Source organism: Artemia franciscana, chromosome 9 (genome assembly GCF_032884065.1).
Source record: "Artemia franciscana chromosome 9, ASM3288406v1, whole genome shotgun sequence".
Taxonomy (NCBI): domain Eukaryota; kingdom Metazoa; phylum Arthropoda; class Branchiopoda; order Anostraca; family Artemiidae; genus Artemia; species Artemia franciscana.
In genome coordinates, this window is record NC_088871.1 from 18,727,963 (window position 1) to 18,872,141 (window position 144,179).

A 144,179-nucleotide genomic window follows, 5' to 3' on the forward strand; every position below is an offset into this window, starting at 1 on the left:
GGTACAGTGCCCCATAAAAGCAACTTTTCAAAAGATGCGTGTATTATAGTAACTTTCAATTACTATATGCCATGGCTTGTTCTTTACTATGTTTTAGCTGTTTTGTTAACCATGATACCAATGAAACTCGTATAATCCCTTTTTATAATGAACTAAACTGAACCTAAATGCAAATCTTCGATGGAAAATATCTTGGTTTAAGCCACTTTTCTTGTTTTTCAAGTCAATGGATTTTCAGTGTTGTTCAAGCAAAGGGACTGTAAGTTTTCTATATAGGGGCTTTGGTAGAGGTGGTTCTACTAGTATATTTCTTGTTTTGGTCTTATCAATGTTTTGCTTATGCCAGCACAATGTTTTACTAAAATGCAGATTTTTGGTTATTTTATCCACGGCCTCCACTTCACACCTCATTAGTTCGCATTTTAATATTTTAACTATATTGAATGGGAGGATGAATTTCTGCCACAGGAGTCAGAGTAAAACCAAGATTTAGGTTGATAACTTATGACCAATAATGTACCTTGAATCTCAAGTGAACGATTAACCTAAGTTTAATATGTTTAACATAATTAATAGTAATTGAGTAATTACTATATGCCGTGGTTTGTTCTTTACTTTGTTTTGGCTATTTTTGCAACCATGATACTAATAAAACTCCTATAATCCCCTTTTATAATGAACTAAACTGAACCTAAATCCAAATATTTGATGCAGAATATCGTGGTTTCAACCACTTTTCTTGTTTTTCAAGGCATTGGATTTTCAGTGTTGGTCAAGCAAAGGGACTGTAAGTTTTCTATATAGGGGCTTCGGTATAGGTGGTTTTACTAGTGAGTTTATTGTTTTGGTCTTATTAATTTTACAATTTATTGAATATTGTATTTCTTAGTATGGGGCGTAATAGTCTCTTACTTAGTTATTAACCAAGTGATGGTCTCTTACTTAGTTGTTAACTACTGTTGCAACCCTGATAGCTGCAGAGATAAACAAACTGAGAATCTCATCTAAGCGTGCTTTTAATCTGAACCTTTCCCTCTTAAATGTACAACCTCTTACTGTATTTTGTATTTCTATCAATGCGTAGACTGACATCTTTGTTTGATTTGTATGATCCGTATACGTAATGATGGCACTTGGACGTCAGATTTGTTTATATGCTATGAAAAAATCGTATTAAAACTTTCCTGCTTATGTCTAAATATGAATTTGATATTATATACATTTAAAAGCTTGAAGTTGACTCTTTTTTTCCTACTGTAAAGTTGAAAAGAGAAGAAAGGCTAAAACAATTTTAGTTTTTCAAACAGTTCGTGGTAAAGAACTGTAGTAAGGAGCGACCCGGCTCAATAGTAACCAAAACTCTAAAAAATTGAATTTTGATATCAATAGCTACATCAAAAGAATCGTATTTTAATGCTGATTTTAAATATATAAGTTTCATCAAGTTTAGTCTTACCCATCAAAAGTTACGAGCCTGAGAAAATTTGCCTTATTTAAGAAAATAGGGGGAAACACCCCTTAAAAGTCGTAGAATCTTAACGAAAATCACACCATCAGATTCAGCGTATCAGAGAACCCTACTGTAGACGTTTCAAGCTCCTATCTACAAAAATGTGGAATTTTGTATTTTTTGCCAGAAGACAAATCACGGGTGCGTGTTTTTTTTTTTTTTTTTTTTTTTTTTTTTTTTTTTTTTTTTTCTTTCCGGGGGTAATCGTATCGACCAAGTGGTCCTAGAATGTTGCAAGAGGGCTCATTCTAACGGAAATGAAAAGTTCTAGTGCCCTTTTTAAGTGACCAAAAAAATTGGAGGGCATCTAGGCCCCCTCCCACGCTCATTTTTTCCCAAAGTCAACGGATCAAAATTTTGAGATAGCTATTTTGTTCAACATAGTCGAAAACCATAATAACTATGTCTTTGGGTATGACTTACTCCCCCAAAATCCCTGGGGGAGGGGCTGCAAGTTACAAACTTTGACCAGTGTCAAGGAGGCACACTCGTGCCTCTATAAATAGGCGACCCACGACAATGTTAAGCGATCTTCGGTTCCAGTGGTCGCAGAGGGATGGGGAGGGATGCATTTCGTAGCCCGAGCTCCAACTAAGAAACCTGCAAAATTTCATCCCCCTCCAACTTTTCCTTCATGGGGAAAATCTGGCCGAAAGTTTCAACCCGTCAACCCCAGCCCCCCTTTAACGTTGTCCGATCGGGCTGAAATTCACAAGTTAAGGTCCCCTAGGGCCCAGGAGCTTATCCGCGAAATTTCAGCTCGATCCGATAACTCCTTCCCTGTTTTCCAGAAACCACGCATAGCCACTTAAAATTAATGTTCTTTGTTTTTCTAGACGCCTACAGGTCACATCCGACATCGGATCTGGGTGTACGAAGACTCATTCGATGCGGAATTCTCCGAGTAATTTTCCTGGAAAGTTTCGTAGGAAAATCTTAACCCCCCGAAAGTTTCGACCCCCCCCCCCCCCAACCCCACCCCTCCTTTTAACGTTGTCCGATCGGGCTGAAATTCACAAGTTAAGGTCCCCTACGGCCCAGGAGCTTATCCGCGAAATTTCAGCTCGATCCGATAACTCCTTCCCTGTTTTCCAGAAACCACGCATTAGCTATTTAATTAACGCATTTCTCTCCATAAGAACCCATGTTAATTTGAAATTTTTAAAAGCTATTGAGAAGTTATATTTACACACATGCAAGTGTTTAGCTCAGTCGGTAGAGCGTGGGATTTTTAATCCTCTGGTCAAGGGTTCAAGTCCCTTACGGGCGGTTTTTTTTTCACAACATCAAAAAAATTTTGATAACACCTGGACAGCTTATCATTTGAGAGATAACAGAATATTAGCGTCTTATGAGCAAAAGAAACATTTCGGTCATTCTATCTATTTTTTTCTATTTTATACAATGATTTAAAAGCGGGGGGGGGGTTCCTCTCCTAATTCCTGTACGAGGAGTACAGGAATTATTAAATTACATCCACCATGGATTGTAGAAAAACGTACAGAATTAATATGAAAAAAAATTAAACCTGTACAAAAGAGTCTTTAAAAGCGGGGGGTTTGCCTCTCCTAATAGTCTTCTTATAGTCCTAAGCACCTGGACAGCTTATCAATTGAGAGATAACAGAATATTAGCTTCTTATGAGCAAAAGAAACATTTCGGTCATTCTATCTATTTTTTTTTCTATTTTATACAATGATTTAAAAGCGGGGGGGGGCGGCAGCCACCCAAGTTCCTCTCCTAATTCCTGTACGAGGAGTACAGGAATTATTAAATTACATCCACCATGGATTGTAGAAAAACGTACAGAAATAATATGAAAAAAACTTCGTTTTCTTAAAGAGTTAAAGAGGCTGCGTCCCAAAGTCGAACCTTAAAACGTGCAGGAATTAGAAGAGGCAGTTGGGGGGGCTGCCGCCCCCCAAACCCCCAGCTTTTAAAGACTCTTTTGTACAGGTTTTTTTTGTGGGGGGACTTCATTGTTACTAATTACTAGTTTCGGCGCAATGGTTCTCCCGTCCTCTTGTGTTTAACATTTTTCGAAGTTATTCCATTATTCATTCATTTCAATTTTTTGTTAATTAAAAGAGGGCCTTTTCGAAGCCAAGAGCGGGGGGTTAGCAAAAAAACAAAAAACCTGTACAAAAGAGTCTTTAAAAGCTGGGGGTTTGGGGGGCGGCAGCCCCCCAACTGCCTCTTCTAATTCCTGTACGTTTTAAGGTTCGACTTTGGGACGCAGCCTCTTTAACTCTTTAAGAAAACGAAGTTTTTTTCATATTATTTACATATAGTAATGGTTATTGGGAAGTGTACAGACGTTTTCAGGGGGATTTTATTTTGTTTGGGGGTGGGGCTGAGGGGAGAGGGCTATGTTGGAGGATCTTTCCTTGGAGGAATATGTCATGGGGGAAGAAAAATTCAATGAAAAGGGCGCAGGATTATCTAGCATTACTATAAGAAAACAATGAAAAATAAACATGAAAACGTTTTTCAAATGAAAGGAAGGAGTAGCATTTAAACTTAAAACGAACAGAGATTATTACGCATATGAGGGGTTCTAAAAATACTTTAGCATAAAGAGCGAGGTATTTAGGAGGAGATATATACCTCGCTCTTTATGCTAAAGTATTTTTAGTAATTTCAACTATTTATTCTACGGCCTTTCTGATTCAGGGGTCATTCTTAAAGAATTGGGACAGAACTTACGATTTAGTGTAAAGAGCGAGGTATTAACGAGGGTACAAACCACCTCGTATACATAATAAAAATATAAGATTATGAAAGTTTGTTACGTAAGTTAATTCTTAAGTTACGTATATTTTTTACTAATAAAAACGTTCGTTAAAAATTAAAAGTTCTAGTTGCCTTTTTAAGTAACCAAAAAATTGGAGGGCAACTAGGCCTCCTTCTCCACCCCTTATTTCTTAAAATCGTCTGATCAAAACTAAGAGAAAGCCATTTAGCCAAAAAAAGAATTAATATACAAATTTCATTTTCATAATTTATGTGCGGAGAGCCAAAACCAAACATGCATTAATTCAAAAACGTTCAGAAATTAAATAAAAAAATAATTTTTTTAGCTGAAAGTAAGGAGCGACATTAAAACTTAAAACGAACAGAAATTACTCCGTATATGAAATGGGTTGTCCCCTCCGCAATCCCTCGCTCTTTACGCTAAAGTTTGACTCTTTGCCACAATTCTACTTTTTAAAACAATTAAAAACTTTAACGTAAAGAGCGAGGGATTGCGGAGGGGACAACCCATTTCATATACGGAGTAATTTCTGTTCGTTTTAAGTTTTAATGTCGCTCCTTACTTTCAACTAAAACATTTTTTTTTATTTAATACTCAGAAAGGGTTAGTGAATGACGTTGTAGTATATGATTTAAAATCTGTGTTGTATTTTAACAGGCGTATTTAGGTCAGTCCACTTTATTTTTCTTGAATTTATGATCAAAAGCGATTTTTTTCCGTTGAGGTGAGGCCTGATATCCTTGCATTATTTAAAAACCAATGAAAAACTTGGAGCAGTCTTCGACAGGTCTATCAAAAGGACGTTTTTGGGAAAATCCGGTGTTACAAACTACAAACTTACAACGAGAATCTGGAAGATGCATTTAGACGGCATTTTAGTAAAACAACTAAATCTAAACAGTGCAAAAAACTTAGGTTAATCGTTCACTCGAGATTCCAGGTACCTTATTGGTCAGAAGTTATCAAACTAAAATCTTGGTCATACTCTGAATCCTGTGGCAGAAATTCATCCCCCCATCCAATATAGTTAAAATAGTTAAAATGTTAAAATACGAACTAATGAGGTTTGAAGTAAAGGTCGTGGATAAAATTAACGAGAATCTGGAAGATGCATTTAGACGGCATTTTAGTAAAACATTGTACTGGCTTGTTAATAAAACGAGAGCAGTTACAGTAGTTAACAACTAAATAAGATACTATCACGCCCCATACTAAGAAACAAATTATTCTATAACTTTTAAAATTGGTCAGACCAAAACAAGAAATACACTAGTAGAACCACCTCTACCGAAGCCCCTATATAGAAAACTTACAGTCCCTTTGCTTGAACAACACTGAAAATCCAATGCCTTGAAAAACAAGAAAAGTGGTTGAAACCAAGATATTTTCCATCGAAGATTTGCATTTAGGTTCTGTTTAGTTCATTATATAAGGGGATTATATGAGTTTCATTGGTATCATGGTTAACAAAACAGCTAAAACACAGTAAAGAACAAACCACGGCATATAGTAATTGAAAGTTACTATAATACACGCATCTTTTGAAAAGTTGCTTTTATGGGGCACTGTACCATATTTGAGTCCTGTGGTGGCGCAGTGGGTTTGACCTTAGCTTGGTAATACGGGGCCCAGAGATGGAACCATGCTGCAGGAATGCACTGCAGGGCCGACGCAGGGACCTTAGTAGTCAATAAGCGTCGTTAATCCGATACAATACAATGTACCATATTTGACTTACTTAGCTGCATGATTCTCTTAGGCTCGCCTCTTACTAATCCAACTAATAGAAAGACATTGGCTTTTTCCTGTTTGTAATTATCTTTTAAAAATTCGTATTGGATGGGGGGATGAATTTCTTCAATTTGTCCGAGCATTGCCTATAGGAAATGCGACTGGATTCTGAGTATGACCAAGATTTTAGGTTGAAAACTTGTGACCAATAAGGTACCTCGACTCGCAAACGAACGGCTTAGTTTAGGTTTAGTTTATAATCTTACAGTTTTATACTGGATTTTCCAAAAACTTTCTTTTGATAGACCTGTCGAAGACTGCTACCGGTCTTCCAAGAAATTTTAAAAGGCATATGCTGGAACTTACAATGTTTAATGTAAAGCAGTGTTTAAGAAACAACATGACATCAAATTTTGTAGAAAATAACATATCTGTTGCAGTGAAGCTCCTTGGGGGATAGAAAATTTCTGCTTAAAAGATTAGCCCAACCATGCCAGAATAAGCACAGCCAGCTTATTATATTCACTGGGTCCAAACAGGTACGCAAGTAACTTGGAAAAATATGTTTGAAGGAAGCCCTTGCAAGGTAACAAAGACTTATTGAATCAAGACTTCAAAGAGTCGTATCCTCTCTAATATTCATAAGAAATCTTTATCATGAGATGGAGCAGACACAAAGCAAAAAGAAGTGCATTACCTCACTCAAAGAGAACTTAGACTACGGCACAAATTGTAACAAGCCAGATACTAGATAAAGCCATCTTGAGGAGATTAAGCGGGCAGAGAGGGATTATGAGGCAGAAAACTTAAACTTGATGAAGCTAGTTAGCATCAAGTGTAAAAAGACACAACACAAAAAACGAAAAATGACAACTTTTTGCACAAAACAGGCTTGAGAACAACCAGCCTACCCTGCTTCTTAGGATAGCCAGCCTATAAAACAGTACCCGAACAACAACCAAAGTTAAAGACAATCACCACAGAAGATGACGAAAAAAATTTGATGTTCCAATTTTAAAGGACACAATATCTTCAGGTGGTGATCTTTGTTGAAAATAAATAAAACAAGCAAGTGTTTTCAGCTGAAAGTAAAGAGCAACATTAAAACTTAAGCCAACATAAACTATTAAGCATTTGAGGTTAGTTACATTAACCTTCTCAACATCTCGCTCCCACAAGTTTTTTAACACTTTGAACAAAGCTTACTTCAAACATATTTTTCAAAATAAGCCGTAGTTAAAGAATTGAGACAAAATTTAGACTTTTGCGTCAATAGCGAGTTTTTGAGCAGGAGAAACTCCTTCATATATGTTGTATTTTATAAGTAATAATTTTCATTTTAAGTTTTAATGTTGCTCCTTGCTTTCAGTTGAAAAAACTTTTATTTTTATTTAATTTCTCATTGGCTTTTTAAATAATGCCAGGATATCTGGCTTCATCTCCTTAGAAACAATCCCTTTTTCATAATAAATTCATGAAAAAGAAAGTGAATTAACTTAAATACGCCTCTTAAAATGGAACACAGATTTTCAATCATATAATACAACGTCATCCACCTACCCTTTCTGAATTGAAAAAAAAAATAGTTTAGCCTTTTTTCTCTTCTCGACTTTACAATAGCAAAAATAACTTAAATTCAAGCTTTAAATGTACATAATATCACATTTTTATTTAGAAATGAGCAAAAAAGTTTGAATATGATTTTTTTCATAACGTGTGAACAGATCTGACTTCAGAGTGCCAACATTATCTTTACAGATCATACAAATCAAACAAACATGTCAGTCCACACAATACAAGAAATGCAAAATACTGCTAAAGGTAATACACATAGGAAGCAGGGTTCAGACAAAAAGCAATCTGAGAGGAGATTCCCAGGGACTGGACAAAGCCTCCTAGAAGATACAGACGAAAAAGCCTCCTTGAAGAAGCGAACGAAGAAATTACATCGCTATAGGCCTGGAGTAGTTGCACTACGAGAGATTAGAAGGTATCAAAAATCATCAGATTTACTCATCCAGAAATTGCCATTTCAGCGTATGGTTCGTGAAATAGCGCAAAAAGTGGGAAAGCAAGATTTACGTTTTCAGTCGGATGCCATTGGAGCCCTTCAAGAAGCGAGTGAAGCTTATTTAGTCAAGTTATTTGATGATTCGAATTTGTGCGCTATACATGCTAAGCGATCTACTATTATGCCTAAAGATATGGAACTTGCCCGCCGTATCCGTGGTGACACAAAGTGAGGCAGCTCATATGAGAAAAATGAGGGTAAAAACGCGCAAAACAAACTACTACCATTATGCTAAGACGATATTGCATATTTCTAAAGATTAAACATCCTCATAATTCCAGCTGTTAACAATATCTAGTTTAGACTTTAAAGCATGGCTTAAAATTATATTTTCAAATCAATAAACAATACAAAATATCCTTTTTTTTCGCGTCATTTAACCCTTTAAGTGGGTTTTTCGTCTTGGATTACAAATATAAAGACCTAATGTTGGGAAATCTGTAACCAAGATTGGTTTTAGATATCTAGATTTTATATAGCCTATAAATCGGGAAATCCTGTCCAAACCAAGAGAAAAATATACTGTTGTTTTGTCACATGGTGTTCCATCCCTTATAGTGGGAATTACATATTGCGCTGTCTATCATAAGACTTTTATTTCATCGCCAGTGAAAGAGATATGTTCCCAGTTTCCGTTTTTACACCATTGTAATTTCATCATTTCGGGCCCCTCAACTTCTTTAACCAGTACATATTTTTCTAAGCCCAGAAATGCAGTCGGACGGGATGGTGGCAATTCGAAAATGTATTCCACGATTTAGGGTCTCTGCATCTCAATTGACCATTTAAAACGGTTATTTTTGACTAGCTGGCTCGTGTCATTGCTTTATGCAATACATCATTAGCATCTAAAATTGATATGCATCTAGATATCTCATCCTAATACATGTTTATTTGCTTTTTCCTTCTCCATTGCAAGAAGTAAACTAAAGAGGTTCTCCATTGCAAGACAAAATTAAAGAAAAAGAAAAAAATGAAAAAAAACTAAAAAAAGAAAAAGACTAGAAGAGAAAAAATAAGAAGTGAAAAAAAAAGAAAAAATTAAAATAAAATAGGTAAAAAACTAAAAAGAACAAAAAAAAGAAAAAGAAAAAAAAACTAAAAAAAGAATAAACTAAAAAAATAAAAAAACTAAAGAAGAAAATACTCAAAAAAGAAAAAACCTAAAAAATAAAAAAAAAATATGACGTAAAAAAAAATCAAATAAAACAATGGAAAAAGCAATGCGTGTATAATTTTGCTACAATGTCACCAAAAAGGGAACACCAGAGCAGCGCAAAACCAGGCTTGTGGCTCAAAGAGAAAGAGCCACATTAGGAATGTCCAATTACGTCATCAATTCGATCCAAAAATTAAATAGCGTTGCTGGGACCCAGAACACAAGGGACAATGAGAATCCATATATAGAAGCCTGCCGCGTGCTGTGCTGGGGCCCAGCGGCAAAGCCGCCGGGACCCAGCACTGTCTGGGGTTAGAACATAAGGGACAATGAGAATCCATATATAGAAGCCTGCCACGTGTCATGCTTGGGCCCGACGCCGAGACACAGCAGTGCCTGCGGTTAGAACACAAGGGACAATGAGAATCCAAATCCATATATAGAAGTCTGCCGCGTGCCGTGCTGGGGCCAAATGTAGTGTCTGTCCTTCTGTCCGTCCGTCTGTCTATCACTAAGTATGACGTCAATATATAAAAAAAACTAACTAAAAAAATGAAAAGAATTAAAAACTGTCTTCTATATAAAAAATGAAAAAAAGACGAAAATGAAAAAAAAGAAAAAAACTAAAAATAAAAATAAAAAAAAAGAAAAACTAAAATATAGAAAACAACTAAAAAAGAAAAAAGTAAAGAGGAAACTAAAAAAAAAGGTAAAAAAAACTAAAAATAAGAAAAACTAAAAAAGAAAAAAAGAAAAAACTAAAAAAAAAACAAAACGACAAACACAAAACTAAAGAAGAAGGAAAAAAACTAATAAAGACTAAAAGAGACAAAATAAAAAATAAAAAAATAAAAAATTAAAAAAATTAAATAGGTAAAAACTAAAAAAGAAAAAAAAAGAAAAAGAAAAAAAAAGAAAAAACTAAAAAGAAAAAAAAAACAGAAAAAAAGGAAACAAAACAAAAAAAGAGAAAACTAAAAAAGAAAAAACTAAAAAATAAAAAAAAATAAAATATGACGTAAAAAACATGACAAATAAAAAAATAAAACTGAAAAAAAGAAAAAACTAAAAAAAGAAAAAAACTATAAATTACGTCCGGTTCACAACGCGAAACCAGGCTTGCAGCAAATAGAGATAGTAAAAAAGAAGGTGTGTCGCTGTATTACAAAAGCAATGCGTGTATAATTATCCTACAACTAGCTGTTGGGGTGACACTTCGCGCCACCCCAACACCTAGTTGGTGGGGGAACTTCGCGCCCCCCAGGCTCCCCCCCGCGTGCGTAAGTCGTTACGCGCGATATTAGTTACGCGCCATTGTAGTTGTGTCCCTGTGTCCCACCTGTGAATATAGATAGATATATATATATCTATCTATATAAAAATAAGTTGTCTGTCTGTCTGTGGATGGATCAGGTGACGTCACCTGAAAAAACTGGATCAGGTGACGTCAAAACTGAAAAAACTAAAAAAAGGCAAAAACTACAAAAAAAACTAAAAACTAATAAAAAAAATAAAAAAGCTAAAAAACTAAAAAAACTAAAAAAAGGCAAAAACTACAAAAAAAACTAAAAACTAATAAAAAAACTTAAAAATTAAAAAAACTAAAAAAAGGCAAAAACTACAAAAAAAACTAAAAACTAATAAAAAAAATAAAAAAGCTAAAAAACTAAAAAAACTAAAAAAACTAAAAAAAGGTAAAAAACTAAAAAAACTAAAAACTAAAAAAAAATAAAAAAAAGGAAAAAACTGAAAAATAAGCTAAAATAAAGGTAAAAACCAATAAAAAACTAAAAAAAAAACTGAAAAAACTAAAAAAAGGCAAAAACTACAAAAAAAAACTAAAAACTAATAAAAAAAGTAAAAAAGCTAAAAAACTAAAAAAACTAAAAAAACTAAAAAAAGGTAAAAAACTAAAAAAAATAAAAAATAAAAAAAAACTAAAAAAAAGGAAAAAACTATATATATATATATATATATATATATATATATATATATATATATATATATATATATATATATATCTATATTCACAGGTGGGACATAGGGACACAACTACAATGGCGCGTAACTATTATGGCGCGTAACGACTTACGCGCGCGGGGGGGCTTGGGGGGGGCGCGAAGCGCCCCCACCAACTAGGTGTTGCGGTGGCGCGAAGCGCCACCCCAACAGCTAGTATATATATATATATATGTTTTTAAATACGTAAAACTTGCGAATATACAACATTCTTCGCTGTCCCAATGTCTGTGCATATAAATAGATTGTCAGGTTTACCGACTCTTGAACATACAATATATAATTGTCCATGGGAAAAACAATCCGTATTCAGATCTACACCTCATTATTCTAATGATTGCCCTTGAGCTTTGTTGATGGTGATTGCAAATCAAACATTCCCTGTGTCCCCGTCATTATTTATATACCCCTTGTGCCCTCCCCAGCGCCCCCGTTGTAGTTGTTTATTCCCTATGTCCCGGTCGTCATTTGTGTCCCGGTGTCCCGGTCAGTAGTGTCATCTTATAATGACGTCATACACAAAGCCTTATATACATGTAATAACGTCATATTTAAACCCACAAATAAACAAACATGCCTACAAACCACTAATTTTTATACTAGCTGTTGGGGTGGCGCTTCGCGCCACCCGAACACCTAGTTGGTGGGGGCGCTTCGCCCCCCCCGCGCTCGTAAGTATGTTGTTTTAGCTTTTTTTAGTTTTTTCTTTTTAGGTTTTTTCTTTTTTTAGTTTTTGTTCGCGCCATATTAGTTAAGCGCCATTGTAGTTGTGTCCCTTTGTCCCACCTGTGAATATAGATAGATATATGTATATATATATATATATATATATATATGTTTTTAACTACGTAAAACTTGCGAATATACAACGTTCTTCGCTGTCCCATTGTCTGTGCATATAAATAGATTGTCAGGTTTACCGACTCTTGAACATGCAACATATAATTGTCCATGGGGAAAACAATCCGTATTCAGATCTATACCTCATTATTCTAATGATTGCCTCTTAGCTCTGTTGATGGTGATTGCTAATCGAACATTCCCTGTGTCCCGGTCGACATTTATATATCCCCCCTGTGCCCCCCGGTGTCCTCGTTGTAGTTGTGTCCCTGTGTGCCGGTCGTTATTTATATTCCCTGTGTCCCGGTCGTTATTTGTGTCCCGGTCTGTAATTTCGTCAGTCGACAAACAACTTCATTACGGAATAATGCTCAATCCTCATAATGACGTCATTCGACAAACATGACATCAGTCGACACACAAACATGACGTCAGTCAACAGACATACAACTTATTTATATATATCTATCTATATAAAAATAAGCCGGGGGGCACAGGGGGATATAAATGACGACCGGGACACCGGGACACAAGGAATATAAATGACGCCCGGGACACTCAAAGAGAAATCAGAGACTGGGACACCGGGACACAAATGACGACCGGGACACAGGGAATATAAATGACGACCGGGACACAGGGACATAACTACAAAGGGGATGCTTGGGTGCATAGGGGGATATATAAATGACGATGGCGACTCAGGGAATGGTCGATTAGCAATCATCTTCATCAGTCATTGTAAACTTAAACATTAATAGATTTCTACGTGAACATATGTCTTATATAACTTGAATGCCGGGGGGCACAGGGGGATATAAATGACGACCGGGACACCGGGACACAAGGAATATAAATGACGCCCGGGACACTCAAAGAGAAATTAGAGACTGGGACACCGGGACACAAATGACGACCGGGACACAGGGAATATAAATGACGACCGGGACACAGGGACATAACTACAAAGGGGACGCCTGGGTGCATAGGGGGATATATAAATGACGATGGCGACTCAGGGAATGGTCGATTAGCAATCATCTTCATCAGTCATTGTAAACTTAAACATTAATAGATTTCTACGTGAACATATGTCTTATACAACTTGAATGACGTCACCGTCAAAGCAAAAATGACGGCAACTAATTTCATGACTTAATTTCAGAACTTAATTTCTGTGTTGACTGACGTCATGAAATTAGTTGTCGTCATTTTTGTTATGACGATGCTTAGTATATTGTAAAACACATTAATTTGGTTAATAATATACCAGGGACATAATATACAGGGACATAACTACAAAGGGGACGCCTGGGTGCATAGGGGGATATATAAATGACGATGGCGACACAGGGAATGGTCGATTAGCAATCACCATCAACAAAGCTCAAGGGCAATCATTAGAATTATGAGGTATAGATCTGAATACGGATTGTTTTCCCATTGACCATTATATGTTGCATGTTCAAGAGTCGGTAAACCTGACAATCTATTTATATGCACAGACAATGGGACAGCAAAGAATGTTGTATATTCACAAGTTTTACGTAGTTAAAAACATATATATATATATATATATATATATATATATATATATATATATATATATATATATATATATATATATATATATATCTATATTCACAGGTGGGACATAGGGACACAACTACAATGGCGCGTAACTAATATGGCGCGTAACGACTTACGCGCGCGGGGGGGCTTGGGGGGGCGCGAAGCGCCCCCACCAACTAGGTGTTGGGGTGGCGCGAAGCGCCACCCCAACAGCTAGTATAGATATAGTTTCTTTTTTAGTTTTTCTTTTTTTAGTTTTGCAGCTTTTTTAGTTTTTTTTGCTTTTTTTTCTTTTTAGTTTTTTACCTTTTTATGGCATTTGGTATTAACCAAGTGACATATAGCAATCGCAAATTCTGTTGGTCAATGTTCATTCTAATATTGACAGTTGGAAAAATCGTCACGTGCCAAGCATGTTAAAGCTCAACAATTTATAATAAACCTCAACAGTTTAAGTATCTGTTTTAAAGTTTTCGAATTACTTTAATGTATTGCATTTTTAGTTTCAGTTTTCTTTTTCTTCTTTATTTTTCAGACGTAAATACATATCGCCGAACCTTTGTTTTTTTAACTAGAATCTGGTAGGCATTGATGACCTTATCCAAGTCAAAATCCCAAACCCAATCATCATCGCTATCATTTTCAGTTTTGATACGTTTTGACTCTCGCTGTCCAGGTTGATCTTCATCTAGCTGCGCGGTTTTGCGTTCTTTAGCCGCAAGCCTTTTGGCATTAACTCTTTGAGCAGCTTCCTCGGCTGTTTCTTCTGCTATTGCAGGATTTGGTAACATTCTATCTTTTTCAATGTTTTTCAATTTGTTAATGTTCATTCTAACATTTACAGTTGGAAAAATCTTCACGTGCCAAGCTTGCTAAAGCTCAACAATTTATAATAAACCTCAAAATTTTAAGTATCTATTTTAAGGTTTTCGAATTTCTTTAATCTATTGTCAAAATATTTATGCAATTCCCAGTTTTTACATTTTAGTTTGTTTTCTTTTTCTTCTTTATTTTCAGACGTGATATGCAAACCCTCAACACAAAAATACATACAACTTATTTTTATATGTATAGAAGATATAATCTGGCGTAACAGACATAGCGTAACAGACATAACACACATACAACTTAATTTTATATAGATAGATGTCACCAAAAAGGGAACACCAGAGCAACGTAAAACCAAGCTTGTGGTTCAAAGAGAAAGAGCCAGATTAGGAATGTCCAATTTACGTCATCAATTCGATCCAAAAATGACAAAGCGTTGCCGGGACCCAGAACACACGGGACAATGAGGATCCATATATAGAAGCCTGCCGGGACCCAGTACTGTCTGCAGTTAGAACACAAGGGACAATGAGAATCCATATTAGAAGCCTGCCACGTGCCAGGCTGGGGCCCGATGTTGAAGCCGCTGGGACCCAGCTAGTCTATATATATAAAAATAAGTTGTATATATGTTTGAGGACTGACGTCATTATAAGGATTAAGCATTATGACTTCAGGTATGTATTTTGTTTGTTTGTATATGACGTCATTATAAGTATATAAGGCTTTGTATATGACGTCATTATAAGTATATAAGGGTTGCGATTAAAAGATAATATTGAAGCGGGTCGATGAATCACAAGAGCAACCTGAAAATAATCGCCTGGCATTCAGGCACAGCCCAGTCGATGATTATAGCTTGAGCAGGTGTGTTCAAATCGGGACTAAGTCTAAAATTTGTCCCTATTGCAAGGCCTTGAAATTTACTGGTGAAACAATGGGAATGTGTTGCGCCTCAGAAAAAGTTAAACTTCCTCAACTGGCTGCACCACCAGAGCCATTGAAGACATTGCTTACTGGAACTACGTCAGAATCTAAGCGTTATTTTGTTTTTTTTATCAAACATCAGAAAATATAAATCATGTTTCCAAATGATGTCGTTTGGTGCCCAAATTGAAAATCAAGATCAATTTATGCCTACTTTCAAAGTAAACAGGCAAATTTATCATAGAGCAGGGTCCCTTCTACCATTCTCAGGTGAGAATCATCAATTTTTACAACTGTGCTTCATCATTGATACCAATTCTGAATTGAATGCACGTAGCGAAATTTCTCCCGACGTTGATAGGACTATCGTTTCCCAATTGTATCATCTTTTCCACGAAAAATAATGATTTAGTGCGCCTGTTCAAAACAGCAATCGATTTGATACCTACTGATAAGCATTAAATTGTTATTTCCGCTGACAAAACGCCTACTGGCGAACATATGCATAGTTACAATGCTCCAACTATCGACGAAGTGGCAACTGCTTTCTTTTCGTTATGTCAAAATGATTCTTTTGCAAAAAACAACTGCTGTTTATTGAAGTACCTTCGTATTACACGTGGAATGCTAAAAAGAAATCATTTGAACGTCGAAAACAGAGTAAGTCAGTCGACGGCCAACCTACCATCTTCAAAGATACCGCGATAGGAAGACTCTACACCATTCACCCCTATCAACATGAATGCTTCTTTTTCTGCCTGCTTTGGGTGGATGTACCCGGTCCGACGTCCTTCGAGTATTTGCGAACTGTAAACGGTACTATACATGACACTTACCGTAGTGCATGCCAAGCTCTGAATTTATTGGAGAATGACCAACACTGGGATAGCTGCTTCAATGACGCGTGCGAAACGTCAACTCCAAGTCAAATTTGTGCATTGTTTGGAATCATACTAACATCGTGCTCTCTTTCAGCTCCAATAGAGTTATGGGAGAAATATAAATCGAAAATGGCCAAGGATATACTGCATCGAAAACGGTTAGAGATGTCATATATGACCTTTGATTTTACGTCAGATATTTATAACTACACTTTTTCTTATTATTCAAGATTTGTGCGTATGCATGGCAAACAAACCTCTTGAGGATTTGGGAATGCCTTCACCTAATCGTAACGCTGCTGTTTCGACACGTGTAGAATTGGATCGTGAACAAAGTTACGACACGAGTAATCTATTGTCGTATGTACAAAATAATGTTTCTAAGTTAACATCTGAGCAAAAAGACATTTATGATAAGATAATGCATTGCGTAGATAACCACGTTGGAGAAATCTTTTTTTTGGATGCGCCAGGAGATACTGGTAAATCTTTTGTCTTTTTGATGCTTGCATCAATTCGTTCAAAAAATGACATAGCGTTGGCAATTGCGTCGTCCGGAATAGCCGCAACGTTGCTGCCTGGTGGAAGAACTGCTCATTCCGCTATGAAATTGCCTCTGAATTTGCATTCTACAGAAACTCTCATGTGCAATATTTCCAAATCATCTGGGATGGGTAAAGTATTGCAGCAATACAAACTTATTATTTGGGACGAGTGCACAATGGCACAAAAAAAATCGCTCGAGGCTCTGGAACAATCATTACGAGATTTGCGAGGAAATTCGAAACCCTTTGGCAGCACATTAATATTGTCCTTTGGGAGATTTCAGGCAAACATTACCCATGATACCTAGATCAACCCCTGCGGACGAAATGAATGCTTGCCTGAAAAATTCTAATTTATGGGCACACGTAAAGACATTAAAATTAACTATAAATATGCGTGTTCGATTACAAAACAATGACTCTGGTGAAATATTGTTAGATCAATTGCTGGCAATTGGAGACAGAAAGCTCCCAGTAGACTCAATTTCAGGACGTATACAACTGCCTGCTGAATTGTGTAATTTAGTGACGTCCAAAAATGAATTGGTTGAAAAGGTATTTCCGAATATTCTAACCAATTCTAAAAATCATAAATGGCTCACTAAACGAGCGATATGGGCAGCCAAGAATAAAGACGTCCACGCGATCAACAATATTATTTTGACGAAGATTCGAGACCAGGAAGTAATTTACAAGTCAGTCGACACAGTTCTGGAACCAAATGAAGCGTGTAATTATCCATCTGAATTTTTAAATTTCCTGGATCTCCCAGGGTTTCGACCACACGTGCTACAACTAAAAATAGGCGTCCCAATAATGCTGTTACGAAATATTAACCCACCAAAGCTTTGCAATGGCACACGACTTGCTGTAAAAAAAAAAAAATGGAAAACGTAATAGAGGCAACAGTCTTGACAGGGCCTTTTAAGGGTGAGGCTGTTCTTATTCCTCGTATTCCCATGATTTTAACGGATCTGCCTTTTCAATTTAAAAGATTGCAATTCCCAATTCGATTAGCATTTGCGTCCTATGGTGGCGCAGTGGGTTTGACCTTAGCTTGGTAATACGGGACCCAAAGATCAAATCATGCTGCAGTAATGCACTGCAGGGCCGACGCAGGGACCTGAGTAGTCAAGAAGCGTCGTTAATCTGATACAATACGATTAGCATTTGCAATCACCATCAACTAAGCTCAAGGGCAATCATTAGAAAAATGCGGTATAGGATCTTAATACAGATTGTTTTCCCATGGACAATTGTATGTTGCATGTTCGAGGGTCGGTAAACCTGACAATCGATTTATATGCACACACAATTGGATAGCGAAGAATGTTGTATATTCACAAGTTTTACGTAGTTAATTTATAGTGTATATGCATATCTATCTATCTATGTATCTAAGTAAAAATAAGTTGTATGTATGCATGTTTGTCTGTTTGTAAAAAGAGGGTTTGCATATGACGTAGTTATAAGTATATAAGGCTTTGTATATGCACAGACAATGGGACAGCAAAGAATTTTGTATATTCGCAAGTTTTAAGTAGTTAAAAACATATATATTTGTCCCTATTGCAAGGCCTTTAACTTTAATAGTGAAACAATGGGAATGTATTGTGCCTCAGGAAAAGTTAAACTTCCTCAACTGGCTGCACCACCAGAGCCATTGAAGACTTTGCTTAATGAAGCTACGTCAGAATCTAAGCGTTTTTTATTAAACATCAGAAAATATAACTCATGTTTCCAAATTACGTCGTTTGGTGCCTAAATCGAAAATCAAGATCAATTTATGCCTACTTTCAAAGTAAAAGGGCAAATTTATCATAGAACAGGGTCGCTTCTACCATTCTCAGGTGAGAATCATCAGTGATAGCAATTCTGAATTGAATACACGTTGCAAAATTTCTCCCGACGTTGAAAGGACTATAGTTTCCCAACTGCAACATCTTTTCCACGAAAATAATGATTTTGTGCGCCTGTTCAAAACAGCAATCGATTTGATGCCTACTGATACGCATATAATTGTTATTTCCGCTGACAAAACGCCTACTGGCGAACATGAGCGTAGATACAATGCTCCAACAATCGCCGAAGCGGCAATCGTTATGGTCGGTGATCAGTTTTTACCTCGAGATATTATTCTTCATAAGCGAAACGCCTGGTTGGTAAGAATTGCTGAAACTCATCAATGCTACGATGCCCTAAAATATGCTATCATTTTTTGAGATGGAACCGAAGGCTATCACTTTAATAATAAATTGATAGATCCATCCACTATCAAACAAACGGATAAGAAATGCAGCGCAATGAATTATTATTCCTATAGACTAATGATTCGTCACAATGAAGATAATTATATTTTAAAATGCCGTCAATTGTTTCACCAGTACATCGTTGATATGTATGCAAAGATTGAATCAGAACGTTTGCTATTTATCCGTCTGAATGAGACCAAGCTCCGCTCAGAACAATACATTCATTTGCGAGATGCAGTTGTAAATGACGGTAATACCACTAACGTTGGAAGATTAACGATTTTACCTTCGTCATATGCTGGCAATCCCTATGATATGCATGAATATGCTCAAGATGCTATTGCGTATGTTCGTCACAATGGCCGTCCAGATTTATTTATTACACTTACATTTAATCAATCTTGGGAAGAGATACAGCACCTTTTACTTCAATGACAATCGGCGATTCATAAACATGACATTACGGCCCGTGTCTTCCGGCAAAAGTTGAAATCACTGATAAACTACATAGTAAAACTTAAAGTGCTTGTTTCAGTGCGATGCTGGATGTACTCAGTGGAATGGCAAAAACGAGGATTGCCACAGGCATATATACTAATCTGGCTACATGATAAAATTACTTTTAATGAAATTGACGATGTGATTTCCTCTGAAATACCTGATGAAAATGTCGAAAAGGGTTTATATGATATTGTGGTAAAAAATATGATACATGGACCTTGCGGTGCACTGAATGAAAAATCACCATGCATGGCCAAAGGAAGTCGCACACAGCAATATCCTCGACCTTTAGTATCCAACACAATTACTGGCAATGATGGTTACCCTTAATATAGAAGAAGATCTTCTGAGGATGGCGGTAAGTGGTAAATGAGTTTCTTAAATATACTGGCTCTTACGCTAGAAATAAGTCATGGAAGATTATGCATATGATTTATCAAAAACGAGATGTACTTAGCGATTTTAGGAAAACTTTAATAAAACCACTGTATTAGAAACATGATAAGAGTGAGTGTGACATTTATCAAGGCATCATTCTGGTCTCTGTAGGTAGATTACTTAGTAATATGAGGCTATTTACAGTGAGAGATGCTGTTTACAAAGTCGTAAGAGAAGAGCGGTGAGGTCTTTAGAAAAGGTAGAGGATGTGTCAGACACTTTTTTACTTTTAGGTTAATGATTGAGAAGTGCCTGGTTTATCAAACACCTTTGGTCCCCAGTCTTATACATTATGAGCAAGAGTTTGATTCTGTTGATAAAAGATCTTTACCACATATCTTATCCTTGTTTAGTATATCAGACAAATAAATTGAAGCGATTAGTGCAATATACGAGAATAACTTGGTTGCGGTTAAGATTTGAAATGAGGTCAGAAGTTGATTTTGAACTAAATCGGGAATTAAGCAGGGCCGTTTTCTATCCTTTATATAAATCATTTTGATGGACATTGTCTTAAGGGGCACAGGAAAGGAAATGGAAAACCAAGAAATCAAATGGGGAAGAAAAACTGTTTTGGAAACAGATAATAGTGATGATTTCAGTATCAGGGATGAACATTTTTAGCAAAATCGATGAAATTTTAGTCTTGTGAGGTTAGGGTGCTAGAATATGTTTTAACAGTACTGTTATGAAGACTAAGTCACTAAGGCTAGCAACAAGTAAAGATGATGAGGTGACGATGGGTAACAAAAATATTTACCACGTAAACAAAATATATAAAGAATTATAAAGGTGGGTCAAACCTAGTAAAGAACAAACCAAAAAATATATTAGCTAAAATTTAACTTAATAATATCATCTTTTAAAACAGTTTTAAAAGATTCTATTGTTCTATGCTCTTGATGCATATTATTCATTGACTGAATCGCTTTTTCCTATTTTTTTTCTTTTTTTTTTTATCTCGGCAGCTATAAGGGTTGCAGCAGTAGTTAAAAACTTAGTAAGAGACAATCACGCCCCATACTAAGAAATGTAATAATCCACAACTTGTAAAATTTATCGGACCAAAAAAAGTACACCAGTTGAGTCGCCTTGTCTGAAAATCCTATATAGAAAACTTACAGTCCCTTTGCTTGAACAACACTGAAAAAACACGAAAAGTGGCTGGAACGATATTCTGCATCGAAGGTTTTCATTTAGGTTCAGTTTAATTCATTATAAAAGGGGATTATATAAGTTTCATTGGTATCACGGTTGCAGAAATAGCCAAAACATACTAAAGAACAAACCACGGAACAAACCAATACTAGAGCTAGTTGATTGTCGATTCTTGCATTTCATTTGTTTGTTTTGAAATTAAGATGCATTTTTGCTATTATTAAATGAGTTTTGTGTTGTTGTAAGTAGGGTTAGTTTCTTTGTTTGCCTCCTAAGCTTGGGTCTTGAAAAGAGTTGAATTATAATAATAATAGATTGAAAAAACTTGAGAAAAACTTGTCGAGTTCGGATGTTTTCGGGAATGGGGTTTTACATCGGTATTATGATGAAGGAACGATGGAGGATTTTCCAGTGTTTAAATATAAATTTCCAATTGACAGTAGAAGTAAATTTACTATTGTTCCGCAAAGTTTGAGTATTTTACATTTAAATTGTCAAGGCTTTTCTAGTTCTTTTAATTATTTAATAGAATTACGTAAGTTTTCTGAGTTGGATGTACTTGCATTGAATGAAACATGGCTTCGGAATGATACAATGAGTCTATTTGAAATTGATAGTTGTGACTGTGTCACGCATAATAGGGAATCACGACTAGACGGTTGATTGGCTTTATATTGCAGGAACAATATTACAAGAAGATTATGGAGACCTTCTAGGGCCTGGTATATATTAGGTTCTCTAATTAAAAATTAAGATAAACCTTGCTTTATTCTTCAAGTTAAGGTGGAACCGTATACAACAGCGCCCTGGCTATCTCTCCCAATTTAAGACTAATCTCCTTGAGAGAAAAAGAAAAAGTGTTTTATTAAAAGAAATTAAACACATTAACAACAAAACGCAGAATTTATAAAACTTGTAAGGACAGACATCACCCTTTAAAAAACTCTACATACACAATTACTACCAGCCATCCTAACCCTCCTTCCCACCCTCCCGAAAATAATGACAAAATGTTAAATAATAATAAATAATAAAACAAATAAACGAAATGAATTCATCTATATATATTTTTATATATAAAAATAAGTTGTATGTGTGTTATGTCTGTTACACTATGTCTGTTACGCCAGATTATATCTATCTATATATATATATATATATATATATATATATATATATATATATATATATATATATATATATATATATAAGTTGTCTGTGTGTGTGTGTGTGTGCGTCGAGTGACGTCATGTTTGTCGACTGACGTCATTATAAGGATTGAGCTGTATGCGTCATGAAGTTGTTTGTCGACTGATGTCATGTTTATCAACTGATGAAATTAAATACCGGGACACAAATGACGACCGGGACAAAGGGAATATAAATGACGGCCGGGAACCTCAAAGAGTAATTACAGACTGGGACACCCGGACACAAATCACGACCGGGACACAGGGAATATAAATGACGACCGGGACACAGGGACACAACTACAACGGGGACACCGGGGGCACAGGCGGGATATATAAATGACGACCGGGACACAGGGATTGTTTGAATAGAAATTACAGACCGGGACACAAATGACGACCGGGACACAGGGAATATAATTGACGACCGGGACACTCAAAGAGAAATTACAAAATGGGACATCGGGACACAAATGACAACCGGGACACAGGGAATATAAATGACGACCGGGAAACAGGGACACATCATTGGAATAATGAGGTATAGATCTGAATACGGATTGTTTTTCCCATGGACAATTATATATTGCACGTTCAAGAGTCAGTAAACCTGACAATCTATTTATATGCACAGACAATGGGACAGCGAAGAACGTTGTATATTCGCATGTTTTACGTAGTTAAAAATATATATATATATATATATATATATATATATATATATATATATATATATATATATATATATATATATATATATATATATATATATATATATATATATATATATATACTAGCTGTTGGGGTGGCGCTTCGCGCCACCCCAACACCTAGTTGGTGGGGGCGCTTCGCCCCCCCCCCAAACCCCCCGCGCGCGTAAGTCGTTACGCGCCATATTAGTTACGCGCCATTGTAGTTGTGTCCCTATGTCCCACCTGTGAATATATATATATATATATATATATATATATATATATATATATATATATATATATATATATATATATATATATATATATATATATATATATATATATATATATATATATATATATATATATATATATATATATATATATATATATATATATATATATATATATATATATATATATATATATATATATATATATATATATATATATATATATATATATATATATGTTTTTAACTACGTAAAACTTGCGAATATACAACATTCTTTGCTGTCCCATCGTCTTTGCATATAAATAGATTGTCAGGTTTACCGACTCTTGAACATGCAACGCATAATGGTCCATGGGAAAACAATCCGTATTCAGATCTATACCTCGTGATTCTATTGATTGCCCTTGAGCTTTGTTGATGGTGATTGCTAATCGACCATTTCCTTTGTTGCCGTCGCCATTTATATATCCCCCTGTGCCCCCCGGCGTCCCCGTTGTAGTTGTGTCCCTGTGTCCGGGTCGTAATTTATATTCCCTGTGTCCCCGTCGTCATTTGTGTCCCGGTGTCCCAGTCTGTGATTTCTATTTGAGTGTCCCGGGCGTCATTTATATTCGTCAGGATATTGTAGGGCACCGTAGCATCGATGAGTTTAAGCAATTTTTGTCAACTGATTGTTTCGCCTATAAAGAATATTATCTCGAGGTAAGAACTGATCACCGACCACAACGATTGCCACTTTGTTGATAGTTGCGTATCAGGAGGCATCAATTCGATTGCTGTTTTTAAGCAGAAGCACTAAATTATTATTTTTGTGGAAAAGATGATATATATAAATATATATATATATTTTCTTTTTAGTTTTTTTGTAGTTTTTACATTGCCTCTGTCCCGGTCGTCATTTGTGTCCCGGTCTGTAATTTCTCTTTGAGTGTTTTTTCTTTTTAGTATTTTTTAGTTTTTTACATTTTTTCTTTTTTCAGTTTTCTTTTTCTTCTTTATTTTTCAGCTTCACTATGAAATACATATCGCCGAACCTTTGTTTTTTTTAACTAAAATCTGGTAGGCATTGATGACCTTATCCAAGTCAAGATCCCAAACCCAATCATCATCGCTATCATTTTCAGTTTTGATATGTTTTGACTCTCGCTGTCCAGGTGGATCTTCATCTAACTGCACGGTTTTGCGTTCTTTAGCCTCAAGCCTGTTTCCTTGCTGTTCTTTTGATTCCTCGGCACGCTTTCTTTTCTGACTTTCTCTATCAGCAGCAAGTTTTTTGGCATAGACTCTTTGAGCATCTTCATCGGCTTTTGCCATTGTAAGTTCATCAGTCATTTTAAACTTAAACATTAATAGATTTCTACGTGAACATATATGTCTTAAATATCTTTAATGACGTCACCGTCATAGCAAAAATGACAACAACTAACTTCATGACGTCAGTTGACACAGAAACATGACGTCACCTGACAGACAGACACACAGACAGACAACTTATTTTTATATATATAGATATATAGATTTTATTTTTTAGTTTTCTTTTTGTCCTTTATTTGTCAGTTTTTTTCCTTTTCTTAGTTTTTTTTTCTTTTTCAGTTTTTAGTTTTTTTTCTTTTTAGTTTTTGATTACTAAGGTCCCTGCGTCGGCCCTGTAGTGCATTCCTGCAGCATGGTTCGATCTCTGAGTCCCGTATTACCACGCTAAGGTCAAACCCACTGCGCCAAATCAGGTAGTTTATATAACTGAGCTACGTCGGCTTGAATGCATTCATTTTTGAATTGGTTTGTGATGAAATAATTCAGAAGTCATATGCGGACAGTGACGTCACTCGACAGACACACAGAAAACTTATTTTTATATATATAGAAGATAGATTAGGAATGTCGAGATGGAACCAGATATTCTTGCGTTATTTAGATGTCAATGAAATAAAAAAAAAAAAAAAATCAACTGAAAGCAAGGAGCACGTTTCATGTGTTAGTGGTAAGGTTGCAGGAAATGTTTGGATGATAAGGAAACTGAAGCAAATTTTTCCGAAAAGATATTATGAGATTGCTTTATTTTTCTTTTGCTGTTTTAATGTTTAAGTTTACTCGCGCGTTATTACATAGGTGTTTTAGGGAGATGTTTACGAGTGTTATTAATTTCCATAATTACTCGACTAGAGTATCGCCTCTTGTTCGACAACCTCAGTTTATTACAAAGCGATCCAGTTTTTCCACAAGACAAATTGGCCCTCGGTTGGCTATATCGGCAATTGGTGAGCTAAATGAAAATTGTACTATTTAAAAGGACAGTTTTCTTCTACATAAGAACTTTAATCCGTACTGAAATTCCAAATTTCTTCTCGAGTGATTGTGATTTTTTTTTGTAGGTTTACGAGGAGATAGAATAGAAAGGGTCTTCGTTATCCAGTTAGATCATGAAATTTATTAAAAACTAGCTGTTGGGGTAGCGCTTCGCGCCACCCCAACACCTAGTTGGTGGGGGCGCTTCGTGCCCCCCACCAACTACGTAAAACTTGCGAATATACAACATTCTTCGCTGTCCCATTGTCTGTGCATATAAATAGATTGTCAGGTTTACCTACTCTTGAACATGCAATATATAATTGTCCATGGGAAAAACAATCCGTATTCAGATCTATACCTCATTATTCTAATGATTGCCCTTGAGCTTTGTTGATGGTGATTGCAAATCGAACTTTCCCTGTGTCCCCCCGTCGTCATTTATGTATCCCCTTGTGCCCCCTGGCGTCCCCGTTGTAGTTGTATATTCCCTGTGTCCCTGTCTGTAGTGTCATCTTATAATGACGTCATATACAAATCCATATATACTTATAATGACGTCATATGCAAATCCACAAACAAACAAACATGCCTACAAACAACTTATATATATATATATATATATATATATATATATATATATATATATATATATATATATATATATATATATATATATATATATATATATATATATATATATATATATAGATATAGTTTCTTTTTTAGTTTTTCTTTTTTTTTAGTTTTGCAGCTTTTTTTTATTTTTTTTAGTCTTTTTTCTTTTTAGGTTTTTTCTTTTTTTAGCTTTTTTCGCGCCATATTAGTTAAGCGCCATTGTAGTTGTGTCCCTGTGTCCCACCTGTGAATATAGATAGATATATATATATATATGTTTTTAACTATGTAAAACTTGCGAATATACGTAAAACTTGAACATGCAACATATAATTGTCCATGGGGAAAACAATCCGTATTCAGATCTATACCTCATTATTCAAATGATTGCCCTTGAGATTTGTTGATGGTGATTGCTAGTCGAACATTCCCTGTGTCCCAGTCGTCATTTATATATTCCCCCTGTGCCCCCCGGTGTCCCCGTTGTAGTTGTGTCCCTGTGTCCCGGTCGTCATTTATATTCCCTGTGTCCCGGTCGTTATTTGTGTCCTGGTGTCCCAGTCTGTAATTTCTCTTTGAGTGTCCTGTTCGTCATTTATATTCCCTGTTTCCCGGTCGTCATTTGTGTCCCGGTGTCCCGGTCTGTAATTTCGTCAGTCGAAAAACATGACGTCAGTCGACAAACAACTTCATGACGGAATAATGCTCAATCCTCATAATGACGTCAGTCGACAAACATGACATCAGTCGACACACAAACATGACGTCAGTCAACAGTCATACAACTTATTTTTATATATATACTAGCACCTTTCCAGCAGCTTCGCGCCCCTCCAGGCCCCCCCGCGCGCGTAAGTCGTTACGCGCCATATTAGTTACGCGCCATTGTAGTTGTGTCCCTGTGTCCCACCTGTGAATAGAGATAGATATAAATATATAATTTTAACTACGTAAAACATGCGAACATACAACATTCTTCGCTGTCCCATTGTCTGTGCATATAAATAGATTGTCAGGTTTACTGACTCTTGAACATGCAACATATAATTGTCCATGGGAAAAATAATCCGTATTCAGATCTATACCTCATTATTCTAATGATGTGTCCTTGTGTCCCAGTCGTCATTTATATTCCCTGTGTCCCGGTCGTCATTTGTGTCCCGGTGTCCCAGTTTGTAATTTCTCTTTGAGTGTCCCGGTCTGTAATTTCTATTCGAACAATTCCTGTGTCCCGGTCTTCATTTATATATCCCGCATGTGCCCCCGGCGTCCCCGTTGTAGTTGTGTCCCTGTGTCCCGGTCGTCATTTATATTCCCTGTGTCCCGGTCGTGATTTGTGTCCGGGTGTCCCAGTCTGTAATTTCTCTTTGAGGTTCCTGGTCGTCACTTATATTCCCTCTGTCTCGGTCGTCATTTGTGTCCCGGTCTGTAATTTCTCTTTGAGTGTTTTTTCTTTTTAGTTTTTTTTTTAGTTTTTCACCTTTTTTCTTTTTTCAGTTTTCTTTTTCTTCTTTATTTTTCAGCGTCACTATGAAGTACATATCGCCGAATCTTTGTTTTTTAACTTAAATCTGGTAGGCATTGATGACCTTATCCAAGTCAAAATCCCAAACCCAATCATCATCGCTATCATTTTCAGTTTTGATATGTTTTGACTCTCGCTGTCCAGGTGGATTTTCATCTAATTGCGCGGTTTTGCGTTCTTTAGCCGCAAGCCTGTTTTCTTGCTGTTCTTGTGATTCCTCGGCACGCTTTCTTTTCTTAATTTCTGTATCTGCCGCAAGCCTGTTTTCTTGCTGTTCTTGTGATTCCTCGGAACGCTTTCTTTTCTAACTTTCTCTATCAGCAAGTTTTTTGGCATAGACTCTTTGAGCAGCTTCCTCGGCTGTTGCCATTGTAGGTTCTTCAGTCATTTTACAATTAAACATTCTTCTGTGAACGAATGTCTTAAATACCTTTAATGACGTCATCGTCATAACAAACATGACGACAACTAACTTCATGACGTCAGTCGACACATAAACATGACGTCACTCGACAGACACACACACACACACACAAACACAGACAACTTATCTATATATATAAAAATAAGTTGTTTGTGGGTTATGTCTGTCTGTCTGTCTGTCCGCATATGACGTCTGAATTATTTCATCATATACCAATTCAAAAACGAAAGTATACAAGCTGATGTAGCTGAGTTAGTAACGCGGTATGTTCCAGGTTCTAAGTTCGAGAGGTTCCAGGTTCAAACCTTACAAAAACTACAAAAAAAAAATAAAAAAATAAAAAAGCTAAAAAAAGTAAAAAAAAGGTAAAAAACTAAAACCTAAAAAAGAAAAAAAACTAAAAACTAATAAAAATAACTAAAAAAAAGGTAAAAACTACAAAACAAACCAAAAACTAAAAAAAACTAAAAAAAAGGTAAAAAAACTAAAAAAAACTAAAAACTAAAAAAGAAAAAAAACTAAAAAAGGAAAAAACTGAAAAATAAAGGAGAAAAGGAAAACTAAAAAAATAAGAATAAAAATAAAAAACTAAAAATAAAACACAGACAATGGGACTGCGAAGAATGTTGCATATTCGCAAGTCATGAAAAACAAAGCGGAGTAACTTAGATGCGCCTGTTAAAATGTAACAGATTTTAAACGATATACTACTACGTCATCCACCTACCCTTTCTAAATTTTTAAAAGAAAGTTGTTTTAGCCTTATTTCTCTTCTCAACTTTACAGCAGCAAATATAGCTTCAATTCAAGCTTTAAATGTACAGAATATCGAATTCATATTTAGAAATGAGCAAAAAAGTTTAATATGATTTTTTCATTCCATGAGAGCAAATCATAATTTTCAAGTGCCACCATTATGTAAATAGATCAATCAAATCAAACAAAGATGCCAATCTATACAATGCAAGATATACAAAGTACAGATAGAGGTTGTACACTTCAGAAGCAGAGTTCACAGCACGCCGAAAAGAGATTCCCAGGTACTGCAAGAAGCCTCATAGAAGATGCAGACAAAAAATCCTCCTTGGAGAAGCGAACGAAGACATTGCATCGCTACAGGCCTGGAATAGTTGCACTACGAGAGATTAGAAGGTATGTCAAATCATCAGAATTACTCATCGAGAAGAGATTCCCAGGTACTGCAAGAAGCCTCCTAGAAGATGCAGACAAAGCACGCCGGGAACAGATTCCCAGGTACTGCAAGAAGCCTAATAGAAGTTGCAGACAAAAAAGCCTCCTTAAAGAAGCCCACGAAGAAATTGCCGAAAGAGATCAGGTTGCGCGAAGTCGAGTAGAATCGCGAAGATCAGGTAGAGAAAGAAAACAAACACAGTTTTATGGTATGTGTTATATTAAGGAGGGGGAGAATGCAGTGTTTTGATCATTTGTTTCTATGTGCAAGTTTTTATTTTGAAATTCCTCCCTTCCCTGTTGTATGAGTCATACGCTGATCGCGAATACCAGCTATGCGCCATTCATTTTAGTTCAGTTGATTACCTGTATCTGCCTTGTAAAGTTCTTCAAATAAATGCTTGTTAAACGAATATAGCAACCCGAAAGATAATTTGCTCAGCAGGGATTAAATTTTATATGTAGACAAACACCGTCCTCTTAGTTTACTGCGAAATTCCTTTAGCTCATCAATTGTCAATATAGCCTGAGGTAATGGTTCCCACAACTAAGGGCTAACATGTCTTATGGAAAAATTGGATTGCTTTGTAATAAACTGAGGTTGCCAAACAAGTGGCGATGCTCTAGTTGAGTAATTATGGAAATTAACACTACTTGTAAACATTTCCCTAAAACACTCATGTATTAACGAACGTGTACACTTAAACATAAAAACAGCATTATAAAAATTGAAGAATCTGGCACACGATGATACATTTACTTGATTATAACCATAGTGTTTTTTTTCTTAGATTTTAGTGCTATGATATAGTCTTGTTTTATTCTCAATGGGTCATAGACCTATTAGTTCCCCCTAAGCTTTTTTTCCTTCTCATTTCGTCATTCTTCCAAAATTTTGTTATCCATCACTGTAGAAGTGTGGGCCTTATGGATCCTACTGGCCTCGTATCGCTTTATTTCCAGGTACCGGTATTTTAAGCCATTGGACATTGTGCTATTATCCTGCAACATTTTTTCTTCGAGATTTTTTTTTCAAATTTATATGTTTTCCCTCGGGACATTCTCCCAGACGTTAGTCTAATGTTTACTTATGCAAATTTAAAGGTAGATGACGTGGGTTTTGCAAATATAAATGATTAGATGACCTACAAACCAAATACTTATTCTTAGTGTTTCCGATAACTAAGGTTTTTCCCCCTTTAGTGGTCTACACCACTAACAAACAAGAGTTAGTTTAGATTCGCAGTAAGGCTTACTGCAGGCCAGATATTTTATTTTTAATCTTTCCTAGTAATAAATGTTTTCCTTGTTACTTGGCTTACGTAAGACATGTTTTGGTTGAAGAATTCTTTGTAGACCGAAAACAAAGGTTTTTCTCTTACATTGTTTACGCAAGGATTTGTTGATTCTCTTAACAGGTAGTGAACCGGGTACTTCCTTTGTTTCTTCTGGGTATAAAATAATGCATAAAAGCGCCAAGAGTCATCAGTCCAGCATTACAAATGAGTCGTGACACTAGAAATTTTAAAAAGGAGATTATTTGAGCATACCTCTAGAAAATGATTCAATTTCCAAGTGCATTAAAGGATGGAGGTAACCCCCCCCCCCCAGAAAAAAGTAGTGACTATTCTTAAATTGAAGCTGATAGGAATTGGAATATGTAAAAAACAGCTAAAAAACTTCCCCCATTTCATTACATGGTTCTATGGGGAATAAAAGAATCTTATTCTATTAGGACTGAATACACTTCAGCCGAAAAAACATACCAATTTTTATAGCGCTTTGGAGAATCGCCAAATCAAACTTTTTCTGACAAACAGGTAAACTAGAGTTAGTTGAGAACCGTGAAATTAAGGGTAGACTTTTGAAAGGTAATCACACATAATACATGAGAAGAATTATTGGTATTCTTATGAAAAGGAGTGACTTTTCAAGTGATACATTTCAAGGAAAAAATAGATTTATTTTTCGTTAAAACTAAGAGATTTTGGTTAAATTGCTGCATCTTTAGTGACGATTTCATGTGGGAAATCTGACAAGCATCTTTTTTTATTATGAACAAGATTTTTAGCATTGTCTAAGGTCGACCCTTAAAGATTAAATCCCTCTTAGAGCAAAGGGGTACGCATCATTTGCTAATACTAGTCCCCATAGACTCATACAAGTATCATATTTTTGCCTACATCTGGGCCCATTGAAACAGGATAGGGAGAGATAGGGATAACTGATTCGATACAAATTTAAGTGGAACACAATACTTGTTGATATATTGTTTTATGGTTCAGTTATTTGGAAAACTATAAATTTTAGTCTTTATAACAGATGAATCCCAGTCCGGAAAGGGTTCCTCCCGCAAAGAAACCGAGGATGGGTGAAGATGCAGGGCCTGTAAGACCTCCTGAACGTCTCTTGTAGGGGATGATTCGGGGACTTCAAGACCTGTGCCCCCTATACAAGTGAATGATGCAGAGAGTCTAGACCCTTTTGACCACACAGAACAAATAGATAACATTAATAGTACCCCTTTCGCAAGCACAATGTTTTTAGAGCTTAGTTTTGGGACCAATTAAACACGCTTATCCATTTTATAATGTAACAACCAAACAGTCTCTTCTGTTTTGTTAAGTTTCCCCTTAAAAGTTTTTTTTAAAGTGTCTCCTGTTTTGTTACATTTCAGCTTTAAAGCTTTTATTTTTCAAAGTGGTTGGGAATTTGTCGGAACACTTTTCCCTCAAAAAGCGTTTTCAACTGAAATTAAGGAGCAATATCATAACTAAAATGGACAGAAATTATTTTATATAAGAGGGGCATGCCCATCATAAATACCTCGCTCTTACGTTAAAGTTTGGCTTTCTGTCCCAGTTCTTTAAGGAATATCCCTGAAACACAAGGGTTGTTTAGTTGGAACAATAGTATCTTTTTTTGTACAAAAAAGCTTTAGCTTAAAGAGGCGTTGAGGAGGGGTTAGCCCCCTCATATAAGTAGCGATTTCTATTTGTTTGAAATTTTAATGTTGCTTCTTACTTTCAGTTGGAAAAAACTTGCGTTTTTATTTAATTTTAAGAAGCTATACAGCTATGCAAAGCGTAGAGCTTAAATTTCAAGAAACCCTAACTTCCGATAATAATCATTCTATTGAAGGAATCTACTGCCTTATTTTATTTTTTATTTTTATCCTTTCCAAGTTGGATTAGGGTATTTTACAATAATTGATCCAGATTGAATCCTCGACTGCCATGCAAAGGCTAAAAGATAATTTCAAAAATCCGTTTCATTTGACTGATAGCATTTTCATGGAGCTATATTAAAACAAGAACTTGAGATACGGCTTATTCCGCTAAGTTTTTAGACCTAAGCGTGTTACTGTAGAGTAAGCAGTCCAAGGTGCTATTCCTGAATTATTAGCATTGGTTTCCTCGCGTTGTAGCATGGATGAAACCGAAGAAATTGAGACACATGTCCAAGTTTTTTTTTAAGTTTACATTAGCAAAAAAAAATGTGTTTGAGAACATGTGCAAACGATCTATGAACACATACACTATAGTGAAAACTTAAGTTCTTAGCTGGACATGTTCCCTTTCAACAATACACTAAGAAAATTTAAGCAAAATTGGTATTAAAGCTTAAGACTGCGTGCGAACTTATTGAATAAACTTGGCAGCAGGCCTGGATTCAAAAGAAAAGTAATAGATATTTACGAGAATAAAGAGGACAGAACTAGCTCCATAGCACATATATTATTTTCCACAACAAAGAAAAATACTGCTGCCATTTGTAGTGTTTTCAAGCAAAAACCTCCTTTATTATTATTAAATAAAAATAATCTTCAACTGAAAGTAAGGAGCAACATTAAAACTTGAAACGAACAAAGAATTATTTCATGAGGGGATTTGTCCCCTAGTCGATACCTTGCTCTTTACGCTAAAGTTCAAATTTTGTTCCAATTCTTTAAGAATGACCTCTGAATCCCAAAGGTCGTTTAATTAGAATAAATAACTCTTTTTTGAAAGTACTAAAAAATGTTAACGTAAAGAGCATGGTATTGACGGTGGGATGAATCCCCTCATATACGTTTCGGTTCGCTTTAACTTCCAATGTTGCTCCTTACTTTCAGTTGAGAAAAATTGTTTCTTTTATATTTAATTTCTGATCGTTTTTTGAACTTTTGATGGGTAAGACTAAACTTGACGAAACTCATATGTATTTGAAATCAGCATAAAAATTCGATTCTTTTTATTCATCGATTCTTATCAAATTTTTTTTTTTTAGAGTTTTGGCTACTATTGAGCCGGGTTGCTCCTTATTTACAGTTCGTTACCACAAACTGGTTAATAGCTTATAAGGAAGTTATGATTTTATAGAAGCTCGTAAATACATAAAGGGGTAATTCGAGAAACGACTCTGTGCCCGCTGTATATTTTTAACGGTTTTTCCCAATGAAGCTATTCTCAGTCTGTACAAATAACTTGTGCTAATACTGCATTCCTTCATTAATAAATTTAACATAGTATAAACACAGGCTAGAATTTATGGAGCTTGATTCCGTCTTAATTTACCCTGAAATATTCCAGCGTTAGAAAATAACTTATTTTTATAGTCACTAATTTACATCATGCGGAAAACGAGTCTTGACACTCAATGAACGTTTTATATGCGTGCACAAATTATTTAACTTCGGTTAATGATAAACTCCAGCGTCGAATGCAGCAACTGATAGTGAATCAGCCTTGTGGGTTTTTGCTATTGATAAGAGAACAGCGTAAAATACATAACCTTTATATTATCCATAAAGTAATAAAAGAAAATTACCAAAACATAATCAAAACTGAAGAAAAATAATATATAACATTTCTTCTTTTCCTCTGTTTAACTACGGGCTTGATTATAGACGCCACAAAATCCTAGAAAAATAATATTAAAATTTGGTCAATATTTAAAGAGAATAGTAAATCTAGAAGGATAGTAAGCCCTGATTTGGTGTTTATTAAATTAATCATTTCAAATTAACTTGTTTTATTATTTAATGTTTAGACTCACAAAATAAAATAAGAAATTTTTTTCTCACAGCTAATGTTATTGGGCATGAAGTCAGGGGGGAGATGGGTAAACCGAAAACCCCAATGGTTGTGTTTGTTCCATAATTTTGTAGCCTTTCCATTTCATTCGCAGGTTATTTATATTATGACAAACTTCCCCTCCTTGAAACAAACTTGAGTACATTGCTGCTTATAAAGACTAGCATCTACTCTTTTATGAATACTATCGAGTTATTTTTAAGAACAAATAAAAATATAATGTCTTCTTTTTGATATGTTAACCAAAATATAAGAATCAGTCACATAATAAATCAGAATGCCACCCCAACACACTCGGAGACTATAATGGTGAGGGGGGGTCATAGGATAAAACGTCTAGACATTATCTGGTGGGACAATATTGAGCTAAAGTTTGCTTTTAGTACTTTCCAAATAGACCACTATCAATTTTTTTAGAGACAAGCGACAAAGTTCACTGGAAGTTTTTACAGACGCAAAATAGAATCCAGAACACCCGGGAGTCAGGCAACGGGTGACAAAAATTGTATTCTTGAATACGATACAACCCTTCAGGAAATCTTTGGTAGGAAATTTTCTGGAGTGGGAAATTATGGGAGTGTTGAGTTTATTTTCCCAGAAAATTTCATTTTTACCTATAGAAATAGAAAAAAGATAGAAGCCTGATGTTCACCAGGTTTTATTATTAATTCTATTTTTCCAATATAAAACAACGTGACTTCGGTTTAACAGCGAAATTTGGCCTCAAAATGCTGAAAATTGTGACCTGTATTATTTTCCTATTGTTTTTACCCGAATCCTGCAAATTTCGCCATCTTAATCCTTTTAAACTAATCCCTTAATCATGAGTCAATACAATATCTTAACCCTCTTGACCCCCTTCCCATGGGCTCCCAAACAGATTAAATTTGAAAATACATCTTAAAGTCTAAATATTTAGTCTTGAAACTCGGATGACACCGATGTAGTTGTCAAGAGTTGTGTGTAGTTGATTTTAAGGCCAGTCCTCTTGGCTTGGAATAATAACGTAACTGTACTCTAGGTAGAACTTGTCATTGTTTTTAATGAGATTACTTGTTGAAGCAGTTTCTAAAGACTATTGAAAAGTTTAAACCATAGGGGACAAGGGTGCTCATAACATTTCCACTGTAATAGCTGATCGGGTACATGAAAACGGATGTTTTAAGCCCAAATATCCAAGCTATATATGCTCATCTCAACAATTTTATCTCAAAGATGCTATAAGGTCTTAGTATATTCCTTAGGGAGGGGATTACACCTTCCATTCCACTGGGGATCTAACCCCTGAGCAAGACTAGATAGGTTTAGGTTGCCTAACTATTGATGGTGTTAGTAAGAATAAAATCTGTCTCTTTTATTTGCAGTAGCTAGTCTTTTTACACAACAGCATCGAAGCAGTTTAGGCTAATTGCAGGCCAAATGTTCTAGTCATGCTTTTTATTTATACCCAAGTTTTCGATTATTTATCTAACTGATTTTCGTATACACTTTAGGAACAAAAAAGACAAATGAAGGTGCTATAGCTTGCGTGGTTTCACATCTGGTATTTGTTTACATAATACGACAATTTGCTAAGTGTGCCGATTAAATTTTTGAGATGTGGTTATTCAAAGGCGTTGCGTGATTTCTATTTTTCTTTTGTATTTATGTTTATAGCCAACTTTCCAGAGCTGAGTATAATGGGTCGAATAATCCACTCGCTCTTTTACTAATAGGTAAGTCTCTTAATTTCCTTTACAGAAATAATTGGGAGAGGTACTATTTGAAACCAAGTTTTTTTTTTGATGTTGTGAAGGTATCAAAACTTTATTTGTTGAAAAAAACTGGTCATTATTAAATAGGAAAAAATAAAAATGTTATTTTGGGACTTTCACTCTCATAAACAATTTAAATTATGCATCTTGCGTGCTTTGGTTATACCCCAGCTGGTTTTGTCTAAAAAAACTGTTGTCAAAGAGACATTTCAGAAAACAAAATTTTACTTTTTCTTTCTGTCCTAAAGCAGAGCCCTCTTGGTATAACAATTTTTTTCAATCCCAGGGGGATTAATCCGATTCCCAAAACTTGCATCTTTTGAAGAAAACTAGTTTAATAGTGTACCAGGCACCAGGATTACTTTTAAGTGTTGTTTTTTGTTTCACCAGATATCATACTCCTGACAGTTTCTCTGATGTCTAATTAAAACCAATTTCCAGAGATCTCAGATTTATGGATTATTGTCATTATGGGCGGACTCATCAATAACGCTAAAGTTCAGGCCAGAAAAGTCGACTGCCCCAAGAGACTTGAGGATACAACAGATGCCAATAACTTTCTGTTCTCATGCTAAATCAATAAATATAACAAGATATCAGGTACAAATGAAGAGGATATTCAATTTGAATCGTTTGCGATTTTTTTTTTTGGACGACCACCAAACGGCATTCTCATAAAGTCCAACTCACAAGTATGCTTAGATAACTGTCTAGGTATAATGGTTTGCTACAGATCCTAATGTGCTTCATGAATATCAAATTGCCACGTTTGATGTTTTCAATGTTTTGAATTGCCATGGATACTCCTACGCCACTTTATTTCGATTTCCCTTCTTAGAGCAAAATTGTGTTTCTTATCACTGACATTAAAATCAGGACGTAAAAAAAACAAAGAAATAGATCAAAATCTACAAATCTTCAAAAGCATAAACGGAGTTTCACGTAAAAGTTCAGAAACTTAATAGACACTAATAAGTTAAACGTAATTAAAGCTGGAGTGGAATCTTTCTAGTTCACCTGCGTATCAGTATACTGTATATGACACCACTAATTTTTGACTCTTACAAGAACCGCGTCATACATCCGCTTTAGGGTGTAAATTAAATTAAAAAAAAAAACAAGTTTTTTTAACTGAAAGTAAGGAGCAAAATTAAAACTTAAAACGAACAGAAATTACTTCGTATATGAAAGGGGCTGCTTCCTCACCAAAATCCCGCTCTTGACGCTAAAGTTTGACTCTTTCTCTCAACTCTTCTTTTTAAAACAGTAAAAAAACTTTAGCGTAAAGAGCGGGATGTTGGTGAGGAAGCAGCCCCTTTCATATACGAAGTAATTTCTGTTCGTTTTAAGTTTTAATTTTACTCCTTACTTTCAGTTAAAAAAAACTTGTTTTTTTTTTTATTTAATTTCTGAACGTTTTTCAATCAATGCATGTTTTGATTTTGGCTCTCCGCAGAGAAATAATTAAAACGAAATTTGCATATTTACTATTTTTTTTTTGCTAAATGACTTTCTCATAATTTTGATTGAATGATTTTGAGAAAAAAGAGCGGGGGAGGAAGCCTAGTTGCCCTCCGATTTTTTGGTTAATTAAGATAAAGACAACTAGAACTTTTAATTTTTTACGAATCTTTTTTTTAGTAAAAGATATACGTAACTTATAAATAAGCTTACGTAAAGAAGTTTTGTATTCTCATGTTTTTATTACATATATGAGGGGGTTCGCCCCCTCGTCAGTACCTCGCTCTTTACACTAAAGCTTAGATTTTGTCCCAATTCATTAAGAATGACCCCTGAATCACCAAAGCCGTAAAAAAAATAGTTGAAATTACTAAAAATACTTTAGCGTAAAGAGCGGGGTATTAGGAGGAGGTGAGCCACTCATATGGGTAATAATTTCTGTTCGTTTTAAGTTTTAATGCTGCTCTTTACTTCCAGCTGAAAAAAACTTTTTCATATTTCTTTTTTCATTGTTTTTTTTTTAATAATGCTAGTAAATCCTGCGCTCCCTTCATGGAAATGTTCTTCTACCATGATAAATTCCTCGATGGAAAGCTCCCCCAGCCTATCCCCGCATTCTCAACCCCTCCCCCCAACCAAAAAATCCTACTGAAAACGCCTACACACTTCCCAATAACCATTACTATATGTAAGCACTGGTCAAATTTTGTAACTTGTAGCCCCTCCCCCAGGGACTGTGGGGGAGTAAGTCATCCCAAAGACATAGTTTTTATGGTTTTCAACTATGCTGAACAAAATGGCTATCTCAAAATTTTGATCCGTTGACTTTAGGAAAAAAATGAGCGTGGGAGGGGGCCTAGATGCCCTCCAATTTTTTTGGTCACTTGAAAAGGGCACTAGAACTTTTAATTTCCGTTAGAATGAGCCCTATTGCGACATTCTAGGACCACTTGGTCGATACGATGACCCCTGGAAAAAAAAAAAACAAAAAAAAAACAAACAAATAAACACGCACCCGTGATTTGTCTTCTGGCAAAAAATACAAAATTCCACATTTTTGTAGATAGGAGCTTGAAACTTCTACAGTAGGGTTCTCTGAGACGCTGAATCTGATGGTGTCATTTTCGTTAAGATCCTACAACTTTTAGGGGGTGTTTCCCCCTAATTTCCTAAATAAGGCAAATTTTCTCAGGCTCGTAACTTTTGATGCGTAAAACTAAACTTGATGAAACTTATATATTTAAAATCAGCATTAAAATGCGATTCTTTTGATGTAGCTATTGATATCAAAATTCAATTTTTTAGAGTTTTGGTTACTATTGAGCCGGATCGCTCCTTACTACAGTTCGTTACCACGAACTGTTTGATTTTAGATAATGAACGGTTATTTGTCAGGAAACATACGATTCATTTTTCATCTTAATTTGCTTATTTTCACTTTAGCCCCGGGTTTCGTGAATTGCTATGTATGGATGAAAATCGCCACAGCAGCTTCCGCAGCAGCCTTGGTTGAAGCATTTACAACTCAAGTGGATAATTTGGTTCTACCTCTCGTTTTTCTCATTCAAATATTGCTTTAAACATCAAAATGGAATTGCAATTTAGCACAATTTCTAGCATTTATATCTTCACCAGCTTTTTCTTACTTTTTCTTTGTTATTTAAATTGATGCATATAAGAGAACTTTCCATAGAGATGTACAATGAATATTGCTGCATATTGTTTGTATAATTCAGAGTGTTATAATATGTATATGAGTGCATAAACACATAAACACACATATATATTTAAAATGCTCTTGTCACCCTTTTTAATCGGAAGAGAGGTGGGATTGGAGAAGTTGAATGATATCTAATCATACTCAAACGATTGCAAGAACTACTATGCGAAGTTCGGGCTCGAGCCAATTTACACATTATGCGTCTTTTTAAAGACATTTTGAACATTAAAAATTTAAGCATCTATAAACATTTAATCATTTTTTTAAGTGTATTTATTAGGATACTTCGTCTCTCATGTTCAGAATGAGTAGAACAATCTTTTTTTTTAAAGCATTTTGTTAAATTTGGACTTTTCTGTGTTTAACAGTTTAAAAGTTATTGATAAGGTAATTAAGCCATTTCTTTTTTTTCTTTTTTCTTGTGACAGGTGGCCAGAAATTTTTTTCCTGGCCCTTCTTCTGCAGCGCTTGGATAGCCGTTAGAAATATCTGACCCCCTCGTCCAGGAGGATGAGTTTAATTTGCTGACTTGACAGGTGAGGACAATGTCATCAATGTCTGGTTAACAAAAACTAGGTAATCTGGTACCCTAAGACCTCCCCTGGGTTTAATTATTAACGGGGATAATGCTTCCCCGATTTGCTAAGAGAGCAAATAAAAGACTACCAGAATGACTCAATATTGGTAGGCTCAAGTAATGGTGCTCACTGTTTGCAGATTAACAATCAATCAGTAGAGAACAAGATGTTGAAGTTAGGAAAGTTGGATTTGTCTGATGAACTAATGCTAACATTTTCCTGCAAAAAGGATTTCCCTGATCAAAATTCTTCAGGAATGCAGTCGAATTTCCAAAGAGTTTCTTGCCTAAGGTTCTTGTTTTCTACGATAAAGATATTTTTACAGTAGAGAGTTTATCAGAGGAATTGAAGGACCAGGGCATAGGCGTTGACGAACTCGAAGTTATACTTAAGCAGAACAACACCCCAATGGCAATAATAAGTGAATGCTGGGACATTACTTCTGAGTCAGCATGCATTAAAGGCTACACTGGCTACTTTAATACCCGTCGCGACCCTGGCCTAAATCGTCATAGAGGCGGCGTAAGACTTTACTTTTGGAACGATCTACCGTCAAAGCTGTTGAGCGATCCGATTTACTTCCGCCATGAGATATTGTGGATGGAATGTAAACCAACACATCTATTCATTGCCAAAAACAAGACAAAACTTATTGAGCACATACAGTTTAGTTTTTCATAGACAAAATTCGCCAAAAGTACGCCTCTCTTGCCTTTATCATTGCTGGTGACTTCAACCAAAGAAACAAACAGTAGGTTTTCAGTGTCTTAGATTTGCGGCAAGATGTCGTTGGTACCAACACATCTGAGTGGCAGCGTACTTGACTTGATCTTAACGAACCTTATATCCTTCTATGATGCACCGTGGTCCCTAGGACCCCTCAGATTTCCGATCATTTTATAATTTTCGGGGAAGCACATTCAGCAATCCCCAAGACCAAACGAGTCAAAACTAGTATACGACCACTAACAAGAAATACGATTTCTACGTTCGGTCGCTACTATGCGCGCAATGGGTACATGCAAGCATACTCTCCTTTTAGCGATCGATTTTTCGCAAGACCGTTTCCAGTGTGTCTACAGCCTTTTCCCTGGAGACACCAGCTCCAAATGGCCTGAGCTCACGTGTGGTGCTCCTCAAGGCATGAAACTTGCAGCGATGATATTTTTAGTAGTTATAAACATTTTTCTTTTCTGAGTTTGAGGACAGTTTTAAGTATGTTGACGACTTGTTATTTCTTCTGAAATATCTCACTGAAAACTCCGATGCAGTTTCCCAATTCCGTTGTGCAATAATGAGCAACTTATAACCGATGCACAATCAACCGCCTTCGAATCAACGATCGAAAAACCAAAATACTTCGCTTTAATCCTCTTAAGAGGGACTTTGTCAGTCCTCCTCCACCGTCTCCTAGTGTATCTTCAGCTGTAATTCTCGGTGTCACATTTATCGTTGACTGTTCGTTTAGTACTAACGTTGATACAATCACTGCAAAGGTAAATGGTGCGATGTGTACCCTTATCTTACTACGTCGTTTCGGTTTTTCTGTGTCTCAGCTTAAGACCGCTTATCTTACATACATCCGACCACTTCTCTGTATGGGGCCCCCAAGTCAATAACACATGTTACCTAAGCGATCAACTTGAGTCGCTACAAAAAGAGCCATTAAAGTTATTCTTTCAGACGCATATTTTAGTTATCTTTAATCTGCAAATTTGGCCCTTTTTTCACAGCAGTGAAAAACAGAGATTCTACCACCAGTTATGAGAAATAAAATAAACACAAGGTCAGGTAACAAAGTGAGACTGGAATTGCCTACTCCAAGAACAAACCTTTTCGCCAATTTTTTCGTTCCTTTTTACATGACAGCATTTAATAAGTTATAGAGTCGTGTTTTTCTTTTTTCTTGTTGTCATTGTAAGTAAAGGCGCCATTTGGTTGGAAATTTTAGTCTAAGCTATGAGTGCAAGTGTAAATAATTCTATTCTAAAAACAAGAGTACGTCTACTCCTTGGCCATCAAACATCTGAAAAGTTGAATATTTATGGGTTTATTTTTACAGTAAACTCAATAAGCAAAATGTTCTGATCCAAAAGTCTGTACTTTTCAGTTCGTGTGAAGTACCTGCCAGCGGCGAGTCCGTTCATGCCATAGTAGTTTCGATAGTAAATGAACTTTCGAGAAAATTAGATGGACTTATGTTGAATACTAGCTGCTTCCCGGCCAGCCTACCTTATAGGTCCCAGCCTCCTCAATCCGCAACCCCCTCACTACTTTACCCTGTGATACTTAAGAATCCCCCAAAAGACTTAAAAGGCCCAAACGAAAAAAAAAACATTCATCGAAAGGTGTGCCCAAATCCGAACGATATGACGAGTGGAAACTTGTGGTTCGGTCTGAGAAAACCGCGGGCTAGATAGCTAAAAATTAAGTGCACCGATCATTTCCTTCATTTCATTTCCGATCATTTCTCAACATTTCCTTCAAGGAGCCTGCTGTTGTAGCGGCAATTAAGCGAGTGTCAGAAGATTTAGACAAACTGTTGCTGAAACAGATAATCCCCAAGTGCACTAAAACAGTACAGTGTGGCAAGTCCCGGACATTTAAATTGTACTTTCTGTCTCGAAGTGATCTTGATATGTTTCTGAAAGCATCTTAGAAAGTTGAACATGAAAACCTTCCGGTTGAAATATTCGTGATCCTACAACGCCGCTACTTCAATTGTTCTGCGATCGGTAACCCCACCGTAAATTGTAAGAACAGCTCATTGTGTTCTATATGTGGCTCCATCAATCACAACTCGACGCCTGATACTCCATGTCAAAAAATTGACTTTTGCATTTGTTGCAAGATCAATGGTCACATGTGTTATAGTGTAAAGTACCCGAAAACGGCAAAACTTAAACCCATAAAATCGTTTCAACTATCATGGAATATAAACGAGTCATTGATAAATAAACTTTACGTTTTGAAAAGCCGTGGCCCAGTTATAACGTGATTTCCCTCCAGGAACATTTTGCTACTAAACATGGTATCAACATACTTACACTTGATGGCATGACGTCGTACTCCGTGCCTGGTAGAAAGCTGAATAACAGAGGCAGACCCTCTGGTGGACTTGTTACTTTCGTTAAATCTGCTCTTCATTCTAGCTTGTTCGAACTAAACGAGTGAAAGTGGACTCCTGCGTTTATATTAGTGTGTATCTACCCACTGATTATTCTAATGATCAATCAGAGTGATTACTAGCTTTATCGCGCGAAAAGTTAGGTTCTTGTGTAGAAAAAATTCGGCGTCTAGGTTTACCTTGTATTACAGCCGTAGATTTTAATAGTAATTTGTCAGAACCAAATTCTCAGGCGTCTCCAAGTACTACTATAGATAAGGGTTCGCTTAGTGATTTTTTGCGTGTATTAGATAAAATGTCCGATTTTACGTATAATCACACGTCTTAGTAACCTCTAACTTGGACCACGGTGTTGTGTCGTCAAATCTAAACACCAATACAGTTAATGTTATGTTTGATTATCAGCTGTCTGACCACTTGCCTATAACTTGCTCTGTAGTTGTGTAGTTTGTATAGATATATATTGTGCTGCAATATGTCATACCCTCCGCTTTGCCGAAAAACAAGCTGTCCTCATCCAACATTTCTTCAAAGGAATTACTCCTGGATGGTCCACAAATCCAGATCTTTTACTTCATGTGGACAAGCAAAGTTTGGTTTTCTATATGGAAAGAGTGTGGGCGTCCTACTACGGGGTGTTTGAATGACACACGAATCTCTACGAAGCAGAAGTTTTCCAAAATTCTTGGTCAGAATTGTAGAGATCTTATTAATCGCTATTCTGCCCGTGCAAAACAAGATCGAAATATGATATTTAAATTTGTCTCCTCCTCAGCACCCCCTTCTTCGTCATCGTCCTCAACTGACATTCCAGAAGCTGAATGGTATGCATATTACGAATCTGATTTTTCTGCCCCTGATCCCATCATAGAGCAATCTTATGAAGTAGCACTAGATAAGCTTCTGGATGCTCAACCCGATGAAAATTTTATGGTCAGTAGCCATTCTTTCAAAGATGCAATCCAAAAATTAAAATGGAAACATTCATCTGGTATTGACCAAGTTAGTGAGATTCATTTGAAATATAGGGGGAAACGTTCTTACGTCTCACCTGTCTCTGCTAATGCAGATGATTTTCACTCAGACTATCGTTCCTTCTTCTTTTTGCATCGGAGATCTGACACCTATCCCTAAACAAGAGCCAAGAGCTCATATGGCACTTGTGACGAAGTTGGAAGACGACTGTTATCAAGTCAATTTGTGCAGGTCCCTGACACGCCTACCAATTTTCATCTTTCTAGCCCGTCCAGAAGCAACGAACTCGCCAAAGCACTGGAAATTTAATTTTAGTGCTCCATTTACTTTTTAGTGCTATGACTAGACTGTCCAATCTAGATTAGCTATACACCCGCTTGGGTTATGTTTTTTTCTACGTGACATAAAAACAGACTGAGAAATCTTGAAAGTAAATTACGCGCATTAATCGTAAATGATACAGGTGCGCAGACGCATACATATTCGTTACTTACTGATTTACTTTATAATTAATAATTGTTTTTCTAAATAGTCCAAATATTAACAGACATACTTACGTCTATCTAACCGTGTCATGACTTTCAATTAAAAATTTGGAATGAAAAATGGAGTGAATTGGCAGTATAGGTAACTGTGCTTTTGTTCTTTTGCTTCATTGAATCTCTTGGTCATACAATCAAGTAAATCAAGTAATCAAGTGAATCAAGTAAAAGAAAACTTAGTTAACTTAAAACTTCATAACAACTTCATAAATTTGAAAAAAAAAGACTATAAGAAACTTCTTAGACAAGAGATTCATGTGAGCCTACCAGAGCCATCACACTCGAGTGCATCTAGTAATTCTCAATTTGGTTTTAATGTCACTAATTACTTCTTTAAATTTAAAAAAGAACCATTATACTGCTTTCTCTACTTATCTAAATTAACACTATTTGTGAAAAATATGAACGTTTTAAGATTTATAAATTTGCTACGTTTGACATACTAATTTCGTTTATGTCTACTTCCTTGAAAAAAAAACAATAGAAATTTTCATTGTAGCCAAACTTTCAAGAATAATGTGGCTTACTGATACATTTTGGACAAAATTTGGATTCTATGCCAGCCTATCGAACCATAAATCTCCACCAAAGTTCCCTTTTTGAATTCGTGAATAAACCTATAAATTTATTGTCTTTGACTTATGGGTAGTGTGATAATTTTGATTTGCCTTCTAGTTTGTTCTATAAATATATGTTATTCAAATAACATTTTCGCTTATTTGAAAGCAACCTTTTTTAACTTAGCATTCAATTCCACTATCATAAGAAGTGGAAATTCAAATGAAACTAATTTCCTCAATTCATAGGTAAACCATTTTAATTTACTTCAAGCATTCATTTACTAAGGAAACAGTGTTTATTTGCAATTTACACAAAATAAAATAGCTACTACGCTTCTAATAATGCAATCCATTTGTTCAAAGACTTTATTTCTGTTTTAAGTAACAGGACTAGCCATGAGTGAGAGGATACTATCAGGATATAAGAAAAAATAAGCATAATCACTTAATCACTATGTCCGAACAAATATAAAAACAAATCATAAAAATATCCTACCTACTTGGCATGACAAAATTTTACGAATTCTTTTGGGGAATGGCAGCAATGACTGTCTTCACTTCTGTGTATGCTTCAAGTCCATATTCGCCGTTCTCTCGACCTATTCCAGACATTTTGAATCCTCCAAATGGAGTCTGGGCGCCAAGGACATTGTAGCAATTTATCCTATAAAGAGAAAAAATTAAAAGCAGAAAGGAAGCGCACATCCTTACCATGAAACCAAGAGATTATTGGGTGACATTTATTTTAACTTGTTTTGCTTAACTCATGGACTTCTGTATTTTTGTTACATAAATGCGGGAGTATTTTTTTTATTACTTCCAAGTGTTCAATTACTTCCAAATTTTATCAGTATAAACAATTTAGACGACTCCGAGATAACACAAAATCCAAATTCTCCCACTTGTATAAATGAGACAGCATTAACGGGTACTTGGTCACAAAAAAGGATAGAACAAGCACTATTCCATACGAATGAAATGGTGATCTTCGCATTTTGATCGCATGTCTTTGAGGGAAAAAGGGCGTGGGAGCTTAGGTACCCTCTAATTTTTTTGCTTACTTTAAAGAGACATTATAAATTTTGGTTTCTGTTTGAATGAGCTGTCTCCCGATCTTCTATGACCACTGGTTCGATATGAGCACTCCTGGAAAAAAAATAATAAAGGCGCATCCGTGATCTTTTTTCTGCCAAAATAATAGAAAATTCCCCATTTTTGTAAATAGGAGATTGAAACTTCTACGGAGATGCTGAATCTGATAGTGTGATTTTCGTTAAGATCCCTTGAATTTTTGGTGGTGTTTCTGCCCTTTTTTTAAATCGGGCAAGTTTTCTCATGCTCGTAGCTTTTGACGGGTAATTCTAAACTTAATGAATTTATAAATTTGAAATCAGCATAAACAGCCAATTCTTTTGATGTATAAATTATTATCAAAATTATGCTATTATTCAGAATTTCGGTTACTATTGGTCCGAGTCGCACCTTACTTATAGTTCGTTACTACAAACTGTTTGAAATCAGTCGCTTATAATGAATAGTCGCTACTGAAATCAGTAGCGATCTAGGATTCATCAAGGCAAGATCTAGCTTGTGACTGTGAGAGTTTAATAACCGCATCTGGATTTTTCACAATTTTTGCGCTGTTTGTTACGGCCCCTTAGATTTTTATGCAGAAAGGGGCCCATGCCTGTAAGTCCCTTTGAAATGTCATTTTGCTAATTTCATTTACGGAGGCGAATTTTTACTGCATAATTAACGATGTCGGTCACAAAAAAGCATTTCGACGAGCGTATGGATGACTTAAAGCAAATGATCGAAAATCTTCGTATAGAGAATTCAGCTCTGAAACAAGAGAATTCTGATTTGAAAAATGCAATTATAGCGGTTAAAGAACAGTGTTTGAGTACAGAATTGTACGTAAAACGCAAAAATCTGCTGATTCACGGAATTCCTAATAAGGATAGTGAGAATATTGAAGAGACAGTCCACGACTTTTTATCAGGAATGCCAGTACAAAACTCGAAGGATATAAAATTCACGGCAATGTACAGAATTAGAAACAAGACCAAGCGCCCTTCCCGCTCGAACTCTCGCCCCGTTTCGGACCCTATTTTTGTCTCTGTTCTGAATCTTAGGCATAAAGATAGGATCATGGCTTGTGTTGGTAGCCTAAAAGGCACAGGAAAGAGCATCAGTAATGACCTACCATCTGAACTTGCAAAGCGTCGGAAAGAACTTTTGAGTACGGCTTACAAGCTTCGAAATTCCAAAGTAACCGCTGAGAAAGTATCTCAAACTAAAGTCATGCAACAGGGTACTAAACTATGGCTAGAAACAAAAAAAACTTCTAGCTCAAACTGGGTTAAGTTCAGTGATGCATGCCATGACCCCCTCGCCTTGGTTTTATCCGCAGTTATTAGTGATGGTGCTTCTGACGCGTGACGTAAACTATCGAGTATTTTCGCCTCAGTAAAGTGAGGGGATGCAATTTTGCTGCTCTTTTTTTGCAACGTCCGTATCTGTGTGTGTTTTTTTTTTTTTTAGTTATTGTCCTATTTTTCCTTTTCTCTATTTACTATATTATTTACTCTTTTTTGCTTTCTTTTGCAATGTGCGTATCTATGTTTTTTTTTTATATATTTATTTTCTTATATTTCTCTCTTTCCATGTTATTTACTCTTTTCTTTACTTTTTTACTTGTAAATATTTTTCCGTTCCAGAGCGAAAATTCAAGTTCGTGCCTTCGCCTTATGAATTTGCTGTCATTAGGATGTCTACGTCGCCCGTGTTCACTCGACTACAGCGTGGTCTCTATTCATCACCTATATTGGTAAGTAGTAATGTATGAAATTGAGTTTTCATCGAGGACTGACGCTAATCTCACGAAAAGGAAATTAGATGAATATGAAAGTCGTAGAGTAAATTTTAATGAAATTTTGAATAACCCGATAGGAAGAACACCGAATATGAATTTTGATGAAAATTTAGATAATATGATTGATAGTAATTTTGTGGAGGAGTTTGGGCTATGGGATGTTGGGGCTCGGTGGGAGGATGTCCTCCGGGTTGTGCATTTGAATGCTCAAGGGCTGAATTCTTCCCTGGATGATATACAGCTTATATGTAAGAATTCTCGCCCTGGAATTATTGGATTATGTGAAACTTTTTTAAATGAAAAGAACCAGCTACTTATGGATATACCCGGATATAATTCAATATTTCTAAATAGAAAGATAGCAAAAAAGGGGGGGGGCTAGGATTTTATGTATTGAGTAATCTGGCAGTTGTAAGAAGAGATGATCTGTCTATAAACATTGAACGGGTATTTGAATCTCTGTTCATAGAATTGGCTACTAGCTCCAATGAAAAGATAATAATTGGCGAAATATACAGATCTCCAAGCGGATCAATGAAACAATTTATGGAAATATTAGAGATTGTTCTTGGGAAAGTATTGTCTGAAAAGGCAGAAATAATTTTAATGGGTGATTTTAACGCTGACATGATGGATATGTCATCGAGTCAGGCTTGTGATATACTGGCACTAGTAATCTCGTCTGGGTTAACTCCCTGTATAAATATCCCTACACGAATTTCAAACCAATCTGCAACCTTAATTGACAATGTGTTCTCATCTATACATTCTGTAAAAAATGAAGTGCTACTATCAGATACATCGGATCATTTTCCAGTAGGAGTTTTACTTCCACTCCCCCGGTCTGCCCGCCGAATAGTCCCTGATAATAAACCAAGATTCCGATATACACCAGCAAACATCGAAAAGCTCAAAGATGATTTATTCACTACGTCATGGGAGTTTACAATACCTGAGAGGGTGAGCTTAGAAAATTATAATAAGGCTTTTGATTTTTTTTATGAAACAGTAAAGAAGAAATTTATCCACCATTGCCGAACACCCCAACCAAGTCTTTCTAAGAGATCAACACCCATAGCCCCATGGACTACAGCTGGAATACTAAAGTCAATAAAGAGAAAACAGAACCTTTGGAAAGAGTATAGGAATAGACCAAGTGATGCTAAATTAGAGACTTTTAAACTATACCGGAAAATGCTTAAAACTCTGATTCGAAAAGCTAAAATTACATATTTTTCCCGAAGGTTTGCGGATTGCGGCAAAAATATTAAGAAAACTTGGGATGTAATTAAGGAAGTTACGCAACCATCGGCAAGACCTAGAAAGCTCCCTAAATCACTTAGTGTTCAGAATCAGCTTTTCTTGGATGAAGACCAAGTACGACATCAGATGACTAAATTTTTTGCTGAGGTTGGGAAAACAACGGCGTTAGGTGTGGTTCCATCTTCAAGTTCTAGAACTTGGAAGCAGTTCCTCGGTCCTTCCTGTGTAAAGTCAATGGTTCTTGAGTCAGTTAAGGAGCAGGAATTGATAACAATAATTTCGTCATTGAAAAATTCTTCATCTGGATTCGACCAAATTCCGGCCAAATTAATCAAACAGATTCTTCCCTCAATTATTACACCACTGTGCCACTTAGTTAACCAGTCATTCAAGCTCGGAATATTCCATCAGCGTCTCAAGTTGGCACGAGTGATAGCACTATTTAAAGGAGGTGACCAGGAGGACCCGGAGAACTATAGGCCTATATCTCTTCTGTCCGTCTTTTCTAAAATATTTGAAAAGGCTATGCTAAAGCGTTTGCTGAGTTTCCTAGACGCGAAGAAGTTTTTTCATCGGCACCAATTTGGTTTTCGGGAGAAGTGCTCAACAGAACAGGCATGTAATATGCTTCTTCATTTTGTACGACAGTCTTTAGACTTCGGCCTTATCCCTGCGGCAATATTCCTTGATGTGAAGAAAGCTTTTGACAGCCTCACACACGAGATACTTATTGGTAAGTTGTCGCATCAAGGCGTTCGTGGAGAAGCTCTGTCCTGGTTTTCTTCATTCCTAACTGGCCGATCCATTGCAGTTGAAGCTTCTGATGAGCATATTCCAGTCGAATATGGAGTGCCACAAGGCTCAGTTCTTGGGCCATCCCTTTTCCTCATATATGTCAACGACCTCTATCGACTATTTAGCAACCCACGATCTGATTTCTGTTGTCATTTGTGCCAGAAAGGAGATGCTGTGGTTGAAGCCTTGGATACGCCTGGTCAACATGAAGAACTCTTTGCATTCGCCGACGACACCACCCTGGGGGCTGCAGCACCTGATGAATCATCTCTTATCCTCAAGCTACAATTGATGGCAGAAAATATATATCGTTGGTTTGATGCAAATTTGTTAGCTTTGAATGTAAAAAAAAATCGTTTCTTCTTATATTCTCCCGCATAGGCAAAAGCTGCCCTACAGTGACAGAGCTTAAAACATCTAAGGGATCCATATCCCGCCCAGCTGACCGGTTTATTCGATTCCTTGGGATACTTCTGGATGAAAATCTATCTTTCAAACGGCATACTGAGTCAATGAGATTAAAGGTTTCTCGAGGCCTTGGAATTATTCGAAAGCTGAAGCGAGTCTTTCCTTTCTCTATCCTTCGTCTATTATATTTCTCTCTTATTTACCCTTATTTATGCTACTGCTCGTCAGTGTGGATGTCAACATTTCCATCTGTACTTACACCTTTACATAATCTCCAACTGAAAGCAGCAAAAGTTCTTCAGTCTACCACCCATATTTCTGTTGAACTTCTGAAGATTAAAGATATTCATACATTACACCTCTCTTTCATTGCGTTTCAGTATTTCCGTGGAGACCTTCCATCAAGTTTTTCCGGGCTTTTTGAAATTGTTCGAAATGTCAGTCCTTATGAAACTAGAAACAAGGATGATGTGCTAGTGCCATCCACCCCTGCAGTGCGCTCGGACTTTGGTCTGATAGTTGCTGTCGGACGTGCCTGGAATTCCATTCCTGTTGGGATTCGACGGTCCTGTACCATAGGATCCTTCAAGAAACGGTTGAAGAATTTTTTAATCAAAAAAAAAATAAATTAAATTATAATATTGATCAGTTATTTATATTGTTTAGTTATCAAGATTTAATTTATTTATTTAATTATTTAGATTGAATTTATTTATTTAGATTTGGGTGTGAGTGTTGGATCCTCGATGTATATATATTTTTTTATTTTTATTTATTTTTTGTAAGTAGGTGGTGCGGAGACCGGTTGTACTCGGGTGAGGATTGGTGAGTAGACTCTAAATATATTTTAAGTGTGAATGTAATTAATAGTTATTTATGTTTTGTTTTGTTGTTTTTTTTCCCAAATAACGGGCCATTGAGCCCTTTGGGATATTTTTTGTTTATAAATGGATGGATATTGGTAATAAAAGGAACTTGAACTTGAACCTTAAATGAGGCAATTCCTCTGGAAAACATCTTGCATATTTTCCTCAGCTATTCAATGAGCTCGAGTCTTAGAACCGTGCTTGATGATTGTCGTCACCGTGGCTTTTAGCGTATTAGTTTCAAGACTAATGGTTCTATTCCTCAAAAATTTGTTATAGCGTGAAAAAATACTGTAAGTCTGGATGTTCTACCTTCACTGCAGACACTTTCCTTTTTAATACTACCTAGGAAAGTAAAAATCTCCATCCCTCAAATGTTGCCTCTAAGCAATTATACGAGCCATATAAGTTGCTAAAACTGTTCACACTAATTTATAATACTAGTTAATTAGTTGTTGCAAGCATAAACTGACTTGTCAAATTAAACACTGCTGAACTACAACAAAGCTATTCTCATAATCATTTTCTTTGTTATTAATTGCTATTAATTATATCTGCTTAATTATTTACTTACCAAACAGTACCGGCACGTATTCCTTGTGACAAGTACATGGCTTTGTTGATGTCTTTTGTGAAAATAGCTGACGCTAAACCATAGATAGTATTGTTCGCTCGACGGATAAGTTCGTCCATATCTTTAAACTTGATGATCTGCTGAACTGGTCCAAAGATCTGAAAAAAAAAAGAAACTAGTATAGAAGCAAAACTGTCAAAAAGAGAATTGATTGGGGTAAGATTGCATCTATACAGATTTCCTTCTAGATTTCAATTAGTAATCAAGTCTCTTCATTTGACCATTTCTATGAGTTTTTGGAAGCCTCTTTGGCTTTTTTGGTATGTCTCATAACTCCATTTTCAAATTTATTGTTTGATAAGGCTCTCAGAAAACGGAACCATAATAAAGAAAATGATCTTCACTTCCTGATTTTTGGCAGGCCCATTTATTGGCATGTTTTTGTGTCGTACTCAGAAACAGAAAAAGGAGCGGTGGTAAACACTACCTAGTTTTCCGTCTCAGTTTTTCAGAAAACACCAAATGTAGACGCACTCTAACCCATAACTTTTCGGCCAGCTTCATCGCCAAGAAAGACCACTACAGAGACATCTGTATTTGCCAAGAGTGAACTTCTTGATAAAAAAAAAAATCAGGTAAAATTCTAGTTAATTAACTTCTTGCTATCTCAGAAATGGTTTAGGTTAGGAAAATGAAACTTTCAGGGATGAATCTACAGACTAAAGTATGTCCTGGGAAGGTATTTTGAAGCAACTATCTCCACTTCTTCTCCCTCTAGAGGGCCCTGACCTTTGACGACCTTTAAAAATATGTGTGCTGTAAAAGTGAAATCTTGCAAAATAGATCTTCTGCTTAATTGAAGTACAACAAAATTGTTTTCAGCTTAATAACTTTGCTCAATTCCATTTTATAAGGTTTTAAAGATATACAAATACATTTCTTAAATATTGAAAAAAAAATAACATTGATATGGCTCAAAATTCTACTCAAATAGCAGGAATTGTATTTTTCAGAACTAAAGGCAGAGAAAAAGCAACTAGTAACTGAAAATTAAGGTAAAATGTTGTTTTGTCAAAATTTCAATAGGTATAGAATACCTGTCATGTAGGCAAATTTCAGGGGCCCTCTAGAGGGAGAAGGAGTGGAGGTGGGTACTTTAAAATACCTTCCCGGGGCATACTTTGGCATGTAGACCCATCCCTGAAAGTTTCATTTCCCTAACCTAAACCCTTTCTGAGATAGCAAGAAGTCAATTAACTAGAATTTTACCAAAAATCTTCTGTCTCATAGGATTTTTCCTTTATTCATCATATTTTTTACTATGTATTTTCTAAGGTCAAATAGTTAGAAATCCTTCACAAAAACAAAATAATAAATTTCAAGCGCAATTCTTACCCGAAGCTGAATTAGGTTAAAAATTTTCGTTTACTAGTAATTTGATTTACAGTCACTTAACATTCTTTTTGGTGCGTCTTTCACTTTTCTTAAACTCCATGGGGATGTTCCCACTGCCCTAAAAAACTATTTCATCTTTCGTCAATGATTGGTCTACGCATTATCTTTGGAATTTAGGGAATACTAACATCTCATTTCTTCCATCGGCATTTCAACCCGATAACCGTTCATCATATCGTTCGGAATACCCTACCTGAGTCAGCACGAGAATGTCATTCGTTTGGTACTCTTAAACCAGTGGTTCTCAACCTTTTTTTACCCATGGACCTCTTTTCTCTTCTTTTTATCTTGGTGGACCCCTTCATAGCTTTTGGACATAGAACAATTTTCTATTCTTCACTAAAATAAATTTTAAGGTTTTAATTATCAAAGAAATAGTATACGATTAAGCTTTATTTTTAAACGAAAACTAGTTTAATACAAATAAAATATTCTACTATAATCATAATAATTATTTTTATTATTACTATTATTGTGATAATAACTACAATATTACATTGTTTCTTCCATGGGCAAGCAACTCAAAATCATGGAGAGTAGATCTCCTCAGGTAGTTTAATTCACTCCAACATTATTTTAGTAAACTGAATACAAAAAGGAGTTGAAATTAAGTGTGTGATTAAAAAAAGAAGGAAAAGGCATGTTTATTCAATGAGATCCCTGTGGTTGATGCTTCTCGACGAGTTTCTTTATATTTGGTTCTATCGATGTTAATGATAGTCGAAGATCGCCCCTTTTCATAATGTCAAGTCTATTGCGAGCTTTTGATAACATTTGAGGAACACGACTAAATCCCGCTTCAATAAGATAATATAGGAAAAGCAATAACGTAGAACTGCGCTTTATCCCAGAGCAAAGGGTACTTTGTAGCAACGTCGGTTGTTTTCCATATATTGTACTTTTCATCTTTGAATTTTGCACGTGTTATTTCATCACTTTGTAATTCGATGAGGGGCTCTTGCAAAGACAATTCTATTTCGGCAACATATATTTCGAAAGGAATTGAAACCTAAATCGGTATATCCATCCCTAGTAGGTCTCTAAACCGATTTTGCATATCTTCATGTATATTTTCCAAATATTCACCATATAATGCAAGATCTTCATCTTGCAAATCGCTGCTAACACAGGCTAAACAAGGAAACTGTTCAAATGCACGACGCCTGATATTATTCTTATACAGGTGTAGTTTTCTTAGAAAAGCAGCAATAGCACTTTTACTAGATATCAGATCAGAATCGTTCCTCGTGTATTAAGTTTTTCAAATATATCTGATAAGTAAAACACATCATTTTTATTTGCAAGCAGTTTTGCTCCAAGTTGTGTGTCAGCAAGAAAGGAAACAATAGAATCCCAAAGTGTAATGAAATGCTTAAGACAATTTCCCTTTGATAGCCATCTCACCTCTGTATGTAATACAAGCCACTCAAACTCTTCTCCATTTTGCTTACAGAATTCACGAAAAAGGCGGTCTTGGAGAGAATTTGATTTAATATGATTTACTACTTTTATTACAACAGAAAGGGCATCATGCAGACGTGCATTCATTTTCTTTGTAACTAAGTGTTGACGGTGTATCACATAGTGAATACAATATACTTCTAGGACTGTTTTTTTTTTAATGTGCAATAAAACCTGTGTATCTGCCTGTCATAGATGGTGCACCATCAGTAGCACAAGCAATTATATTTTTAAGTGGGATATTGTTTTCCTTGAAATAAGTAGCAACTTCATTAAAAATTGTTTCACCTTTTTTGTCTGTCGTAAGACTTCTAGCAAAAAGCATTTCCTCTTTGGGTCCTTCATTGTTAAATCTAACATATGCTAATAAAAGGGCCTCATTATCTCTTAAAGTTGATTCATCAAGTTGAAGGGCAAACTGTTTCACTTGCAAATGAGCTATCAATTGTTTTTCTATATCCTCTACCATTTCATCAATGCGTCGTGACACAGAAGAGTTGCTTAAAGGGATGGAATTAGTAATTTCAATTGCATTTTGTTTCATAACTGACGAAATTATAGCAGAAACTGCGGGTACAATTACTGTTTCACCAATATTATGGGGTTTTCCGGCCTTTACAATTATTTTGCTTATTTCATATGATGCCAGGAAACCATCATTTCCTAAGATATGTTGAAAGATTATGATATTTGCTCTTACCACTGACCAACGGGTAATAGATAAGTCGTTGCAGATCTATGGTTAGGTACCGGGCATTGGGAAGGAAATATCTGCTTAAAAATAAAGATCAAAGCTCACCGCCTACTTCATGAGAGAAGTTAAAAGATTTTCACCTTCGCTTGTTCTTGCCACTGACTGATGGGTGAAAATATAAGTCAAAAGAAAGTACAAAAAAATAATGAAAGAATTATTAATATATGTTTTTCAAAATAATGTAAATTACAGTAGAAATTGAATTTTTTAAAATAAAGAGCGTTCTGAGTTGGTTTTTTTCATGGACCCCCAAAATATCATTGTGGACCCCCAATTCCTTGTGTTTTGCCTGTGGACCCCCAGGAATATTACATGCACCCCTAGGGGTCCACGTGGACCCCGGTTGAGAACCACTGTCTTAAACGAATTTAAAAAATAGTGTAATGTCTAGACGAATTATGTTTAATAATATTTTTTTCTAGGATGGGTTAGAAATTTTTATTGTGAGTTGTGTTTGCCTGGTGTACAGCATCTCAGCATCTCTAGTAGCTTTGTTTCGGCTGATTTTAAATGGTGGGAGACATTTTATCATTTGAATGTTGTTTTTGTATGTTGATTTAGATGTTCCCCTACATACACAGGGTATAGAGCCTTTTGTGAGGCCAGAAGTATGAATTTTTTTTTTTTTTGTCTATTTTGACAATAAATTCATTGATTGGTTTAATTGACTAATTTTCTTTACAGCGGGAGAGGAAGGGCAAGGAATATTATGCTGGTAGATTTTGCTTTAGTGATCTTTATCTGATCTTATGATAGTCTAGAGATTTAGTCTAGAGATAGTTCTAGATATTTTTTTCTCAGGTCAGTGGTAACCAAAGCAAAATGACCTTTAGGAATCCAACTACAAAGCAAAAGTTTACCTCTTCTCGAGCAATTTGCATGTTATCTTGGACATCAGCAAAGACGGTAGGTTGGACAAAGAAGCCTTTGTCTCCGTGTCTTCCTCCACCAGCCAAAAGTGTTGCACCCTCTTGTTTGCCAGAATCAATCAGCGATAAGATCCTAGCCATTTGTTCTTCGTCAATCTGAAACAAGAGTCAAGTCATATTTCCTGTATTCAATCTTAGACCGAGATCAAATTTTGACAGTTAATACGAACTATGTAAAAAAAACTACAAATTGGAAAATTCTACAAAAAAAAAGAAACGGAGTGGTCCATTATTATTTTTAAGTTGTATTTGAAGAGGAAATCTTAAAGACTTCATGTTCACGTTCCAAGGACATACTCGTGTAAGTCAAGTTCCAGTTGATTCCGTGTTCCAGTAAAAAATATTAATGAACACCAAATGGAAAGTCAAATTTGATACTTAATAGGAGGAGAACTTATAGTAAAAAAAAGTACTTTTCTTAAGGATTACGAAAATTTATCTTTTATTAACGAAAAAAAGTAGCTTGTGTAAAATTTCTAAGATCAAAAAATTGTAAAATTCTATGAGCACGTGATTTGATTTGAATAAAGTTCCATCACTTAAAGCACTAATTTGATTTACTCTGTCTGAAAGATATTAGGAACTGTTACCTATCATTGAAAAATAAAATCTATTATGATGTGTTTCAGCACTATGTCAGTAATTTGGCACCATAAGTCTCCAAAACTATAAGTTGTTGACAAATCTGTAAAGCGCTGCTCAAAAATAACCTCCTTGAGAATCTGACGATCCAGTCATCAAAAACAGTGCGGAGCAACTTAGCCAATATCTACCACGGTTAAACGCTCTTGACATCAAGCCATTAATTTTTTAACAATGGTATGGGGCTCCTTGGCACTATCACTAGTAAGAAGGCCTCGTGCAACCAGTTAGCAGTCTCTTGATTTGAATATTCTTTTCAGTTTTATGGTACTACGACTAATTCGGCATTGCAGCAGAATTACAGAAATTTACAGCTAGAAAAGGAGGGTCTAGTTAATTTTTATTTCAGATACAGAGCTATCGAGCAGCCATTAATATACCGAAACCATAAACGTATTTTGATTCGAATTTTTTCGACCAAACACCAGAATTTTAGATATCTCGCTTCCAAAACAGACTAACAAAATCTGACAGGCTGTATAGCATCCAATGCTTACATATGAATCATTCTTAATGCTTAGCCCACAACTGTTACATACAACTTTTTCAAATTCTACGCATTTGAAGTATATAACAGCTCAATTTGAGGTACACTGCACAACGGCCCCTTCCCCCCAAAAAAAACAACAACATAGCAATACAAAATCAAATTTTCATAAAGTGCAAATTAGTAATTCTGAGAAAAACAACTTCAGTGTCGAACATTTTAAGGGCATTTTCCCTTTTCATATTTACACCAAAAGCACGAGTTAGTGATCATAAAAACACGAAATATAATAGAAAAGTATCTTGTAAATACTTATTTGTAAGTTATACTTACCATGATCAAATAAATGAGAAGGTATTTAGAAAAAATAAGACTTTTAGAATATGTAAAAAAAAAAACCTTTGATCATGCGTAGATGAAAAAGGAATAGGAAGTAAAACTAGATATACGTTACATGGGCAACGTGAGGTGTTACGGCAGCCTTTGTTCGGCTTTGCCGAGTAGTGTTGCGAGAGCAACACTTTGGTTTTGTTTCCTCGCTTCGATTAAACGCTTAAGCTGTTAATCTCTAAGTATCTCAAAATAAATACTAGGTACACCAACTCGCAAAAGTTACAAACCCCTCATCGCTGAAGATGATTGTAGCCTAACAGTCGATTATTACTTACAAGTCCCCTACATGTCTTAGCACTGGAACCAAATTGGTCTTACGATCAAATACACCGGAAACAAATAATAGGTACGCCAACTAGCAAATGTTGCGAGCCCCTCATTGTCGAACATGATTATGAGCTAACAGCCGACTGTTGCTTAAAACTCCCCTATATGTCTCACAATTGGCATCGGCCTATTTTTGGTTACAGTGTGCCTTACTACTGAGGTTGTCAACCCCTTTAAACTGTCAAATATGAAGGAAATTTTCTACCAAAAAATGGATGACAAATACTTTGATCAGCTCATCAAGAGCTATCGACTGCCGTCAAAAAAAAAATCTACCTGTTTTAGTTCAAAAGTTGACCTTTTACAGTAGGCCAAGTTTCTAACGTCATCATTTAGAAAGGAGACAAGGATAAACTCTAATTTCTATAGCAATGAGAGAACTTTTAAAGTTTAAGAGGCACATCTGATATTAAATAGCACAGAAATATCATTTCTGTATCGGGATATTTTTGGTTTCAGTGTGTACTTTACTACTGAACTTGTCAAGCCCTTTAAACTTTGAAACTGGTATATCTCATGAACAAAAAAAAAACAAAAAAAAAAAAAACAAACGACAAAACCGAAGTGTTGCTCTCGCAACACAACTAAGTTGAAAACATTTTATTATTGTCTCACCTTTTGGAAGCTCATTGAGCCTAAGTCAATTATTGCAGTCATTTTATAATGTTTTAACATGCTATTTATTCATTTAGAGCAAAATAATCTATTATTTAAATCACTTATTTGTCTATTATGTAATAAACAATTTAATCAAACATTTTCAGAGATTTATTCAATTAAAAATCTATTTACAGATTTATTTTAATTATTTGTCATTTGCTGACGACTTACTGCTATTTAGCTTTTCTATTTCCATTTTATGGGATGACCTTACTAGGGTTGTTGAACTTCAGAAGTTTATTGATAAAAAAAAAACTTATTGGCATACTGACTATATGATCTGCATTGCGTAGTTACCAATCTCCTGATTCACTGCCTTTGGCTGGTTGTGCAATACGTGGTTGGGGGCAAATCATCCGACGTTTCCCGTGCTTTGCCCCCAGGTTTCTCCAGGTATCAATCTAGAGCTGGGTCGACTCTGGCTAAGCTTACAGAGTCACGCCATTTATCCCTGTTCCATACCATATAACCAGCGACACCAGGACTCGAACCCCTGTTCTCAGGATTTCAATTCCATTGCGCTAACCACTCGGCTCAGTATTAACAAGGCTACAAAGTATCGTTTTTCTACCTCGCTACATACTGAAGGTTTTGTAATGAATGAATCGGATCGTTTAAGGTACCTAGGCATTGATTATGGTCCTACGGCCAAATCTACCATAGGGCTTATCATGGAAAATGTGCCTTGGTCTCTTCTAAAATGTTCCTGAAAAGCAGCACGCTTTAGAAATAGCGCTTGTAAACCGACTCTCGTTAGAATATTCGTTTGACAGCTGCGGGCCAATTATTACAAGTTGCCAAAGTTTTGTTAAGTTCATCCTTGTGGTTTTCAAATAATTTTGTTGGTAGTTGGTATGAAATAATTGAGCATGCAACATGCAATTCCTTGCTGACTCACCTTTAACTCGTCTTGTACTGAAGTAGTAAGGTAGTGTAAATAGTGCATTTCTATACTTTTTAAATGAGTGTATAATATCAGTGCATATTAAAGTGTGTATTGTATCTCCATATTTTTTTTCTGTATTTTTTTCATCCACTTATTTGTCTTAATTGTTGTAAAACGGGCAGAAAATAGATTATTAAAACAGAAACTGAAGCTAAATGATGATCGCTGATATCACTCATTATATATGATGAGTATTTCAGCCAAATGAGCTTTTAAACTTACCTGTGGTCCTTGTTCAGTTCTAAGATCAAACGGATTTCCAAGTGTTTTCTGTTTTGCTTTTTCAGCAGATCTTTCTACAAATTCATCATAGATGGCTTCTTCCACGAACGTGCGAGAGCCTGCACAGCAACACTGACCTAACAACACATAAGTCAAATTTACTTTCACAAATTTATAACAAGAAAGATTGAAAAGACACTACTTATTCAGACGTTTAATATATCGAACATAATTTTTACTAATTTGGCTATCAAAGAGCTTTATAGTGCCTCTTCACGGCGATTTTTGCAGAGCTGGGAGCTACTGACCTTCCAAAGATGTTCCCGCTAGTGTGGCATCCTTCTCTAGAAATCGGTCAAGCGTCCCTTTCTACCGTCCACACCTTCTGATGCCGGGGATATATCATCAATCTTGATGAAGGAACCTGACATCGCGCATACGGACCATGTGCCCTCATATAGCACCTATTACTTACTATTTTCTGAGCCATTAACGGCGTCTTTGTCCTTTCACGTATGGATATGTTAGTAGTTCTATCAGACTAGTGGATTCCCAAAATGCACCAGAGGCAGTTGCTCTTGAAGCTTTCTAACTGCTCCTCAAACTATTTTGTCAATGTCTATGTCTCCCATAGCTAGCCTAAATTAGTACAGAGAAGACATAACTATTTACGATTCAGAGCTTCGGCTTTAGAGAATATTCAGACTTATCACGATTTTTTCATAGCTTTTGGTAGAAGCACTGCTTACATAAGCAATGCATGTAGCAATTGCAAACTCATCATTCGACTGCAATTGAGAGCACTACAATGTTCTTTTGTTCTCTTGTATAAAAGGGGAGCACAATATCATCCAAAAAATCCCCATGAAAGACAGGGAAGCTTTTGTCCAACTGTATTCCTCTAATAAAGTGACATGTCCAAAGTATGTAGTCAATGAGAATCGTGGAGAGAACAAGAAAAAGGATGCAACCAGGTCCCATACTAAAATGGACCTGGAACCGTTCCATCAGGTCATTAAGGTTAATTTGTAAATCATATTAAAAGTTCAGGCTGAAGACCGTCAGCTCCAGGAGCTCTGCAGTTTTTATTGGTTTCATCTTATGGTTTTTACGTCCAGTAAAATAATAGTTTCAACGCTAATATTCATTCCGAAGAGTGGCAATATGAATGGAGGGTCTATGGTATTACCAGGGGGAGGAAAATTTATTACTCCATGAAATTATTGTCTACATCTGTCATCAATATCTTCTTTCCTCGGAAACAATTAGCCTACCAATTGACTCTTCAGCGGCTCTTCTTATAGGATCCACTATTATCTAAACTTATCGTCAACTGGGACAGCCGTTTCATACATGTTAAACTTACAAATTTATTAGAAAAGGCAAAACAATACGATTCACCCACTTGTTTACCGAGAACTTATGAATATCAAACACTTTCATAGTCTTTTTAAACCATGCAATAGTATTCACCATTGGTTTAGAATCAGCAATCACTAGCGGATGGTCATTGTGCGCTTCGGCCCATGAAATCGAACAGCTTGTAGACAGCGTCTGTGCTGCTTTCTAAAAAGAGTGTCAATTTCCATATAGCCCCATCAGGTGAGGATCATGTATATTTGTGTACATCGCGATGCGATGACCACAACCCACCAGCAATTAGACCAAGGAGAACAAAAAGTTGTATTAATTGCACTCCATTATCATTTATTTCACCAAGACGGTGCAGGTCAATTAACCCTTGTACATAGCTGCAATCACACCGACTTTGGTGTTGAAATCTCCACCTTTAACGAAGCTACCATGTTCAGCTACAGACTGAACTCGACCATTTAATTAAAAACAGACCGAATCTTTCGTGGAATCATCAGCCTCAGTTGTCAGACATAAGTAGCTTTAGTGGTCGATTTCGACTGGAAACTAGCGAAGTGGTTTTTAGCATCCTTACATCCTTCAGCATAAAACTCGAACATTGGTATCTTAGCAAATTTGCTTACAATTAGGGCAACTCCAGCACGCCTCCTCATTTTTCAGAGAAGATGACTTCATATCCATCAGCACATTTACATACAAAGCTTTTGAACTTGGGTTCCGATAGAGTTACTATCTTGACATTTTAGGATTAGTTGTAATTACGTTTTCTATGCGTCCAGGCTAGGTATCTGCATAAATAGTCTTTACGCTCCATACCGCAAGGTGAAAGCGTTGTTTCATTGTTAAGAAATACATCCAGGGATGGTTCGTGGTGGTCGTCTGTGAAAAAATCAGGTCCAAAGTAATTTATTTTCGATTTGTGATCGAATTTTCTTTATCATTTACGAGTCAAAATCCTTTCTTTTATGAATGCACAATCACTTTTCGGGGAACACATTTTCAAGAATCATATTGGTATTTGGAATTGCTTTGTCATTTTGAGTGCTCCACTTTTTGGGAGCTTTTGTCTCAAAATTTTAAAACTTCCAATTTAAAAAATTGCGTAAAAATATTTTAATGAAGAATGTTAAAAAATAGAAGATATTCCTCCTAATTTTATTGTTTCTTTCTTCTTCTTTTTTTATAGCTTAAAACAAGTGGACAAAAGACGCATTTTATTTCATAACTATAAAATACCACATCAAAAATTAAATAATTAAAGAGAAAATTGTGCTCTCCATACATCACTAGTGCTAGAAGTACCATAAATTAAACACTTTTGCCGTTCGAAAGTTATTTCCTTACAACAAAAAGAAGTTACATTATTGAAATAACAATAAAAAAAACTCAGGTTCATGACAAAAAGCTACATTGAAAAAAAACACATCTATAATAGAAAAAGCTACAATAAAAAAGCTAAATTTAAAGCTATTTCTTAAGGAATGGTGGAAAAAAGATGGTGTCACTAATTTGATTGTTTGTCTCTTTTAGCTTGTAACAATAAGAAGTAGGTAAGAGATATGTTTTAGTTATATTTTCAAAATGAAAAGCACCATTTATGATAAGAAAAAAGCTACATTAAAAAGGCTACATTCATTGCTTTTTCTTGAGTTATGGTAAAAAAAAAGATGGTGCCATTAATTTGATTGTCTTTTTTTAGCTTGCAACAAAAAGAAGTGGGTGGGAGATATGTTTTAGCAACATTCTTGAAATGACAATGAAAAAGTAGCATACATTTATGTTACTTAGTTACATCAAAATATAGCATGCTTTGCAGTATACGTCTTAGTAACATTCTCTAAATAACAATGGAAAGTAGCCTACCAATTTTTCAAACCTTAGCAGTAATTTTCATCATTTTAGGACATGGCGTTGTAATACCAAATAACCATCCTTAATTTCTATTTTCGCATATAGTATAAGAGAAGCTAAAATAGACACAAGGCAAGAAAATCCATAATGAAAACTAACCATGATTAAAGAAAAGACCAAAATGGGCTTGATCTACGGCAGTTGCAATATCGCTGTCTTTCAGTACGATGCACGGCGACTTTCCCCCAAGCTCTAAGGTGACTCTCTTTAAATTTGACCGCCCTGCAGCTTGTTGTATCCTATGACCAACCTGTGAATACGTAAGAATAATCTGATAACCTATACCGTTTCTGGCATTCCAAAAAATATAAGATAGTAAAAAAAACATTGCTGAACGCACTATACTCGTAATTCCTACGGAATCCAAGTAGTGTTAAGTATATTTTATTACACTATCAGAAAAAAATTCTAACAATAATCAGAGCAAAAAATTCATAGAATCTAGTAGGGGTTGACAACACACAAAAAAGAATTCTACAACAACACGAAGTTATCTGAAAATTTTACATTCCAACTTTCATGTCACTATTGTTGGGTCTTTTTTTGCAATTACGTCGACATTGTATTAAAATTCAAAACTTCGAAACATGCAATATATTTATGCATTTCAGACAAAGCGCTGGTGTTTCCAGGTTTCCTTTTTCACCATATATCCAAATAATAAAAAATGTTTACCAGAAACCCATACGGTCCATAGAAATTCACAAATTTTTCTTTTCGACCTATTTTCTGTTGTGTTTATCCTGATTATCTTCTCGAACGAAAGTAATGTAGATGTTCAAACGAAATTCACAAATTTGATCCTATACATTTGTCTTTCAACATGTGTTGAAAACATCCATGAAAACAATTAATCAACAGAATTATAAAAATAAATATTACTTCTTAAATCGAGAAAATCAAATTACACACTAATAAAACTGTACCAACTTAAAAGATTTTCCAAAGCAAAACCGGTTTGGGGCCTTATATACCTTCTATTTCAACTTGCTTAAACAGCTTCGTGTGTTTACAATCTATATTTTTGTACCTATTGACCTATATCAATTTATTCGTTGCTGTTTGCTCGTGCAAAGGTTTTTTTTTATGACTTACATAGTGTTACTTTTAGTGCATGGCTCTTAGGCTGGTTCTGGGTATACTATCGTACAAAAAGGGACAGCGAAAAAGGAGGTAGATAGATAAGGAGGGAGGGAGAGGAAAATAAAGAGAAAGAGACAGAGATGAAAGGAATGGAGGAAGGGAGAGAGAAAGATATCGAGAAAAAGAAAAATTGGGTAGGAGAAGAGATAGAGAGGTGAAGGGAGACATAAGTGAGGAAATAGAAGAAGGGGGAAAACAAGAGATGGAGAGTCACTGGGAAAGGAAAACGCAGGATGGAGGGAGGGCGAAAGAATATAGTGGGAGAGAAGGGAAAGGGAGGGTGAGAGAAATAGACAGATGGTAGGTAGGGAGGACAAAATAAGGAGAGAGAGAAATAGAAGTACCTCTGTTGATCCGGTGAATGCCACCTTATCTACATCCATATGCTCGGATATGGCAGCACCGGCAGCACCAAAACCAGGCACAATGTTCACAACACCAGCTGGAAAACCGGCCTCTTTTATTAACTGAGCAACATACAAAGCAGTCAAAGGCGTTTGTTCGGCTGGTTTCATTACAACCACATTACCTAAAAAGGAAATTCCAATGAAGATCGTATTGGCAAGGGTTGCGAGATTTTCGGAGCTTGGTTTCCAAAAAGTTAGGTATTTCCCATTTAACTAAAACCAACCTTTCAAGAAAGTTCTTCAGGATGTCTAGATTAGAACTGACAAAATTAGCAATAAATTAAAAGTATTCGTCACAAGCTATTAAATACATTTATCTTTCTCTACAATTCCTCCCACTCCAACTAAGGTATTTAGCAATCTCTTAAACTACTGAACTACAAAGAGTAAAATATTTTTCTTCATGTAGCCATTAATCAATTTTTAGTGTTAGAAAAGGTAGGTATTATACTTTGCAAATAATAATTATTATAATTCCATTGTTTAGGGAGTTTCAACTCTTCTTTTGGAAAGAAATGGGCTCAAGATCTCACTGTTAGGGGAAAGGCCTTCACATGATCCTTATATCGATAGTGCAGTGGTTATGGTTCAGAATTCCCAAAACAAATTTGTTATCAAAGATTATGTATAATACGATAGCCATGTGCAATTAAAATTCTATAAGAAATCTATTTAGTGGATACATCATTATATTCATTGAATGGAGGAATAAAAAAGAAAACTTTTTCTCATGCTGACCAATGGTCTGCGCTGCATAGGTACCGGTCTTCAGATTCGATGCCTTCGGCCGGGAGTGCAATGCGTGGTTGGGGGCGAATCATCCGAAGTTTCCTGTGTTTTTACCCCCAGATTCATCCAGGTACCCATTTAGAGCTGGGTCGCTTCTGGCTGAGCTTACAGGGTCACACCATTCACCTCCGTTCCCAACCAAATAACCAGCATTCGAACCCCTGACCTCATGGGTTCAAGTCCAGAGCGCTAACCACTCGGGTAGCGATTAGCGCTCATAACTCTGACTGGGATTTTATTTCCAGGATTCATTTTTGATGCCGTAAAAACCTGTTAAATGAACTTAATGGGAACTATTTTTCTACGTAAGCATGGAATAAAATAGCTTAAACTTTGCTTCCAACCAATCAGAAGGCTCGGGCCCACTGTACCGGTTTTAGTAGGATCATTTTATATCTCTAATTAGCCATATATCTAAGTTCGTCTAGCATTGCTCTTCGGTAGTAAATTAGCGTAACAACAAAACGGGTAAATTACCAGATAAAAAATATGATACACTGAAGTGAAAATACTGGAAATAATTTTGTTTTACCATTATTGATTGTCTTTCTTTCTGTTAATAATTATTAACAATATTTTATGAATCTTCGTTTTTAAACTGCACTCCTAACACGTATTTGACATTAGTGTTTCCCACACACCAGCTAATAGATATTGAGTTAGGTCAATTCCAAATACTTGAAATCAGAATATGAATGTCTGTGTAATGACCTTATATCGTGCAGTATCTTTTTTTCCACAAGTCATTGCCATGACAAGAGTTAGTGTTATGTGAATGATGAGTGTTCAATAAATAAATAAATAAATACCTATTTAAAAATAGCTAGTTTTTATTGCTGTACGTTTCTCATAGCAAAGCAATTGTTATTAGCAAAATATCGCTATATGACAAGACTGGCAAACAAGTTCTGACACTGTATCACAAATGAGTCTTTTTTATGACGTTTAGACATATATACTTTCAAACCTTATTCTTTAGTATCCATAACAAGAGCTAAGAGCTCATATGGCACTTGTTACGAGGTCGGAAGAGCAAAGAGCCAAGAGCTTATATGGCATGAGCTCTAGCAAAATTCTAAAAATCAATAGATTGATTTAGAAGAAAAATCAGAGGCTTAATGCCATTCGGTATTTTAAATAAGAGCTCTGAGACACAAGGTCCTTCAAAATATCAAAATCTATTAAAATCCGATCACCCACTCGTAAGTTAAAAATCCCTCATTTTTCTAATTTTTCCTCTCCTTTCAACCCCCCCCCCCAGATGGTCGAAACGGAGAAAGACCAATTTTCATCGTCCTAGCACATCCAAAAGCACCAAACTCCCCAAAGCACTGGACCCCCTAACTCCCCCAAGGAGAGCGGATCCAGTCCGGTTACGTCAATCACATATCTACATTTGCTTATTCTACCCACCAAGTTTCGTCCCGATCTCTCCACTCGAAGCGTTTTCCAAGAATTCTGGTTTACCCCTCCAACTCCCCCAATGTCACCAGATCTGGCCGGTATTTAGAATAAGAGCTCTAAGACATGAGTTCCTTCTAAAAATCAAATTTCATTAAGATCTGGTCACCCGTTCTTAAGTTAAAAATACCTTAATTTTTCTAATTTTTCCGAATTAACACCCCCTCCCCCCAACTCCCCCAAAGAGAGCGGATCCGTTACAATTATGTCAATGACGTATCTAGAACTTGAGTTTATTCTTCCCATAAAGATTCATCCCGATCACTCCACTCTAAGTGTTTTCCAAGATTTCCATCCCCCACCCCCCCCCCCCAACCCCTATGTCCCTGGATCCAATTCGAAATAAAAATGGGGCATCTGAGACATAAGATCTCTCTATATATCAAGTTTCATTAAGATCCAATCACCCATTCGTAAGATTAAGAAACCTCAATTTTCACGTTTTCCAAGATTTCCAGTTTCCCCCTTTAAATTCCCCCCAATGTAACCTGGTCTGGTCGTGATTTTGAATAAGAGTTCTGAAGCACAAGATCCTTCTAAATATCCAATTTCATTAAGATCTGATCAACCATTCCAAGTTACAAATGCCTCATATTTTCTAATTTTCCTCAATTACTCCCCCCCCCAACCCCCCAAAGAGAGCATATCCGGTCCGGTTGTGTCAGTCACATATCTTGGACTTGTGCTTATTCTTCCCACCAAGTTTCATCTTGATCTCTCCACTCTAAGGGTTTTCCAAGATTTCCGGTTCCCCCACCCAACTCCCCCCAATGACACTGGATCCGGTCGAGAATTAAAATAAGAGATCTGAGTTACGAGGTCCTTCTAAATATGAAATTTCATTTCGATCCAATCACTCCTTCGTAAGTTACAATACCTCATTGTAACAAAATTAACCTTCCCCCCGAGTCCCCCAATGAGAGCAGATCCGTTCCAGTTATGTGAATCACGTATTTAGGATTTGTGCTTATTTTTCCCACCAAGTGTCATCCCGATTCCTCAATTCTAAGCCTTTTCCGAGATTCCCCCCCCCCAACTCCTCACAATGACATTGGATCCGGTCGGGATATCAAACAGTTCGTGGTAACGAACTGTAGTAAGGAGCGACCCGGCTCAATAGTAACCAAAACTCTACGAAATGGAATTTTGATACCAATAGCTATATCAAAGGAATCGCATTTTAATGCTGATTTTAAATATATAAGTTTAGTCAAGTTTAGTCTTACCCATCAAAAGTTACGAGCCTGAGAAAATTTGTATTATTTTAGAAAATAGGGGGAAACACCCCCTAAAAGTAATAGAATCTTAACGAAATCACACCATCAGATTCAGCGTATCAGAGAACCCTATTGTAGAAGTTTCAAGCTCCTATCTACAAAAATGTGGAATTTTGCATTTTTTGCCAGATCACAGATGCGTGTTTATTTGTTTCCTGTTGTTTTTTTTCCCAGGGGTGATCGTATCGACCCAGTGGTCCTAGAATGTTGCGAACGGAAATGAAAAGTTCTAGTGCCCTTTTTTAGTGACCAAAAAAATGGAAGGCACCTAGGCCCCCTCCCACGCTAATTATTTTCCCAAAGTCAATGGATCAAAATTCTGATATAGCCATTTTATTCAGCGTAGTCGAAAAACCTCATATCTATGTCTTTGGGGACGACTTACTCCCCAACAGACCCCCTGGGAGGGGCTACAAGTTACAAACTTTGACCAGTGCTTACATATAGTAATGGTTATTGGGAAGTGTACAGACGTTTTCGGGGGGATTTTTTAGGTTGGGGGAGGGGTTGAGAAGAGGGAGATGTTTTGGGGGAACTTTCCATCGAGGAATTTGTCATGGGGGAAGAAAATTTCCATGAAGGGAGCGCAGAATTTTCTAGCATTATTAAAAAAAATGAAAAAATAAATATGAAAAAGTTCTTTCAACTGGAAGTAAGGAGCAGCATTAGAACTTAAAACGAACAGAAATTATTATGCATATGAGGGGCTCACCTCCTCCTAATACCTCGCTCTTTACGCTAAAGTATTTTTAGTAATTTCAACTATTTATTCTACGGCTTTTGTGATTCAGGGGTCACTCTTAATGAATTGGGACAAAATTTAAGCTTTAGTTTAAAGAGCGAGGTACTGACGACGGGGTGAATCCCTCATATATATAATAAAAACATGAGAATACAAAAAGTTCGTTACGTAAGTTAATTTATAAGTTACGTATATCTTTTGCTAATAAAAACATTCGTAAAAAAATTAAAAGTTGTAATTGCCTTTTTAAGTAACCAAAAAATCAGAGAGCAGCTAGGCTTCCTCCCCCGCTCCTTTTTTTCTTAAAATCATTCGATCAAAACTATGAGAAAGCCATTTAGCCAAACAAAATAAATATGCAAATTTCGTTTTAATGATTCCTCTGCGGAGAGCCAAAATCAAAACATGCATTGATTCAAAAAAGTTCAGAAATTAAAAAAAAAAAAGTTTTTTTAACTGAAAGTAAGGAGCGACGTTAAAACTTAAAACGAACAGAAATTACTTCGTATATGAAAGGAGCTGCTTCCTCATCAACGCCCCGCTCTTTACGCTAAAGTTTTTAACTGTTTTAAAAAGAAGAGTTGAGAGAAAGAGTCAAACTTCAGCGTAAAGAGCGAGGCGTTGAGGAGGAAAAGCCCTTCCCACCTTCCGGTCGGAACTTAAAATAAGAGCTCTGAGACACGATATCCTTCTAAATATCAAATTTCATTGAGATCCGATCACCCGTTTGTAAGTTAAAAATACCTCATTTTTTCTAATTTTTCCGAATTAACCCCCCCCCCCCTAACTACCCCAAAGAGAGCGGATCCATTCCGGTTATGTCAATCATGTATCTAGGACTTGCGCTTATTTTTCCCACCAAGTTTCATCCCGATCCCTCCATTCTAAGTGTTTTCCAAGTTTTAGGTTTCCCCCTCCCAACTCCCCCTCCAATGTCACCAGATCTGGTCGTGATTTAAAATAAGAGCTCTGAGACACGATATCCTTCTTAATATCGAATTTCATTGAGATCCAATCACCTGTTCGTAAGTTAAAAATACCTCATTTTTTCTAATTTTTCAGATTTAACCCCCCCAACTACCCCAAAGAGAGCGGATCCGTTCCGGTTATGTCTATCATGTATCTAGGACTTGTGCTTATTTTTCCCACCAAGTTTCATCCCGACCCCTCCACTCTAAGTGTTTTCCAAGTTTTAGGTTTCCCCCTCCCAACTCCCCCCCTCCCAATGTCACCAGATCTGGTCGGGATTCAAAATAAGAGCTCTGAGACACGATATCCTTCTAAATATCAAATTTCATTGAGATCCGATAACCCGATCGTAAGTTAAAAATACCTCATTTTTTTATGTTTCAGAATTACCCCCCCACCCCCCACCCAGCTACCCCAAAGAGAGCGGATCCGTTCCGGTTATGTCAATCATGTATCTAGGACTTGTGCTTATTTTTCCCACCAAGTTTCATCCTGATCCCTCCACTCTAAGTGTTTTCCAAGATTTTAGGTTTCCCCTTCCCACCCCCACCCCCCACCCCCAATATCATCAGATCCGGTCGGGATTTAAAATAACAGCTCTGAGATACGATTTCCTTCCTAACATCAAATGTCATTAAGATCTGATCAACCGTTCGTAAGTTAAAAATACTTCTATTTTTCTATTTTTCCATTTTTCCGAATTAACGGGCCCCACACTCTCCCCCAGATGGTCAAATCGGGAAAACGACTATTTCTAACTTCATGTGGTCTGGTCCCTGATACACCTGCCAAATTTCATCGTCCTAGCTTATCTGGAAGCGGCTAAACTAGTAAAATCGGGACAGACAGACCGACCGACCGACCTACAGACAGAATTTGCGATCGCTATATGTCACTTGGTTAATACCAAGTGCCATAAAAAGCCCTTGGGCAATAGAAAATATAATTAAAACAAAAATAAGATCATTTCAGAGCAAAGAGTTGCCAAACCTTTTTCTAAAAGTTTAGAAAAGACCTTTAAGGAATTATTAATTAATCATTTATAACCTCAATGCAAGATAATATCAGTATGGCTCTTTTTTTGCCCATACTTTTAGATCTTGACATGGAGGGGGGACTAGTCAATTCATCACTTGGCAACTTAATTATTTTAAAAATTTTCGAGGATATTTGAAACTTTTTACGCTGAATAATCAGACATAAGTTTTAAGGCTGAATAAACAAACATAACCGCTAATTTATTGTATTGTTGATCCGGTTTTAACAAAACTTAATTGCTTCATTACTATTTGATCAGAACTACTTTACACAAAAATTGAGCGATATACACTTTGGAGACTACAGTTAAGATTAAAATTCATCGAAAAATAGTATATTTTATAAAAATATCTGAATTTAAATTGTGGAGAGAAATTTCAAAATTGTTGGTGGGCTTTATCTCTAAATCAATGCACCTGAACGTTTTATCTTAGAATAATCCAAAGGAGTTCTAATAAAAATATGTTCAAATAAAAAAACAAAAATCAAATGATAATACTTATTAGGACAACACTTATGCCGATAATTTGAATAAGTAAAAATATGCAAATATTACGATATGCAGTTGAGTAACATGGCTTCATTTCACAATGTAGTATATACGATTGTTCTTGGGAACCATGGATTTTGAAGTAAACGATAAGAAATAAATGAAGACACGAAAGCACATAAGAACAGGTAAAACTTAACAAGACAGCAAAAGGAATAAAAATCTTAGTACAATTCGGTTAAAGGTTATAAGAGCAGCATATTATATAAGAGCAGCGGCATAAGATCCAGGATAGCAATTCAACCTTAATTATATGATATAAGTTACAGGTTATAAGAACAGCATAAATTATACGATTATAGCCCTTTAATATGAAAGAATTAAAAGCCCTTTAATATGGCTTATATTAAAAGACTTTTAACCTGTGCTTATTTTTTAGCTTAGGTTGAGCGTAAGATTTTTATAGAAAAAGCTTGCTTCGTTTTGTTAGAACTTCAAAAAGGAAGAGATTATTCTTCCCGCATAGCTGTTAATTGCTGCACAGATTAGAATAGACATGTGCATTCAGCTTGATTAGAATATTATTTTCACTGTGTTTGTGTAGACTGTGTTCCCATTATAAGATCTAATCAGCACTTTTGATAGACAACTAAAAACTTTCAGAGGTGAGTTTTTTCATTAATTATTCTCTCTTTTGTGATATACTCAAAGTTTTTATCTTTTTATGTTTTTGCCTAATATGTTTTATGCTCATTCTATTTGTTTTCTCATTTCCCTTTAATAAAGGTTCTCTGATATTAAGTGAAACATTACAATCTGGCTTTTTAATTGATTCAAAGTCTTAAGCAAAATATTTACCCTTCGCTATATAAATTTTAATTATGTTTATAAAATAGAAAGGTAGTGATCTAAGGTTTATAAAAATTTAAAAAGAAACCTGTATCGTTTAAGAAGCATATTGCCACTCAATTGATAAGCAACTGTTAGGTTACTCTTATAAGCATAAAAGCTCATTTTTTAAAAAGTTAGCGATACTCCCTTTGGTCTATACCTTTTTACTATTAAAACACGGTGACTGTAATCAAAGTTCCTGTTTTACTCTATTCCTGGCTATGAACGTTTATTTAAAGCAGGGGTTCTCAAACTTATTTGATCAATCTCTCCCTCCCCCTCCTTCATAATAAACATCTTAATCAGCGTCCGCCTGGATATTAACTCTTTTAATTCTAATTGGAACTAAACAAGGTAGTACTGATGTTTCCAAGTTTGTCGCAAAATAAAGAAAGGTGTACTTTAGAAACGTAGATGTTCAAAAGAATGAAACCATCTATGAACTCAGAACAGAAAGTTAATATGGAAAAAGATTCGAAATCATCTTTTTATGAAGGCCGAATTGGGTATGCTGCTAATAATAAAGTAGTCTTAGGCTTGATTTAAGCCAGCAACAATCTTAATTCACCACAATTAACTATTTCCAATGCACCTATCAGAAACTATTTGTAATCACCAGAACCCACCAATGACCATCACCGATCCCCTGTAACGGCGCGGCATCTACCAGGAAGTAGAACCGTCCACTTTGGGAACCACTTATTTAAAGCTTCTCAATGATAAATTCAAAACTTGTTGCCTATGCATACAGCAAAATTCTGGCATTATATACACTGACTAAGAACATAGGCTTCTAATTCAAAATAACATTAGAAAAAGTCTTCGTTGACTTCTAAATTCTAGGCTAAACTTTATACTGTAGTTTTTAGGCGCTGAATAGTCGCAGGTCCTTTTTCTTCAGACCGTCACGTATTTCAGGGCCATACCCAGAATAGTTATTCAAGGAAAGCCCAAGTATGCAGCCATTAAAAAACTAAGTACATATTTTTGTTGTAATTCGGGAGGAGGGAATGTTGTTATAGTATCCTTTTTCCTCTTCTGGGTACAAATATTAGCTTCATAAGTCAAAGTTATTCTCACCAAAGAATATATATCAAGAGTGCGGAAAGTAATGATTATTCTAGCCTATATTCATCATGCCAAAATATAAAGGTACATGAATAGCCTCATTAATTGGGTTTTCACATAATTCTTCGTTTCTTTTCATTACTTCATATCACATTCTTCTGGTGAATACCATCTACTAGAATTCATTCTAGTGAATGTTTAGTGAATTTCTTTCGATTTTTAAAAATAACAGCTAATAGTAGGCTATACAGTCCTAACAATTACGACTACCTGGTATCATAACACAAGGTTAGATCCATCAAAGTATTATTGATTATGATTTCCATGGTGTTTTTGGCTATCTAGTTTCAAAACTTTCGGAACTAAAAGGTTCGAAAAACTTTGAACTAAAAGGTTATAGAATTAAGTAAAATAGGATATTTAATTGTCCATTTTCTTACTTATCCTTCCTCTATCAAACAACGCATTGTACTGCGGTGCCTGGCGAGAGACACATGTTAATAAACCTGATTTTGGCGTAATAAGCTTGGTATGCGACTACTTCATTTTAACTGGTTCTACGTAACGCATGGTTTTTTTTCTATTACAAGACTCACTTTCTAAATTTTCCTCCTCTACCTAAAAAGCATATTTCACAAATCAAATAACTAAAGCATAACAAACACTGTATTAAAAGTGATGCGGCTGAAATTATTGAATAGTACGTCGGTTGCCATGTTTAACGCTATGCCAAAAGACCTAATACTGAGGCCATTTTTAAACTCCTTTACGACGAGTGTCAATTATTTCCTATCATTTCACTAAGACTAGTGACATATCGTACAGAAACCTTCAGCAAAATTTTCTAGGGAGAAAGGGGGGGGCCAGGTTACCATACTGGTTGAACAAATTTGTCAAAACAGGAAAATCATACGGAAGTGAACAAACGTTTGGATAAGTCGTAGCATTCTGAAGGCGGCTATTCTTGGGTGATTTTTCTATTCAAGCGAAACAGAGATTGACTTCTCAGCTTCACTTCTGGACCTTAGCTCTTGTAGGTTCTGTCTCAGTTATTAAACAAGACATATATTTCAGCTTTATTATTTGTGAAAGCTAGGCTATATCAAAATCTGGCTGACAAAGCCCAAAACCTTGGAAATTAGTTTAAAAGAAAAGTATTTTACCTGCAGCAAGGGCAGGACCAAGTTTCCATGACTGCATCAAAAGGGGGAAATTCCATGGAATAATTTGACCACAAACACCGACAGGTTCATGGCGAGTATAGGCGAAGTAGTTCCCGTCAATGGGAATTGTTTTGCCCTATGTTAGAATAAGGGTTAAAACACGAGCTTCTACGTTTGCATTTATTGCGAAAAAAATCGCGAAACGCTGCTTATAAAAAAAAAAAAATTTGTTTTTCTTCCTTTGAAACCTAGACAAGCTTCGTTAGCTAAGAAAAATTTACTTTTTGGCTTGTCACATTCACTCAGTGTTGCCACATTCATTATTTGAAACTACGAACTGTATTAAAATTCATAGAAATTTTGTTCTGACCACCAAAGAGTAAAAATGAGGAATCTATAGAAAAGGAATATATCAAGAGACATATGGTTCAAAATATATGTAGATCTTCTGTAAGTTTTGTGTGTTTTTCGTTCACGCTGGACTATCATATATCTAGGTAAAAATAAAATGAAATGAAAAAACGTTATAACGGGTAAAACTTTTAATAAGACAATGAAGAAAGATATTGCAAAAATATATATATGCTAATAAATGCTCAAATTTTAGGCTACTCGTTCCAAAACCTCTGTCAATGGTGAAGAAAGTGGACTAAACAGTTAAAAAACAAATTCAAAAGAAAATAAAAAAGAAAGTGGACATGAACAAGAAAATAAAACAAAGTAATGAAAAAGAGCTATACAAAAAAAGTAAAAATAAATAAAGCAGTTAAGGCAGCTATATAAAAAAAAAAGAAGGGATCTACAGACATATCCGGTTTCAAGGATATTCTCTAATTTAGGGTTCTTGGGAATCGGTTTATACATCCTCATTTGCATTTTTTTTTTTTATTAGCCACTGGTTTATTCATCATATTAGTTGTTATTTATGAGTACTTTCGTAAAAGAATCGTGGTGATTATTGAATAACTCTGAACCCTTTAAGAAATCAAAAATTAACTCCGCAGTCAGAACTAAAATCCCTAAGCTAATGAGATACAGCTTCTCTAGTCAACCCTCAATTAAGGAGAGTTGGTCACAGAGAGCTAGCAAACTCCGTTGTATTGAAACAGATATCTAACGAAAATGTAGATGGTTGAAAAATGGGGACACTAGTTTAATAAACACTGAGTCATGAGGACATAAATAACTGGAGACACAAAAAAATTATACATCATTCTGATATAAGCGTAAACAGTTAATCTATGGATCTTTATTGTGCCAACCGTCATTTTTTTGCGTTTTAACCCTAATAGTTACTTTCTTTTCCATCTTCACTCCGACTAACTCTCAGAAACTTCAACCAACACAATGCCGAGTAAGCATGGTTTGACCCTTGAATTAGAGTTAAAAAGGATTAATAAAAAAAATAGATGGGAATTTAAATGATTGGTCCCATTATGAGATTGTTGAACGTTATTGTTCTGCAGCATATATAGTATGTTGCGCCGTTTTGAAGATTTTTTCTTATCGCGTATATTATGTAAATTAGATGGTGCTAATAATGTTCTTAAATTATCTCCTTCGGCTCGCACCTCTGACTCGAAACTCGATTGTGTTAATTTTTTATAGTATAACTTATATCCGTACTGCCGTTTCAACAAGTATTGTGAATTTTAATGATTAAATTGTCACACGACTGGAGCCATATTTTGCAGTGGTAAGATAATGGTCACATTAGAAAGTAAACATTTGTGTTTGTACTCGTTCGCTTAGAAGTCTTTTTTATTCTGGTTTCTTTTGTGTATTTTCTTGTCTTCTATTTTGTGAAGTGTTTAATTGTTGTCTGCATTGTTTTATTACTTTGTTTTCTTTTACTGCTCCGTCTTCTTGCTTTTGTATGACGAGTTTTTAAATAATAAATAAATTATATAAAAATGTGAAAATGCCTTAAGGTTTCACAGCGTCCACATATGATTAGGTAGAGATGTCAATATATCTTCACTCAAGATAAAGATGAATATCCTATTCCATATAAAATAGAAAAAATACTGTCGTAAAAGTACGTATAAGTAAAAGTACGACATGAATATTTACCTTAGTTCTTGAGGTTCTTTTTTATTCCTGCAGAAGACAAACATTATTTTACTCTTTTTATTTCAGTTTTTATATTGCTATCTTTTGATTTGTATTCCTCAAATTTTCTTAAGAACACTGATTGAGGAAAAAAACACCAAAGAACATAAAGTGGTAGAGGCATTTAGGTTCACACCCTAGAAAAGCCAAACAAATATAAATATTAATACAAAAGTGTTGAAAAACCAAAACAAGATAAGTATGTTAAAAGACAAATATGTGACAAATATACAGAGAATTTTAACAAGTAAATAAACATTTAATCTGAACAATTAAATTAATTTCCAGTTAACATCCAAGAAAATAGTTTTATTTTTCTTCTTTCCGGTTTTCTAGACGTTACTTAGTTCGAACAATATTCTTTCCTGACTACAGTTTTTATAGCTACAAAACATGAATTTTATTTTATTTAACTTGCTATTTTTACCCAATTATGTATAGAATTTGAAAATATCTGACAAATCACTCATCTTTTGAATCTTAATAACTAATTGTTATCTAAAATATGGAAATTAGAAGTTTATTTTAGAATATTTCTTTATTTCCTAGGAAGATCATTTTACACAAAGAGAAATATCAATACGTTTGAATGCGACTAGTTTAAATTTACCAGTTCAACTTTTCGCCATGTCTCCTTCTTCACTCTCCTGGCCTTAAACATCATGAAATAAACACAGCCAAAGTTAAGAGAATATCAAGAATTTGTCGGTTTTAGGTTTCATCGCATCATGAGGCTCAACAACTTTACTGTCGTTGCACTGCCTTTTATAGGAACATAATAAAAGTAAGTCCAAAAATCAAGAAATGATCAACTGGCCTAAAATATTTGAAGAAAAAACGAAAAATGTACGAAAATTAGTTTTTAGTATGTGAAAGAGGTGGCTATCCCTGAAAAAAAAATACGATCTGCTTAAAATTTAACTCTGATGTATCTACGGCACCTCCCCCCTCTCCTGTTTAGAATTTAAAGATTTATTAACATCGGAAAAAATTCAACTTGAGCTTTCGCTTAGAGTGTGCTTCTTTTAATGTGCAGGCTTCTGCAAAGCACCTCTCAAGGTACAAGCTCCCGATTGGTTTAAAAAATTTATGAAAAATCCTCATTGGCTAAAATTACAGCTACCTAAATTGTGTATAAGTAAAACTTTATTGTGAATAGGCCGTAACCTTACACAAGGAAAATACTCACGTGGTTCTTATCAGCCCAGCCGGCATAGTAACGCAGAACTTTAATAGATCCTGGCACGTCAACTGTATAGGAGATTCCATAGGGTTTCCCATTATCCAAGGTTTCTAAACTCTGGAAAAGATTTACAATTAGTAAGTAAATAAAGTAACGGTATACAGTATAAGTCTGTAACGACGTGTAATTTCAAATATATAATTTTAAAAAAGAGTTAAAGTAGGCTGTTCAAAATACTGAAAAGCCCTGACAAATATTCCTTATCCTCCGTCACTCCTTTAATAATCATTCAACCTTTTGTCGGCATAATTGAATTGTAATCGTAATAAGATTTACAATTCGTGACTAAATAAAGTTGTTGATTTTTAGTACCAGTTTCCTTTGGTTGCCTAGATTATGGAAAATAATTTATTACCAAGGAGATAAAGTGCTAGTTAAAGAACCAATATCAATATCAGTACATAAAACTGACGTAAATTATACAATAAAGTTGCTAATTTTCAGTGCCAGATTTTCCTTTAGTCTACCAAACTATAAAAAATTGTCATTAAACGAATTGTAACGTATTGTTATTGTAGAAGAGTTGTAGCGTAACTGTTGTTAGAATTGTAAATAAAAGAATGTATTATCAATCGTAAAATTTAACTAACGCGAGTTAGACGCAAAATTTTGGCGAAATTGAAACGTAATTGTTAAAATTAACAATAAATTTGTTAGAAAATATGGGTATTTAATTGTTTAATCCTTTTCTGATAGGTCTTGAAAGTATTAAGGAACAATTTGATCATACATACACGTAAAAAAATCATAACCTTTGCAAGACGACCATTCCCTGTACATTATATGTTCAGAAGTCTGTGAAAAATGTGATAAAATTTAAATTAACCTTAAAATTCAACCTTATCAAATAATATGCAAATTGCACTTAACGTTATTAATATTAAACAGATTACTTTGAAACTTTAATATAAAATATTTCCAAGATTCTTTAAGGTTCTTCAAGATTATATAGTGTTGTCAGCCATTCTTAAATTGACAATGGCTATTAGCTCGACATTTATGAAATTGACTGAAAATGTTAACAGACTAGGTATATTCGACTTCATAATTATCTTAAGTTTTTGTAGGCTAAGTTCGAAACTGATTCATTCTGCAAGGATTCTGAAACTGACAGTGGCTATTAGCTCGAAACTTGGTGAAACTGACTGAAAACTTTAACAGACTGGGGAGATTCATCTTCATAATTATCTCAGGTTTTGTAGGCTAAGTTAGCAAGGATTCTGAAACTGACAGTGGCTATTAGCTCGAAACTTGCTGAAACTGGCTGAAAACGTTAACAGACTGGGGAGATTCATCTGCATAATTATATCAGGTTTTGTAGGCTAAGTTAGCAACTGATCCATTCTGCAAGGATTCTGAAACTGACAGTGGCTATTAGCTCGAAACTTGGTAAAACTGACTGAAAACGTTAACAGACTGGGGAGATTCATCTGCATAATTATATCAGGTTTTGGAGGGTAAGTTAGCAACTGATCCATTCTGCAAGGATTCTGAAACCGACAGTGGCTATTAGCTCGAAACTTGCTGAAACTGGCTGAAAATGTTAACAGACTGGGGAGATTCATCTGCATAATTATCTCAGGTTTTGTAGGCTAAGTTAGCAACTGATTCAATCCTCAAGGATTCTGAAACTGACAGTGGCTATTAGCTCGAAACTTGCTAAAATTGACTGAAAACGTTAACAGACTGGGGAGATTCATCTTCATAAATATCTCAGGTTTTGTAGGGTAAGTTAGCAACTGATCCATTCTGCAAGGATTCTGAAATTGACAGTGGCTATTAGCTCGAAACTTGCTGAAACTGGCTGAAAATGTTAACAGACTGGGGAGATTCATCTTCATAAATATCTCAGGTTTTGGAGGGTAAGTTAGCAATTGATTCATTCTGCAAGCAGCCAGCGGTTACATCACCAATAAGAGAATACCTATGCCTGTAACATTTATTGTTAATGCTGTTAAATCAGTTGTAATTCAGTAAAATTAGATAGAAAGCATCATCAATACTTACAGCCAAATATGTTCTATCCCGTTCCATTAAATCTGCTAGTCGATTCAGAAGGTAACCTCTCATCGATGCATCCATTCGTCTCCATTCGCTTCCGAATTCAAATGCTTCCTTTGCTGCTTGAACGGCTTTATCTACGTCAGCCTAAAACCGAGGTGAAGGTTAAGATTGCAGAAAATCATTACTTATATTATAGAGCCCTCAATATTGCAAAAAGAACTGCGCTATATATTTATCTATAGTCTAACCTATCGCAGAGTGTGACTACAATAAGGATGTACGGTTTTTTACCCTAGGAAAAGTTTCACAATATCGACGTTCGGGGTATGATATTATCAAGTTACATTTTCAATCTTTTGGAAAAAGGGAAAAGATCGCAAGTACAAATTATATCGTTAAAAAAACAAGTATTGGGATATTCAAAATATAAAGAAATGATTAGCGATGGAAAAGATAAATGTGTTTATGGCTTGGAGGGATGTACATACTTCTGTTATTAAAAGTAAAAGGACAAAAAACAAGACTGATCCAAGAAAGTATAAGCAATAGTAGTCAATTAGTTTAAACAAGACCCCCCCTCCTCCGTTTCCTCACAATCATTAATAACTGTAAAATTTTCAGACAGTAAAGTACAAAACACACTGAACTGGAATATTCACAAGTGTCATACAAAAAAACAAAATCCATCTCATCAGTTCTTAATCCTGACAGAGACAGGAACGACATGTCCTTAAAATCTGTGGAGAAGAAAATACACAAGGAACGACACCTAATCTTATATACAAAAAGTTTTCAAGGCTTTCTACATATTTCTTCAAAACTAAGGGAGTTCAATCGTTCAGTAGCCCATTTGGAAACGAAAAATCTCGGTAGGAGTCGCCCTATCCGTATGATAAGAGGACAAGTGAATTAATCCAAGCTTAACAAAAGAGTAAAAATCACTATTGATTTTCTTTTTTGTTGAGGTAGTAATAAGTCTTATAAAATTATTTAAATATTTAAATAAAATTATTTAAATAAATTATTTAAATAAAAAAAAGGGAAAAACAAGCAGTATCACAAGTATAATGCGAGTACATTATATTTACGAAATACTATTTTTGCCCCGTTCTCAACTTAGAAATTAACAATACACATATACAAAAAAATTCACTCCTTGATTCAGCATAAAAAATCCGATAAAAAAAGTTCCTCAATTTACCGGCCTTGGCAAACCCTTCCGGGGGATGGTCCTCGAACCCCTCCCCCCAATACACATATATAAAATAATTCACTCCTTGATTCAGCATAAAAATCCGATAAAAATGTTACTCAATTTACCGGCCTTGGCAAATCCTTCAGGAGGATGGTCCTCAATCCCCCCCCCCCAAAAAAAAACAAACAAATACCATCATTATTTTTTAATTTTCTATTGATGTTTACTAAATTTTTCTGTTTTCCTACTATGATAAATTTAAAGTAGCACTATACATCTTTTCCAAATATTGAGGGAAGGGGGAGGGGCAATTTTATAATTTTTCCAACGGGATACCGAAAAAAAACAGTTTCCAATAGAATGAATTTTTCAAATCTCGGGGGCAAACCCCCTTTGTATACAACAAACAACACTGCCCGGGAAAGCAATTTCAGTTTTGTGTACTTTCAAGGACGTTCCCAAGAACAATGACTTATGGGGAAAACTACAAAAAAAAAAATGACTGAGTAAATGAAACCTAAGACAACTCGAAATTAAAATGAATAGTTCAGTTAAATTGAAAATAAATCTAAACTATAAAACATAACAGTTGGGCTGCAGTCCCTCTCAAATCCCCCTGAAGGTACGACCGTCATTTGTGACTTTCTGAAAACGTTATATATTTTATACAATTAACAGTTAAGTAGGGACAAATCCATTTATTTGACGATGAAACAACAACTAAATATGTGGATATTTTATTCACATACACAGTGGCTATCTTCAGCAGATAAACAAAAGTTATCTGCTGAAATTTAGTTTGTCTGAAGACGGAATTGTATATGTAACCAAAATATCCAGAGATTTATTTGTTGTCTCACTGTCAAATGAAAGGATTTGTCCCTATCGAACTGTTACTTGTACATCATGGAGAACCATGTGGTCTTCGAAAATATCTAAATTATATATTTTAATTCAAAATTTTAAGTTTTTAATTTCCCTCGTTTCAGGTTTCCTCTATTCACTAATAGTAATTTATGTACCTTGATTTTCACCTATGATTTGACTTTATTCCTCTTTATTTTAGGTTTTAATGTTGCTCTTCACTTAAAAAAATAAAAACTTTATTGATGTCCTTTTCTGCTGATTCTTCGCAAGCAAAACTCAGAATCAGGTAGAGTAGTCTCACACTAATCTCTGGTTGTCTAAACTATAAAGTCAACGTTAGATAACCAATGATGTTAAAAATTACTCACTGTTCTATTGCAAAGCTTAAAATGGGTAATAGGAAGCTATTTACTCGAAAAGAGAGGTGTTAACCTTGTATTGTAAACTACCATCTAATTGTGAAAATTATTACAACTATGCATAGGCACAGGGTGAACAGAGGAAAAAATTACCTAAATATAGGTACAAAAGAACCGTTCCCTCCTTGAAAAAAATGCCTAAAAATTTACTTTTTGCGTTTTGAACTACACCCTCCCTATTGCTATAGCTCTCTTCCCCCTAGGGCTGGATACGGAAACCATACTTTCACGCAGAAGACAAAGAAATTTGAAAGTAAAAAAAGCCAAAGTGGCTCATATCTGCTTTAAAGAGCTATAAAAATTATAGTTGAACATTTCTACTCAATGCGTGATGATGCACCAAAACAACCCAACCTGAATTCACTAGATAGTTGCAGACGTGAGTTGAAATATCGATGTGTACTAGTTTGTTAAGACTTTCCTACTCCCCATGGTTTTACCTGACCCTGAGAGTCCTCCTACTAAAAGATCAAACACTAGGACTCTGACAAATCAAAAATATTTGTCCATTATTTATGACTTACCCAGCCTCTAGTACTGGGAGATATCGCAAATGATTTGCACCATATTTTACTCTGCTTTTTAACGATATTGTTTCATGCAGTTCTTAATGTTTGCTGTGATTCATTTCATCAATTTGCCTGCAAGTGTCATAGTTGCTGATTTTTAATTTTGGTGTTATTCACTTTACTGTGTAGATGATGTATCTATGCTAGCGTTTGCTAATTCGATTAATAATGTATCTTATCTTAAAGCATTCTATTTCTTTATAAAAGTATTTTATGTTCATTTACACATGTAACTGATGTAATCTTGTATAATTCATGGTCACCGTAATAATCATGAACTGTGTGCCCTGTCTCTTGGTATACGTTAATTCTATTTATGAATCATTTAAATAGCTTGACCTTGAAGCAGCACTTTTCAATAATGACATGCTCATATTAGTTCCACCTATTATTGTGAATAAATATATTTTATACATTTATACCTATGTACACCTATTGTTCCAACTTTCCATGCTTATATTCTTTGGTTCTATACATCTTAAAATCTTTTTGTCACCCAGGTTACCATAGTCGAGTAAAGTTAATACTGTTGTGTGCATGGTAACTAATAGTGTAGTCTTTTCAATAGCAAAACATTACATGCGACTAAGCTAGGAAATGATGTCTTAGTCATAGGTGAGCTTATGGAAACTTGTTTAAGTTTGTTTATAATAGCAGTCAAAAATCATTCTGAGCATACCCCGATTTCTGATATGTGTCCTGATCTGTCTTTCCTTGGAGCATTATATTTTATATTGCAACAGTGCATCTGCAAATAGTATATCTACTGATCTACATAATTAATTTAGTCTATTCAATATATTAGTCTATTTAGTTTTGTTTCCTATAGTTTTTATTTTATTTATATTTACTTTTCTTCTTCTTTTTGCTCTTCTCTCTGTGAGTAAGTGATTATTTAAATTTTTTTCTTATCTGAGTAACTGACTCGTTTATTCCCCCTTTTTTACAGGCCAAAGAGCCTTTTGGGGAATAGTAAATGTAAAATTGTATGTGTGTTTCGTGATGAATAAATCTTATCTTATTCTTTTACTATAGAGGCTTTCAAATAAATTACTTATAAAAGGGAGTAATCCATGCAAAGTACACAAGCCTTCAATAAGAATTATCTATTCTATCAGTTTAGACTTCTAATTGAGCAAAAATATCCTCTTTCCATGACTGCTACTCTCACATTTACCCAATGAGCTCTTTCTGGTGTTACAAAATCTCTCCAGTTGCTTCAGAGTGCTTTAAGATGGTAACTACATTGGCTTTGCATATGTATATGCTTTAGATATTGTATATGTATCATATGTATATGATACATATATGTATCATGCATATATGATATTTGACAAAGGACACCCCCCTTATGGGAGATGTCAGGCAACGCGCTATCTAAAATCGAGGCATGAACAGGAAAACTTCATTCGACTGGCTACTACGCTAGGAAATATAAATATGCAAAAAACTTACCAAAAATCTTTCTTAAATCATCAAATGCCATGTGGGGTATGAGCTCTTTCAATATTACCCATTGCGACTCATCTTAAACTCAAGGAAAAAGGAGTTTCAGTCAATGAAAAAAATAACAATAAATGACAATTATCAGCACTCACAGTATGTCATTAGGTGATTGACAGTACCAGTTCCACAAATGTTCAGGGAAAAATGGTCAATCGTTGATCTCAGATAGATGTAGAAAAACTTACCTTGTCACCTTCTTCAACTTCACAAATAGCTTCACCAGTAGTAGGGTTGATAGTTTGAAAAGTTTTTCCAGATACAGACTTGTGCCATTCATTGTTGATAAAAACCTGGAATTAAAAGGTAAAAGATCAAAGAAAAATCATGCATTAAACAACAAAGAGCTGTCATGACCCAAGCTGAAAAACAAATTGAAGCCCACTTAGAAGTAGTTACCACATCAAGAAACTTTTATGTAAGGAAAAATAGAGGCAACGTGATTGCAATCTTTGAAAAATATTTAACACATAAAAAATGACAAAATAAAATCTCAAAAAATCAAGTGCTAAGGTAGCCTGCATATGCCAGCAAAAAAGAGGTGAGGGGGGTCTTTCTCCTCCAACTTGGTCCAAAGGATCCGCCCTTGAAAATTGGAGCAAAACCTTTTCTTTTTTTGCTTTTGCCCTCTATTCCCAGGAAAAATCTTTCTGCCCCTTCCAAAGTCTAGAATCTGTGTATATTTCATGTATTGCAGTGCAGTGAGGCACACAAGAGCTTTAGCTGTCAAGAGAACTGAAAACAAGAATAAATCAATTTAATAAAGAAATTAGAAAACGAGTTTCTGTTTAAAGTTTCCTTAGTAGGAAAACTGGAAAAAAAACTTAAGTATTTAAGAATGCCAAATCTTCGATTTTTATGTATTTTTCAAGCAGTAGATTAGGCAAATTTGCCACCACTGACCAAATATTTTGAGGATGCCCACAAAACAATATCCTTTGGACCACCTGCATAAAGACACCAGTTGCATGGATTTACAGAACTTACTCCATGCTTTAGTACCTGGCACATAATCAGCTTGTCATGTTTCTTTGTTTTATTTTCTTTATTAGTATGGTAATAGGACAAATCTGTTAGAAAAACTTAAGTACTTAAACTTGAAGGTAAAGGAAGGAATTGGGAGTATGCCTAAATACAGGAAAGACAATGAAGAGGAGGAAATTCACCCCTAAGATTGGTTTGAAGGACCCTGGGTTAAAGTGTTTTTAAGTTTTGAGACCACCTTACAAAACCACTGACACACTCTTCACCCTATGACTCAGCCTACATAGATCTTGAAAGGAATGAGAGGGAGTTCTTTGTCAAAAAGTTGAGATCCCTCAGTTTTAAGGGTCTTACTTTGTCTTAGCTGTCTTTTAGAGTGCCATAAAGAAAAACATTCAAACACATTTCAATTCAATCAAGGTGCAACAGGCCTATATTTCTCCTTACAATTTAGAGATGGGAGGCGTGATGGTATTGAAGTGGCCATTACCCTCCTTTGGTTATGAGGATTACAGCATCAACTGCAACTTAGTACAGAAGAAACAACATCCCATAGCAGTCAAACGGTAAAAAACCCATTAAAAACAACTGACTAGTGAGAAAAAATGCGCCATTTGTAGCTGCTTCAGAAATGGTAACTATTATCTCAATTAGTTTTAATAGTAAAATATTATTTTGAAGACAATTTATGGGAATTTCAACTAAAGTTTGAAACCCCTCAAGAATGACGTTGGATCAAAACAAATTGTACATCACTGGAATCAACATTGCCAAAAGCCCTATACAGAAAACTTACAACCCCCCAGGCTAGGACAATGAGAAAAATCACTGCAGTGCATGAGTAGCACTGATGTGTCCTCTTTTTCCTCTTTTTTTTTCTACACAGGGCCCAGGAACATCACAAAGAGCTGCTCAAGGTCTCATTTGAAAGGAAATTGCTATATCTAGTGAAATTTTTAATAAAAAATACATATATTTAAAATATGCAGTTCTGACAAAACTGCATCTTTTTAAACAAGATGATATAACAGATTCATCTTCTTTTCACAAGGGATATGATATAATTTATTGATTATATTTGGTAGATTGATACCATATATACAACGACACCATATATACAGAGACATCACATTAACCCTTTTATTATGAGGTTGCATCAAATAGCCCCTAGAACAAAAGTTAAAAAGTACCATCAGAGATTAAAACCTTATGTAAATATGGGAAGGTCAGAGGCTAGGAGCTTTAGTCAGATGTTTCCAAAAACACTGAGCAAGGCCTGTCAGCCAATCAAGCTTGAGCAAAATAAACTTTGTCTTCGTGCAATTTGTCAATAATTTCATTTTATTTTAAATATTATTGTGATTAGATGCACTGAAAACTTTTGCATGCTATACTTCCCAAAAAGATGAATTAGCCCAAACATTATGCTTAAAATAAAGTTAGTATTTCAAAAGGCAAGGGGGGCAATTTTGAAGGGTCTGGCGGCTTTGTTTCTGCCACCACCAAAACAGATTGAAAATCCTCATGAAATTTAACTTTAAATAAGGCGTAACGTGTCTACTTTTCTTCCAAAAAAGTGGTGGGGAGAGGGAGGTGGCAGTTGGAAGCCATGGGCTCACTTTGTACTTCAGAGAATAAATATTGAAAGGAATTGCATGCTCTGAATTTATACAAACCCTAATGTACCTATCTCTCTACTAAAAATTTGAGAGTGCAAGAGACAGAGACTTTTGAAGGTGAGCCAACTTGGGTACTGTAGTTGCACAGACTATGAATCTTTGTATAAGTCTGGTTCAAACAAAGTGCAACACCAAACTTCATACTAAAAAGCTGCCCAGGGAAAATGCACATTTTCCTGTATCTTCTCTAGCTTTTGAGCAAAATCATTATCCTTTTTTTCTTTTGTGTACTGTACCACAGAAAATACGGTGCCAGCTCTTCGGAACTTTCAAAACAGTGCATTTCATGAATGAATTCCAATACAAAAGAAAAACTTAGTCAACACACATTGGTCAACTCTTCAAGGAGTATCAATCAGATTAAAAAGGAAGTTATTTTCTTTGCAATTCTTATTACTACATGGCACAAAGACCTCCACCCTAGAGGGCGGGGGGGGGGGGGGTAAAAAGCGAACCAACTGTCTTTCCATCTAATGTGAGTGACAAAAGACAGAAATTTAGCAAAAGGGATAGCAGATTATCATTGTGGGAGGACCCTCTTCAGGAGGACAACTGCAAAAGGGCAGATGATTCAGCAACAAACAACAGCCTCTGCAAGTTGACAGAGAGGAGTGGCTTACTGCCGTCTCCTAACCAACCTTGAAACCTTTCCTTTTAAACAATGAATTATGGGAATTATTAGAGAATCATAATTATGGGAATTATGGAATTATTATAAATCAAAGCAGAAATATTACCGCGTCGAGGGAAACCATCTAACCTAGCGATTTGATGATGATGGCGAATGGAAGTAATATTGACCATGCTACCGCGTACAGGGAAGCCGATGATCATAATATTGAGCATGCTACCGCATACGGGGAAACTGACGATCATAATAGGCCTATGACGACCCCCAGACGGGATGAGGATACCCTGTTACTCATCTCTACTAAAACCGTACTCATCATAGGAACACTGACCACCCGGACTTTAGCCAAACGAGGAAAAATGGATATACTACTGAGAGAACTAAACCAATACAAGTGAGATTTAGTTTGGCTATCTGAGACACACCTACCCCAAACAAGTGAAGAAACTATCTCTGAAACCACCCTCCTACTCTTGGGACACACCAATGGTACTCACAGACAGTGTGTTGGATTCATCCTCTCATCAACTACAACAAGAGCTAAGAGCTCATATGGCACTTGTCATGAGGTCGGAAGAGCCAAGAGCTCATATGACATGAGCTCTAGCAAAATTCCAAAAATCAATAGATTGATTTAAAAGGAAAATCAGAAGCTTAATGCCAGTCGGGATTTAAAATAAGAGCTCTGAAACACAAGGTCCTTCTAAATATCAAAGTTCATTAAGATCTGATCACCCACTTTTAAGTTAAAAATACCTCATTTTTTCTAATATTCCTCTCCTTTTCACCACCCCCCCCCCCCCCCCAGATGGTCAAATCTGAAAAAAAAACTTTATCAAATCAGTGTGTGCAGGTCCCTGAGTGGTTTCGTCCTGGATGAGGAGGTGGGAACTTGTAAGGATGGTTTTGTTGGTAGGGGCCATGGTTGTATTGAGGAGTGGAGATTATATATGTTATGACTGTTACAATTTTTCTTTAATAAACCAGAATGAATTGAAACTGAACTGAACTGACACACGGACCAACAGGCAGACCGCCAGAATTTGCGATCGCTGTATGTCACTTGGTTAATACCAAGTGCCATAAAAAGGCACTGATCTCCTTCACACCTGTATCAAAAAGGATAGCAACCATTAGAATAAAGGGATCCATGTCAAACCTTACCATCATCCAGGTATATGCTCCTGATTCTGCTTGAAGTGATGAATAATGCAATCAGTTCTACTTTCAACTTCAAAGTGTCACCAACCAAACACCAAAGAAGGGTATGCTCATCGTCAAGGGTGACTTCAAAACTACCGCGGGCAACAATCAGAACTGGAGAGACATAATGGGACCACAGAGCCATGGCCGACTGAACAGAAGAGGTGAAAGGCTAATTAGTTTCAGCAGAGAAAACGACCTGTATACAACTAACACTGCCTTTAAACACAGACACTGCCATAAGGTCACCTGGAGACTCCCCAATGGAGTAACTGAAAACATGATAGACTATGTGCTAATATCTAAACGCTGGAAGTCCTCAATAGTGGATCCCTTACTGGGGCAGACTATGATTTGGATCACTCATTCCTGATGTCCAAACTCAAGCTAAGACTGAAACAACTCCCTAAGACAACAAGAATCCCTAGATTCCAGACAGAGCTGTTTTGCAACCCCATAAAAAAGGCGCCTATATCACCACTATTCTATTTGCTATAGGATAGCAAATTCCGAGCTATCCTAGAGAATTTCACTTCCCTCACTACCATCGAAGAGATTGACCAACTGGCTGAGCATGCATCTTCTGCAGTTTTGGAGAAAGCAAATGATGTCCTTGGGAGGAAAAGGAAAGACGAACAGCCATGGATTACTGAAGAAATAATCCAACTATGTAACCAAAAGCGCCTCTGCAACAACAAAGCTAACCCATGCAGCCAAGACACCTGCAAATATCTCAAAAGGAGAACTGAATGGGAAGTCTGAAAGGCCTTACAGACCTTATCAAGAAATGCAAGGAATGTGAAACCCAGTTTATGAATGTCATCAACGACTCAAAAATGAAACTCGAACAATGGAAGGAATATTTTGAAGATAAACTAAACATACATATCATTGCTGATCCCAATATCCTTAACTGCTTTCCCACCAATGATTGAGAACCTCTACCATGACCCTTAAAATCAGAAACTGAGGCAGTGATAAGATCCCTGAAACAAGGCAAGGCCCTAGAACTGGACAGTGTCACTGCTGAACCAATTAGCACTGACTCAGAGGACATCATCAGATTGTACCACAAAGTTGTGTCAGCCACATGGTTAACAGGCCATGTCCCATAGCTATAGTGTAAGGCAGCAGTGGTTCTGGTCGACAAAAAAAGGCTCACAAACAGAGTGTGAGAACTACTGCTTGATCAGTCTGACCTGTCATCCAACCAGAATACTGACCAAAATTCTCCTACACAGAATTAAAGCAATTACAACCTCTGTTCTGGGTGAATACCAAGCTAGCTTCCAACCTGGTTGATCAACCATTGACCAAATCTTCACTGTTTGTCAGCTCACAAATGCTTTGTTGAGTTCAATAGAGATTAGTATCATCTCTTTATCCCCAACCAAATTGTCACAATCATTGAGAATATATACAGCCAATCCAGAAGCCAGATACATACCACTGACGGACTTTCTGTTGAATTCTCAGCTTCCTAGGGAGTTTTCAACCTGTTTCTTCACTCTATACTGTCACTGATACCAGACAAACATGGAACAAAAATAGGTGGAGTCCTAGTCAACAAGCTTGCCTATGCTGAGAAAATTTATCAGCTCTCTACAACAGCCACTGATTTCAAAAGACAAGCAGACTGTCTCAATGAAGCCATAAAACCCTTTGGCATACAAACTAACACGAAAAAAAGAAAGTTATGGTCACGTGATGCCAAAAACAAGCAGGTTCTCCCTCAATAATGATTGACGGCCAGCCAGTTCAAACAGTCAATCAATTTTTCTACCTGAGTAGTCTCCTCACAGCAGACAATTGTCACACCTCTGACATCAAAGACTATTTAGCTCTTGCTAGCTCCAGTTTTAAGAAACTCACAAATATCTGGAAATGCCAAAGCCTATTGAACCAACTGAGAAAGTTCAACTTTTCAATAGCCTGATTGTGCCAATTGCTATATGGGTGTGAGACCTGGACTCTGAAGATCGAAAATGAGCACAACCTACTTGCATTCAAGATGAGATGTCTCCACTGCATCACAAGAATCACCTACACTGAAAACATGACCAATGAGGAGGTGTGAAGATGGCTGAAGTCCTTCAACACAATCCTAAATAAAATCAACCAACAACTGTGATGACCCAAGCAAGTCAAGAGGATGGATCACAACCGTCTACCAAAAATCTCCTTTAAAGGAAAAAAAGATGGATCTCAACCACGAGGAAGACCTCACACAGGGTGGATTAAAAACTTTGACTAAAAGCATATTGTAGAGTTGACTTGAACTGCACACGATAGAACAACATACCAAGCCCTAGTTCATGCCCAGTCAAAGGGAATAGCCCCTAACAATCCTGCAAGGATAGATGGGACTTAAGTAAGTATGTTTTCTAAGTCGGAGGAATTCAGTAAGAAGATACAAATTGGTAAGCCCAAAATATATGTAATCAGGGAAGCCCTTCCAAAAATTTGGTGATGCATTTGTTGATCTCAAACAACTGCCTGATTATAGTTTGGTTGTCAAAAAGAGTATGAAATGTTGCATCAGACTTAATGCATTGACACTGCCCATAACCAACCTCCATTTGCCTTCAATTTGTTCTGGAGCACTTCAGATGGAAGGAGGTCATGCGAACTTTGGAAGGGGCTCATTTGATTGGAAACTGAAAGTTCTAGTTCTTTTTTTAAGAGTCAAAAATGGTGGGAGGGCAACAAGCCCCCACCCATGCACCTTCCAGCTTCTATCCCCCAAAGGCATCCAGTCACAATTTTAAGATAGTCATTTTGTTCAAAATAGTATAAATATTCAATAACTATGTTTCCAGTAATGACACGCCCCCCCAGCCTCTAGGGCAAGGGGTGAAAGTTATGCAGGTGATCCATTGCTTTTTACATAGAGGGTTTGTTTTGGAAGGGGGAGGTGTATGTTTAATCCTGAATCTCCGAAACAGCTTAGTGTATTATGATGAAACTTCAGGAATCATTGAGAGGGGTGTTGAACAAAATCAAAACACACTATGTGCATGCTGATACCAGGAACATCTCAGGAATGGCTGAGGGTATTCAGTTGAAACTTTCAGGGCATGTTGAAAACTGATCAGAGAGCAACAAATCCCCTCTCACCCTTTTAAATACCCTCCCCCTCAACATTGATCAAAATTTTGAGATAGCCATTTTTTTCAAAGTTTTCAGAAGTTCCAACAACTATCCCTCCAAGGATAACACAACCTCACATAGTTCCAGGGTTAAGAGTTGTAAATTAGGCAATTTTCCCTCTCTTTACACATAGGATTTATCATTGAGGAAGGGGAAAATATTTGCTCTTGGGTTTGTGAAAAAATATTAAGTGTATTAATGTGAAATTTCTGAGAATAATGAGAAGGATGTTGAACTAAATCAAAAGATACTTTGTGTAGAAACTATTAAACTACAACTGCAACTATTTGTGAACGTGACTATGTGCAACTCTGACTTCTACTATTTAACTACTTGCAATTGTGAATACTAGAACTGCAACTATGACTATATGCAACTCTGACTACATTTAACTATGAATAATTGTGGCTAGAACTAGTTGCAGCTGTGACTAAGACTACTTATGACTGCTTGTGACTGTGACTATAACTACTTGCAAATATCTACAACTGCTTGCAACACTGACTACTTGTGGGTCCAGCTGCTTGCAACTGCAACTACTTGTGGATACAACTACTTGCAGCTGAAAATACTAGCAGCTGCAACTGCTTGCAATTACTCAAAGTTGTGAATAAGACTGTGAGTCCTTGTGACTGCAAATGCAACTAGACCCACATTGCCTGGGCAATATGAAGTGTTGCGGAAACCTTTGTCTGGCTTTGCTGACTAAAGTGTTGTGAGAGCAACACTTTCTTTTGTTTCTTCGCTATTGACCAGTAATCACATGATCAAAGGCTATTCCTCAGCATTGAAAAAAAAACAAAAACAAAATAGTATCAAAAGAAGGGACTAAACTGACTTTGCAGCCAGTTGAACTTTATCCTTTTCAATCGTAGACATCATGATGGATAAAAACTCAGAACAATATCTTATGTAATCTAGTTGGTATTATAAACCTATCCCTAACTTTTCAGGGTCAAAATGCCATAGATGACATTCTATTAATTATTACAAAACTATCTCATTGTTATTCATTCTTGTTTGTACTTGTTTCTTTGTTATCGGTTAAATGATGAAGTTGTCAGCCTATCAAAGTTTTTAAAACGGTATGTTCAAACAAGAACGAAATCAGTTATCACATGACAAAGGCTATTCCTTAGCATTGAAAAAACAACATCTACAAAATAAAATCAAAAGAAGGGACTAAATTGACTTTGCAGCCAGTTGAACTTTATCCTTTTCAATTGTAGACATCGTGATGGATGAAAACTTGGAACAATATCTTATATAATCTTTTCAGGATTAAAATACCATAGGTGATACTAATTATTACAAGACTACCTCATTGTTTTACATTATTGTTTGTACCAAAATTTTGTTTGAAAAAAAAAGTTTGTGCCAAAATTATAAAATAATTCTGACCAATTTGATTCCAGTGGTAAGACATGCAAGGGACTTGTAAGTAATAATTGGCTGTTGGGCTACAATCATCTTCAGTGATGAGGGGTTTGCAACTTTTGCTAGTTGGTGTACCCATTTATTTGTTTCCAGTGAACTTGATGCCTATCATGGGAGAGTGACTTGTCAGAAAGAATCTGTTCACTTTGGGTTAGAAATTCCTATAAATTGGTGCACATTGTACTTGATCTCTTTAAATATGACAGAATTAAGTGTTTACACAACAGGTACAAACAATAACATGAAACAATGAGGTAGTTTTGTAATAATTAGTGTCACTTATAGTATTTTAATCCTGAAAAAATTATATAAGATATTGTTCCAAGTTTTCATCCATCACAGTGTCTACAATTGAAAAGGATAAAGTTCAACTGGCTGCAAAGTCAATTTAGTCTCTTCTTTTGATTTTATTTTGTAGATGTTGTTTTTTCAATGCTAAGGAATAGCCTTTGTCATGTGATAACTGATTTTGTTCTTGTTTGAACATACTGTTTTAAAAACTTTGATAGGCTGACAACTTCATCATTTAACTGATAATGAAGAAACAAGCACAAATGAGAATGAATAACAATGAAATAGTTTCGTAATAATTAAGAGAATGCCATCTATGGCATTTTGACCCTGAAAAGTTAGGGATAGGTTTATAACACCAACTAGATTATATAAGATATTGTTCTGAGTTTTTATCCATCATGATGTCTACAATTGAAAAGGATAAAGTTCAACTGGCTGCAAAGTCAATTTAGTCCCTTCTTTTGATACTATTTTGTTGTTGTTTTTTTCAATGCGGAGGAATAGCCTTTGATCAAGTGATTACTGATCAATAGCAAAGAAACAAAACAAAAGTGTTGCTCTCACAACACCTTAGGTGGCAAAGCCAGACAAAAGTTGCTGCAACACTTCACATTGCCCAGGCAACGTAGGTCTAGTTGCATTTGCAGTTACAAGTTGTTGCAGTCACAAGGACTCACAGTCTTATTCACAACTTTGAGTAATTGCAAGCAGTTGCAGCTGTTAGTATTTTCAGCTGCAAGCAGTTGTATCCACAAGTAGTTGCAGTTGCAAGCAGCCAGAGCCACAAGTAGTCAGTGTTGCAAGCAGTTGTAGATATTTGCAAGTAGTTAAATTATGCCTACCTAACTTCTTTTTTGGAAAGGGTAGTTATCATACTTCATTATATTTATTCCTTTATTACCTTAAAATTGCAGCTATTAGCAATCTGTCTTGTATATAATTTTAGTTTTTTACTAGGCAATTGCACTTATTCCTCACTATCTCAAGCAGATCTTCAATTCTATAGCCTATGTACTTTTCAAGGATATATTCCAAGTGCTTTGAGACTTCAGTTTTATTCAAGTAGCTAATCAATAAAATCCTTATTTTCCTTTGATTCCAAAAATTTTACTTTTAATACTTAATTCTTCCTATGTAGATCACAGACATTAAATTCATCTTTTTAAATTCATACACCAAGAGGAATAAAACTCCTCTACAAAATACATTTCAAGGTCATAATACTACTTATCAAAAGATCCTTTTGCATATACTTGTCCCATTTGGTTTTACTAATTGATATACCACAGGCTTTAAGAGTAGCCTATGTTACACAAACAGGTTATTATAGGCAATTGAAAACTCACATTATTTGAAAAAAAGATTTTTTTCTTAAAACATGTTTTCTTTAAATGATTACTCATGAGTTCCTGACACATGAGAAAAAAAAATAAGGGAAGAAGCCAAAAAAACTAGCCATTACCAATCTTGTCCTTTTGATTATATGTAAAAATTAATTTCTGTTATAGCAAGCTTATGCAGTTTACTATATTTGGTAGCCAATTAATAAATAGGAAATTGACATTTGTTTGTTTTTTTTCTGTATAGAAATCACATGTTTTCATGATTCTGGGCATCTACAAAATGTATAGATTCTTTTTCCAAATTGGCCTTGTTTGGGGTAAAATTCTAGAAGAAGAGTTTTGGCTATCATGGAAAGTAGTTCTGTTAGGTGAATAAGATTCTCAGCAATGGATCTAGAGCCTCAATGATGTCACAGGAAGATTGTCTCAAGTGCCCATCACCACCCTTACCCCCTCCAGAGGGCATTGACCTTTGACAGACTATATGTTATAGGAGTAAAACAATATTCAGGAATAGATCTACTACTTGAATAAGATGCAAGGATGTTAATTATCCTGATTTATAAGCTTTTAAGAGTTGTAAATTTGTGTCTTAAAATTAATGAAAAAGCATCAATATGGCTTAAATTCCAGCCAAAATTATAAATAATTCCAACCAATTTGGTTCCAGTGGTAAGACATGCAAGGGACTAGTAAGTAATAATCAGCTGTTGGGCTACAATCATCTTCAGTGATGATGGGTTTGCAACTTTTGCTAGTTGACATATAAGACAAGCCTATCTAGATTCACCCTAAAATTGTTTTACATTTATCTTGGGTTTTAATTCTTTTTTAGACTAGTCTATCCTTATATCCATTTAAATGAAATTCTGAAAACAAGTTTCAAAAACCCTATTTACTGAGGTCAAATATATACCTTAAAGTGTGATTACATCACTCTTTTGTTCAAATATATTTAATGGCAAAAAAGCCATTTTTGTCAGCAAAATCAAGAAAATGCAAGGAAAAAATATAATTTGGACTGTATAGGCTACTTGCACATTAAGAGAGTGTAGGTAAAGTAAAGTGAAGTGTTTTTAGGAATAATACAAGCAAGTATTTTAGGATTTTTAAAGGTTGTTTTAAGAATTTTATAGTGTTTCCCTTTGACTGGGCCTAACTGTAGACTACTACCTCTTTTCTCTTGGCTCCAGGGTAAATTTGTCCTTGTTCATATTATTGACTGTGTTTTTGATAAAATATTGAAAATATGAAAGCTGACAGAAAAAGGTGTAGAATGGTTAGGTTATGCTATTTTAAGCCTTTTTTATACCCAAAAACTAGCAATATCTTGGTCATTTTCAAGAGCTCAATAAGGGCTAAAATTTGAATCTGTATTAGAAGTGATTATTATATTCATAAAGAGCTTAAGAAGGCACTGAGTAGTATGTTCACTTTATTCATAAGTGAATAATAGGCCTATGACCAGTGAACAATTTACTGGCTCTAGTTTTAAAACATATTATTTCCTGTTTTCTCATTACATCTTTAAAAACTTATAGGCTAATCAGTCCTTTTAACTAGAATTTTACCTTTAGTTCAATTCCAATTTAGCAACATTATAATGTGTTCATCCCAGCACATAGCTAAACATAATTGATCACTGGTGTTATACCCTAGGTTATAGCTTACACCTATGACCTATTTGGTGCCTAGGGATGGGGGCTGAGATGCAACTGAGATTACAGTGGTTATTATACTTCAAGAAATAAATGGGAAATCAAATGGTAAATTTTCACTTTTCTTGTCTGATTTCTGTGCTATAAGTCACATTAACTGCCACTTCTGACTTGCTGAAAATAGGTCTAGGCTACAAGGTATTAAAATGTCATTTTCAACTTACACCAGTGTGTTTGATTTCTGGCTTGACTATAGGCTTCGGAATAGACACAATGCCCCTACAGAAACTTATTAAACTTGAATTGAGTTTAATCTTCATTTTCGGTTTGAATTCGAAGAAATGTAAGAATCTATATGAACAACGAATTTAACTCAAACTTTTCGCTGTCTTCATAGGTGGCGATCTGTCTATTTTACTTCTATTTGTTATTGCGTGTTGATTGTCAGTATCTATGGCCGTTATTTTTCACTAGGATCTTCCATCTAAGATCTAACATCTTTCTGCACAAATTTGCGTTCTTTTGTCCATTTTTGTTCTAAGATCTTACAGCTCACTGATGGTAGCAAAAAATACAAAGAACGCTTAAAATAGTAAAAGTGTATTACGATAAACTTTGAGTATCGATTCAAAGTTCAAGGAGAAAACATCTGTCTAGAATTGATTATTATTAATTATTAAATCAGTAAGCTCTTTCAGTGAATTTTAATCCTTGTGGAGCTAGTTGGTTTTTCGCAATATCTGGCAAAGGATTATAGTTCATGACCTGAATAAAATTATTACTCTGCATTTCAATAGGTGAGAAATAATCCTATGGTAATAATTCTCAAATTATTTTGACTGATTAATTATTTTTGCAAATTTTTACTAACGGGCGAGCCAAATAGGGGAGGTTTTCTGCAGCAAGTGTCGTTGTACCTGCCACGAGTTTCTTGCACGATCGCTATCCGAAAGTGTGAAAGTAGGATGTATTGTAACATTGGCTGTGAATTTCTTTATGCATGGTGCGATCTAATCAGCAAAGAAACTTCTTTATCGGGGTGAACTCAATACGCAAGGCTATGTTATCAGTCATGTCAAATACGACGAAAATACTATTGACATGTGTAAGCTCCGTGTATTAGCTACCAAAGAGAAAAAAAATATAGTACGCTTTGTTATCTTCAGTCTCTGTGAGACTTCAGTCATCTGTGATACTGTTTCTAATACACTACCAGCAAAAGTAAACGAGATTTCCCGAAAAATAGATGAATTTTTCAAAGTCACTACTCACGTGCTCTTAAATGTGAACTTTTCCAACACTAAAAAAAATAACAATGTACTAGCCTCTGCCACCTACAATTCGCGAAGAGTAAGGCCATAACATATTGCAGTGCTAAAAAATTGTCCACAAGATATAAGGTCCCTCATAACCGTTGGCGATTTATTGACAGCACATCCAAAGAGGCTTCAAATGAAATTACAGATCTTAAGCGACGGAATAATGACTGGAAAATTGCTGTGCACTCAAAATCAGTGGCTAACAAAATAGTTGAGTGTGAAAGCCGCTCAGTCATCCATAAGTGCTTTTATGAAAGAACCAGTCTTCACAGACGTCGTTAAGCTAGTCCCCCAACCCATAGACTTTTTTGACCTTCAGAAACTAATCCCAAAAAGCACAAAGTTATGCCAGTATGGATCTTCCGGCACCTTTAAAGTGCAGTTCGAGATTTGTAGTGACCTTGACTTTTTCCTAAAGAAATCAATGCGGATTGGTTATGATCACCTACCTGTTCAGAAATTTTTCTTTCTTCCCCGTCGATGTTTTTAAGTGTCACGAGATAGGTCCATAGCAATTAATTGGCAATCAGGTGCTGTTTGTGGTTGATGTGGCAATACCAATCATATATCCAACCGTTCAAAGGTTTGCACAGCTAGTATATTCTGTGTGTTATGCAAGGCATGTTGCCACACCTGTTACACTGTGAAAGTTCCAAATAACTGTCCAGCCAATATTCAGCTTAACCTAGATGGTTGAAGTGCCAACAGCGAGTCAAAATTTCAATATGAGGTGCTTAACTCTAAACATAAACGGTGGACTTGTCCAAAAGTCTTGAGGTCTTGCTCAAGTAATCAACAAGCTATTACTGAACGCTACACTACAAATTCGTAGCTGACCTCTCCACTCTCCTTCCCAGACTGCTTTTACAGAACATACAGCCAGATCCAATCCTTATAGTAATGCAAAAAATCGAAGAAGAAGCAAACCAAGTAAAGCTCACACTCAGCCAGGAGAAAACAGTCTTGTTCAGGGTTAACTCCCTTAAACGGCCAGTTCCAGACCTGCCATGCAATGGACCAAAAGCTGTAAAATCGATGAAGATTTTAGGTGTCTACCTGGACTCTGACCTCAAATGGAATGCCCGCGGATCGTCAACTGTCTCTGAAACCGCTTACCTCTTAACATCTTTCGCCTATATTCGCCGTTTAGGCATGACAACTCAGATCATGGTTGTATGCTACAAATCTTACATTAGACCGCTCACAGAATATGCTTGCCCAGTGTGGCACAGCGTACTGGCCATCAACCAAAGGGACAAAATAGAAAGATTGCAGAAAAGGGCCTGCAAAATAATATTGGGAAGTGGTTATGTTGACTACGAAACGAGCCTCAAAGTTCTAAAGTTGGAGTCCCTTAAAGAGAGAAGGCATAAATTGGTTGTGGATTTCAGTTAGAAAATCCTTGACTCAGAAACACACCGTGATCTTTTTCCGGGTTTTGAGACACGCCAAACTCAACATTCGACTGACTCAGAGAGAGAACAAAAAACGATGCAAAGCTGGAAGAACCGCCGATCCACTCATCCGAGCGGTACCTGAAGTCATTTGGTTTGTACTTCGTAAATCCTTACAATGGTGACTTGGAAAATAATTGTTAATAAACCATGTGTGAATAATTTAATTTTGTAGGAGTTTTAAATTGTTTTTGATCTCCGCTGTTATTTTTGTAATTGGCAAGAATATTAATGCAAAATAAAGTGAATTTGAATGAGGACATTTTTGCTTCATTATTAGAGTTATCTGCAGAGATTATAATTTAGCGGGAACAATGGAAATCGGCAATCCCCAAGAATCTTTCACAAAATTGTGAAATTACTTTGTCAAAGTGTAACAGAGATTTCTTTCCAAATATAGCAATTCTACCGAAAATAATCCACTAGATTATCGGTCCCAAATACCTCAACTGAATGGTGTTTTTCTTCGTTTAGAAAAGCAAAAACTTATCTCAAGTGAGCATGACAGAAGATCGAATGAAAGGGATTACACTGGCCCATATTCATAAGGAAAGGAAAATCCATGTAGATGGTCTTACATCATTTTAGTCAGTCAAAACCAAGACGAATATGTTTGTCAAATCGGACCATCGAATTACTTATTTATGGCATTGTACTATTGAAAAAAGTTGTAACAATAAGTTTCGTTTAAATACTTTTTTTTTACATTATAACTTTCCTTTGAGATAGTCAACTTATTTCTTTGTTTTGATTTGTTACCCTTTAAATTCAGGATGAGAGTAAGCCCGCTAAAACTTTTACATTACTTTTGCTTTAGACCTTTTATAATAAGGAGTAGTTTGTAATATGTTATAGAAACTCATTATAAGGTAGAATAACTAAAAATGTACATGCAGGTTTGTTTTAAAAACTTAAACATTTGAAAAATAGTAATATCAGTACTAAAGGTATTTCCGCACTTGAAATGAAACGGTAATAGCTTCCAACGTTCAAATTCTTATAGTCGAAAGGTGAGATGAGTTATATTACTGCAAAAACATTCTAATGCCTTCAAAATGCTTTTATTATTTAGTAAATATTTTGGAATCAAATCATAATATTTTTGCCTCTAAACTCTCGTGAATAAAAAAAAACGTGTCATTTTAAGCTTAAATTAAAAATCAAAATGTGTCAGGTAACGCTTAAATTTCAGAAATTTTCCCAGGGAGGGCCCCCAAACCCCCCACATTGCTGGGGGGTATTTCATACCCCTCCCCCGGTGCTTTCACCCGACCAGCCCCCCAGCCCAAACACCTAGCCCCTCTTCGGCCTATCGTGGATCCGCTACTGGCTATATGCTCTGTATTTGTCAAATTATCTACAGGATCTTGAAAATAGCCTAATGATTTGAAATAAAACTTTGAAGGAATATTCAAGGGTCACTTAAATTTTTAATTTGAACTTAGGACGGAAGTGGAGGAAGATTAGAAAAGAAAATTAAAATATCGTACTGCTCAGTTAATAAATTGAGAGGGAGGGTCATTCCTGACTTGCCTCAGTTAAAGATAGGAACGGGCCATAATTAGTGATAAGGAAAGAGTAAAAGAGAGATGCACATAACATTTTGATAATGGGCTAAACCTAGATATAGTAGCAGGAAAAGATATAGAGGAAAAGGAAAAATTTCGTGATACCTTGGATGTGAAGGAAGATTTGTTTTGTGAGGAAGAAATAGCGAAAGGATTTAAAATAATAAGACCCCAGGTACTGATACTGCAGTAAATGAGTTTCTTAAATATGTTGGATCTGAGGTTAGAAATGAGTTACTGAAGATTATGAATATGATTTTTTTATAAGGGAAAGTACCTAGAGATTTTGGGAAACCCTAATTAAACCACTGTATAAGAAAGGTGATAAGAGTGAGAGTGGTTACTCAAGAGTGCAGAGAAATTGCTTGCGGATTGCTCTGGGCAATCGACTGACTGACTGTATTTTAAACAGTAGGCTGTACAAAATGTGGTTCAAACCCGCTTTCTAGGGTTACAACGAAAGAAAGCTTGAGAAGGCTAGGACACATTCTGCAGGTAAAGTATGACAGATTACCGAAGATTGTCCTTTTCGTCAACCGTCTAGGGCTAACCCAAAGTGCGTAGCTGTGTTGGCACAAGACGGCTTGGTAATGCGGTAAGTTGTTAGTAATAGTAGTAGTATTTCTGTTCTGTTGACAGAAGAGCTTTAACAGAGGCGTATGACACTGCTGCGGTTAAGGTTGGAAATGAGGTTAGTAGTTGGTTTTGTATTAAAATCTGGAGTTATGCATAATTGTGTTCTATGTCCATTTATATAAAATCATTTTGATTGACTTTGTCTAAAGGAGCATAAGAAAGACAATGGAAGAATACGAAATCAAATGGGGAGGAAAAATTTCCTGGACTATAGATAATGCTGATGATTGAAGCATCCTAGTTGAAAGTTTGAGCAAAATGAATGAACTTTTAGAGGCTTTGTGAGTTCAGGGTAGTAGAATAGGTTTGAAAATAAACGTTAAAAAGACTAAGTCACTAAGGCTAGGAATAAGTGAAGATGAAAAGGTGACGTTGGGTAACGATAATATTGATCAGGTGGGCAGCTTCACTTACCTTGGTAGTATTATTGGTAAAGATGGTGGGAGCAGTGAAGATGCTATAAGTACAATAGTAAAGGCTAAGGATGTTTTTTCACAGTTAAAACAAGAGCTAAGAGCTCATATGGCACTTCTAACGAGGCAAGAAGAGCTAAAAGCCAAGAGATCATATGGTATGAACTCTAACAAAATTCTATGAACCAATAGATGGATTTAAAAGGAAAATAAGAGGCTTAATGCCGGTCAGGATTTACAATAAGAGCTCTGAGTCACGATGTCCTTCTAATATCAAAATTCATTAGAATTCGATCACCCACTCGTAAGTTATCAATACCTAATTTTTCTAGTTTTTCCTCTCCCTTTAGCCCCCCAGATGGTCGAATCTGAGAAAACGACTTTATCAAGTCAATTTGTGCAGCTCCCTGACACGCCTACCAATTTTCATCGTCCTAGCACATCCAGAAGCACCAAACTCACCAAATCACTGAACCCCTCCCCCAACTCCCCCAAAGAGAGCAAATCCAGTGCTGTTCCGTCAATCACGTATCAAGGACATTTGCTTATTCTATCCACCAAGCTTCTTCTTGATTCCTCTACTCCAAGTGTTTTCCAAAGCTTCCCCCCCCCAACTCCCTTAATGTCAAGAGATCTGGTCGGAATTTGAAATAAGAGCTCTGAGACACGATATCCTTCCAAACATCAAATTTCATTAAGATCTGATCAACCGTTCGTAAGTTAAAAATACTTCAATTTTTCTATTTTTCCGAATTAACGGGCCCCCACTCCTCCCCAGATGGTCAAATTGGAAAAACGACTATTTCTAATTTAATCTGGTCCGGTCCCTGATACGCCTGCCAAATTTAAACGTCCTAGCTTACCTGGAAGTGCCTAAAGTAGCAAAACCGGGACCGACAGACCGACAGAATTTGCGATTGCTATGTGTCACTTGGTGAATACCAACTGCCATAAAAACGTTTGAAAGAATAGGAAGATGAGTCTGCAATCCAAGATTAGAATATTGGAATGTAGAGAGATGAGAATGGCCAAGTATGGCTCTGACGCATGGGTGCTCCGAAAAGCGGATGAAAATTTGGTAGATGTTTTCCAGAGAAATTGCCTGAGGATTGTTCTGGGCAATCGGCTGACTGACAGTATTTCAAAGAGTAGGCTGTAAGAAAAATGTGGTTCAATCCCGCTTTCTAGGGTTATAGCGAGAGAAAGGTTGAGATGGCTAGGAAACGTTCTGCAGATGAAGTATGACAGATTGCCAAAGATTGTCTTTTTCGGAAAATCGCCTAGGGCTAAACGGAAGTGCGTAGCTGTGTTGGCATCAGGCGGCTTGGTGCTGCAGTAAGTTGCTAGTAGTAGTAGTAGTATTTCTATTCTGTTGATAGAAGAGCTCCAGCAGAGGTCTATGATACTGCTGCGTTTATGGTAGTAAATGAGGTGAGTAGTCAGTTTCGTATTAAAATCAGAAGTTAAGCAGAATTGTGTTCTATCCCCGTTTATATGGATCATTTTGATGGATTTTGTCTTAAGGAGCACAGGAAAGGCAATGGGAGAATACAGAGTCAAATGGGGAGGAAAAACATTTCCTGGACTTAGACAATGCTGATGATTAAAGCATCCTAGGTGAAAGTTTGAGCAAAATGAATGAACTTTTAGATGTTTTACGAGTTCAGGGTATTAGAATAGGTTTGAAAATAAATGTTAAGAAGACTAAGTCGCTAAGGCTAGGAATAAGTAAAGATGAAAAGGTAACATGGAATGAAAGGTGAAAGGTGGTGAAGAAAAGTGAAGATATTATAAGCAGAATAGCAAAGGTTAGGATGTTTTTACACAGTTAAAAAAAAAGTTTGAAAGAATAGGAAGATAAGTCTGCATTCCAAGATTAGAATATTGGAAGGTACAGTGATGACAGTGGTCAAATATGACTCTGAAGCATGGGCACTCCGAAAAGTGGATGAAGCAGATTTAATAGATATTTTGCAAAGGAATTGCCTGCAGAATTGCAGACTGACTGACCGTATTTCAAACAATAGGCTGCACAAGAAATGTGGTTCAATCCCGCTTTCTAGGGCTATAATAGGAGAAAGGTTGCGATTACTTGGGCACGTTCTGTAGATGAAGGATGAAGGACTGCCGAAGATTGTCCTTCTCGGCCAACCATCGAGGGCCAGATGGAAAGCAGGTCATCCGGGGTTGGGGCTGGAGGATGTCATAGAGAAAGAAAATTTGACTCTTTCTCTCAATTCTATTCTATTAAACAGTAAAAAACTTTAGTGCAAAGAGCGGGGCGTTGAGAAGGGAACAGCCCATTTCATACACGGAGTAATTTCTGTTCGTTTTAAGTTTTAATGTCGCTCCTTACTTTCAGTTAAAAAAACTAGGTTTCTTATTTAATTTCTGATGTTTGATTTTGGCTCTCCGCACATAAATTATTAAAATAAAATTTGCATATTAATTCTTTGTTTTGGCTAAATGGCTTTCTCTTAGTTTTGATCAGACGATTTTGAGAAAAAGGGGTGAGGGAGGAGTCCTAGTTGCCCTCCAATATTTTGGTTACTTAAAAAGGTAACTATTAGTTTTTATTAGTAAAAAATATACGTAACTTAGGAATTAACTTACAAAACGAACTTCGATATTTCTATATTTTTATTATGGATATGAGAGGGTTTGTCCCCTCATTAATACCTGAAATTTTGTTTTTGGGTTTGTCCCCATTAATACCCTCATAAAGCTGAAATTTTGTCCAAATTCTTTAAGAATGACCTCTGAATCAGAAAGGCCGTAGAATAAATAGGTGAAATTACTAAAAATACTTTAGCGTAAAGAGCTAGGTATTTAGAAAGAGAAGAGCCCCTCATATGTGAAATAATCTCTGTTCCCTTTAAGTTTTAATGCTGCTCTTTACTTTCAGTTGAAAAAAAACTTCTTCATATTTATTTTTTCATTGTTTTTTTATAATAAAGCTAGAAAATCCTGCCCCCCTTCATTTAATTTCTCTGCTCCCGTGACATATTCCTCCAATGAAAGATCCACCCACATAGCCCCCTCCTCTCAGACCTCCCCCAACCAAAAAATGCCCTTGAAAACGTATGTATACTTCCCAATAACCATTACTGTATGTTAACACTGGTTAAAGTTTGTAGCTTGCAGCCCCTCCCCCGCGGACCCTTGTGGAGTAAGTCATCCCCAAAGACATTGTTATCATGTTTTTCGACTATGCTGAACAAAATGGCTATCTCAAAATTTTGATCCGTTGACTTTAGGAAAAATGAGCGTGGGAGGGGGCCTAGGCGCCCCAAAAAATGTTTTTGGTCACTTTTAGTAGGCTTTTCAGTAGATAATTAATTTTTCAAAACTCGTTGAATATTTTGATTTTTCAAGCTTAGGCCTAGAATTTTTTTTTTTTTTTTTTTTTTTTTTTTTTTTTTTTTTTTTTTTTTTTTTTACTGAAAGTAAGGAGTGACATGAAAACTTAAAACGAACAAAAATTATTCCGTATACGAAAGGGGCTGTCCCCTCCTCAAAACCTCGCTCTTTACGCTAAAGTTTTATACTGTTTTTAAAAACGGAGCTGTGAAAAAGAGTCAGACTTAAGCGTAAAGAGCGAGGCGTTGAGAAGGGAACTGCTCCTTTCATATACGGAATAATTCCTTTCGCTTAAGTTTTAATGTCGTTCCTTACTTTCAGTAGAAAATTTTTCATTTAATTTCTGATGGTTTCCTAAACTATGCCAGGAAATCTGACCCCGTATCCATGGAGAAACCCTCTCACTAAGGAAATATCCTCTAGACAATTCAATCCCAGTGAAAAGTTACACCAGAAAATTACTCTTGACTACTCCGCGCGTAAAACTGAGATGGAAATAGAAAGCAAAATATACAAAAAGAATTTTGTATAAGAATTCTGACAAATTCCGTCAATGTATAATTTCCCCTGACAAGTTCACTCCCTAGAAACTTCCCTCCCCATGGAAAATTCTCCCGTGGAGAAAATTAGAGCAGAAAATCCTCTCCCCGCCCGAAAATGTGTGCATGCGTCCCAATAACAAATTTTATTTGGAAACAATGGATACATTTTATAGCTTAAAAACCTTTCCCCTGGGGCTTTGTGGAGTATCGTGTTATGCCCGAAAATATAGTTATTGGGCCTTTCAACTATGATGAATCGAATTTGCCATTATTTTTTCCTTTTCTATTACTGTTTTTGCAACAATCTTGTTTTTATTTGAATTGGTACGAAGGATTAGCATGAATGGTATCCAACTGGTTGCTTATTCAAGTATTGAATAAAAAAACAAGTTTTTTTTAACTGCAAGTAAGGAGCAACACTAAAACTTAAAACGAACAGAAGTTATTCCGTATATGAAAGGGGTTGTCTCCTCTTCAACGCCTGGCTCTTTACGCTAAAGTTTGACTCTTTCTTACAACTTTACTTTTTAAAACAATAAAGACTTTAGAGTAGGGAGCGAGGCGTTGAGGAGGGGACAACCCCTTTCGTGTAAGGAATAATTTCTGTTCGTTTCAAGTTTTAGTGTCGCTCCTTACTTGCAGTTAAAAAGAAACCTTGTTTTTTTATTTAATTTCTGAGCGTTTTCGAATTAATACATGTTTTAATTTTGGCTCACAGCACATGAATAATTAAATCAAGTTTTTTTACTTTAATTTTTTTTTCTGCTAAATGGCATTCTCATAGTTACAAATTAACTTACGAATTAACTTGTGTAACTTACGAATTAACTTATGTAACAAACTTCTACATTTGCATATTTTTAATACGTATGTGAGAGGTTTTGCCCCCTCGTCAATACCTCGCTCTTCACACTAATGCTTGAATTTTGTCCCAATTATTCAAGAATGACCCCTGAATCACAAAGGCCGTAGAATAAATAGTTGAAATTGCTAGAAATACTTTAGCGTAAAGAGCGAGGTATTTTGGAGGAGATGAACCCCTTATTTACGTAATAATTTCTGTTTTTTTTAAGTTTTAATGCTGCTCCTTACTTCCAGCAAAATTTTTTTCTCATTGTTTCTCTTAAATAGTGCTAGAAAATCTTGCAGCCCCTTCATGGGAATTCTCTTCCCTCATGATAAATTCCTCAATGGAAAGATATTCCCACGTAACCCCTTCTCCTGACCCACCTCCCTCCCCCTCAACATGAAAGAATCCCCCTCAAAACGTCTGTACACTTCCCAATAACCCCTAGTGTATGTAAACAATGGTCAAAGTTTGTAACTTGCAGCCCCGCCCCCGGGGGCTTTGGGAGATTAAGTCGTCCCGAAAGATATGATTGTCAGGTTTTTCGACTATACTGAATAAAATGACTATATCAGAATTTTGATCCGGTGACTTTGGGAAAAAATGAGCGTGGGAGGGGGTCTAGGTGCCCTCCGATTTTTTTTGTCACCTAAAAACGGCACTAGAACTTTTGATTTCCATTAGAATGAACCCTCTGGCGACATTGTAGGACCAATGGGTCGATACGATCACCCCTGAAAAAAAAAAAAAATAAACACACACCCGTGATCTGTCTTCTGGCAAAAATAAAAATAATTCTACGTTTTTGTAGATAGGAGCTTGAAACTTCAATAGTAGGGTTCTCTGATACGCTGAATTTGATGGTGTGATTATCATTAAGAACCATTAAGATTCAGTTACTTTTAGGGGGTCTTTCCCCCTACTTTTTAAAATACGGCAAATTTTCTCAAAACGACTAGAACCGTCCCTTAAAAGGCTCTTTACGGGTAGGCACACGGTGAAAAAAAAAAAAATTCTAAATTCAATAAAAAACCACTAAATCAACCAAAAAATTACTAGAATTATACTAAGAATAGTTGTTTTGCTTCATTAACATGTTCTATACAGGAACACTAATGGGATGGGTGTAAAATTAAGCCCCCCCCCTAGATGTGGAAAAATACCTTTAGAGTGGTGTTTTGCTTTTTCTCAAGCGAAATATTACCCTTAAAAATTTTTAAAATTGCCTTTTCGCATCTTTACGCATAGATTAGAACAAAATCCTTGTTTTCTCTCTGTATTATCCTGATTTGACACCTGGATTTAACCTCCGATTGGTGAAAATTGGTTTTCGATGATCTATTCGAAAAATTTAATTTTAGTTTTTATTTTTTTTTCCTTGTCAACTTAAAAACCAGTTTAATCCCAACAAATATGGGAACTATTTTCTTTTCTGTATTTGAGCTAGTTTATTCACTGAACACAAGCGACAATTTTGAAAATGACCTTTTTATACTTTAATGGAGAAAACTTATCTCGCCCTTCACAAATTTTAATGAGCATTGGTCTTATTGTTTCTTTAATAAAACCAAAGAAAATGTTCTCCAAATAAATTTTCGTTTATTAATTAATGATTACAAAAACTTTTTCCACGCAATATGTTTTCAAAGGAGAGTAAAGAGCTTCATTAAACCAAAACGACCAAAAATACAATAAAATAATATACCAAGCGTAAAACTACCTCAAATCAGGATTAACAAATAAATCAAACCCACAAGGAACAGAAATTACAACAAATAACCGAGTCAAACTTTTTTAACACGATTAGGGCTTACAACCCTTATGCTTTCTCAAGGCCAGAACATAATTTTTATTCTACTGAAAAAATAAAAAAGAAAGTGGATTGTCAGTTAAATATACATATGCTCATATTTATTCTTGAGAATCTTGATGATTTAATTCATTAGAGTTATTAAAGTGAAAACTTTCAATTTTTTATATAATAATAATTGAAATTAATAAGTTTAACACACATACACAAAAACAGTTTTGTCTTAAAATTTCATTTAATAGTTTTTACACATTTTTATTTTCAAAATTTGAGCATAGAGTCCAATTTGTTCCACACATCAAGATCTATGTGTCCTACGAAACGTACTTTTGGATGAAACTAACTAGAAACTGTTAACTACTAGAACTATAAATTGGGTAGTTGCGGTAAGAAAATGTACAAATGAACAAATCTTGAAACAGATCTGGCAAACTACTAGTGAAGGAAGTAAAGAAACGATAACATAAGGATCCAATCGAAATTTCATACAACAATATACATTTAAGATCACCTACTTCATAGATGAACGAGACTAGTGGGAACAAATAAACGTAATAACTTTATTCTGGAGAATCTAGACAGGCTTAATCAGCAACCAGAACACAGAGCCCAAAACAGAAACTTAGTGCAAAAATGGGTATTAGTATTGTAAGGATCTAAGAAATATTTTAAACAAAACAAAAGGCCCAAATTGCAAGAAACTCTTGGACAAGGGCATATATATGTTCCTCAAATGAAAGATTTTTGATCAGAGTAGTCCCTCCAGGTAGTTGACTGAAGTTTTCCAACAAACTTAATGTGTACCCACAACTAAAAACTTATTACACTTGACACCCTATCGAGAAAAGACTCAAAGTCACCAACTGTCACGTTTCTCAAATCCTTTTAAATTTCAAAAATTTTTAGTTATTAGCGCCGGAAGTCTAAATTAGATAGGAACTTAAAACCTCTACGGTAGGATTCTCTGGTATGCTAAATCTGATGTGTCAATTTCGTTAAGATCCCTTGACTTGTTGAAGATGTTTTTCTTTTTTGAAAATTATATAACTTTTTTCAAACTCGTTGCTTTTGATGGATGAGATTAAACTTAAGGAATAATATATATTTAGAACCTATAGAAAAAATTCAATTCGTTGATGTGTTAGTTTTTATCAAAATTTCCTTCGCTCAAAATTGGGCCAATACACTCCTTACTTATAGCTGGTTACCACAAAATATTTGACTGGTGTAAAAAATAAAATGTTTGAATAGTACAAAAAAAGAGCTTCTATATTCAAATCCTGAGTTGCTCATTTTTATGAAATATTAGGGCTGTTTGGAGAAAAAACTGTGGTTTTGATGGACAAGGAAAAAAATTAAAATTCAAAATAATTTTTTTTGATTTGATCCCCGATTACCGCCTTTGGATCTTATAAGATCTCCGGATTCCCCCTTAGGTATCTTATAATCTAATCTCGACACATCTTACCCCACAATATTCCACCGTATTGCAGTTTGATCATTTTGGATTCCTTAACTCATTTCTTCAACGTAGCGTAAAATATATCATTTTCTAGGCAGCATTAATGAGACATGCAAATGAGACGCTGCTTGAAATGACTGAATGTTGCCGGTAAATCAACATCGATTAGTTATGCTGTTACAGAAAGACAAATAAAGGGTTAAAATTTGCTATGATAAGATTTAACACTTCAAAACACGTTTGGTTCTAGGAATTGTGGGAATGGACATGAAGAATTAGAAGGGTAACAAACCCTAGTCTAAAGATATTGTAATGGCAGTTAACCCATATAAAGTAGCACTTTCATCATGACAAGAAAGGTAATATAGGTTTTAATTTCTTTCTTATTACTTTCCCTTTGTTGTATTGATGTATGCTCATGAGGAATTTTTGAAACCATTATACCTAATTTAATGATAAATAATGGGGACTGTATTTTTTTTTTAAAACGTGGATTTTTTTTAATTTTTATTCATTGTAAAATTTGAGAAAGATCATTAATTTTACTTATTAGTAAAATTGTGCATATATAAAGCTAGTTCAAATAAATTAACTTGTGATAATTCCCTGTATTTCTAAATTTTTGAAAAATGAACGCCTTATTAAAAACATTAGAAACAAAGTATGGTTTAGCTCAGTAGAAACATAAAGCGCTTTAGTATATTTCTTAGAGTAGAAAAAAGTAATTAGAAAGTTTTAATATTGTTTGAATTTACTTAATTTTGTGCGACTTTTGCAAAATGAGCCCAATGCAATGAGTGGCGCTCTTTTTGGTTGTAAAAGGGATATTTTGCTAAGGCTATAAACTAACTTCATGAATTAACATCATAATTTAAAATTGTCCTTATTATTGATAAAAGTGATCAAATACCTAGAGTTTATGGGCTTTTCCTGCCCTGCAATTATCAGCTAACTATGTTGGCTAGCAGTTTTGTTAGAAATCGGCAACAGAATTGTTAGTTAATAAACATTGTGCTTCGTGTAACTCAGCCCTGTTTAACTCAACCTCGTTCAATTTGGCCGTCTTTTAACTCAATATCCATTCAACCCAGCCCCCATTCAGCTCAATATCAACTACCGTTTAACTCAAACCTCATTCAACTCAGTCTCAGTCCCCGTTTGATCAACTCAACCCCATTCAAATCAAGCTCCGTATAACTCAACCTCAGATGAATTCAATCCAGTTCCTTTCAACCCATGCAACCCAACCCTTAATTAACTCATTCCCCATGCAGCTCAACCCCCATTCAATTTGCCCGATTTGGTTAATTTGCTATGGCTGACCAAATCTAAAGAGAACACGCGTATAGAATAAAATTAATAACACATTTCTCCGTTGTTTTCACTTCATGCAACGTCACGTCTTCTCTGTGTTGAAACGTAGACACCGATAGGTGGAAAAATCCTGATTGATATGACTGGAAAAGACCATTACTCTTATACGTTCTGCTAGCCCAATAGCTCCAGCCTTTCCACTTGAGACATGACACCAAAAGTGCCGTTTTAAGTGCCATTTGGAACTTGCAGATGGTGGAATCTATAGGAAGAACATAGATATGAGCAATATTTACTATAGTATCTTTGTAAACGAGTAATAATTGTTTATTTTTTCTCGAAAACGGCTCCATATTTTTTCGAGAAAATTGGTATCTTGGGATATTCTAGGATAAAAAAAAACGATCTAGATAGGTCGAAAGTTTGAGAAAATTCGTTAAGAGCCTTAATTTTGGAAAGATCAGCTTCAATAATCAAATATCTTTGAACAGATTCAGTTTGAAAAGACATCAAATTGCAGAAAGAGCAAAAAAACTGGTAACTGCAAAAATGTTAGTATTAATTTTAACAAGGGATTACAACAATTATGAACGGGACATATGAACTTTGAACGGGACATTCACTGACCCTCCCCAGTACTCTCCTACTTCAACGAATTTTTTTTAGCTGTGCGTGTCGGCGGTATTGTATTTATAAACTCTTATCTCGCATATAAAGGATGCTCGATCAGATCCTTGACTAAATGTGCAAAGGCTTGGGGTCTGCTGAAGAATCTTGTCAATCAGGTACTGTCAAACTCTACAGTATATAATAATTGGGGACCTTAATATTGATATTAATCAATCTTCTATAAGAATTGGTTCGCTTTTTGAGTGCATCGTACCGTGTTATGCCCAAATCCTACAAATTTTCATATATTCAACACTCTGGAAGTACAAGTGATATTGACCATATTATTTGCTCGCCTGGTATTATCTCTTATTCTGCTTCTGTTCATGTTAACCAGCAAGATACTAAACATATGCCGATTTCAGCGACATTTACAATGAATATTGATCTATCAAAAACCAATTGCTCTCTAGAAAAACCGACGTGGCTAGAAAAAAGGAACTGGAGCACAGCAAATATACAACACTACATCTTTACTTTGATAGCCCTTCTTTCTTTTATTTGTGAAAATCATTAATTCACAGTCCATCTAAGATATATCGATAAAACTCGTGCAAATAAACAAGCTGGCAATATTTCCCTATGTTCTTACGATTATAGAAAACTAGCACTTTACTTAAAGCACAAAACAATATAGGAGTTTTGGTACAGTAAAAGCAAGCCATTTAAAGACACTTTTAACATGATGAAAATAAAACATTTTAGGATTGTTACTTATTTTTGTTTTGGTTATTTTGGTATCACTTCTGCGCAATGAGCTCAGTCCAATGACTGACTGCCTTTTTGGATCTGAAAAGGACATTTAATGATTATCATGATTGCAGCAGTAGCTGCAACCTAGCAAAGAGCGAGCCATAATCCATAGTGACAAAAAGTTTTAAAACGTGTTTTTAAAAGAACTTCCTGGTAAATTATTTTCGTTAATCTTGAAAGTAAGTTTATTGCGAAAAATTTTTTATGGAGATTTCGAAAAAGAGCCTGAAACCCTTGAAAACGGCATCAGATTGAAATGAAAAATTCCATTATTAGAATTAGCATGGTCTAAAACGTTTGGAAGGACAATTACAGTCCTCCATCTTGATGACCAAGGAAAATCATTTTTTTTTCATGGGTAGCTCTGATGCGTCTCCTTTTTCTTTTCTTTTTTTCTGTTTCACCAGGGCTAGCAAATGACCTGAACATCGTAGAAAAATGTTTAATAGTTCATTTGAACGGAAATCAAATTTTTGAGAGCCTTTTTTGTGTGAAAGAAAACATTGGAGGGCAACTAGCCCCCCCCCCTATGAGCCCCCTCCGCCCAAAGCTGTCTATACAAATAAAACATCAAATCATTGTTCATGCACTGTCCAAGAGAAAAGCCAATAAAAATGGAAAAAAAAACATTTAGTTCAGGCGGGAGAAGTTTTTTTCACAGTTTTATTGGTAATAATTGCCAGTCTTGTTAGGAATCTTCTCCTTCCTCCATCTCAATCATGACTAAACCGTATAAATTGTTTGCTATTGATGAGGCTCAACCTCCACTGCAAATTTTTGAGGGTAATCTCACATATTTCCTTACTGACAATAGTATGCCCGATGGTCAGAACATTTTGATTTTTCAAATGGTACATCTTCATGTTGACAAACAAAAACCATATCAAATTAAACCCATCAGTATTTTAAATGTTGCGGATGAGACACGTGAGTCAAATGCTTCATCTGCGTCAGCAGTAGCACCATTACTATCGGACTTATCAAAAATAAATATAAAAAAAACAAGTTTTTCTTTTAACTGAAAGTAAGGAGCGAAATTAAAGCTTAAAACGAACAGAAATTACTCCGTGTATAAAAGGGGCTGTTCCCTTCTCAACGCCCCGCTCTTTACGATAAAGTTTGACTCTTTCTCTCAATTCTACTAGACTGTTAAAATATTTGAATAAAAGCAGTGATGCTCAAATTGATGCTAAAAGTAAGCAAATCACTCTATATAGCAGCACTTACAATCTCAGTGATCTAGCAACTAATTTTGTCTCAAATCACCACAAACTTTATCCATTGACACAAAACTTCTAAAATATTTTCACATATCGAACTTTCTCAAAGTACTTGTGATCACCAGGAAAACTTTAAAAGAATTAACATCAGTAATGATGATGACAATTTTGAAAAGGATGATTTTAAAACGCTAATACTAACAAGTACACCCAAATCATTCTGCAACAGTGATGATTCAACTGTAACAGATAGGAAAAGACGTCTTTCCGCCACCGCCACAGCCATCGCCAATGTTAGCATACAAAAGGGTAATGGAAGAGGAAGTATACATTTACCTCCAAAATGGACGAAACTCTGATACGTATCTATATAAATGTTGGTGAGAAAGGAAGTCTTAGCGCTCCCAGTACACTTGCTCATGCTTCTAATGTCCACCCAGCTATACTCTTCATCGAAATCGTAAACTTTGCGTTTAAATTTATTTAAAGCAAACCTAAAAACGTCACGAGGAAAAACCCCTCTGCCCTTGATTCGCTAGGATTTTGGGAAATAGAAACTTCCTGGGAGGGTGTAAAGAGGGAGGCTTTGATTAGAGTGCGATAGAGGAGGAGCGTGCGTAGCTGCGTTGTCTTTAACGGCTTGGTGCTGTGATGAGTTGATAGTAGTAGTATTAATGCTTTAGGAGTTGACACGACCCCCAGAGTTGGGGGCAAGGGATGTAAGTTAGGCCCCAGGGGCTCAGAAGATTTTTATGGAAGAGCGGTCGTATAGACCATGGAATGGCTCATTTGACTGGAAATGGAAAGTTCTAGTTCCTTTTTGAGACTCAAAAGTGATTAGAGGGCAACGAGCTCTTCCCCACCCTTTTTCTCCCAATTGTATCTGATCAAAATTTTGAGATAGTCATCTTGTTCAAAATAGTCTAAAGACCATATAATAATACCTCCAGGGTTAACATAACCCCTAAGAACACTGGAGCAAGGGTTGTTCTGTCCCGGGGGCATATAAGTTTATTGTGAAAGGGGGTCATATAAAATTTGGAGAAGGTTTATTTGGTTAGAAGTAGAAAGTTCTAGTTCAGTTTTTAAGAGTCAAAAGTGATCGGAGGGCAACCAGCCCTCCCTCAACCCCTCTTTTCCCGAAATTTATTAAATCAAAATTTTGAGACAGCTATTTTGTTCAAAGTAGGCCAAAGGCAAAATAACTATGCCTCCGGGGTCAACCCTCTCTTCCTGGCTCTAGGGACAAGGGCTATAAGTTATGCTAGTTGCCGAATTGTTACCGTATAACGTTTTTATAGAAGAGGTGATTGTATAGACTAGGGAGGAGGCAAATATTGGAAATTGAAGGCTGAGATTCAAAAGTGATTGAGGGGCAAACTTCACCCACCTTATGCCCTCTTTCCCCCCAAATATATCAAGTCAAAAATTTGAGATAGCCGTTTTTTTAAATAGTCCAAAATTAACAAAACTATTCCTCCGGGATTGACACCCCCTATCCCCTAGGGCAAGGACTATAAATTATGTTAATTGCCTATTTTTAACATGTAAGGTGCTTGTGGAAGGTGTGGCTCTATAAACTTTTTATAAACTCTAGCTCTCTTTTCAAGAGTCAAAAGTGATTGGAGAGGATCCACTCCCTTCTCTCAAACCCTTTTTTCTCAAATGTATCCGATCAAAATAGGGGATAGCCATGTGGTTGAAAATAGTCCAAAAGTCAAATAACTATAACACGGAGGTTGACAAACTCCTAACAGTCCCTGGAGCAATGACTGTAAGTTATGCAAGTTGCTTATTGTTAATTTGATACTTTCTTTACTTCGATATCTGGTTACTTGGATATTGTTACTGTGATACCAGTTTTGATTTCTGAAATTTGAAATGTTGAAACATTCAAGCTTTGACAATCAAAAACGAACAGAAATAAGCTAAAATGAACTTTTTGAAAGGCCATATTGAACTTAAGATCAGCAGAAAGTAAAACCTACAATAATTCAAACTCAGAACAACTCAGGAATTACCATTAAAGAATAAATAAAACCGAAAACGAACAGAAATTTAATCATGGCATACGACAGGTACTAGTGTAGATAAATAAATAAATGTTGAAACGAATTAAACTTTGGTACTTTACTGATACATGTGTTCTGAACAGTCATAGAATGATCTAATAAAATTAAACTGAACATTTGATATGTAATCAAAGTAATCAATGAAAGCTGATCGGATCAGATTTTATTTCATTGTAAGTTTTAGTTTTACTTTCCATGCTGTAATAAGTATAAAAGAGAATATTTATAATATATTTGTTTTCAATAAAGCGTCAATGACACAGAAGGCTTTACATTACAAATTTAATTCTCATTAAAAAAAAACAAAATAAATAACACTATAGTTTACAGCTTTCTGCATAAAACTTGTAGAATAATCAAAACCGTCATTAAGATCAAGAAGAAATGTAGGAGGTTATGTGATTCCATGGGCACAGTTATCTCAGCAAGATGGTTTCGAACACTTGAACAAAATGGTCGTCTCAAAGTTTCTATCTGGTAGGTTTGGGGGGGGGGGCTAGTTGTCCTCCGATACCTTTGACTCTTAAAAACGACACTAGAATTTATGGTTTCTAATAGAATGAACGCCTTCCGAAGTTTATACGACCACCCCTTCCATATAAACCTAATATGGTAATAATTGGCAACCAGCATAACTGATAGCCCTCGCCCTGAAGGCTTTGGTAGGGGAGTGAAATCTCCGAACACATATTTTCTGGCCCTTTCAGCTATGCTCAACAAAACGGCTATACAATCAATATAATAAAAATTTTGATTAGATTTGTTTGGCGAAATGATGGGCAGGGGGGGCCTGATTGCCCTACGGTCATTTTTGACTCTTAAAAAGGTACTAAAATTTACCTTTCGAAGCTTTTACAAAAAACTCCTTCTATACGAAATGCGTTGGTTAGTAAAACAATAAAAATAGTACATTGTGCCCACTTTGCTCTTCACTTAGGCAGCGCTATTACGCCGCCTATGAAAAAAAAAATATTAAAATCACTAAACTTCTCAGGGTAACCTTTTTTCTATCATAATCACACTCAATGCATCCTCTCTCACTTGTGAGCTAGACTCAGCCCCAGCTTCTGCCATATCATGATTTCTGATATGCTCTTAAGGCATATAGCTGGAAAAAACTTTTCCCCTATCTACTAAGTGTACTCCTTCATATACTATTCCATTTATAGAGGGTTTTCTATATACACAAAAACATTTATAGTTATCTACTCAAACACACAAACAACCTTAATATATCCCACTTTCATCAGGTCATTTACTTTAGTGTCACCTTTGCTTGCATATTCCAAAAGTGTGCCTTAATCCTTTGAGGTTCATGGCCTTCTATCCTGTTCCTTGCACTTATCTTCCCTTACCGAAATTAAATAAAAAAAACTAATTTTTTTAGCTGAAAGTAAGGAGCGACATTAAAACTTAAAACGAACAGAAATTACTCAGTATATGAAATGGGTTGTCCCCTCCGCAATCCCTCGCTCTTTACGCTAAAGCTTTTAATTTTTAAAAAAAGTAGAATTGTGGCAAAGAGTCAAACTTTAGCGTAAAGAGCGAGAGAATGCGGAGGGGACAACCCATTTCATATACGGAGTAATTTTTGTTCGTTTTAACTTTTAATGTCGCTCCTTACTTTCAGCTAAAAAAATTAGTTTTTTTTATTTAATTTCTGAACGTTTTTGAATTAATGCATGTTTGGTTTTGGCTCTCCGCACATAAATTATTAAAATGAAATTTGTATATTAATTCTTTTTTTGGCTAAATGGCTTTCTCTTAGTTTTGATCAGACGATTTTGAGAAATAAGGCGTGGAGAAGGATGCCTAGTTGCCCTCCAATTTTTCGGTTACTTAAAAAGGCAACTAGAACTTTTAATTTTTAACGAACGTTTTTATTAGTAAAAAATATTCGTAACTTAAGAATTAACTAACGTAACAAATTTTCATAACCTTATGTTTTTATTATGTATACGAGGGGGTTTGTACCCTCGTTAATACCTCGCTCTTTACACTAAATCGTAAGTTTTGTCCCAATTCTTTAAGAATGACCCCTGAATCAAAAAGGCCGTAGAATAAATAGTTGAAATTACTAAAAATACTTTTGCATAAAGAGCAAGGTATTTATCTCCTCCTAAATACCTCGCTCTTTATGCTAAAGTATTTTTAGAACCCCTCATATGCGTAATAAACTCTGTTCATTTTAAGTTTCAATGCTACTTCTTCCTTTCATTTGAAAAAACGTTTTCATGTTTATTTTTTATTGTTTTCTTATAGTAATGTTAGAAAATCCTGCGCCCTTTTCATTGAATTTTTCTTCCCCCATGACAGATTCCTCCAAGGGAAGATCCTCCAACATAGCCCCCTCTCCTCAGCCCCACCCCCAAACAAAATAAAATCCCCCTGAAAACGTCTTTATACTTCCCAATAACCATTATTATATGTAAACACTGGTCAAAGTTTGTAACTTGCAGCCCCTCCCCCAGGGATTGTGGGGGAGTATGGCATTCCCAAAGACATAGTTATTATGGCTTTTGACTATGCTGAACAAAATGGCTATCTCAGAATTTTGATCCGTTGACTTTCGGAAAAAAATGAGCGTGAGAGGGGGCCTAGATGCCCTCCAATTTTTTTGGTCACTTAAAAAGGGCACTAGAACTTTTCATTTCCGTTAGAATGAGCCCTCTTGCGACATTCTAGGACCACTTGGTCGATACGATGACCCCTGGAAAAAAAACAAAAAAAAACAAACAAATAAACACGCATCCGTGATTTGTCTTCTGGCAAAAAATACAAAATTCCACATTTTTGTAGATAGGAGCTTGAAACTTCTACAGTAAGGTTCTCTGATACGCTGAATCTGATGGTGTCATTTTCGTTAAGATCCTACGACTTTTAGGGGGTGTTTTCCCCTATTTTCCAAAATAAGGTAAATTTTCTCAGGCTCGTAACTTTTGATGGGTTAGACTAAACTTGATGAAACTTATATATTTAAAATCAGCATTAAAATGCGATTCTTTTGATGTAGCTATCAATATCAAAATTCCATTTTTTAGAGTTTTGGTTACTATTGAGCCGGGTCGCTCCTTACTACAGTTCATTACCACGAACTGTTTGAAATAACTTTAGTACCGTGCATGGAAATTCTCTCTATTCTTTGAATCTGTTTTACTACATCACATATTACCACTGAGGCTCCCCTGGTGGAACCCAGTACTAAGTTGTTGATATGTGCTATTTGAAAATCTCTGAGGTGTATATTCCTCCGAGTGTAAATAAGACCAGAGGTAAATCTTATGTGCAATACTACGTTTTAGCAAAAAGTAACATTGATCTTTTTCGTATCGTTGCCTGAAATAGATAAAAAAATGAATTAGCAAGTTTTTCGTGTTTTTTTTTTATGAGCAAATTTAAAACAAAACAAAGCTTTCTTTGCAGGACTCAGGGGGCTCAAAAATATTTCTTCGCAGTCTAAGCAACAAATATCAAACAGTCCGTGGTAACGAACCATAAGTAAGGAGCGACTAAGCTCAATAGTAACCGAAACTCTAAAAAACGGAATTTTAATATGTACAAAAACATCAAAAGAATCAACTTATTATCTTATTCCAAATATATAAGATTCATCAAGTTTAGTGTTACCCATCAAAAGTTGGGAGCCTGATAAAATGTGCTTGCTTTTTAAAATAGGGGAGAAAAACCACATAAAATTAAAGAAATCTTAATGGAAATCACACCATCAAATTCAGCGTACCAGAGAATTCTTCTGTAGAAGTTTCAAGCTCCCATCTGCGAAAATGTAGAATTTTTTTATTTTTGCCAGAAGACAGATCATGGATGCGTGATTATTCATTTTTTTTTACAGGAGTGATTGTATCGAAATAAGGGTCCTAGAAGATCGGGAGAGGGTGCATTCTGAAGGAAATTAAAAGTTCTAGAGCCTCTTTTAATGACCGAAAAAATTCGAAGGCAACTGAGCACCCTCCTACGCCCATTCTTTCCCCAAAATTATCTGACTAAAGTTCTGAGATAGCAATTTTGTTCGGTATATTTTAAAGATCAAACAACTATGTCTTTAGGTGTAAAATGACCCCAACAGTCCGTGCGGAGAAGCCTGTAAGATAGGAAAATTCGCCCATAGTTCACGCACAGAACTTGTTATTGGGAAGTATACAGATATCTTTATTGGAGGGGGTGGGGGTTGGTTTTGCTTGGGATGTATTTCTATAGGAAGAACCTTCCCTGGGAAGGGAAAGTTCTGTGGCGAAGGTGAATATTCCAGGGAAAACGTTACACTGGGGATTTGACATAATTATTACACAGATTTCTTTTTAATTGTCTTAGATTCTCTTTTCCAATTTTTTCATGTGGAGATGTTCCGGGAGAATTGTCCAGGGGCTTTTTTCCACGTAATTTCCACGTCAGGAAGCATTTCAGGAATGGTGGAGAAACTGATTGGAGATTACAATCTTTTTCATATGAAAGAATGCTAAGCTGTATTTTACAGGCTCAATCGTCCGCAATTTTACAGGGAGGGGGAATTCTCAGTGAGGATAGAACTGTCTGGAGGGAATTTGACTGGGGAGGGGGTGCGATGCACTTTATGTTGGTTGAAATTTTTTACGGAGGAGTTTTCCGTGTGGGGGAGGGGTATATTTAATAGAGGGTGACCATGATTTACTAGCATTATTTGAAAAACGAACAGAAATTATTCCATATATGTAAGGTTGTCCCCTCCTCAATACCTTGCTCTTTACGCTAAAGTTTGACTGCTTGTCCTTACTTTTTAAGAGTGTCTGCTGAAACAGGGGGCTGTTTAATTAGGATATGAAGTTTATTAGAAGTACTAATAGCTTTAGAGTAAAGAGCAAGGTATTGAGGAGAGGGCAACCCTTCACATGCGGAATAAATCTGCCAAAATTAACATACGAATTTTGTTTTGCAAATTTTGGCTGTCTCCTTCTCAACGCCTCGCTCTTTACGCTGAAGTGTCTATTGTTTATAGTTTTTAAAGAGTAGCGGTAACTAGGAGTCAAACTTTAGCGTAAAGAGTGAGGTGCAGAGGAGGGGACAGCCCCTTTTGTATACGGAATAATTTCTGCTTGTTTTTAGTTTTAATGTTGCTCCTTATTTTCCGCAAAAAAACTTGGATTTTATTTAATTTCCATAAAAACAGGTAAATAAACTGATTTGTGATACTTCCATATATATGATGAATCATGGGAACCTAGCACTTTACTGAAAACACAAAATTCACTTAAAGAATAAAGGCTAATTTACTTCCCACACATTCCTTCGAGTGGCCACATTTTTGGCAAGCATAAGTTTTCCATACCCAGTGGGTGTGAATATGGTCAGAGGCGTTGTTTCATGCTTGAAAGCTCTCTGTTGAATGCCTAGCTATCTATTGGTTATTTGTAACTTTTTTTTTGTGCTGAATTAACGATTGATTGACAGAAAATTAATTTCAGGAGTTAGCCAAAGGAAGTCCGCTGTCATGGCAAGAAACCAAACAAAAAGCGTCTCATGTACGTAAACATGGCCTTAAACAGTTTATCAACATTTACAATAAGACGAAAGACACACGAAGTCCTGCTTTAAAATGGGGAGACGAGGTAAGAGTAGAATCGCACTTGAAAAAGAGTTTTATTTTTTATAGTACAGATGCAGTTTGTGTGTAAGTTTAAGGCATTCTATCCCTCCCCCTGAAACGCAAAAGATTATAGAATAGAATTTGTTTGTTTGTGCTAAAAGCATATTGGCCATATAAAACAAAGAACAATTACACAAAAATTACACAAATCTTAACATAATCCTACAGAAACTTAGCTCTATGATTGATCGCGAGACGAAGGAATTGTGCCAAACTTCTGACACCCATTAAACCCTCATCCGCACGCTCTCACCAACCCCTCAAAATTAAAATCCCCTCTATCAAACACTTCAAACCTCCAATCACTCAGCTCCTCACATTCACAGGTCAAGTGACATACACTTTCATTTAAACCTCCACACATAGGACAAAAGATGCCCACATAGAACCTCCACTTCTCGATGAAAAATTATGACTAAAACGGTGTCTGTTTTACCCAAGCTAACACATAAATTAGTGAAGTACTTTACAGAAGTTGGATGTCGAATTTATTCAAGTCGAGGCTAACGAAAAGCTAATTTTAAAGAGTATTCATTTTTTAACAACTATTAAACAAGAAAAGCTAGTTTCTTCAACTGAAAGTAAAAAGCAACATCAAAACTTAAAACGAACATAAACTATTACGTATATGAGGGGGTTTCTCCTCCTCAACACTTCACTCTTTACGCTAAAGTTTTTTAGTACTTTTAAGAAAAGCTTCTTATTGTTCTAATTAAACGATCATAGTGTTTCAGGAACCATTCTAAAGAATTGTGACAGCATTCAAACTCTAATGTAAAGAGTGAGGTGTTGAGATAGAGCAACCCCCCTCATATGTGCAACAGTTTTTGTTCGTTTTGAGTGCTAATGTTCTAATACCCATAAAACCCATAAAACCCATATCTGTAACACCCATAAAACCCTCATCCGCACGCTCTCACCAACCCCTCAAAATTAAAATTCCCTCTATCAAACACTTCAAACCTCCAATCACTCAGCTCCTCACATTCACAGGTCAAGTGACATACACTTTCATTTAAACCTCCACACATAGGACAAAAGATGCCCACATAGAACCTCCACTTTTCCATGAAAAATTATGACTAAAACGGTGTCCGTTTTACCCAACCTAACACATAAATTAGTGAAGTACTTTACAGAAGTTGGATGTCGAATTTATTCGAAAAAGTCGAGGCTAACGAAAAGCTAATTTTAAAGAGTATTCATTTTTTAACAACTATTAAATAAGAAAAGCTAGTTTCTTCAACTGAAAGTAAAAAGCAACATCAAAACTTAAAACGAACATAAACTATTACGAATATGAGGGGGTTTCTCCTCCTCAACACTTCACTCTTTACGCTAAAGTTTTTTAGTACTTTTAAGAAAAGCTTCTTATTGTTCTAATTAAACGATCATAGTGTTTCAGGAACCATTCTAAAGAATTGTGACAGCATTCAAACTCTAATGTAAAGAGTGAGGTGTTGAGATAGAGCAACCCCCCTCATATGTGCAACAGTTTTTGTTCGTTTTAAGTTCTAATGTTGCTCCTTACTTTCAGTTGAAAAAAAAACATATTTTTTATTTAATTTCTGATCGTTTTCTAAATAATGCCGGGACATCTGGCTGCACCTCCACAGAAAAATCCCTCCCCTCCATGGATCTATCCTCTAGATGATTCAATCCTCGTGAAAATTTACCCCGGTCAATTACCCTTAACATGTCCACGCGTAAAATTGAGTCGGAAAAGAGAAAATAAGACATAAGACGAATTTCGTATAGGAATTCTGGCAAACTACCCCAATGTATAATTTCCCCTGAAAAACTCACTCTCTAGGAGCTTCCCTCTCCATGGAAAATTATCCTCATGGAAATCCCACCAGTAGAAAATTCGTCCCCCTCCCCCACCCGAAAAATATATGCATACTTCCCAATAACAAATTCTATATGTAAACAATGGGTGAATTTTGTAACTTAAGACCTTTCCCCAGGGGCTATGGGGGGGGGGTCAAGATGTCTCGAAAAACATAGTTATTTGGCCTGTCAACTATGCTGAACAAATGGTTATCTCAAAATTTCGTTCGGACAATTTTGAAAAAAAGGGGCGTGGGCGGGAGTCTAGTTGCCCTCCAATTTTTCGTTCAGTTGAAAAGGGCACTACGGCTTTCAATTTCCATCCTAATGAACTTCGTCCCGTCATTCTAGGACTACTGTCTCGATACGATCACCCGAGGAAAAATTAAATTAAATAAACGCGCATCCGTGATCTTCCTTCTGGCAAAAAAAACAAACAAATTTCCCAATTTCAAACAGTTCGTGGTAACGAACTGTAATAAGGAGCGATCCGGCTCAATAGTAACCAAAACTCTAAAAAATTGAATTTTGATATCAATAGCTACATCAAAAGAATCGCATTTTAATGCTGATTTTAAATATATAAGTTTCATCAAGTTTAGTCTTAGCCATCAAAAGTTACGAGCCTGAGAAAATTTGCCTTATTTAGGAAAATAGGGGGGAACACCCCCTAAAAGTCGTAGGATCTTAACGAAAATGACACCATCAGATTCAGCGTATCAGAGAACCCTACTATAGAAGTTTCAAGCTCCTATCTACAAAAATGTGGAATTTTGCATTTTTTGCCCGAAGACAAATCACGGGTGCGTGTTTATTTGTTTGTTTTTGTTTTTTTTTTTTTTTTTTTTCCCAGGGGTCATCGTATCGACCAAGTGGTCCTAGAATGTCGCAAGAGGGCTCATTCTAACGGAAATGAAAAGTTCTAGTGCCCTTTTTAAGTGACCAAAAAAATTGGAGGGCATCTAGGCCCCCTCCCACGCTCATTTTTTTCCCAAAGTCAACGGATCAAAATTTTGAGATAGCCATTTTGTTTAGCATAGTCGAAAATCATAATAACTATGATTTTTGGGGATGACTTGCTCCCCCACAGCCCCTGGGGGAGGGGTTGCAAGTTACAAGCTTCAACCAGTGTTTACATATAATAATGGTTATTGGAAAGTGTACAGACGTTTTCAGGGGGATTTTTTTGGTTTTGGGGGTAGGGTTGAGGGAGGGGGCTATGTGGGAGGATCTTTCCTTGGAGAAATATGCCATGGGGGAAAAAAATTCAATGAAAAGGGCGCAGGACGAATCTGGTCACGTTAGAAAAAAATGTCAAATTAAGAGCTTAATATACAATGCTGGGTGTTCGGAGCCTCTCTATTATGGAGTATAATTTGAAAATAACACAACTATACGAGCGATAAAACATGTATACCACAACCATAACTCAACTAACGAAAGAACTGCTAAGAGATAACACAACTATAAAGCGAAAACAGGTGAAAACTAACGGGAAAATAAACGAACTAAGAGGTGGAAGGGGCCCAGAGAAAAAATATAATCCTTTTTCAATTTTGAGCCTAACTTCCGCAAAGGAGTAATAATGTCAGAAGCCCCGAAATACCGAATTATTTTCTTTTCAAACACTTCGTGGTAAGGAACTGTAGTAAGGGGCGACCCGGCTCAATAGTAAACGAAACTCTAAAAAATGGAATTTTGATGCTAAAAGATACATCAAAAGATTCAAATTTTTACGCTGATTCTAAATATTAAGTTTCAATTAATTTAGTCTTTGTCATTAAAAGTTACGAGCCTGAGAAAATTTGCCCTATTTTGGAAAAAAGGGGGAAACATCCATTAAAAGTCACAGAATCTTAACGAAAATCACACTATCGCATTCGGTATATCAGAGAACTCTATAGCAAAAATTTCAAGCTCCTATCTAAAAAATGTGGAATTTTGTATTTTTTGCCAGAAGACAAATCACGGGTGCGTGTTTATTTATTTGTTTGTTTTTTTTTTGTTTTTTTCCCAGGGGTCATCTTATCGACCAAGTGGTCCTAGGATGTCGCGAGAGGGCTCATTCTAACGGAAATGAGAAGTTCTAGTGCCCTTTTTAAGTGACCAAAAAATTGGAGGGCAAATAGGCCCCCTCCCATGCTCATTTTTTTCCAAAAGTCAACAGATTAAAATTTTAAGATAGCCATTTTGTTCAACATAGTCGAAAACCATAATAACCATGTCTTTGGGAATGACTTACTCCCCCACAATCCCTGAGGGAGGGGCTGCAAGTTACAAACTTTGACCAGTGTTTACATATAGTAATGGTTATTGGGAAGTGTACAGACGTTTTCATGGGGATTTTTTGGTTTGGGGGTGGGGTTGATGGGAGAGGGCTTTGTGGGAGGATCTTTCCTTTGAGGAATATGTCACGGGGGAAGAAAAATTCAATGAAAAGGGCGCAGGATTTTCTAGCATTACTATAAAAAAAAAACAATGAAAAAATAAACATGAAAACGTTTTTTCAAATGAAAGTAAGGAATAGCATTGAAATTTAAAACGAACAGAGATTATTACGCATATGAGGGGTTCTAAAAATACTTTAGCATAAAGAGCGAGGTATTTAGGAGGAGATAAATACCTCGCTCTTTATGCTAAAATATTTTTAGTGATTTCAACTATTTATTCTACGGCCTTTTTGATTCAGGGGTCATTCTTAAAGAATTGGGACAAAACTTACGATTTAGTGTAAAGAGCGAGGTATTAACGAGGGTACAAACCCCCTCGTACACATAATAAAAATATAAGAATATAAAAGTTTGTTACGTAAGTTAATTCTTAAGTTACGTATATTTTTTACTAATAAAAACGTTCGTTGAATATTAAAAGTTCTAGTAGCCTTTTAAAGTAACCGAAAAATTGGAGGGCAGCTAGGCCTCCTTCCCCACCCCTTATTTCTCAAAATCGTCTGATCAAAACTAAGAGAAAGCCATTTAGCCAAAAAAAATTAATATACTAATTTCATTTCAATAATTTATGTGCGGAGAGCCAAAATCAAACATGCATTAATTCAAAACGTTCAGAAATTAAATAAAAAAAACTAGTTTTTTGTAACTGAAAGTAAGGAGCGACATTAAAACTTAAAACGAACAGAAATTACTCCGTATATGAAATGGGTTGTCCCCTCCGCAGTCCCACGCTCTTTACGCTAAAGTTTTTAATTGTTTTAAAAAGTAGAATTGTGGCAAAGAGTCAAACTTTAGCGTAAAGAGCGAGGGACTGCGGAGGGGACAACCCATTTCATATACGGAGTAATTTCTGTTCGTTTTAAGTTTTTTCAATCTAGGTCGCATTGCAAAGTGAAATAACTAACCGGTTTTGGCTCACCCGGAGATTTACTGTTTACCTGTGCTTGATTACATGCTGCATTAAATCAATAAGGAAGTGGCTTTATTGCAATAATTAAATTAAAAAAAACTAATTTTTTTAGCTGAAAGTAAGGAGCGACATTAAAACTTAAAACGAACAGAAATTACTCAGTATATAAAATGGGTTGTCCCCTTCGCAATCCCTCGCTCTTTACGCTAAAGCTTTTAATTGTTTTAAAAAGTATAATTGTGGCAAAGAGTCAAACTTTAGCGTAAAGAGCGAGGGATTGCGGAGGGGACAACCCATTTTATATACGGAGTAATATCTGTTCGTTTTAAGTTTTAATATCGCTCCTTACTTTCAGCTAAAAAAATTATTTTTTTTTTATTTAATTTGCAAATAGGAGCTTGAAACCTCTACAGTAAAGTTCTCTGATACGCTGAATTTGATGTTGCGATTTTCATTAAGATTCTATGGGCTTCACTAAGATTCTATGGGTCCCACTTTTTCAAAGATAAGGCTCATTTTCTCAGGCTTGTAACATTTAATTGGTAAGACTAAACTTATCGAAAGCTTAAATATTTGAAATCAGCATACAAATACAATTTTTTTGTATATGTCTACTGGTATCAAAGTTCCGATTTTTAGAGTTTTGACCACTATTGAGCCATGTTGCTCCTTACTTACTGTTCGTTACCACCAACTGTTTAATAGCGTGCCTTTTTGGCCTTAGAGAGGGCCATTCCGCAAGTGACCTAAACAGCATAAGTGCGATTATTGGAGTAAGCTTGAGGGAAGAAGGGGTCAAGCTCTGAATACTTAGTTGAAACCTTACGTGGAATGGCCCTAAAAAAAGGTACTCTATTTAAATTTGATTCGCAAATCTTCATTTTTTTCAGATCATAGGAAGCCCTTAATGCTTCTTTAAGTCATCGTCTTTCTTATGAAGTTTGATAATCCCTAAACTTAAACCTACTTGATTTAGCTTTATTTAGATACTACCTGTTTACAATAATTAACGGTCCCTAAAACTTCACTACTGTACCATTTGTAAGTTATCTTGTGCAGTGTCTGGTTATATTAACTTGTATAAGAAATATTTCACTTTTCATTCTAGATAGAATACATGATAATAGCATTGGACCAGTCGGCGAAAACTGCTCATGTTTCTCTACGGAGCAACGAAATATTGGAAAGTCTCCAACGAGAAGAAATAGAAAACCCAGAGTACGTTCTATCAACAATTCTCGTTACAGCTGCTCCTTACTTATAGCGCGTTACTACTAGTTGTTTGACCCCATGTACTCCCAAATGTTAAACAACTTGATTTGTTAAACAATACTCGGAGAATATCATTCATCCCACGAAAAATGTGCCCCTCACATTTTTATTTGGAGTGTGGGGGTGGGAATATCAAAATTGTTCATAGAATCATAATTTTCATGGTTTTAAAGGCGATTTCTCCGAACAATCCTGTGTTATAGGGATGCTCTTCATGGACTTCAGTAGGGGTGATACCCCCGGGAAACAAGAAAACATTAAACATCGTATATAAATAACAAATGAGAAATATTGTCATTTACACTCACTCGAAACAAATATCCTAGTAGCACTTACCACCCCTTCCTTCCAAATAAACTTTCCTTGTAAGCTCATGATATCCCGCTCCAAATTTTCTGCCTCTGTGCCAGCACACATGTAGATATAATATTTGGTTCTACATAGAAACAGATTATCACAATAAAAGGAGTGCTAGCATTCTCAGCACCCATACTGATGATTTATACCAAAGATATTAATGGAAATTAGGAGGAATTAAATATAAATTTTATTCCCCCTTCCTCTACCCTAAAACTCAATCACATTTCTCTATAGGTTCGATTATACATAAAAAAATTTGGCATTGTTCTGTTTGCGGCATATGGCCCCCGCCCCCACGCACAAGACGACAGACCACCCCTCTCCTTCATGCACACTCATACATCATTGTCTATGATTTTAGGAAACATCAAGCAAATCAATTCGGTTAAAAGAAACTTTCTTTGGAATAAATGCCAGAAATATTTTCTGCTATAAGAAGCCTGAATAAACCCTTATCAAGATTTAATCTAAATTAGGGAAGATAAAAATTAATTTTTACCCCCCGTCTCTCCCCCCAAACACTCACGCACTCAAAAACCTGTTGCTATTCTTATCTGAAGGTTCATAAAGGTTTTCCCCTATTTGGATATTGAATACACTTATTTGCATAGACCAATACTCCAAGATTAAGGGCATCTGACACCCCCTTCGCTAAGCAATGACCTACAATCCCTCCTTTATAATAGCTGATGCGCCATTCTACATCACAGAACATAATTTTGTCAAAAATTTAGCAAATACGCTTAGTTAAACTAAGCAATAAAACAACTATCTATATTAACCATTTATTTTATATGGACTGCATGACTTATCAGGGACGAATGCCCCTGTGCGGCCCTGCTTCCTCTGAAACTGGGAAGCTCAGTATATAGTTTTAAATCGTTTGGCTGTTTTGGAATTTCCAATCGATAGCCACTTGGTTCTTTCAACTTTTGATTTTCGTTCAAAGGAGAGCTCCCCCAACCTTCTAGGTCTATTGTTTCGATACAATCACCTATGAAAAAAAATAACAACAAATAAACACGCATCCAAGATCGTTCTTCTGAATAAAGAAATCCAAAATCCAACATTTTTGCATGTAAGAGCTACACAACTCTAAATGAGGGTTCTCTAGTATGACGAATTTCATGTTGTGATTTTTCTCAAGAACACTTACTTTGTGGGGTTTTTCCCTTTTTTTCACAAATTAGGTAAATTTTCTAAGGTGTGTGGTTTTTGATGAGTAACTTAGAACTTGATAAATTTAACATACTTACAATCAGCATAAAACGCATATTACTTGATAAACTAATTGTTATTGAAGTCCCTTTTTTCTAGAGTTTTGGTTATTATTAGTCCAGGTCGTTCCTTACTTTCAGTTCGTCATAACGAACTCTTGATCAACTTGATAAATGGCAGTCTTTCCACGGAGAGTAAACATCGATTTTGATGCTAAAGACGAGCTTTAAGTACTCCATATAATGTATCAAACTTACAGTCAATGGAAACCAAAGGAATTGCAACATCCTTTTAAATACAGAAGTATAAGATAGCATTTTCTCTTTTTTCTCTTTGGTCCTACTTTATGTATTCTTTGGCTATAATTCAAAACATCATAGGTGTCAAGGTGGTACCCCGTAGAAGTGTACGGCTTTGGATCCCATATTTATGTCCTAAAATTCTTCAATGATTTATACAAATCTATTTTTTAGGACAGCTCGATTCTTATGGCGTCCTGAGTATGGGGCTTACATGGTAGAAGGAACTCCAGGAAAACCTTACAGTGGAGTACTGAAAGATCTTCTTACGGTTGAACCTTGCATGATTCAAAGAAGAAAGGAAATACAGAAATATCTCAAGTCCAATGAAATAGCTGTGACACTTACAAGTTATCCAAGGTAGGCAAACATGTCGAGTATTGCAGTGCTCTCCCATTGGCTAAGTCTGTCTATTATTCTAGTCTGCTTGGGATCTGTAAGCCTATAAACTTGTTTCTGATTGGTGGATTATTTTTAGCTGACAAAGCATAGACGCTTCGCATTCTTACGTTAAGTTGCTTATGCTAAGGAGTTACAATATGACCATTATGAAGCATGTCATATCAGCAAGTAACTACCAAGAGCACATTGCCTTTCCATCAAACAAACAACAAAAGATAGATATTACAATACAACAATGGGGAATATTTAGGCTCTATATTCAAGTGCCGTTCTCACTAAAACACATGTAAAAATAAAATTAGACTTACAATAAAATGCATCATTAAAACTAAAATTGAAAATTAAAACGGTCCTAGAATCATTACTTCAAGGAACCAGGAATGAAGAGAAAACAATACAAAACAAGACAATTCATTTAGTAAAATGTAAATCAAGCCAAATTGAACATCAAATTAAAACTTGCCCTTTTATATTTACCTGAATGAAATTGCCTCGTTTTGTGTTGTTTTTTCTTCATTCCTGGGTCCTTGAAGTAATATTTTGGGACCGTTCAACTTTTTAATTTTTGTCTTAGTTTTAATGATCACATTTTATTGTAAGTTTATTTTATTTGAATGTGTGCTTTGCTGATCCCTCGGATATAGAGCCGAAATATTCATTTAAGGTTGAAAATTTCTCTGTCTTAGATTAATTCCCAATTGTTTTACCTTTTGTTGTTTGTATTTAAGTAGGTTTCTTTCGCTCTCTTGTGAAGCTTTCATATGCTTATTTTCTCGTTTCAGAAAAAGACATATTAGTAGGTATGCCAAAGAAATACTTCGAAATGTTTTGCCATCTAAGTTACCATCTTCTCTCATCAAATTTCTTTCTTTTACTGTCCAAAAGCCGTAGGGAATTATTTTGGATTTTTTTTTTTATAATTCAAACAAATACTTGTTAATATCTATTTGTTAATATTTTGTACTTTTAGAATTATTGGTATTGGAAAGTATTAATTTTCTGTTTAAGTTTATCAAACAGTCCGTGGTAACAAACTGTAAGTAAGGAGCGATACGGCTCAATAGTGACCGAAACTCTAAGAAACAGAGCTTTGACAACAATAGATACATCAAAAGGTGATGCTTATTCCTAATATGTAAAATTTATCAAATTTAATCCCATCAAAAGTTACGAGTCTGAGAAAATTTGCCCAATTTTGAAAAAGGGGGGAAACACATCAATTGATATTACTAAGAATTACTCCATCAGATTCAGCATACCAGAGAACCCTACTGTAGAAGTTTTAATCTCCTATGTACAAAAATGTGGAATTTTTTATTTTTTGCCAGAAGAAAGATCACAGATGTGTGTTTGTTTGTTGTTTTTTTTCCCAGGGGTTATCATATCGAGCCAGTGATCGTATGAGATCGGGAGAGGGCTAATTTGGTCGGAAACCAAAAGTTTTGCTCTCCTTTAAAGTGATCAAAATATTGGAGGGCAGCTAGCTCCCCTCCCACACTCATTTTTCCCCAAAGTGACTCGATCAAAATTTTGAGATAGCCATTTTACTCAGCATAGTCAAAGAATATAATGTTTGATTCTTAGAATAAACTAAGAATCTATTTCTTTGACGGTGACTTAACCCCCTCAGTCCCCGAGGAATGGGCTGCAAGTTATGAACTTTACCCATTGTTTACATATAGCATTGGTTATTGGGAAGTAAGTAGTATAGTCATAGGCACTGCTACACGTATTTCAGTTACTTACGGAAAATTTGGTGCATAAACTCCTTATGTAGTTGAGATCTCTAAAACTGATTTTTGCTGTTTGAAGTGCTTATGGGTTTTGGTATAGATGAAATGAAGTATTTGTTGTTCCTATATTTTAGGCTGGCATGCCCCTTCTTCTCGGAGCCACCTTTACCACAAGAATCTTCGAGTAGTAAGTCAACTTTCTTTCCTGACATGGCAATCAACCACATGTATCCAAGGTATCGAGCTATAACCTTTAACACGAGAGAAAGAAGAGGTGACGACTACCATATTAGAATACCAGGTGATTATGGTAGCTTCTGGAGTGGGTCTTTCACTTTTTCTGGTGTTATCAAATACAAAAGGAAACTTTTTTAATGCAACACAAAAATATTAAAGCTATTGGGAAATAAAGTTATTAGAAATTTGAGGGGGCAGGGGTTTCTAAAAATCTCTGTAACATGGAATAGCTCTGGACACCTTAAGACCCAACTATAATTTAATTCCAAAGTCTTTGATTTTCTTTCTTATTTTAGGGACAGGGCTCCTACCAGGAAACCTTTCTTGGGCTAGGTCATCTTTATACACTTCGTAATTCGCATATCTAAGAAAATTTGGGTTCCTAGAGAGTTAGGAAAGCTTCTGAAAGGATATTTGTCTCTGAATCTTCTGTAGGATTGAACAGCCTAGCAATTTTTACCACTTAAATATTCTTGGAGTTTCAACAAGTAATTAAATTTGTTCAAAAGAGGGGGGATCTTTGTCTCTGATTTAATCTTGGTTTAGATCAACTTTGGATACTTTTCAGCAAAAACAAAAAAGAAAACTGACGAATATCTATTTTTGATTCTTGTTTTCTGGGGAGAGGGGATTGATAGTGGACATCTAATAAGTTAAATTTAGCTATTTGGATAAATATTGTGACTCCAAGCTTAATAACGCATCGATTTTAGCAAGTGTAGATGCCAGTGGTACCTCACATGCATAAAAATACTTCCGTGCCATTACATTAATTGATTGTTCCTGCCAAGGGCGTGAAATTAACAATCTGGGATTCTAACAGTCAAAGATTAGCAGCCTGAGAATTTTAAATAAATAAGGAAACTTCTTTGGTACTAGAATTATTAAGTTGCTTTTACCATTTCAAATCTTAGAGTACTAGCCCGGTGCCAAAGAATTAATTTTAGCTTGACCGTAAAAAAAATATTTCATCTTTTTAATTGAAAAGTTAAGGTTTTATTGAACAAAAGCAAATATCAATCTTTTTTCTGTTAGGAATTGACTGTAGGCACCAATTTGAATGATTCTACGCAGTGATAGAGCTTACTATGGCCGCAAATCACTGATGATGACTTCTTTGCACTCATAGACTGCATGTGCCACACACCACGGTCATTGAAGCTACAGGTCTGTTTCCCTGTCCCTGGTTCTCGCTTATCTAACCACACACTATTGGGATAAAATAGCCAAAGTGACTGGACAAAAGTTGAAAAAGATAGGTGGTGTTAAAGCTTCAAGCAATTTAATAGTAAAAATTTTTAATTTTTACTTAACCATTTTTCTCGAAAATTTACACAACTTATAAAACTGTGGATGTAGGAGTTAATTAAAAGAAAAGGTTATAACAATCCCAATTTTAAAAGGTTGTGTGTCTATCCTGACTTTTGGGGAGCCCCTTTCCCAAAATTTTTATTTCATAACCCTTTTAGGTTCCACTCCACTTAGTAAATTTACTAACATACATTAAATAGCTAGTAAACGAAAATTTTGCGATTTTTTGGGGACCCTTTGCAACTTTTTATGATTCTTTTTTTTTATCAGTTTTGCTAAAAGAAAATATAAAAACAAATATTGTGTGTTTAAATTTGTATTGGGCAAAATTGCTTGTCTGTACATAAATATCATATTTCTTCCTCTTTTTTTCACTTTTATACTGATACAAATAATTCCTCTATTCTATTAATGTGACAATGATTTTCAGTAATGAAGGATCAGCTTACTCGGAACTCCATAACAGAGGTGTTTGAATTTGAGGAAGAAGAAGTAGAGGAGACATTAACTGAGAGCATTCCTAATTTTGTATGTTACGATTCAGTTGATGGCATGGGTTACTGTTGCCTACAGGTTACATTTCAGGTGAGCAAATACTGATGTACGACACCACGAAAGATAGTCATAAGCTCCAAATTTGTATTTTAGCACAAACTTGTTTATGTTTCCAAAAACGCTTCGACTGGAATTCTCCAGTCACAAATCGTTTTGAATATTTTGTAAACTCTAATTTCAGATTACCCATTATCTATTCTCTTCCCACTTTTTTTCATAATTTTTTTATCATCCTTGTTTTTTTTTCTTTTTTTAATCAGTTTACATAAGCGTTGCCTTAGAAAAATAAATTGCACGTTGAAAATTTCTAATTCAAGAACCATTGGGGCTGATATTCTTGATATTAGATGCTGAAATTCATTAGTCCCAGGGTTTGAATGCAAAGCTTAGACTTTAAAGATGCAAAATTTTTACCGTTCTTATATTCTCCCCTTCATTCTTGATTCCTCTATTTTAAGCTTGTTATGCAATTAGTTTTGTAACTTATTATATCATTCCTTTCTCGTATGATCGGTATGGGATTTCAGACACTAATCTTTATTTCTATCCAGTCTTTTAGGACGTTCATTCTAGTATACTCTTGGTATTTCATTTTTATATATAATTATGTGTCCTATCCTCTTTCTCATTCACATTTTATTGCATTGCTTACATAGCCCCAAGCATATTCTGGGCACTGATTTACCGCTATTTCTTTCCTCGGCATAATCATGACATTTCTTGTACCTATGTCGCCATCAGTGGACGAAATCTTCAGATGGCCTCTGTAGAAAAAAAAACCCTCTAGGGATACGGCCCGACCTAGGTGTGCTGTGGCAAATATATTCATTTACAGTTATTCTCTCTTGGGGGTAATCTCATTTAGACAGCAATCTTTGTGACTCTGTTTAACTCTTTAGATTCTGACATATTTTTTGCCACATTTCTGACATATCTACATTTCTTTTCTCACAATCCGCAAAATATGAAATAACTTCTTAAGTGATATATTTTCCTTTTTTCTAAAACTCATAAGAAGGAGAGTTTTAAGACCTTTTGCGCAGTAACAAGAGACGCTGTTGAAAATTAACTACACAGTTCACTCATTTTTGCAGGCTTTTAATATGGACGAAGCAAGAACATTGTATGATCAGCTGGCACCAATATGTCCAATTCTCGTAAGTTTTGCTTTACCTTGTAAATGTTTATATATGGTATTCTAGTTCGTTCATAGCCAATACAAACCATCAGTTTTCTTTTGGTCAACCCAATTTCCTTTTTATAATGTAATTTCTTTTTTTCTCAGCATATAAACTCGTTGTATTTTATTAATCGTTGCCGATTCTAAGCCGCAAACCGAACACTAGAGGCGATATTGTTCTTTCATAGAAGTATATAAAAAATAATAATGAATTACAACAGCTGAAAAAGACTGCTGAAAATGCTAAAAACATTACAGATATTATTTTTTTCTGAGATCTTATTATGATCTCTATAATCTCATGAAATGAAAATAAGAAGACCTATTAAGTAAGGTATGAAATCCAAAAGATTGCCATTTTTCGTCGAAGCAAGGATTTCCGGAAGTGACATGTGCAAAACAGGAAAGGTTCCAACTTCTTCTTGGCCAAGGTTCCAACTTCTTCTTGGCCCAACTTCTTCTTGATGCCAATCCCTTTCCAGGCATAGATATTGCAACAAATATACTAACTCTCGTCTAATTAGTGGCTAAACTGACATTTTATTTGTAATTTAACATCCCCTCACCAAGGGATCGATTCCCTGGGAACGAGCATGCCACTACCTCGTTAAGTTCCTTCATCACGAGAATTGGAATGTGCTGATAAGCTTTGTATTTCTAGATTTTACTTAGCAAAACAACTTAATCGCTCCTCAGCCTGCGAAAAATCTTATCAAAGCTCTTCATCCTATCAGGAGATTATTTTTACAGGAGGGAGGAGTTTGAGGTAAATAGAAAAAGACTTATGGTTTCTAGCCACAATGGTCTGGTAGAGGGGGGAGAGGTCGAAAACGGGGGAATATGTTGAAGGCACCTCTTTCTTTCCCAATCATTTATCTTGGTAAAACCAATTAAATTTTTAGAGTTGCCGAGACATTATTATGCCTTCAGAAGCTGGGCCGAGGTGCAGATCAGGCACACAAATCCACTGTTTTTCCGCTGTCATTCGAGGGATATGCGAAACCTTTGTGAGTGCTATTTTAATCGTTAGATATCCACGGATTGCGTCTGTTCAATGAAAAAAAACTTGCTTCAGATACCTTTTGTAAAACAGGCGATTGTTTTCAACACTGAAGATCACTGACTGGCTGGGAGAGACAGACACCTACCAATTTTATGGGTATAGAAAGTGGCATGAATCATACGAGTTTTTTTTTCAGCTAGCACTAACCGCGGCTTCTCCAGTACATAGAGGCTTCCTCACAGGCACTGATTGTAGATGGAATATCATCTCTCAATGTGTTGATTGCCGGACTAAGGAAGAAAGAGGACTTGAACCACTAAGCCGTGATCGTTTCATAATACCAAAGTCTCGTTACGACTCAATCAGTGCTTATATATCTAACGAAGGCTCTCGGTATGTAAAGTTGTTAATTTTGATGTAAGTCATTTTTTGTCTGGTAGTATTGTATTAAAACAAGTTTTGAATAGGAAAAATAGAACTTTTCATACCTTTGGTTCTGGAGAAAAAATACGTTTTTTTGTCAATGAGAAGCATAAAGAAAAAATACGTTTTTTTGTCAATGAGAAGCATATTAGAGGGGGCCTAGATGCCCTCCAATTTTTTAGCCACCTAAAAAGGGCACTAGAACTTGTAATTTTAATTAGAATGAGCCCTCTCGCGACATTCTAGGACCACTGAGTCGATACGATCACCCCTGGGGAAAAAACGAAAAAACAAATAAACACGCATCCGTGATCTGTCTTCTGGCAAAAAATACGAAATTCCACATTTTTGTAGATAGGAACTTCTACAATAGGGTTCTCTGATACACTGAAGCTGATGTTGTGAATCAGATTTTCGTTAAGATTGTATGACTTTTAGGGTGTGTTTCCCGCTATTTTCTAAAATGAGGCAAATTTTCTCAGGCTCGTAGCTTGTGATGGGTAAGACTAATCTTGATGAATTTTATATATTTAAAATTAGCATTAAAATACGATTCTTGTGATGTAAATATTGGTATCAAAATTTCATTTCTTAGACTTTTGGTTACTATCGAGACGGGTCGCTCCTTACTACAGTTCATTACCACAAACTGTTTGATTATGGGGGCAATTAAAAAAATCTTGAGATTTAAGGGAAGTGATCCAAAAGTATAAATCAGTCTAGTGAAAAATAACTTTAGTGTGCTATACCCAATTCTCAAAGGTTGTCTAATTTAAAAAGTCACTTCTTTGCCCCTCCCCACGATTCGCTCCTTATCTCTCCTCAGTATTTAAATCCAACTTTGGCGTCAATGAGCAAGTAAACCACATTGTACTCTAAAACTTGTAATGTACCAACAAATTTCCAAATGTCCTGCATTGTACCAGGACCTTTGAATTGTACCAAAAATGGTACAGTTGGTACCATGTTGGTAAGTCCAGTGTTGATTGGCTACCTGTTTCTTGCTTTGTTATTAGGCAGCTCCAAAAGTACATTTTTTATATCCGAATTACATGGCCCAGATGCCCTTTTTGTCAGTTTTCGGAACGACGTTCCAAAAAAGTAAAATAAAAAGAACATGCGGAAAGCGAATGAATGCTAGTATCAGCGTTGGTAACGTGGTACAATTGTAACATTTTTCGTACAATTTAGAGGTTTTTTTTTACAATGCTGTACATCTAGAAATTTTTCGGTAGAATACAAAATTGTCGGTACATTTTGATTTCGCTTGCTTCTTTGTGACTCGGATATCTGTTAGTGTTTAAGTTTGACGAAATTTTTTTTCTTGCTATAGCAAATTTTCAACGTGCTGTTCAGATGGTACAGACTAAGGTCGCTCTTAAAGAATCAAACTATCTCGTCCATTATAACCTTTTTTATTTTGTTTGGCCAAACTATGCAGAATTGATTGGGCGGTCTTGCCTTAACTTGCATAGCTTTGATAAGAGATCCGCATAAACGGCAACAAACTAAAAGCTATCGACTACTTTCCCGGAAATCTTAGAAAACCATTCAAATTCTCCATTTTCGTGTCAGAGATTTGGATATTTAGATTTAATGAAACTTATTACAAAGCGTAAATTTTGTAATTTTGATTGAACGTAGCAGAATTTTCTTTTCAAAATTCACGAAAGGGCAGTCCCTAAAATTATTCTAGTATATCTCGTTGAATAACATTAAAAACCAGCTCAAAAGAAGTCTCATTGAATAGTTTGACATTTTTGGAAGTTCCCTGTTGTGCTAACTGCCTTGATTGAAATATTTGCGGATACAAGATGTATATTATTTATTCTGTACATACATTGATTAGATAGCGTTTTACTCAACAATTAGTACGAGATTATAGGTTTCTTTGTTGTAAACCCGCCTCTAGTTAGCTTTTTGAACTGTGGACACATCTAAGATCCCCTTTCAATTTATACCAACATTGCTTCGGAAGCTCCCTGTGGCGGTGAGAAAATTTGCTAATTGGGTCCTTTGTCTTTGAGACTTTCTGCTGCCGCTGAGACTCGGAAAATGACATTTTTGGTATCGAGCCTCCTTAATCTCTTGTTGTACAATTTTAGCCGGAAAATGGTACCGTTTTTTTCAAAGCGTCGACAATACTGGATGATATATACCAGTTGCGTAAGCAAATAAAGCTAGTCTAGGCGCATAAAATGTAAAACTAAAAACACAAAATAAAAGTGGTTACTAATTACCTTCTTTTTCCATGATTTTTTCTGGTGCTCCTATCCTTAATGAGAAGCATTAAAAAAGCTCTTTATTTTAAATTTGGATCTATGCTATGTATAATAATATCCTTCCTAAATGAAGCAAAATTAGAAGTCCGTTAGAAAAATTTCAGCTTTTTTAAATTCAAAATCTTCATTCAGGAAGGTGTTAGACACTTTCAAAAATCAAAGACAGACACAGATTTTGTTATTTCTTCTTCTTTTTATACCCAACGTATTTAAAAAAAACTTACTATGTTTAAAAGTACTTGGAAACAAATTTAAAGGCTGTACATTTGAATCTGCAGCTAATAATTAAAAATATTACCGATTTTGAAACACTTAGCTACCTGATCAAAATTCTAGAATTAGCCATTTTTCAATGCTAGGTTTCTAGGTGCTGGATAACTTTATTTCTAATAGGGTAATTGTTGAATAATATTTGTGAGTACTATGAAGTCTAGCTCCGCAATATTTTCCTTCGACATGATTTTAGGTATAATGATGTCCCTGTTGTTTTAAATGACCATTACTTGTTAGAACTACTAGAAGCAGGCGTAGAAGAGCCTATTGCACGACATATAGCCCATTTATTTGTAAGAGATCCTCTCGTCTTGTTCAGCGAAAAGGTTGACCAGGAAGATGAAAAGGAAATAGACCATTTTGATGTAAGGAAAGTCACGATATCATTTGTAGTTAGATATCCAAAATTTTAGCTAAGGTACAAGCAGATGACTCAGGCTTATGTTTAGTTATAAAAAACAGTGCCTGCTCGAAGAATTATTGCTCTCATCACAAAAAAGCCTAAAATTGAGGATCAAACTAATTTTGATAAGAATTTAAATTTATCCCCCAGTGCCTAGCTAGTCGGCTGCCCCTCCCTAGGACAGGTCCCTAGCTAAACCCATGAAGATAAGGTATATACACTAGACAAAAAAAAACACTGGATGCCATCTTTACTAATTTATATGCTCAATATCGAAATGGACCAGCCCCACAGTTAATATTTCAAGGCACTGGGGATTTTACATGGACTAAAATCCATATTTTCTGTTGCATCAATAAACTAATTTCTAATCCGTGAACTGACTAAGATGTTTCTACATGCTAAGGAGTGCCTTAGTTTTTTATTCTGAGCAACGAAGCGATAGATGTTACAGCCCCGTAGACCTTTCACATTAGAAAAATAACAACAATATTTCTGATAGCAATATATAAACTAGCTTTGAAATGAACAAATGGGAGATAAACTCAGTTAACAGGAGTTGTTTATCTGGGTATTGATTGGTACCATAAAAAGTAAATTCCATTGATCTATCACACGACAAAAACCAACAGTTACTTCGCGATGAACAAGGAAAAAAAATTCATATTACTCTTTTAGGAGGTACTAAATAAAATATACCATTCTAAGACCATAAATATTATGATTACATATGGTTCCTTCCGAATAAAGTTTTTCCAACCACAACTCTTTTAAAAGATGTGTTATTAGTTGAAACGACATGGTCATACAACATTTTCTATGATTTAATGTAAATTTCTAACACTTTTGACAACTCTAAATGTGTTAACCAAGTCTGATCCATCCCCTCCAGAATTGCAGAGATATTAAACTTAAACGGTTTAGCTTACGCTCATAAGAAAAATATTTTAAACAACAAATTTAAATAAAGAGACAAATTTTAAATGCAGCATTTAACAAGAAGTTGCGTCATTGTCTTGTACAGTGTAGTAACGGGCTTACTACACTGGCTTTGCGCTTAGGCCCTTGAGAATTATGACTTTTCCCAAATTATGATTCCTTATTTTGTGCAATTTCAAATATTATGGTCACTTTTCTGAAAATGCACTAATAGGATAAGTTTATGCCAACTGGATATTAAATTGCTGTCTTACGAAGTTATAAGCAAACTGAATATTACCGACTTATACTCCATACTTTCAAACAGTTCGTGGTAACGAACTGTAGTAAGGAGCGACCTTGCTCAATAGTAACCAAAACTCTCAAAAACGCAATTTTGATACCAATAACTACATCAAAAGAATTGCATTTTGATACTGATTTTAAATATATAAGTTTCATCAAGTTTAATCGTACCCATCAAAAGTTTCGAGCCTGATAAAATTTGCCTTATTTTAGAAAATAGGAGAAAACACCCCCTAAACGTCATAGAATCTTAACAAAAACCACAACATCCCATTCATAAGTTTCGAGCTCCTATCTACAAAAATGTGGGTTTTCGAACTTTTTGCGACAAAAAATTCGAATTTCACGGATGCGTGTTTGTTTGTTTTTTGTTAGTTTTTTTCCCCGGGGTGGTCGTATCGACCCAGTGGTCCTAGAATGTTGCAAGAGGGCTCATTCTAACAGAAATTAAAAGTTCTAGTGACCTTTTTAACTGACCGAAAAAACTGGAGGGCACCTTGGCCCCCTCCCATGCCAATTGTTTTCCCAAAGTCACCGGATTAAAATTCTGAGATAGCCTTTTTATTCAACATAGTCTAAAAACTTTATAACTATGTCTTTGGGGACGACGTACTCCCCCACAGTCTCCGTGGGAGGGGCTACAAGTTACAAACTTTGACCAGTGCTTATATAGTTTTGGTTTTTGGGAAGTGTACAGACGTTTTCAGGGGGATTTTTTTTGGTTGGGGGGAGTTGTTAAGAAGAGGAAGATGTGTTGGGGGAACTTTTTCATGGAGGAATTTTGCATGGGGGAAGAAAATTTCCATCAAGGGAGCGCAGGATTTTCCAGCATTATTTAAAAAAACAATGAAAAAATAAATATGAAGAAGTTTTTCCAAATGAAAGTAAGGAGAAGCACTAAAACTTAAAACGGGCAAAAATTATTACACATATGAGGGGTTCACCTCCTCCTAATACCTCGCGCTTTACGTTAAAGTATTTTTAGTAATTTTAATTATTTATTCTACTGCCTTTGTGATTCAGCGGTCATTCTTAAGGAATTGGGACAAAATTTAAGTTTTAGTGTAAAAAACGAGGTACTGACGAGGGGGTAAACCCCCTCATATACGTAATAAAAACATGTAAATACAGAAGTTCGTTGCGTAAGCTAATTTGTAAGTTACGTATATCTTTTACTAATAAAAACGTTCGTAAAAAATAAAAAGTTCTAGTTGCCTTTTTAAGTAACCAAAAAATTGAGGGGACAACTAGGCTTCCTCCCCCGCTCCTTTATTTCTCAAAATCATTCGATCAAAACTATGAGAAAGCCATTTAGCCAAAAAAATAAATATACAAATTTCGTTTTAAATATTCATCTGCGGAGAGCCAAAATCGAAACATGCAAAATTTCAAAAACGTTCAGAAATTAAATAAAAAATACAAGTTTTTTTAACTGAAAGTAAAGAGCGACATTAAAAATTAAAACAAACAGAAATTACTTCGTATATTAAAGGGGCTGCTCCCTCCTCAACGCCCCGCTCTTTACGCTAAAGTTTTTTACTGTTTTAAAAGGCAGAGTTGAGAGAAAGTGTCAAACTTTAGCGCAAAGAGGGGGGCGTTGAGAAGGGAGCAGACCCTTTCATATACGAAGTAATTTCTTTTCGTTTTAAATTTTAATGTCGCTCCTTATGTTCAGTTAAAAAAAATTGTTTTTTTTTATTTAATCAATATAAGGAGTCTAGTTTGTCATTTAATTTTAAAAGCTAAAAAAGGTCTACTTGTGAGAGATCGGAAACCACTCCTGGGCCCTTATTTGATCTGAGGAGCCTTTTCTGAAGGCTTATTCACATAAATCAGCGTTTTTCAGTTTATTAGAAACCAAAGCCGTGATGGGAAAAGAGCATTCATGTTGCACAGCAACACAGCAGCTTCCCAAGTTAACAAAAAGGTAGCGTTATTCAACTATTACAAAATGGATTTTTTCAGAATAAATTAAAGATAGAGACAATCTATCTAACCTCGAGAAACTCGTATGCTATTCCTACATTATTTGACATAAAAAAAAATACCTCAAGAATTAAACCAAAGATGATCTGAATGAAGAAGAGATATATTCCGTCAAGGCAGTGCTCAGTTGGTCTTTTCCCTCCAAACCCATTTGTTTGTTGTGCTTCGATGCTGAGAAGGATGGCAGAGGTGAAGCTGTGGTTTTTAATGCTTTGATTGCTTTTATGATTAATTTCATTTTTATTAAAAAAAATTTTCAGAACATCCAGTCAACTAACTGGCAAACTGTGAGGCTGAAGCTACCTCTTCCAGATACAGATGTTGGCTGGAGAGTTGAATTCAGACCTTGTGAAGTGCAAATCACTGACTTTGAAAACGCAGCCTTTGTTTGTTTTATTGCTCTTCTCACGAGGATAATTCTCTCATATAAGCTTAACTTCTTAATTCCCATAAGCAAGGTAAGCCTAGATTTTGTTTTGTTTCTGTCGTGTTGTGAAAATTTTTAATGTTTGGGTTAGTAAAAAAGTGAGGTCTTTTACA

General features: G+C 35.6%; 3 protein-coding genes across 5 annotated transcripts in view; 2 read left to right on the plus strand and 1 right to left on the minus strand.

The window, feature by feature from the left end:
• The first annotated feature begins 7,774 nt into the window (after positions 1-7,774).
• On the plus strand, positions 7,775-8,239 carry LOC136030781 (uncharacterized). The gene has a single exon (XM_065709825.1). The coding sequence runs from the start codon at positions 7,775-7,777 to the stop codon at positions 8,237-8,239; it is 465 nt and encodes a 154-aa protein (XP_065565897.1).
• Positions 8,240-34,108: 25,869 nt separating this feature from the next.
• On the minus strand, positions 34,109-97,697 carry LOC136031100 (aldehyde dehydrogenase, mitochondrial-like). Of its 2 annotated transcripts, none has more exons than XM_065710400.1 (12): positions 97,436-97,697; positions 85,021-85,125; positions 80,283-80,423; positions 78,222-78,332; positions 74,921-75,056; positions 64,970-65,154; positions 63,582-63,732; positions 60,198-60,334; positions 56,452-56,616; positions 51,922-52,079; positions 45,637-45,804; positions 34,109-34,249 (listed from the first exon to the last, which is right to left on the minus strand). In XM_065710400.1, the coding sequence occupies exons 1-11, from the start codon at positions 97,529-97,531 to the stop codon at positions 45,657-45,659; spliced, it is 1,533 nt and encodes a 510-aa protein (XP_065566472.1). In that variant the 5' UTR covers positions 97,532-97,697; the 3' UTR covers positions 34,109-34,249; positions 45,637-45,656. The 2 variants fall into 2 exon arrangements, with proteins under 2 accessions (XP_065566472.1, XP_065566473.1); XM_065710401.1 differs by having other exon boundaries at positions 45,641-45,804; positions 97,436-97,632.
• Positions 97,698-110,874: 13,177 nt separating this feature from the next.
• LOC136031101 (glutamate--cysteine ligase catalytic subunit-like) overlaps positions 110,875-144,179 on the plus strand; it is a 44,676-nt gene continuing 11,371 nt past the window's right edge. For both annotated transcript variants that reach the window (XM_065710402.1, XM_065710403.1), the window contains exons 1-10: positions 110,875-110,981; positions 122,107-122,250; positions 128,587-128,696; positions 130,802-130,987; positions 132,897-133,063; positions 134,741-134,895; positions 135,960-136,022; positions 137,245-137,441; positions 140,220-140,391; positions 143,900-144,097. In XM_065710402.1, coding sequence (XP_065566474.1) covers positions 110,970-110,981; positions 122,107-122,250; positions 128,587-128,696; positions 130,802-130,987; positions 132,897-133,063; positions 134,741-134,895; positions 135,960-136,022; positions 137,245-137,441; positions 140,220-140,391; positions 143,900-144,097 — 1,404 coding nt within the window. In that variant the 5' untranslated portion in view covers positions 110,875-110,969. The remainder of the gene's footprint in view (positions 110,982-122,106; positions 122,251-128,586; positions 128,697-130,801; positions 130,988-132,896; positions 133,064-134,740; positions 134,896-135,959; positions 136,023-137,244; positions 137,442-140,219; positions 140,392-143,899; positions 144,098-144,179) is intronic.

Excerpts from the sequence above, each read along its gene's own strand:
- LOC136030781 (XM_065709825.1), top strand. The coding sequence starts at position 7,775 with ATGTCAGTCCACACAATACAAGAAATGCAAAATACTGCTAAAGGTAAT.
- LOC136031100 (XM_065710400.1), bottom strand. The coding sequence starts at position 97,531 with ATGAAGATTAAACTCAATTCAAGTTTAATAAGTTTCTGTAGGGGCATT. Across the intron at positions 75,057-78,221 it reads GCTGGGCTGATAAGAACCAC|GGCAAAACAATTCCCATTGA; the intron begins GTGAGTATTTTC and ends ATTCTAACATAG. Across the intron at positions 65,155-74,920 it reads TGGTCCTGCCCTTGCTGCAG|GTAATGTGGTTGTAATGAAA; the intron begins GTAAAATACTTT and ends TTTCCTTTTTAG.